The sequence below is a fragment of the Alosa sapidissima genome, chromosome 2 (assembly GCF_018492685.1).
Source record: "Alosa sapidissima isolate fAloSap1 chromosome 2, fAloSap1.pri, whole genome shotgun sequence".
In the NCBI taxonomy this organism is placed as follows: Eukaryota; Metazoa; Chordata; class Actinopteri; order Clupeiformes; family Clupeidae; genus Alosa; species Alosa sapidissima.
In genome coordinates this window covers 24,312,140-24,456,318 of record NC_055958.1, presented here as the reverse complement: position 1 = coordinate 24,456,318, position 144,179 = coordinate 24,312,140, and the positions used below count along the sequence as shown (strand labels likewise).

Here is a 144,179-nt window from a genome sequence, read left to right as displayed (position 1 = left end):
ATGACTCATTACGGGGCGAATGAAGGCTCTCTCGCCCGCCCCTACTGCCTGTAGGAAGAATATCCCACTTGCAAGTTCGGTGTATCCTACCCGCCGACCGAAGCAGGATCAGTTTACAGCACAGAGGCAGGCTAACGAAACGCTAGAGATTGTTGCAAACGTGTGTATAAGCGAAAACCCTTGACGGAAGACGCAAAGAAAAGGAAAAGAGCTTCAGACCGAGCGAGGGGGAGTTTCGTAGAGAAAAAGCATCAGGCTTGCCTGGTGTCCCTTTAAACGGAGCTGTGGCTGTTCGCAATTTGACTGATTCTTGAGAACAAGGAGCGAGATATTTGCACCGCTCAGCTCCGCTCACTAGCTCTGAAATTTCGGAGGCATATCACATATGTAAAGATTATAAAATCTGATTATTTTTCGATTCATGACACGTTTCTTCTTATTTTTTAATGCGTTCTGCGGAGAAGGGAGATTGGCGTTGGTCACGGTTTGGAATGAAAGGGAGAAAACAGGACAAAGTAACACGTTTTTTTTTTTTTTTTGACGACGTAGTTAAAGGAACCATATGTAAGATTGTGGCCAAAACTGGTACTGCAATCACTTTCAAATTACTGTAGAGCGGTGTATCCCCTCCCCCTCCCCCCTGACTCGAGGTTGCCAACCCACATGCCGAAAGACTACTGACTTTGTTATTAGTAGATAGGTGGAGAGTGGCGCATCAGGCCAAAACACAACATGACATGACAAAACACAACATCAACATCAGTTGAGGGCTGCAACTTCACTTTTTAAATGACAAAATCCTGGCCGGTCTACTATTGTCAGTGATATAAGTATTTGAAATGAACATGATTTCTTAATGTCTAGTGACATATCAGGGCCATTTTATGATTAATTGAAATACATTTCTTACATACGGTTCCTTTAAGGCGGCAGGCTTGTTTTGCCTTGACTGCAAAGTGCTGCGGGAAACCCTGGTGGTTCAACGCGAGATCCAATGAGCAAAATGCCTCTGTTTATTGTGGATGACGTATCTGCTTTGAATAATAACACACAGCTGTGTTTAAGGCTGCAGATTAATTATAATAGCTTTATTGTTTGTGGCAGCTTCCACAGAAACAGAGCTAATGAATAAATAATCGGTAGCGTTTTAGGGAATACAACAAATCCATCTCTAGTGATATCTTCATATTAATTTAGTTTGGCTCCATATGGGATCTATTCAGGAGGCTATGAAAAGCCCTAAATCAATACTTCCACACGGTGCTCAATTCAAAACACTAGTGCGCTGGGGCTGCACATATGCAAAGGGACCCCTCAAAATGTTCACAGAATATTTTCAGGCTATCTAGGAAATGTACAAATTTGCAACCCCAATGGAATGCTACATCCTTACAGCCCACTCACATTCAAGCGCAACAAATGCATACATGACAGCACTTTATCAGTGATCTCCCAGCAGCTCCACTTTTGATGACTACTATTAGATGATGAGGTGACGCTAATTAGAACATCAAACACTTAAACCCAATAACCCCCAATATTAATATAACTGTAAGGGAATGATTAATATGTGCTAGCTAATAACTATGTTAATTATGCCTCTATTTTTAAACCTCAATCTACTCAATGCTGAATTTACAGAAAATTGGCCTTATCAAATAATCAAGACAAAGTAAAAGTAGATAAAGTAGACTAAGAATACTTTATTCACTCTGAAAGAAAATTTGACTAACACAACAAGCACCGTGCTGTGCATGTAAACAAACAATGTTTTAAAGAGTCATGACTCCTGGACACGGTACACATGGATTTGTTTACAAACCAGCAAAGATAATCTATGAGGAGCCATAGTCCTTTCAGCATCTTATCAACATATTGGCAGATACTGTAATGACACTGAGTCTGGTCGTCTAAAGCAGTACGCTCAGCTCAAATCTCTCTGGTCTTCCGTGCTGTTGTTGAACATCATCTCTTCTCCAGGGGGGTATTCCGAGTATGTGGTAAGTTAACTCAGAGAAAATAGTAAACCTCCTACAACAAGAGCCCTATGGTATTGCTTTGTTAGGAGAATGAAGCCATACAGCTCTTCTATTAGAAGGTTTACCCCTTAGTTAACTTACCCAGGTTTGTCACTAAACCATGTACTGTACTTGGAATACACCCCAGGACTATTTGAAGGGTAAGATGATGCATGTTGTTGCCAGCAGCTTTCCTAAAGTCTGCATAGTTGTTCAAATCAGACTTCTAATATGATATTAAAGCTATCTGAGTCTGCCAACTTGATTTTATTTGTTTGTTGTACCATGTTTTTTTACAATTGCAGGGGCACTACCAGTGTTCCTCCAAACTGCCTGTGCTCTTTTTTGGTCCTTTATGTTTTCTTTGTCTATTTTTTTTGTCAACAACAAAAACCTCCAAGATTCCTTCTAGGTCAACATTTGTAATTTATTTCCCTTCAGATTGACTGAAGGCTTTGCCAACAATGTTTTGCCAGCTCCGTTTTCTCATTTGTCAAACACTGGGTAAGACAGCAAACGTATTAGCCAGCTGATTAGTCTGAGAGACACAGCATCATCAGAGTAGGTGATCCAATACAGCAAACCAATGTGGCGATGTGCAAACCGTTGTGCCTACTCCCTTTGTCAACCAAAACCCTATAGATGAACACCCCCCCCCCCCCCCCCCAGCCCCATTTGTTATTTCGGTCCTTTCCATTATATTTTCAGATAAAACAATAAATCATCAAAATGCAAGCAACTGCATTGAAGCAGAACATGTATGTGTACTTAACCCTTAAAGGAGTACTGTCACACTGGTGTGACGGGAATGTTGAGAAATGAACGTTCTAAAGAATATCTGGGTTCATTGAATTCAACATAGAATTTTAGAACCTTCAATTGTTGCGGAACTTAGAACGTTCAAAAAAATACACCTTTAAGGGTTAAGCCAACAAGTCAGGACTGAAAACTCGGAGCAGAAACTCAGGACTGAAAAGAGTTGACCTGACTGAAAATAGTTTCATGTTTTTTGAACATCAAGAATAAATAAAAGATTACCCAAAACCTCAGCTGGGGGAAAAACGGAGGGTGGGGGGTGAAAAGTTTTTTTTTTTTTTTAGCCAGACTGACTTGCCTTCAACTGTTCTCAGTAGGATTCTCAACAAAGCCCTGGTGTAGGCTGCATGGTCATTTGAGATAATGTTCTGTGCCTCCACTACCAAAGACCATCTGCAGACATTATCAAAGGTCTACCAAAAACCCAAACATGTTACAGAAGTCTGACTTCCCCAGCAAAGTCTTTTATCAGGAGCTCTGGAGTGACGTCTGCTTCTAAGGGGAAATGAAATGCTACATGTTTTGGCTCTTTAGTACTTTGGGGTACTTGTTATGATCGTCAACCAAACACCAAATAGGCATGCAAAAATATTTCACTAGTCAAACACCCTCTACCTAAGCTGGCTGAATACTTAGCGGCAGAACTCCTTGGTTAAGCTGCTAACGGCTTGAAGCTCGTCTCACGCTTTTTCAGCTTGGTCTTCATTAAGCGAACAAGTGAGAGGAGGGCTGTAGAACACCCCATCCCTGGGGAGGCTTGACGTGTGCGGAGTGTTGAGTTACCACTGCGGCTGCCCAGGCCTGTTTCATATGGGCACAAGCTCTGATTGATGTTTTTATGAGTAAGACCTTGCACTGTTTCCCCCCTGGACTTGGTTTCTGCTTCCTGGCATCAATCACATGTCATTTCAATCCCCGCGCCACAGCGTGACAGAAATACTGTAAAGGTGATCTATGCGTGTGTGTGTGTGTGTGTGTGTGTGTGTCTGTGCGCGCGTGTGTGTATTAAGTAATTATTAAGTGTCCAGTTTCTCTAATAAATCATTCACATTGCCTCCCTCTGTCTCCCTTCTCTCACCCATTCCTCTCCCTCTCTCTTTCCCAAAGTAATATCCACATAACACTTAGCACAGTCACTGTTTCCTCATCTCACAGCTCTTCACGAGTCTCAGCTCAGTTGTATCACGGTTACCCTGCATGAAGAAAAGGAGGAGCAAGGAAGGGTAAGAAAGAGAGAAAGAAAGATAAGAGGTGCGGATGGTGTGGTGTGTGTGTGTGGCAGGTCCCTCCCTGGCGGAGAACCTTGGGCTGCCTGGGCGTTAATGAGAATCCAGCCATCAATCAGGGTGCTGAGGGGAATGACTGTAAATAAGGCAGTGATTACAGATTGGCCAGTGACAGTGGGGGGGGGGGGGCACCACCATTCTGACCTCCCCCACCTCACACACTTACACACACACACACACACACACACACACTCACACCTCAGTTGCCTGAGCTGTGTAAACACAAGTCAAGGTGACAGGGGTCGGGCAGCTCTCCGGCTTTATTGGAAACCAACACTAACGGCAAGATGCTCGCCGTCAGCACCCTGGCCATAGTGCTGATGGATGGAAACTAAACTTTTTGCATTTTTTTTAAGGTGTGGGGAAAGCTGTGTGAAGATTGATCCTTCCTTACAAGTGTCCTAACTGTCCTCAAGGTCACAATGGGTTGTTCAATCTTGCTGTTTTAAGAGGCAGTGTTATTACCGGTAACTGGACTGTAGAATACAACTCTTTAATGAGCCACAATCCCCAGTGAAGAAAACCTGTTAATTATCAAACGGGGGGGGGGGGGGTGTTGAACTAAAAACTTGAACAGAAGCTTGTAGAAACTCTGGTGGTACATTTTCTCACAGGAAAATAATGCTATGGTTAAATGAGATGGAGGCTCCTCCATGGTAAAGCACTAATGAGTATTTGGACCATCATCCTCATGACACCTCATTCCCTGTAGAACATTTTACAGATTATTTGTCTTACAAGTGGACCACAATTAAAAACACATTTGCAAAGCCCGTCTGCCATTCAGGCAGCAAACGATTTGATTTTGTAATATAAATTCAGAATGGTTATTGTGCCCGTCACTAACAGTGGTGTGTGTGTGTGTGTGTGTGTGTGTGTGTGTGTGTGTGTGTGTGTGTGTGAGACTGAGAGAGAGAGAGTGGGTACGTGGGTGTGTGTATGATAGCTACAGCTAAAGATAAATAGAAAAAGACAGAGGATGCTATAAGGACTAATAACACACTGTTTAGTCAGTTTACATATGATGTGGGTCATAACAAATATAAATATTGGTTGGTATGCAAAGGACTATTATAACAAACACGCCCAACATTTCACTGAAAACAAACTTTGTTTACTTCTTACACTTCAAACTTGATTTCTCCCAATTCTAAAATAATTAAATATTTAACTACGACTGTGCATTTCTGTTTTCTACACAATAACAGCTTATTAGCAAACAACACAGCACTGCAGTATTTCAGGTTTCTAGTCAGAAAGACGCAGCACAGCGTCAAACCTGCATACACCTCATGAAAGGATCCGCAGCCGCCTGGTCATTTCCAATGTAAATTATTTTCAAAATGACTCCTTTCATTTTACGCTTTGGATAATTGGACAATATGTCCACCATAATTGTGCATTTAACATTTAAGATAAGCTACGGTGCTGGATTGTGCCTTTCACTCTCCTCAGAATAGTAATTATTAACCAGTCACCAGGTCCTATCTAAAAATGCGGAAACCAGGGGATAACATATCATGCAATATCAGAGTGTGGTAATGAAACAAGTCAAGTAGAACAATGTAATAGTGTTTACGAAGTAAATTGCCTTAAGGCAAAGCCAAATCAGGAGTTCTGCAAAAAGAACTTATCTTCAGCATCCACTAAATTATGAAGAAACATCGGCCATTTCTGTTGGGTACAAAGAAGCCGGAACAATGCAAGGAGGGAAATGCATTCTGGCATCAATATAACTTTGACATAATTGTGTCCAAACAAAAAAAAATCTACATTTGCTCACACTCAATTAAAAAAGAATGAGCCTGAGTGCTCTACTTTTGTGACGGGAACAGTGGAAACTGCCAACAATGCCCCAGTGAAATGCTCTCCTCTAGTCTGACACAGGCAATAACACCGTTCTTATTACTACTAAATTTGCCACATTTTGAAAGGCCATACTTCCACCATGGGTGTGAATTCCTGATGTGGGCAGCTCAGCAACATTCCGACTACAAAATGCAAGTCTGAATCAAATCAGTCACAAAGTACACACAGAACCTAATACAACCACATTGCTGGTGAATTTCAATATACACTGGAATAATACCCATTTATTGCAGAATGCCACAATGCAAAACAGAAACAAAACAAACCTGACAGAGTAATCAGTTAATGACTTAACATTACAAATTGGAACACCCTGCTAGCCTCTGATATGCTCCTCTGCAGCCATTGTTTTAGTGTTAACACTTTCCTTGTCTTGTGTATTTCACTAAAGCAAATCTGTAGGCTACATTCCCACTTGGAAGAAAGTTTTACGTCAAGAATGTGCAAATAAATGGAATCCATGGAATTTCTGATCAAATCACATAAAAGCAGACATCTGAGTATGTTTCCTAGTAGTGTGGCTGACAGTGCCTTTTCTTCCTACAAAAGCATTTAAACCCATGGTGCTGTTAGAAGCTTAGGTGTAGGGCTAATACTAGAAATAAAGGGTCAGGGGCAGGGCTAGGGTTGAAAATTCTCCATTCATTGAAATTGCAAAAGCATAAATCAATTAAGTTGCAACTAATACATCAGGATATCAAGTCATAACAAGAACTTTAAACATGTCTGGAGATACTGATGATGACTAAATGATCAACACTCAGTTGTTTTGAAATTGGTTTCTTGTCTAGAAAAAATCCTTTTTTTCTTCAATGGCAACAAAGCTGAGCTCCTACCTCTTTATACAAAACTCTCTAGCTACCCGTGGGCACATAAATAATTTAGCTGTCTGAGAAATACATTTAAAAAAAAAGTTCCAAGCTGATCACATTATAACATTATAAGATTCTGATGCATTTTGATCTTGATAAAAATCCTACCATGTCTAACTGACATAACAACATCAAGACATTTATTGAGAGTACAAACATCTGAGCTCTGAGTCTTGAAGTTAATGATGACTGCCACTTAAGCTACAACCTAAGAATCGAAACAATGCTCTTTGGTTCATTTTGTAATGGTCACCCACTTTCTTTTGAATGTGTACATGTTACAATGCTTAGTAATATGATTGTTTTATGAATATGTAAACATTGATGAGACATGTAGGGCTATACTAGATACTATGGAGAACACACACTGATAAAGGACTGAGTAAATATCAATTGGACTGCCAATCTACAGCAGAAGTTTGTGGACTTCTTAAAAGCTTACTTTGTTCTTCTTCTTCCTACAGTAGGCTGAACCTTACTGTGCACAGTAGTAGCACAGGCCTTTTGTTTGGTACGGCAACGTGAGAGTTGAATACCACTTTATAAGGATTCCCCTTTTTCAAGACTCTTTTTTTAGATTAATTCTTGAAGGATGTTTGTCAATAATATCAGTCTGGTAAGACACTGTTTTTTTATTTTTTATTATTATTTATTATTATTTATTTTTATTTTTAAACAGGGCTGCTAAATCCCCTTTGCTTCCACTGAAATACTGCCGCATTTAAAGGACATCATAATAGAGATGTGCACTACATTGCCAGGACATCTGAAGTGAATATAGAGATCATTTGCATTGGCATTGTGTTCGTTTTTGGGGTAGATTTGTTTGAATGATAAGCATGATCTTCAGAGTGCTTTGAGTTTGGGTAACACTTTATAATAACTACACACAATTCATCATTATGACCGCCGCGCAGCGAAGCGGCGGTCATATAGGTTTAGTCAGATTTTTTTTTTTTTTTTTTTTTTTCTTTTTCGCATGCCCAAATTTCCGTCAATGATACCCGGGACACTGAAAGACCGGGGTACACGAAACTTGGTGGACATGTAACCCCACATGGATAGCATGGAACCATCGTTTTTCGTTTTGATCTGTAGCCCCCCCGCTGAATTGGACCCCCCGAAAGGAGGGTAGGGCAGACACAGTTCTCTGTGAATCTTTTATGGTATGTTGGTCTCAAGGGCCCACATCAACCTGGCTCATAATCACTCATTTGTGATTTGCCCCCCCCCCCCGGTAAAAAATGAAAATCAGTAGGATTAAAAGAAAGCCAAAATAAATATTCATCATCATCATCATGGCTGCATTTTCAGTATTGGCGAGAAGTAGTCGTGTGTCCACTAGATGGCGCATCGTTGCAGTGAGACGTAATTTTGTTGGAAGTTAAAAGTGGGTTGGAAAAAACAATGGACGCTTCATACAAGGACTGTAATTTACCGCAGCGAACATCTAATAAGGATAGGACGATGTTCACATGAAGTGTAATTCCCATTTCTTCTTGAAGCCGAAATAAATCTGAGAATGTTTATCGGACATGCTTGGTTTTTACTGCAGGTACGTTAATCTTGTAATATCAATAAGGACCTAGGTAATGTTACCGTTAGCGTTGGTTGAGTGATGGAGGCATTTGATTGATTGCATTTGTAGAAAACTATAAATGCGGTTATACCAAGCAAATGTATAGCAGCACTGTTTGTATCTTTCGACTGTCATTTATTGCACGTGCTACAAAATCATTCTGTGCAATGGAAGATTTACCAACGTTACACCGGTCTGATACAGTTTTGCCTATACATGCGTGAGACTGAGATGCCTGTTTATTTTGTTTTAAGTGCGTGCAGGGTGTGAGAGGGGAATCGATGTGCTTTGATTACAGCTTGGTAGTTGTAGTCTGTGAAATTAAAAAGCACGTGTGTGTGAAGTATCCAAACAATGACACCTTCATTTCATTATGGCTGCTTTAGCAAAACACCTTAAGCTACTGTGTAGTGGGTCCCATTTAGAAGTGGCTACTTCATTCGCGATTTCCTTGACTCATGGAGCTGCGTGAATGTTATTACAATTTTTCGCCACGATATGACAGTTTAAGTCCGCTTGATACTGTAAGGCATAAGCCATTTGTGTCGCCAGCATAGCCTATTGACAATTTATGTTGTCAATAGGCCTACCTTATAATCCTACCTGTAGCTTAGGGAAGCTAACAGCTTTCTATTAAGATATAGTTTGTTAGTTACCGTTTTGTCATAACTCCCTGATGCATTTTTGCATTTAGAATAGCCAGAGCGTGTATATCTCAATCGGAAAATTAAACAATATCGGGTGCCTCTGGGTGAACCCAGCCTGATCTGCCCGCTATTTATTTTTTGATTTCTTAAAAGATTGAGCTTGGTCTGATGAAAGCCAGACTAGCCATGGACCTCAGTTAAACAATGCAAGGGAACATGAATCAGCCTATATTTGCACTAACAATAACGGACAAAAGCTCTTCAACTTTGGCCCGTTAAAATGTGTATGAACAGTCTAGCGACGCATTTCATCAAGGCCCATTTGGACATGTCAGTTATTTGCACCACTGGTTAGATGTAAAACAGCATTTCGTTTCAGACTAGGCTACTGTTACTTAATTTGTGCATTAACAATAACGTTTCAGACTACTGTTACTTAATTTGTGCATTGACAATAAAGTATTACATGAACTAAAGATGACTAAAATCTTATGTAGAAGAAGAAACATTCACAAAAAATCCATCCATCCAAAAATGACCTTTGTTTTTGATAGCTGTTGAAAACGGCATGGAACTGACAGAGATGTTTTTGTTTAAAAATACATAAAAAATAAATAAATAAATAAATAAATAACATTATGCTGATACCCTTTGCTTTTCCCAAATACAATGTAGCCTACAGGTGTAAGTGACCTTTCATCAATCCAGTTGCAATGGATGAACTGTGATGAACTGCCCTACTTGTGATTGTTTAGAGATTTTAAAGGTTTTATAACAATTCTACATCTTCTTTGGCTATTCTACAATCTATTCACCTTTTCAGCACCAGTAGGGTACTTTCTGTGCAGCCGCACACACACACTCAGGCATGCCAAACAAGCATACACAAAAGTTTCAAGAGTGGGGGATGGAGTAAAATATGGAGACAAATTGAAGTGTGATTTATTTTCGCGGAACGGATGTACAGGACTGAGCGGCGGTCATATTTTGTACCGCTATGCGGTACATCTAGTTTATTAAGCCTTTGTTACTTATTAGTTATTATTGGTTTGTTCATCATTAGTAATTTCTTGTCCATACATAATTTATCATCAGTAAAGCATTTGTTCACACAATTATAAATGGTTTGTTCATAGTAAATAAGCCTATCCAAAAACATGTTTGTAAGTACATGATTTATACTTAACAAGTAATGAAACAACCACTTATAATGAAATCATTTTCTTATTAACCAGTTGCAAACTATTACAAAATGCTTTGTTCATCATTTGTAAAGCATTGTTCCTATGTTAATTCTCATAAATAAAGTATTTGTGCACACAGTTATAAATGGTTTGTTCATAGTAAATAAGCCTATATCTAAAATATGTTTATGAATTATTGTTAATAATAAATTATGCAATATACACATGCACTAATGATTAGTTAGGGTGAGGATAAATATTTTATAAACCACTTCCTAATACTATAATTCATGATTAACTCAGGGATTACAAGTGGTTAGTTATTGATATTGTTGTGTTGTAAAGATTACATTCACATTCATTCATTTAGCAGACAAGCGACGTATACATGTCAATTAAATTGAAGGCCATTGACATAACAGTGAAAGCCGGGAATCAAACCCCCAACTTTTCAGGCTACTGCATGCTAGTCCAGCTCCTTATCCACTACACGACCTTGGCCCAGATAGAAACCCCTACAACTATGCAAGAGTTTCTGTTTTCTTCTACTACACACTTCTATTAAACATCTGTAAACTATTATTAAATGTTGTATTCTTCATTTGTAAAGCATTGTTCTTACATTAATTCTCATCTGTAAATCATGTTTACACACAGTTAAAAATGGTTTGTTCATAGTAAACTGGCATATCTATATTATATTTTTGAATTGACTGTTGTAATACCACTGGGCAGAGGTAGTGTAGTGCAGTGTTTCCCAAACTTTTTTTCTGGGGACCCTTTTAAAAATGACAGACCATCGCGACCCATTTCACTTCAAATCTACCCTGCAACCACCAATATTGTTTTAGGCCACAGGTTCTCCAACTTTTCTATGCCTTCCCCAACCATATAGCCTAGGATCTAGATAGATAGATCCTGCTTTGAACACGGTTGTGTTGCATTTTGAGCACCATCAGCGTGAAAAGTTGGAAATGACTACTGAAAAGATTGGGGAAATTCTTGCACAGTCGTCATTCGTCAGCATAGTAAGCTGTTCCTGTATTTCTAAAAAAAAATTGTAGGCTACGTTGCGTTGCAGACAGATGGGTCCATAACACTGTGGATGTCAATTCCGATGTAAACAGCAAATAACTCAAGTCTTTATATTGTATTGTTGTATTATATTATATTGTATAGTCGTTATATCAGAACAAGAGGCTTTTGCGCAATAGCCGCCGAAGAAGGCGCCCCACAGAACAGTTTCATTTTGAGAGGTAGATATCCATGCTCTGGCACCCCCTCTGTGATGCGTTCGTCCCCCAGTTTCATGCGCCAGTTTCATGAGCTTTTATGACAAAACCGTGACTGGTAGTTAACAAACTACATCCTAATAGAAAAATGTTAGCTTTCCTGGTATCAAATGACAAATGGTATCAGTTAGGCCTATAACACAACATAAATTGTGATGGCGACCCAAATAAAATCTGACCCAGACTTTGGGAAACACTGGTGTAGTGGATAGGGAGCCGGGTTAACATGCAGTAACCCATAAATTTGGGGGTTCAAACTCCGGCGTCCACCAATGTGGCCTTGCCCTTTAATTTCATTGACATGTGTAAGTCACTTTGGGTGAAAGTGTCGGCTAAATGAATAAATGCAAATGTAAACTTTATAACTCATTTGTAAATGTGTTGCAAGGCATAAAATGTCCTCACTTTAGATGAGCTCACTAAATATCATTAACTAACCACTTGTAACTCCGGAGTTAATTATTAATTAGTATTAGGAAGTGGTTTATAAAATATGTATCCTCACCCTAACTAATCATTAGTGCATGTGTATGTAACAACTGTTAAATAATGGAAATATTACTTAATCAAAAACATATTATTGCATCATTTATTAAGTATTAACAATAATGTATAAACATATTTAAGATATAGGCTTATTTACTATAAACAAACTATTTATAACTGTGTGAACAAATGCTTTACTGATGATAAATTAGAAATTAAACTAATGATGAACAAACCATTAACTAATAAGTAACAAAGGCTTAATAAATGATGAATTGTGTGTAGTTATTATAAAGTGTTACCTGAGTTTGAATGAATGAATGAATGAAGCGGGCCCATTAAATACACTATTGCCCGGCAAAAGCGTGAATTACATTATTACTGGGAGTTTAAAATTAAGTTGAGACTTTATTCAGTCTCTATAGTTTGCTGTGTTAACGGCGAGAGCAATGGGTTTTTTATGTTACCCACATCCAGCATAAGTATATCCAGGATAAATAAAGTAGTCTGCCCTGATCTGCAATAAATCAGAAAATCACATGTGCTAGAGTATTTTGGGAATATGTTAAATGCAATATGCTTTGAGGCTACAGTATAATGAGTTTGGTTTGTAGTTTACATGCTATGGACTTCTGGTCATATATTTTCTATTGCTCAATAGCTAAGGAAGACAGAATAATCTACCGGTAATATGATATGATGTGGCAAAATCTGGACACCAAATAGTCCCTATAGGTGATTACAACATTAGAGGTAAGCGGGGAAATTGGAAAGAAATTGGTGAAAAATTGCATTTTTTTCACCAAAACCATTTCCTTGAAGAAACGGCCTTATGGGCTAAAGTGTTTTGTGTAATTTAAGATCTGAGAGAAAGCCATGCAGTCCATCTGGTTGGCTTGCAACCTCAAAGGCAGGCCAGGGCCCCCCTGCAGATTCAGTGGGAGTTCAGAGAGAGTGCTTTAGACTTTTTTTTTAGACCCCCCCATTTCAGTATGCAGCCTAGCGTACGGCCTCGTGTTTAGATGGACTGAAGGGGAAGTCGTGGAGGAACAGACGTAGCACTGAACTTCCCCCGGGACCCAATATCTACCCCCATCTAACGCCGACGCTGTAAAGATCATTGGTCCTGTCGCCAATTGGGAATACCCTGGCAGAAGCGCGATAAAAATAAATAAATCAAGTTTGGTATTGGGGGAGATGAAGTGTGTCACACTGTCACAGTAAACGGAATGAATAGTGCATTGGCAAAGAGGGGCTTTGATACCGTTCCTTTACATTCCTTTTTTGCGCTCTATGGGAGACAGTGCACCTAGAGCAGAATAGTAGCCTACATTTCCCCCCCTCGCTCGCACCCCGCAGAGAAGAGTCCGTTTTTTTTTTCCCAAGGAGCACGCTGTCGCAAGTCTTCCACCATCTAGTGATGCATGTAGGCCAAGACAACGATGGAATACATTTACATCTGAATGACCTTTCTGCATGCTTAAATGCGTAACCGCTGGCTTTGTTTTCAGTGCTATTTTTCACCTCTTGTTTTTCAGCTCATTTGTTTACTTAACTGCACATTGTTCCTCTGGCGCCAAGGGCAAATAAAGCACAAATGTGGACCCATTTCCAGACAAGTACTTGTAGACACTGAGCATCGAGAGAGGAGAGAGGGAAGAAATCCTAAACGCATACACACAGTTTAAACACTTGGCACTCTCCATCAGTCACTTTAGTGTGCATGACGCAGAAAAATGTAAAAGAAATCCATTTTCCTCATTTGGGAGGGGTGGGGGGTGTTGGCTGGGGGGGTTAGAGCGCGTGGGTCTTAACAGCACCTCTTCCAGAGGACACATTAGCATCGTAGATCAGGTGCCTCCCAGCAGGTCGGCTGCATCTCAGCGGTGCTCCTGTGTGGCTGCGCGCTGGAGTGTGAGTCCTACTGGGGCCGTCACCCTCAGCAGAGCTAATCTCAGCGCCACACGCTGAAAAGCCCCAAACTAGCATTACATGGGGGCCTGCCTGCCTCCCCCCCTTTCCTGGCCCGACCCACACCACCGCCTCATCTCCATAAACATGAGCGAGCTTTGCCAGGCTGGCAGAAGCCTACACACACACACACACACACACACACACACACACACACACACACACACACACACACACACAGAGGAAGTCCCTGTTCCAGGCCTCTTATTCATCTCTCCCTCATACACACATATACACTCCCTCTCGCTTACTTTATCTCTCTGTTGTTTCATCACCGACTCCCTCTCTCTCTCTCCCTCCCTCTCTCCCTCCCCCCCCTCCCTCTCTCCCTCCCTCTCTCCCCCCCCCCCTCTCTCTCTCTCTCTGCCTCACACTCCCAAAAGCCATGGCCAGCAGATGCATCGATTTTTTTTTCTCCACCCCTCCCTTTCTTAAATAGCAGCTCATGCAGAAAGACTGGTGCCCACTCTACGCCTCCACCTCCACCTCCCCTCTGCCTCAGTCCCTCTCTCTCTCCATCCATCCCCCTCTCTCTCTCCATCCATCCATCCATCGCCTGCCGTGAAGCCTGTGTTCCATTTCCAGCGTGTCCGTGGCAGTAGCAGGGCCGGAGTGGAATAATTTGCTGGTGTGTTTGGATGGGACCTGGCGCGCCCTCCGTCTTCATGCGAGTGCTAATGATGACAGGAGGAGCGATAATGGCACGCAGTGGCCGGCATGATCCATACAGATGACCGCGAGATGTCACTGATGGAGTCTCGCCGTGTCATTAGCATCCATCAGGTGGAATTACCGGGGCGAAACCCCTCAGAACAATGCGTGCCATTATCTGCACTGAAACTGGACATGTGCTCCTGCTGAAACGGAGCAAAAAATGAGGCACCATCTGCCCACTCTTTTGGTCAGGCGCCATCGCCATGCTTCAGGCCTCTTTGTCACGCACACCAGGCTTGGCCATGTGATTTTATCAACTGCAGGCAAAAGAGACACACGCACACACTGACATCCTTGTGCTTCTTCAAGGAAAACACTGAATTGAACCATCTGCCTCTATTAGCATACTCTACAAGTATGTCAGGAGAATGGTGTATCAGCAGATTTCCTCATTCTCACTGTAGGATTCTCTGGTTGTTGCATTGTGTTTTAGTTCTAATGTTTGTATTGAAGATGGTCAATAAAGCTTGACGGCGGGATCAGGATCGGCGATTAGATGATGATTTATTGTAGATGGTACAATAATGAATAACAGAACACTGTCATGAGCTCTCTCTCTGCCTGGTAACACGTGCTGATTGAAGTCTGATGACCTCCACCTGTTCCTGCTCTGCTCTGCCTCACCCTCGTTACCTACCAGCTGCACTGCATTCACCACTCATCATGCCCTCTATATAAAGCCTTGCTTTTCAGTCCACACTTGTCAGATCGTCTGCAACCAGCACCAGTTACCTGCCTGTTTATTGAAAACGCCTCTGACTCTTTGCCTGTGATCCCGGACCCGCTCGACTACTTCTGTGTTCTCCAGCCCCGGTAATCTTGACCTGCCTTCCGTCCCTCTTCTACGAATACCGCCTAGTCCTTGACTGTACTGCTGCTTCGTTTCAATTGCTGTTGTGTGTGTGTTTCCCCCAGGACTTCCCGGATCATCCAGCTCCTGCCTTCGCTGTTCGGCTACTGGGGGAACACACACACGCAGACTCTTGGAACTCCTGTACCCCCCCCGGAACCCCTGAAACCCCCAACCCTTAAATAAACTTTTGAACGTGACGCAATTGTGGTCCTCGTCCTGTTTGGTGTCTGACAGTACGATCTGACAAAACATGGACCCAGCGCACGGTCGAACCAGCATGGAAACCGACGAACCAGAACCACCCACCGCCATGCAACGCCTGGAAGAGACAGAGAGAGAGGTAAACCGCAACACTGCTGACATTGCCTCCCTACTTCAAGCCGGCTTGAGCCAGCGTCAGCAGTTCCAGCAGCAACAGCAACAACTTGCAATGATCATTCAACTTCTCACCAACCTTTCTCCTCTGCCTGCTCCCACCGGCCCAGCCCCAGCCAGCCTGCTCACCGGCCCAGCACCCGAGTCTCCTGCCCAGTCCACTGCTACCGTGGCTGCCGGAGCCCCAGAACCCAGGATCGGCAATCCAGAGCGGTTCAGCGGCGACCCAACCCAGGTACGGGCGTTCCTGACGAGCTGCCGTGTCCAGTTTACCCTGCAACCCAGGACTTTTGCCACTGAAGGGGCGAGGGTCGGTTACGTGATCACTCACCTGACGGGCCGAGCTCGACTCTGGGGAACGGCGGAGTTCGAGCGCCAGACCCCAGCATGTGCAACCTTCAACCTATTCGCAGAGGAGATGCTCAAGGTATTCGATTTGGAATCCACAATAGCCGAGGCATCTCGGATCCTGATGAGTATTCGCCAAGGCAGAAGGACTGTTGCGGATTACTCCATCGACTTTCGAACCGTGGCAAGTCGGAGCTCCTGGAACATGGAAGCATTGGTGGATGCTTTCCTCCACAGCCTGGCGGACTACATAAAGGACGAGCTGGTTTCCCATGATCAACCCCCCACTCTTGATGAAGCCATTGCTCTGGCTGTCCGCATCGACCGCAGGATCCAGGCCCGCCGTCATGAGAGAGGGCGCCAGAGTCCATCCACCAGCACACGGAGTGTCCCAACTGCCCTTCTGTCCGCACCTGCCACACCATCTAGCCAGCCGGACCAGTCTGAACCGATGGAGATCGGCCGCACCTCCCTAACCCCTGCAGAGCGCCAGCGACGCATCACCTCCAACTTGTGCCTGTACTGTGGTGGTGATGGTCATCGAGTCGCCACCTGTCCAGCAAAAGCCGGAGCTCACCAGATGTAGGAGGAATCCGGATGAGCTCAATGAACATTCAGCCCTCCATCAGCCGTAAACCCCTCATCCAAGTCTGTCTTCACCTGTCTGATTCCACCCACACCCTGGCAGCCCTGGTGGACTCTGGCGCAGAAGCAAACATTATTGACACAGGACTTGCTCGTCAGCTGGGCTTGGAAAGCCATCGCTTGTCCACTCCTGTTCCAGCCCGGGCCCTGGACGGTCACGCAATTGGCACAGTTACCAGCATCACAGCCCCCATCTCAATGATGGTGTCAGGAAACCACCGAGAGACCATCCGCTTCCACCTGCTCAGCTCTCCAGGCCAACCCCTAATCCTGGGCTACCCTTGGCTCCGTCTCCACAATCCTCACCTCGATTGGGCCTCCGGAACTGTGAAAGAGTGGGGAAATGCCTGCCACCTGACCTGTTTGCGTGCTGCCTCGCTGCCCCCCGGCTCAGTACCCCCCAGCATTGCCCACGACATTTCTAATGTCCCTGAATGTTACCATGGCCTCCGAGAGGTGTTCAACAAGACCAAAGCCACATCTCTGCCCCCACACCGTCCGTACGACTGTGCCATTGATCTCCTCCCTGGGACTGCTCCACCCAAAGGTCACCTCTACTCACTATCCCCTCCTGAAAGAAAAACTATGGAGGATTACATCAGGGACTCCCTGGCAGCTGGACTCATCCGCCCGTCTTCCTCTCCTGCTGGTGCCGGGTTCTTCTTTGTGGGAAAGAAAGATGGTTCTCTTCGCCCCTGCATTGATTATCGAGGTCTGAATGATGTCACAGTGAAGAACCGGTACCCTCTGCCTTTACTCACCTCTGCTTTTGAATTGCTCCAGGGATCCACTATTTTCACCAAACTGGACCTTAGAAATGCTTACCACCTAGTGCGAGTAAGGGAGGGTGACGAGTGGAAGACAGCATTCAACACCCACACCGGCCATTATGAGTACCTGGTAATGCCATTTGGCCTCACCAACGCCCCAGCGGTATTCCAGGCGCTGGTGAATGATGTGCTGCGGGACATGCTGAATAAATTCGTCTTCGTGTACCTGGACGACATCTTAATTTTCTCCAGAACTCTGTCCGAACACACCCGTCATGTCCAGCTGGTTCTTCGACGGCTCCTGGAGAACTCTCTCTATGTCAAGGCGGAGAAATGCGAGTTCCATGCTCAGACTGTGTCATTCCTGGGATACATCGTCGCTGAAGGCAATATCCAGATGGACCCCGCAAAGGTCTCGGCAGTTACCTCCTGGCCAGTTCCGGGGAATAGGAAGAAGCTGCAGCAATTCCTCGGTTTTGCCAATTTCTACCGGAAATTCATCCGGAACTACAGCTCCGTCGCCGCTCCCCTCACAGCTCTGACCAGCATCAAACACCCCTTTTCCTGGACCCCAGAGGCCAACACAGCCTTTCATACCCTCAAGGCCCGGTTCACCACTGCCCCCATCCTCCAGATGCCGGATTCAGACCGGCAGTTCGTTGTCGAGGTGGATGCCTCAGACGTGGGAGTCGGGGCCATACTCTCTCAACGGGCAGAGGAGGACAACAAGTTGCACCCCTGTGCATTTTTCTCTCGCCGGCTTTCACCTGCAGAGCGCAATTATGATGTTGGAAACCGTGAGCTGTTGGCTGTCAAGCTTGCCCTGGAGGAGTGGCGTCACTGGCTGGAGGGGTCCACAGTTCCGTTCCTGGTCTGGACCGATCACAAAAACCTCGAATACATCCGCAATGCCAAACGTCTTAACCCCAGACAGTCCCGCTGGGCCTTGTTTTTCACCAGATTCAACTTCACCCTGTCATACCGCCCAGGTTCTCGGAACACCAAGCCGGACGCTCTCTCCCGTCAGTTTCATAAGGATGACGCCCCTTCCCAGGAACCTGCATCAATTCTGCCCGATCCCTGCGTCGTAGCTGCCCTGACCTGGGATATCGAGGAGGAAATTCAAGAGGCCCTCCGTGACCATCCCAGTCCCAGTGCATGCCCAGACGGTCGTCTCTTCGTCCCAGATAATTTGAGGTCCCGGGTCATACAGTGGGGACACAACTCCCGCCTTGCCTGCCACCCGGGCTCCGCCCGCACCTGCCATCTCCTTGCCCAGCGCTTTTGGTGGTCGTCTTTGAGAAGGGATGTCCGAGAATTCGTCCGTGCCTGCCCCACCTGCAATCAGAACAAGTCCTCCACTCGGCCCCCCGCTGGTTTACTCCAGCCCTTGCCTGTGCCCACACGACCCTGGTCCCACGTCTCCTTGGACTTTGTAACTGGCCTCCCACCATCAGGTGGGATGACTGTCATTCTCACTGTGGTTGACCGGTTTAGCAAGATGGCACACTTCATTCCCCTCCCTAAACTGCCATCTGCCAGAGAGACTGCCCAGGCTGTTCTTGATCATGTCTTCCGTCTACACGGGCTGCCCAGGGATGTTGTCTCTGACCGAGGCCCGCAATTTACCTCTACATTCTGGAAGGAGTTCTGCCGTCTTCTAGGGGCCACAGTGAGTCTCACCTCTGGGTTCCACCCCCAGTCCAATGGTCAATCCGAGCGGGCAAACCAGGAGCTGGAGAAGGCGCTGCGGTGCATGGTTTCTCGCAAACCCCAGGCTTGGGCACAACAACTGATGTGGATAGAGTATGCTCACAACTCCCTCACCTGCTCTGCCACTGGTATGTCACCTTTCCAGTGTGTGTATGGCTACCAGCCCCCCCTGTTCCCCAGCCAGGAAGGAGATGTGTCCTGCCCGTCTGCCCTCGCCTATGCCCGCCGTTGCCGTCGTACCTGGTCACAAGCTCGTGCCACGCTACTCAAGTCAGCTGTCAGCTATGCCACTGGGGCTAACCGCCGAAGATCGCCGGCACCCGCCTACCGTGTTGGCCAGAAGGTGTGGCTGTCAGCCAAGGATCTCCCACTGCGGGTGGAATCGCGTAAACTGGCACCTCGATTCCTCGGCCCGTTCCCTATCCAGAGGGTCATCAGCCCAACCGCAGTCCGGCTCCAGTTGCCAACCTCCATGAGGGTGCACCCTACTTTCCATGTTTCGAAAGTCAAGCCGACGCATGAAAGCCCGCTGGTCCCCGTGCCGCTTCCTCCTCCTCCTCCTCGCCTCGTTGACGGTGGGCTGGTGTACACCGTTCGACGCCTGCTTCGGTCCAGACGGCGAGGTAGGGGCCTCCAGTATCTCGTCGACTGGGAGGGCTATGGACCTGAGGAGAGAACCTGGGTGCCAGCCAGTCGGATTGTGGACCGGACACTCATCGCCGACTTCCACCGTCTGCATCCTGATCAACCTGCAATCCGTAGGGGCCGCCCCAGAGGGGTCCCTAACCGTCCTGCCCGCCCGGCTTCCTGTCATGTGCCTGACCCTGACCCTGTCTCGGTACCTGTCCCGTCTTCTGTCCACGACCCTCCAGCTCCCTCCGAGGATGAGGATGTTCGCTCGGACCGCTCGGAGGAATTCTAGCCCTCCACCGGCTCCCCTCCGCCCTCCCGACGTGGTGTCACTCTTGGGGACTTCTGGGGCCGTCCCTTAGGGGGGGGGTTCTGTCATGAGCTCTCTCTCTGCCTGGTAACACGTGCTGATTGAAGTCTGATGACCTCCACCTGTTCCTGCTCTGCTCTGCCTCACCCTCGTTACCTACCAGCTGCACTGCATTCACCACTCATCATGCCCTCTATATAAAGCCTTGCTTTTCAGTCCACACTTGTCAGATCGTCTGCAACCAGCACCAGTTACCTGCCTGTTTATTGAAAACGCCTCTGACTCTTTGCCTGTGATCCCGGACCCGCTCGACTACTTCTGTGTTCTCCAGCCCCGGTAATCTTGACCTGCCTTCCGTCCCTCTTCTACGAATACCGCCTAGTCCTTGACTGTACTGCTGCTTCGTTTCAATTGCTGTTGTGTGTGTGTTTCCCCCAGGACTTCCCGGATCATCCAGCTCCTGCCTTCGCTGTTCGGCTACTGGGGGAACACACACACGCAGACTCTTGGAACTCCTGTACCCCCCCCGGAACCCCTGAAACCCCCAACCCTTAAATAAACTTTTGAACGTGACGCAATTGTGGTCCTCGTCCTGTTTGGTGTCTGACAAACACAGGCTAAGTCTCGAACAGTAAAACTGTGCAGAGTCTAACAGTTGTGGTTGTTATTAGAAGCGGCTACTGAGCCTTCCGACAGAAGATGCTCCTTGGGTCGCTTCCTTGATCCATCTCCGAGTCAAAACCTAAGACAAAGCCTGTTATACTAAAACATACAAACGTCAATCATGCCAACGTGGCAGGTGCCAAGGTGTTTAGGAACATCCGAGGCCCATTTTATCACTTATGTTCCTCGGATGTTCCTAAACATCGGGCTGTATGACCTTCCTGCTGGTACACAGGCCTAAGGCACAGTTATATACAGTAATATGGACCTCTCCCCGTTGTATACTACACACAGAAGTAACATAAATCAGAATACAGTAAGAATACCACAGAATTCTACATCACACAGCATCAAATATGTATGTCTTAAATGGATGTGGGCGAGAAAGCATTGTGCAAATGCATGTCATGATTAAGCAGGAAACATCTAAGAACATTTAACATTGCATGCTCCTTCCGCACCCCCACACCACCACCACCACCACCTTCCCAACCACAACCACCCCCACCCCTGTGAGGGATGTTTGAAAACTCCTCTGACATTTCTATAAGGGGAGGCCAGAGAAAAGAGTTTTAGAGCTTTAGAGTTTTTGGCAGAGCGCTGCTCAGAGATGATCGGCGGAGTTAAAGAGCGCAGGCAGAATTGGAAGAATAGAAGACAGGCTGGGGAGGTATTAATAGAATTGTTGATGCTTTATCATTATTACTCGAATGATGGTTCAGTAGGTTTAATGATATTCTCCAAATCAATTTAGTATGCGTATAAATGAAACAGACTGCATGACAGACAATAAGTCAGGCAAAACTCATTAGGCTTTTCTACAGTGTGCAATAGTTATTGCGTTTAACCATAATGCAGATTACTTGATAATGGCTTATTAAGTCCAAAGTTCAGCGGGTTCAGAAAATTAATTTCAGGCAGAGCCTAGACATCCCTGTAACATTTAGATACGGCGGCTTACTTAATTGTATGACAAACAGACACAGTAGTGCAACATGACGTAGGAATTCATTCAATTTACTTAAGCCGGTCATGATGTCAGTTTCAGGGAGCCAGGCTAAATTTCTTTGCGAAGCATCTAGAAACTCATGAATACACCAATGACAGGCCTGCATTATCATGCCAGTGTGTCTTTAAACCACAAAACTCTAAACAAAACAGATGTGTGTTGACTTCTAGAGTCAGCGAAAGCATGCGAGTATGCTTTTAGATGACATAGCTCATGGCCAAAAGTACAGCGTAAGGCATGGAAGTGTGAAAATAAAAATGCTATGAAAGCATAGGCATACATATGTTACAAGGATAGAAGTAAAAGTGAAATAAAATGGCAGTGTTAACTATTTTTGCACACAACCTATGTAAAAGCTGCATACTGTATATAGCCATCCTTTAGAATTGGCAAAGTCCAGGGCGTCATTTGGAGGCCAAGTTTATGCTATGCCAGACAAACAAATATTAGTCATCTGTTCCAAAGCAATTCCTACAGTGCATATAAACATAGCAGGAAGAAATCCACAAGAAAAACAGCACAGAAAGTTCAACAGACAATCTGAAAGCCAATGAAAGTAGCTAAATTGACTCTCGGCTTTCAGACAGGAGGTGAATGTGAGGTGGCTTCACTGAACCCAACCCCCAGATAACTGACTATCCACACTTTACTGAGAAGTTGTTGTCCAGTTTTCAATCACAATGTCTTCAATCACAAGTTCTGCACCAGTTCTCTTTAAAACGGCCCATAGAAGCTACAGAAGACTACCATTACACAGCACTCACCTTGGCTGGTTCAAAAGGGGAAGGATAGTACATCTTTGTAGAATACATTGTTGATTATCCTCTCTTCAAGTCTATATTGAAAAAGTACTTTTGTCTTAAAAAAAAAACAAAAAAACGAAAAGCCATGTTTGACAGGTCCAACAGTGGGTGTTCAACAAGAACCAAGCCACAGAAACATGAAATGTGAACCACCACCAAAGCTCCTCACAAACAGCCAACTTTTGATTTGTTGTTTCAAAGTGCAAAGACAAGGCAAGTGCACAGAGTCAGGGATCTGGGTTTGGAACTTTCAGGATGTGTTATGATCCTGTGTGATTGATTGATTGATTGATGTATGATTGCAGTATAGATGTAGTTTTGTAATCTTCTTAAGTGCATTCTTGTTTATCTGTCGTTTTGTATTCAAATTTAAAGGAAAGATTTCAAATATCAGACTATGGTGTGACAATAACATGAAAACCATGGAAAATTACTTTTTCAAATATGAAAATATATGAAGTGCCATTGAGCAAGGCACCTAACCCCTCACTGCTCCCCAAGCGCTGCTGTTGATGCAGGCAGCTCACTGCGCCGGGATTAGTGTGTGCTTCACCTCACTGTGTGTACACTGTGTGCTGTGTGTGTTTCATTAATTCACGGATTGGGATAAATGCAGAGACCAAATTTCCCTCACAGGATCAAAAGAGTATATATACTTATACTTATACTTAGCCTAGAAATCTAGACGCACCCTAGCGGCAGCAAATTATATTTGCTGCCAGGGCTAGTCTAGCAACTCTCCGTTGGCTTGTGAGCTCGAAAAATTAAACTTCTATCAGGCCAATCAAATCGTGTATAAAGTCGTTAGGCGGGCTTAACATAATGATTGATGGCAGAGTTGCAACGGTTTGGCTTGAATTCCCTGCTACTTGAAAACAAATAAGATGGATGTTGCTGTTGGTGAACAGTGTGACACGAGTTAAGCTTTTATTAAGTTGGCAAAAGTTTGAACTAGCCAACTAGCTCCGCTGGTGGGAAACGCATGACTCATAGCGCTGTCCTATTGCATGCAGAGGGAATTTGAAAGACAACCGATTATCCCGCCCCTCGGACTGAGCACTGCGAACGGTGAGTGCCCAGACCCTACATTTTAATGTGGGTCTGGCTCGTCAGGCTACCAAAATAACACACCTCTATTGAAATGTTTTCCACCCTGATAACTGCCAAATATACACACACAGGTCCCATCGGAGTCGCACTTTGGGGCAGCCGTTGGCCTACTGGGGCAGCCGTGGCCTACTGGTTAGCACTTCGGACCTGTAACCGGAGGGTTGCCGGTTCGAACCCCGACCAGTAGGCACGGCTGAAGTGCCCTTGAGCAAGGCACCTAACCCCTCACTGCTCCTCGAGTGCCGCTGTTGATGCAGGCAGCTCACTGCGCCGGGATTAGTGTGTGCTTCACCTCACTGTGTGCTGTGTGTGTTTCACTAATTCACGGATTGGGATAAATGCAGAGACCAAATTTCCCTCACGGGATCAAAAGAGTACATATACTTATATACTTACAGACACACATACACAGACACACATAAACATCAGGGTTATAAGCACATGGTGTCTGATCACCACGTTTCACAAATGAGCGTGGAAAGACATCATCATGCCAAAACAGCTCATTAAGCACTATTAGCCAGCCATTTCAGCAAATTGAATCCCCTCTCGAATCCTCTGGTTAGCGCACAGCTCTCAGGTCACAGCTAAAGAGGAGGGGAAAAGCCAGGCAAATGAGACTAGGACTCTGCTCCTAATGGGGCTTGTGGGATGCAGATCAGATGTTCAGTTGTTGTTAATGATCATAGGGGCAATACTCAATACTGGAACATAATCATAAGAAACGGTGGTGGTGGGGGGGGGGGGGGGGGGGGGCACTTTGCCAAACGGGTCTGCTTCTCCGTAGCGGAGGATGAACTGATGCACTGCAGGCTGGCGTGCCAGAGGATGGAGCAGGTGGAATTTTTTACATTAAGGAAACTAATTGCGTTTTGATTTTCCAAGTGCGACCAATGAAATTAATGCTGAATTGCCCCCTTCTCAACGCGTAATGAACCGTGAAATGTTATAACAAATCAAATTTGTCTTAAAACCACCGCAGTGGGATGTTAGTCAGCAGCGTAAAGGCCAATGCATGCGCTGAGGCCTTTTTTTTTTTACTCAGGAGTTGAAAGAAGTTGCAGCTTGCAGGGGGACAAAAACCAATTACACATCAGAAACGGACAAAATGGTTCTTTCATCCAGCAAAAAAAAATGAATGCTGATGCAGTTTACTTGAGCAGCTTATACACGCAGATAATCTTCAGACTCAGGAACTCGGCCTTGATGTACACAGCGAACACTTGCATTATTTGCAAAGTGGCATGAGTTTCGTCAGCCATTTTATCAAAGTAAATATAGAAAACGCTAACCAATACTCTGCTGGCTGCTGTGCGAGCTCTATTTTATAAGCACAGCACATATAAATCTGATCTACACATGACATTTAATCTCCAACTATATGCACAGCAGAAGCTATGAATGTCCTGTACGTCTTCATCATTCTAGTCTTGTTATATGCCTGTATGAAAAAAAATGGGTTCTGGTTACTCTGTCTGTGTGGAGCCACTGAAGTGCACACAGGGATTTGAGAAGGAGCTGCGAATGCCGGCGTTCGTGGCGAAGCACCCCTCGATGACGTCAGTGCTGTTCCCTGTGGATGTGTTCTCTGGACAGACTCAGCTAGGCTCCAGAGAGGCTCCTCTGACGGCTCTGTGGCCGGCATTAGTCATACCCACCAAATAGGATTGTCACTGCTATCCAGAACCGCGGATCAGGTTTAATGCTTAGACTTTGCACATTCTGAGGTCACCCTTACGTGGAAGTCACTGACTAACTTTTTTAACCTGTGAGGAGGCGGAAGAGAGTAAATTACAAGTAAACGTGGACACATATATCTGCAGTTTAAATTAACTTGATTTATAACAGCCTTGCTAGACTGTTTATAAAATTAACCAGGCCGGTTAGTGTTGCAAACTCCATGGATCTCTGTTTCTACTTCAGTATAGAAAGGAGTAATACATCCGAAGTCTAAGCAGAGACAGAAATGAGAAATAAATCCTCACCAACATACTGTACCAACCACATGTGGATATAAACAGTGTTCCATCTTTCTAACCATAAATCAAACAAATCTGGGCTTTTATGTTTACCCGTCAGTTGTTTCTATAGCAATCACCCTGGAAGTTTCATATAAAATAGTTCCTCAAGGAAACAATTTATTGACATTATCAAAGACAACACAGGTAACTGAAAATCACTTGAAGAGACCACTACACTCACAAATAAACAAGTCCTTTCAGAAGTGTTGACACAACATTTCATACCAATCAAAGTGAATGTGGCGTTAAATATTGAGGAGGATTGAAACATCAAAGAGTATTCATCACCACAGTGGAGAAAAAAATAATGGCTCATTTTGTAAAACTTTAGTAGAGACATTCAGTCAGCTATCAATAAGGAAACATTTTCACCCATTCGGTGTTCAATGGGACCAAATGGCTTTTAATACCCCGCAAAATACAGTGTATGTCCTTGGTTTCAAACTAAACGGAAACTACAATAGGGGCCTCTGAAATGACAGGCCCATATCAAATCTTGAGAGACTGCCGCACAGGGCTATTTTTTCTGACAGTGGGGATGAAATGATGACATTCAGGAGCCTGTTTGCAGCTCTGATGTCTGGAGCCTCCCTCCTGACACCCCCATAAATCAGAATGACTTTGCCAAGTCAGACTAATGGAGGCAAAACAGAAGATTAATATGGCTCAAGGTTTTGATAAAGGTTAATTTGGTAAAAGTATGCATCCGTTTGAGGCAATTACCACCAGTGATCTGGAGGTACCTGCAGAATTAGGGTTGCTATGGATACCTGCGGAGCTGGTAATGGGAATGCCTCCCTGCATGACAGCGTCTTGAATTTATTCATTACCCCTCTATTTACCAATCCAAAATCCACAAAACCAGACCGGAAAGCGAAACAGGCCGGCGACCTGCTCATAAGGTATAGCGAGAGGGGAAAAAGCCACAGAAACACCAAAACAATACACACCCGACATTCCTCTCACCTCTGGGGGGAAAATCATGACCAAGCAAACACCATATTAAATGGTCCCCTCTAATATTCTCAAAAGGGGCTTCCATTAATTGCACGTATATGTATCGCACTAGATGGCTCATCATCTGTCATACACGTGACACACATCATCTCTCCGCAGCCTTTACACATACCCTTTTAAGACAGAACCGCAATTTATCAGGAGGCACTTTTCCAAGGTCACAACAATGGAATCAGAGACGATAACTGTAGCTGATGTGCTTCTGAGGATGCCAAAAGTCTCCAATGAGCTTATGAAGATTTCAGATAATTGAATGTTTTTATATCTTCCGCAAACTAATAATGGAACTAGGAAACAGCAGTGACGTTATGTGCTCTGCCAGCACGACACAAGGGGAAGAAAAGTCATCATATTGGGATTATTGAAGCCTTCCAGGGTTTGTTTGCCTCACTAAATGACTGCATTAATCATAACTGAGCTAAATTACCTCCTCCTGAGATAGAGAAACTGGCAAACATCGCAACAGAGACATCCAAGAAGTTACTCCTGAGGTGTCAGCAAGCAAATTGAAAAATGTAACTTCTGATAAAGCATGCCAGTACTCACAGGAAATGCGTGCTTGATATAAATAGGACAGACATGAGACGTGCACAAAACAGAGAACCACAAAGGTTGCTCAAAGCCCTATGAGGGTTTAACATTGATTACAGTCTTTTGTTACTAAACATACATCGTCATTGAAGTCTGATGATGGTAAGATAAAAGATTTCAAAATCTGGTATTTCATCTATGTATTGATATCCAAGTCTTTGCTATCCTCATATTACTTCCCTGTTCCTCAGTGCCATACAAGGAGGATAGATAGACTTCTCCGCATAGTCTGTCTGCCTCTCCACCCTCTCCATGTTTGTGTACTGTCTGTCCACTAGCCACTTTTACCACTGTCTTACTGCTTCACTGTTTGCGTGCTATATTAGCACATATGCATAACCCCTCCCTCCATCCCACAGCCGGATTGTGGTCACACTTATACCTTCACTTAATATAGTTATATATATATATATATATATATATATATATATATATATATATATATATATAGATATAGATATAGATATAGATATAGTTTCTCTATAGTTTTTTTTATATTACCTGCCTACTCTCTTATATGTACATATTTATTTTATGCTGGTCTCTAGACTTTATTCTTGCACGGTTGCACTGTTGGGCTTACTCATTTGCACCATCACCATGACACTCACTCTCACAGAGCACCTTACCTTACTATGCACAGAGAATCACAGGCTCAGTCCCTGCCTCAGTCATTACAAGCGTCTCATGCTAAATCACCCACTATGTGGTTACTGTCTTAGACTTGATTTAGATTTAGTTAGATTTAGTGGACACATACTGTATATCTGCAGTTTAAATTAACTTGATTTATAACAGCCTTGATTTATAACAGACTGTTTATAAAATTAACCAGGCCAGATTTAGTTATTTAGTATAATTTGTATTTTAGTATATTCTTTATCTTCTACTGTCCGTATTGCTTGTTGTGTTTTTTTATATTATATTCTTTTAATTACTTTTTCTGCTGTTAGTGAATGTTGTGTGTGATGTCTGTATGCTACTGAGACCTTGAATTTCCCCTTGGGGATCAATAAAGTATCTATCTACTGTGTATCTATCTCTATCTATCTATCTACAAGCATGAGGACTGGACCTGCATTTTTCAAATATCCATGTTATTGTGTGTGTGTGTGTGTGTGTGTGTGTGTGTGGGTAAGAGTGAACATGTGTACACAGGCGGGGGGTGGTGTACCTACATGTGTATGCCTGTGGGAAAACAGTGAATTTTCCGTGCATCAATTAGGGCGGCTTGATGAACACAGAATGACAATAAACATGAATAATCTAGAGACCAATTACTCTTCCGTGAGGCTACAAGGTCACACAAAATAAATGTTTTCCCAGCGGCACTGGTGTGAGCCAGGCCGACGTACCCATGCTCACCCTGCCTCTGCCCGCCCGCTCCTCAAAAACACAGGCACGGACTCACCAGTGTACACGGACCAACTTGCTCACCTCGAGGCGGCGATGCAGTGGATTCTGACCTCACCACTCACCCTTCCCTGCCCGCTACTACAGGCACAGAGAGAAGAAGGAAATCAAGAGCCATATGGTTAGTGAAACAAACATGAGGGAGTCAAAGGGTTTTCTGAATAGGGATTTGAAATTATGCTCGACGTGGCTACTGTGTGATACATCCCTGGGCTAACTAACAACACTTGATGCCAATGTAGCCTTAATCACAGAGAAATGTCGAATGTAGGCCTATGTCTAAATATTCCCACAGTAAACCAGTATGCACAATACTATGCAGTCAGTCACTTTAAAATTCCCTTACAAATACACTGACATGATGCATTTTAAGGGCCAGCATTCTAGTTCATCACCTCGTGCTTATGCAAAGCTGCAACCAAAAGCTAAGGATAGAGCAAAGTCACCTTTAAGTGCATCCGTGCAACACACGCTAATATCCTCTCTGATTGTTATTAAATATATTTACCCATACAAAGAAAAATCAAATTGATTTTTTTTTTTTTCAAACTTTATCTTCACAGCTGTGACTCCATTAAGTCTGGAATTTTAATTAAACTCCCCACACTAGCTGCCACAGATAAAGTCTTCACAACTTAATGCCCCGTCAGCTGTGGCAGAGGAAGGGGGGACGTCGGCAAAAGGTTATTTACACATGGCGGTGAGGTGATCTGCTTCAGTGCGCGCCTATCACTCATTAATTAAAGAGTTACTGAAAACAGCGCCCATGAGCTCATGCAACATAGCCAGAGTGTCAAGATGGAGAGAAAAAAACGAGAGATCCCAGAATTCAACTCTCTACAGTTTCTGACAAATGGAAGGGGGGAAATAAACTAACTTGAGAAAAACAGTTGATTACCTGGGAGCTCACATATTGTAAGTTTTTGGGAGTGAAACCATCCATGTATACCACAGAACATCAAAGGGTGCTTTGGTGGAACAAGTGTCTGTAAAAAAATATTTGCAGACATTTGAATGAATTATTCATTGCAGAAAAAAAATGCAAAACTGAGTGATTGCTTTGTTAACTGATTACATCAACAGATAATTAATTGCATTTTGCTAAATGTCATGCAATTCAATCCATACTGAGCTCTTTCCACATCCCTCTTAGATGTCAGGCACTTTTTCCTCGGTGGTTTCAACACGTTATACACCAAAGACTCAAAGACCGTTGAAACACAAAACCAGCTGTGAAGAAAGCTTATTGTGAACGCCATGGTGTTCAGTAATCTACATTACTGCCTTGTTCTCCCTGTGGTCTTCAGCATTGTAACTGAAACCGCAAAATGTGTCATTCGTTTTTAATAGGGGCGGGGAGTCCCAGTACACTTCAGTCCAAGAGCCCAGAAAACCTTATGACAGCATTTCACGGATGCTGACGAAAGACTGATGTGTTTGGTGCACTGTAATCATAAACAGCAAGGCTGCGCTTTTTTGTGCGCCTGTCTACGCACTCAGTTAACACATTAATAGTGTAGCCTTCTGAACTGCAGTCCTTTCTCTCCTCCCCATTTCAGTCTCATGGGAGCATCTTGATCAGGGTGACATTTTACGAGCAGAGCTATTTTAAGATTTAAAACACAGCCTTTCCTCTGTGTTTTTTCCTGTCATGTTTTTTTGAGACGACCAGACTGGCACCAATCGACCATTATTTACTCTGCTCACTTTAGTCTGGAAAAGCTTCAGTAGGAAGTTTCCAATGTCTGAACATTGACCTGAATTCAATTTGAAGCGATTGGATCAACAATCAATCAAGGGACGCATCTCCAGGAAGGGTTGTTGTGCAACGACCATCATTAAATTTGCATTAACATTTATTCATTTAGCAAACACTTTCACCCAAAAAGAGAATTACATACATACATATTCAATCAGTATGTGTGCTCTCTGAGTGGCTAAACCCTGACTTTAGCATTGCTAGATTGGAGCTACAGGAGGACGATAATGGATAAATGATGAGGACATTATCATTTTGACTTCTGTCTGTTTTTAGAAAATAGACTGCATTTGCACAATGCTTTTAAGAAACACAATCCAGAGTGGTGTGTTGCTGGTCCAGCTACTGGATTCATATCACTATATACCAGTCTTGCTGGTTGTGGTGTGTTGTGCCCAAACCATCGCCTGAACCCAGCTGGCCGTAATCAGCAACCAGGAAGAAACTTTAACTTATCCAATCAAGGCCCCCCACACTCCTGTTCGAATGCAGGCTGTACCTGTATGTGGAGTCACACTCACATCTGGAGGGAGTTCAAGTCAAGTTTCTTGCTTAGTAAACAAAATAAAAACACAAGCAAGTTAATTTATATGATGCATAGTGCACATATTGTGCTTACAGTACTAAATAAATATTTGCATACAGCATTGTACAACCATTTTAAAATATCATCTTAGGGTAACTATTTTCAACACTCAGCTAGGAGGGGGCTCTTTATTCAGCAAAGCACTGCTTACACAGAATTATTTAAGGATTTGTGTTGGACACATAAATACATCAATCACTGATGTGAGTTGTGAATATATATATCACAGAAAGAAATAATCCTATAGAAAAATCTACCATCTTAACATCCCAGCCTTACAACACTGGAGGTCTTACAACTAACTGTACAGCCCACTTAAAAATAAATAATAAAAGAACAAAGTTGAAGGGAAAAAAACAAAGAGAAGGAGACTTCAAACATTCAACATTTTGAGCTTTGAAGTCAGGTTCGTTCCTTTATGCTATGAAAAATAAGGGGTTTTCAGAAAGCTCCCTGATAATGGATAGTCCAAGTCTAATTTCACAGTATTTGTAAAAGACCCTGGAAACCATTGTGTCTTCTTCGACAAAATAAAAGCATCTCTGTCTCTTTTGAAATGCACGTCATCGCCTGCACGAGCAGCAGAGGTAGTCATTTCTGATTTGTGGCGTGGATGAGAGCACATATGCATATGAGCAGGTCTCTTGATGTGCGCTCAGTGAGCCGGGCCCCAGGTCAGCGCCTGTTGAGAGGATTAAGTTCAAAGACGGGAGGAGGGATTACTCATAGATTCCGAGTGCAGTGCCGCGCGCTCCTCAAAAGCAGTGCGGCGCGGCGCCGCCTCGTCCTCGCCATGTCCTAAAGGTAGTGAGCAATACCGTCAGAGAAGCTCTCTGGCTTACAGACGCCACGCTTGAAATGGTGAATTTTACTGACCCTAGTTTCGGGGATTCTGCGAGTTTTTTTTTTTCTTTCTGTGATACTTTCCACATGAAAATGGAAAACACAAAAGCATCCGCAGCTGGGAAGACCAAACTCAGAGAGGGTCTGCTCATGGATTGTTTGCTAGACGTGATTGAGGAGATTGAGTCAGGAGACGACAGAGCAAATGAAGACAAGGCCAAAGAATAATGGGGGAAACCCATGGAGCCTTGTCTGGTCTGAGAGAGAAGTGAGCTTGGCTCTTGCCAGAGTTGCCACACATTCATCTGTGCTGCAGTTCACTAAACTTTATGTTTGCGACCAGGGTCAAGGGCCTCACACATTACACGCGGCATGCGCTATGAAATGCATTATAGTCAACCGATTCCGCGCGCAAACACTGGTCTGCCGCTGCGCTGAGCAAAGCGCAGCACAAGCGGCCATTTTGCCGCTTCGCCGCTCCTGCGTGTGCCACGGTCAAAGTTCAATCAGGTTGAACTTTGACTGCGGCGCGCAGTAAGTCGTTGGTGTTTTGCGCTGAGCCCAGTGGCAAGCACAACCAAAAATCTTTGGGACGTTACCTCAACCAAGAGCAACCTAGCGGCAAGCGCAGCACATACCGTGTACAATATGATAGCCCCTTCAGGCTTCATCAAACGTACAGAATTATTACACAGGGGGACGAGACTCTGCCTCCATCAAAGAGAGAGGGTGCAAAATCAACAATCTTTTTGATCTATAGGTGCTCTTCACAGAGATTTACCCATGACCAATATGCTACAATCCTTTATAAGACAGACATATTCCTTCCTCCCCACCAAGTCCCAGCAGGTAAAGATAAATGGCTAAAAACAATTAGCAAATTTGACACATCTCATTTAAGCACACTCTGAATGAAATACTGAAGTGCTGAAAGGCTGCATTGAATGCACTTCAACCGGACAGCAAAATAGCAACAGTTGCAGTGATAAATGATGCAACTGACACTATGGCAACATCTTCCCCACAGTGTTAATTTGCGCTGCATTGCCTGAGAAAACAGATTGATAAAAACAGATATTGTCTCACTCCATATGAAGCATGTCATTAAAAGGTTCATGCGCTAAACTAAACTATACAAAAAACATGTGCAGAGAAGATTAAGCAGTCCACATGAACATACACAGTTGGAAGACACTCTCTAGACAAAATCTTTCTTCAGTTGATGATTATTATGACCGCCGCTAGTGAAGCTAGCGAAGCTAGCGAAGCGGTCATATAATGATTGTCAAAGTTTTTTTTTTGTTGTTTTTTTTCTTTTTTTTTCTTTTTTTTCGTCATTTACTTCCTGAATTTTTTGTCAACGATACCTGGGACACCGAAACACCGGTGCACATGAAATTTGGTGGGTATGTAGCCCCACTATACTTTTACGGAAATCTTTCGTTTCGTCCCCGGGGGTTACTCCCCCCCCCCCCCGTGCTGGGCCCCCTGAACCGCAAAAAAAGCAGTTTTTCCTAAATAACTACCTGAACCGTGGCATGTAGGATGAAGAATCTTTTATGGTATGTTGGTCTCAAGGGCCCACATCAACCTGGCCCATAATCACTCATTTGTGATTTGCACCCCCCTGGTAAAAAATGAAAATGCAATATCATTCTGCTTTAATCGCCCCTATCTTCAGTTAAGATGTTCAGAACTGCACCAAATGTTATGTGTATGATTGACCTGGCATTCTCTGGGGGTATGCCAAGTTTCGTAGAATTTCATCCATGGGGGGGGTCTAAAAAAATTTAGGTTATGTGTACATTTAGTGACTGTAGACTCATTGGCCTGTAGATGGCGGTGCACACATATACACATGCACACACACAAAGGTACGCACATACTATCGGTATTAGAATGGCCGATACATAATTACAAATTCAGTAGGATTAATAGAAAGCCAAATATTCATCATCATCATCATGGCTGCATTTCCAGTATTGGCGATAAGTAGTCGTTTGTCCACTAGATGGCGCATCGTTGCAGTGAGACGTAATTTTGTTGGAAGTTAAAAGTGGGTTGGAAAAACAATGGACGCTTCCTACAAGGACTGTAGTTTACCGCAGAGAACGTCTAATAAGGATAGGACAATGTTCACATGAAATGTAATTCCCATTTCTTCTTGAAGCCGAAATAAATCTGATTCTGTTTATCGGACATGGTTGGTTTTTACTGCAGGTACGTTAGTCTTAGCCTATAATATCAATAAGGACCTATAGGTACAATAATGTTACCGTTAGCATTGGTTGAGTGATGGAGGCCAATTTGATTACATTTGTAGAAAACTATAAATGCGGTTAGGCTATACCAAGCAAATTGATAGCAGCACTGTAATTGTATCTTTCGACTGTCATTTGTTGCACGTGCTACAAAAATCATTCTGTGCAATGGAAGATTTACCAACGTTACACCGGTCTGATACAGTTTTGCCTATACATGCGTGAGACTGAGACGCCTGTTTATTTGTTTGAAGTGCGTGCAGGGTGTGAGAGGGGAATCGATGTGCTTTGATTCCATCTTGGTAATTGTAGTCTGTGGGATTAAAAAGCACGTGTGTGTGAAGTATCCAAACAATGACACCTTCATTTCATTATGGCTGCTTTAGCAACACACCTTAAAGGTGCCATGTGTAATGTCCGCAAAAAAATCAATTCATACTCCACATTCCATAAAAGATGGGGCAGTATAGCTCCAGAAAGTGTGTTGGTCTACCCTAGAGTAACAACCGACACACGTGTATTGCAGTTTGGCTGGCGGTTATGTTGCCCACATACCGCCTCCCATGGCCGAAACTGGTATTATGACACCTGTCGGGCTGTGGCTAGTAATTTAGCATGCTAATTCAAGTTGATATCTCTGCAGCACTATACCTTGTCATTTTTTCAATGACACCATCGCCCTTATTTCTTCTCATTCTTTTGATGCGTGTAGCTCATTTTTTGGATATTTTTACTTCAATTCTTACACATGGCACCTTTAAGCTACTGTGTAGTGGGTCTCATTTAGAAGTGGCTACTTCATTCGCGCTTTCCTTGACTCATGGAGCTGCTTATAATTTGATTACAACTTTTCGCATGATATGGCAGTTTAAGTCCGCTTAATACTGTAAGGCGTAAGCCATTGGTTTCTAAAGGAGATTTTATTTGTGTCGCCAGCATAGCCTATTGACAATTTATGTTGTAAATAGGCCTACCTTACAGGCCTACCTAGGTAACAATTACAAGCTGTAGCTTAGGGAAGCTAACAGCTTTCTATTAGGATCTAGTTTGTTAGTTACAGTTCTGTCATAACTCCCTGATGCATTTTTGCATTTAGAATAGCCAGAGCGTGGATATCTCAATCGGAAAATTAAACAATATCGGGCGCCTATGGACTAGGCTGGGTGAACCCAGCCTGATCTGCCCGCTATTTATTTTTTGATTTCTTAAAAGATTGAGCTTGGTCTGGTGAAAGCCAGACAAGCCATGGACCTCAGTTACACAATGCAAGGGAACATGAATCAGCCTATATTTGCACGAACAACAAAGGACAACAGCTCTTTAACTTTGGCCCGTTAAAATGTGTATGAACAGTCTAGCGACGCATTTCATCAAGGCCCATTTGGACATGTCAGTTATTTGCACCACTGGTTAGATGTAAAACAGCATTTCGTTTCAGACTACTGTTACTTAATTTGTGCATTGACAATAAAGTATCACATGAACTAAAGATGACTAAAATCTTATGCAGAAGAAGAAACATTCACAAAAAATCCATCTATCCAAAAATGACCTTTGTTTTTGATAGCTGTTGAAAACGGCATGGAGATGTTTTTGTTTTATCAATAAATCAATCAATCAATAAATAAATAAATAAATAAAAATATAACATTATGCTGATACCTTTTGCTTTTCCCAAATACAATGTAGCCTACAGATGTAAGTGACCTTTCATCAATCCAGTTCCAATGGATGAACTGTGATGAACTGCCCTGCTTGTGATTGTTTAGAGATTTTAAAGGTATTATAACAATGCTACAACTTCTTTGGCTATTCTACAATCTATTCACCTTTTCAGCACCAGTAGGCTACTTTCTGTGCAGCTGTACACACACACACACAGGCATGCCAAACAAGCATACACAAAAGTGGGGGATGGAGTAAAAGATGGAGACAAATTGATTAGTGTGATTTATTTTCGCGGAAAGGATGTACAGGACTGAGCGGCGGTCATATTTTGTACCGCTATGCGGTACATCTAGTTTTGAATGACACACCAAGCTAAGCCCCAACTAACCATGACCAACATGGAGTAGCTAGAGGGGGGACATATTTGGGGTGGGGGGGTGGGGGGTGGAGGGGTGTGAAGTCACTTCTGTTTCCTGTGACATGAAACAGTCAGGAAACTGCACGTGTCTCTCTACCCAGTGCAATTTGTGCCAATACACACCATGGATTAACACCCACGCCACTTAGACTGCAATCAAGAGGACTCTCAGGGGGAAATCCTCAAGTGGGTCGATTTATTTCAAATCAATGTATTATGCAAACTGGATAAGCACGGCCATCCACTGTAAGAGCTAGTGGTGTTCTAAGCCAACAGACCAATACAGAACACCGCTTTATTAAAACCCTGTGAATGACATTAGGGGGTTTTGGAGGATCTAATGTTACTTATCCTGCTAACCTGCCCTCCAATACAAACCTAAATCTATTAATTGTGCACCAGGCTGGCCATTGGCTTCCTCTGCTGCTCGCTGTGGGATCTCTCTAATCATAGAAAATGCCATGGCTGTCAGAAGCCTCTTCCCAAGACTGTGTATTTATAACAAGACAAACCTTGTGGATGACCAGTGCACAGTAGCAGATCCCAGGGAGGATGTCCTCTGCTCAAAGCTAATGCAGGACTACAACCTTTCCCTATCTCACAAGTTGTTACTGCTGACCATTCTGTCCTGGGATATTCCACACATCACATAACAATGAATTACCACGGCTGTCCTGCTAACTGGCACTCTCAGGAACTGATAAACCAACCCAGTCTCACGTCTGAACGTGTCACTGTCACGTTAATTAATCTATTGGGACGTGTTGTGTAACACGTTTCCTTGTTAAAAAACGTGTTGAGCAGGACGTAATTATCGTGTTACTATCACGTTGTATTTCGCATTCAATGAGCCAACAGAACCACGTCATCTGTCAAAAAAGCCCGACCCAAAATGGCGAGAATGTTATTTGATGCTTTTGACGTGCAGTTTCATACTCTTAAGCCTGCTTTGAGTTGTGGGTTAGAAGGAGCCACCTTCTAGCTAGCAGTTTTAAAAGGCTGAACCCCAGAATCCAGAAACAAGAACCGAGCAGGGACGGAGAAAAAAGAAGAATCCAAATGGGAAATGAGGTGAGCCTTGCTACTGCCGCTAGCATGATCATTTTGCTAGCAATTGAGCAAAACATTTTAAAGTTGATTTAACATGAAATAGTAGCCTATGCATGGGCAATACTGTGAATTCAGAGTAGGCTTGCACAACTTATAATTTAGCTAACGTGCATGATGTAATGTTACATTAATCTGTAAAACAGCTGTTGTCTGTGTAAATTAACATTGTAGCCTAATATTGTTAGTGTGGGCTAAAGCTAACAGCTGGGAGGTAGCCTATCAGCCAGGCATGTATAATCGATAATCATGATGAACGTGAATAGATTTCGTTGCGAAAACGCGCATTGTTTTAGGCCACATATCAGCTATAAAACAATTGTATTCTGATACAGCAGTTCTCAGATGTTAGATATTCACTTATATTATAATATAATTTTGTATTTCTTTAACCTGATTAAGAGAGGGGTTTAATTCAATAGAGAATTGCAATGTGTGTAGCCCATAATATTAGAGATTAGATTAGGCTAGATTTAGATTAGATTCAATTTTATTGTAATTTAAAAGAGTAGGCTACAGGTACAGAGCCAATGAAATGCAGTTGACATCCAACCAGAAGTGCAAAGAAGCAGTTATGTAGACGATCAAGATTAATTATGTACAACAGTTAGATAAATAGGCAAGTTTTCCAGATGACATGTGTACAGTGACAGAAATAGCCTATACAGTGAATATGGAATGTGTGTCTAGCCTATAACAAAACAAATTGATAATAATACATAATAATGATAATAATAGCAGTAATTACAGTAGGCCACTCGCACTGTTGTTGGTGACGTGTCTGTTTCCTATTATTCCATGCCACTCTCCTACTGTCTCCTTTACTGCCCTGCGCCACTTGCCTACTATCTTTTGCCTCTTGCCTACTGTCCAGCACCACTCGTCTACCGTCTGCTATGCTGACCCACGCCACTCACCTACTGTTTCCTAACACAAACTGTAACATTAAGCTGACACAATCTTGCTGCACGGTTACTTATCTGCATGCAATCACTATTGCCAGCTGTTATGAGTAAACATTATATTGGGACACCAATATATTTCTGATTCACGGGCAGTGTATTTGCTACTGAAGAAAAGGAGAACACATAGTAATTGTTCTTGGATGGGGATTTAGAGTAAGGTTTCTATTGATCTTTTTCAGATAAGGCCTCTTCATTTTCAACTGTGAAGGATCTACATGGACTTGGTCTGGATAGCCTTTCCTGTTTTGATGAGCCAGTCGGTATGTATTTGACATTCTTTAGGATAAAAGGAGCCATATGTTATCAAAAATTCTACACCCATATGTAGAAAAGCTTTATGAAAACTACGTTGAATGTAAATATATGCATATGTCCCTTGGGAGGAGAGGGATGAGTGTGGATGATTGAATTGTCCAACAGACATAAAAATATGATTGTGTATGATTGTGTTTGTGTCTGTATATGATTTTTTGTACTTGTTGCATTTTAAGCATGCATACTTTACGCCATGGTGGTCTAAATTGTCTTTATTGCCACTTGCAGGGTCTAGAGGGAAAACCCTATATGAGCCCCAGGGTGAGTAGTGTATAATTACTTTATCCCAAGATTGATTTTCGTAGAAAGGTGTTCAAACCAAAATCAAACCAAAATCTTCTAAAATAATAGATAGATAGATAGATAGATAGATAGATTTATTATTTGTCCTTTCGGAAAATTGTTCTGCGCCATACAGTAGACAGTTAGACAAGACTGAATACAAGACGGAATATAGACCAGAATTTCCCTCACCCCAACCGCCCCCACCCTACCACACTCCCACACATACACAACATCAGGGCAGAAGGCACAGACCCCACTACACATTTATAGAATGATAAAGTGCAGTTGTGCATACTGTGATAGTCCAGCTGGAAAGAAAGTGCATGGTCCTGCAGGTAACGTCTTGTTCATCAATGTAATGCTAGTTGGAATGAATTACCTACTGGCTCAATTTGTTTGGAAAGAAGGTAGCCTGAACCTCCCTGATGGCAACACCTCATATGCCTGGTGTATGGGATGTGACATATCTCTATTATTTGCATGACCTTTCTTCAACACCCTTCTTTCACAGGTCGTAGCAATACTGTCTGGTTTTTGCCCCTCAACCTTGCTGGCCATGTTAACTATCTTGCTCAGTTTGGTTTTTTTGGTCACTGACAAAGAGAAATACCAGGTAACACAACAAAAAAGTAGCATGCTCTTCACAAATGAATGATAGAAAGGTAATATATCTCTATCCACTCTAAATTGTCTTAGTTTGCACATAAAATGCAGCCTCTGCAGCCCCTTTTTATAGATGGTGTTGGTATTACTGTCCCATTGCAACTTATTATCTATTATTGTGCCCAGAGGCGATTCTAGAGTCTGTGGGGGCCCCAAGCAAAAATTCCAAGAGGGCCCTACCGACAAGTGTTATCACCATTATGTTATATCACCATTAGGTTATTATGTTAAATAATAAAAATACAAAAGCGTATTATAAAAATTCTTATATTTTGACATGTACTGCAAGCTGGCAGCTCGACTTGCCTTACAGTATGCGTGTGTAGATCAGACTGTCCTGAATCTGGCAAAATCATTGCCATGGTGGAGGGATTCTCTGGGGCTGAGCAATTTACAGACATATGTGGTGTGCGCCTTACAGAAATAAATGGCATTTTTTTTAATTTAGTGATGAAAAATGACCTCTCTGCGCTCTATATCTGTGACACGAACTGATCTGACCTGACTTGACCCGAGTTTGCGTGTTAGCCTGTGTGCCTATGTTGTATGCACTCATAATGGTTCTCTACAACAACTTTTTTAACTGCATTGCCATGAACAAAGTAGAGGCAAAAACGGGGTTTCTTTGTTGAACAAATTGGGATGCAATGTGAGCCTTGAATTGGATGCCACGCAGGAATTTGCTAGGATCTCAAAACCGGATTATGAACATGCTTTGCCATAGAGAAACACACGATAAAGTTGCATCATAAACATGCTTTGTCATAAAAACAGACAAAAACGTGGGGTAAGTCCAGCGATATGAAGTTATTATTTTGCTATCACTTCGTCTGTTGTATAACCCAGAAGGATATACATGGTACCAATGGATAGCCCTGTGTCTCTTCTTTCATCTGATATGCTTGCCATATCTATGCGATCACGGGTTCGCGAGTAATTCAAACGAAAGTAATGGGTACGCAGGTAAAAAGAACTGTAGACTGTAAATATGATGCAATTTGATTTAATTTCATGATTTTTTCCCCCATACCCATACTTGATCGTACAGGCAAGTGTGTAGTCTCGTTGGAAAGCCCCACTTCTGCTCTTAAAGGTTTCATCTCGCTGCGATGAACAGTTCCGGAGCAATGTAACAAAGAAGAAATGTTGTGTTTTTGGAGCACTTTGCGTCAATCGGGTTCTAAAAAATTAACGCGTATGCTTGGTCCTTACTGCATCGTGATTAACATGTTATGGCTGACAGCCCTATTACAAACATAACGTTAACCGTCTCCTTGCTTAACTAGTTGTAACTGTTACTGTAACTAGCTAGCTGAAGTTTACTGGCGTATAGATGTAGCAAACCATGTTCAATCTTTCTGTCAATTAACATTAGCCTAACTTCATTGAGTAGGCTAAATGCCAAACTCCGATGTTGATCCGTCATCACTGCACCCTCGATTGACGTTTAGGCTACCACAGTAGCCTAAATATGTGCGGATTCTTTTAACTCTTTTGAACTCAGATCCGCTGTTTATAAGGCCATAGCATAGGGCCTACATATGTACAGATGTAGCCTACTGTTTGTACAACAGGACAGGAGCACGCAAAATAAATATATCATTCAATCTCTATGGACGAAATTCTCGCTCGACCCACCGGCAAACGCGCTGAGACCAGGTCGAGGGCCCCTTAGTGGCTTGGGGCTCCAAACAGTTGCCTGCCTTGCCTGTTGACAAGGTGCGCCTCTGATTGTGCCTAAGTACTTGTACTCGACTACAATCACAACATCCTCACCATTTTTAACCATACACTGGGGGGACTGGCTCCCAGTTCTGTACTGTAGTCTATTATTATTTGCTTTGTTTTCTGTATATTTAGAAGAAGACAGCTGGACCTACACCATTTCGCAAATTGATCCACCCAGGTCCTGTAGTTGGTCTCCTCGCTATTCTGTATTAACCCCACTATTGCTGTGTCATCTGCAGATTTTTTGAGTTATGTAAACGCTTTAAAAACACCGAAGAGCCCCGTATAAGAGCCCCAGTGTGATAGGCTGGTTGCTGTCATGTGACACATCATTGTTAAATCATGATTGACAATTAAATAAATCATTGTTCACGACACGTTATGGTTAAATTATCTAAATGAATGCGATGGTGATACAATCCTGCTTTTCAATTAGTTGACATGGTGTTTGACATTAAATTATAATGAGGTCAGTTTCATGTAATAAGCTATTTGTTTCTTTGGGTCTGGGTAATTGAAATTAGCAATATCTTAGTTCAATTCAATGTCTTATAATGGTAAAAGATGTGGACAAATACATGATAATTAGCCAAATAAATCGTTGTTCACGACACGTTATGGTTAAATTATCGGAATGAGTGTGATGGTGATACAATCCTGATTTTCAATTAGTTGAGATGTTGTTTGACATTAAATTATAAGCAGGTCAGTTTCACGTAATAAGCTATTTGTTTCTTTGGGTCTGGGTAATTCATGTGACAAAAAATTCTGTTATAGGCTACTACCGTTTTTCTGAAAAACAAAGCAGTACAACATTTCTATCTCCAAAATAATGCATTGTATGCATGTGTGTACTACGTAGTGCATGCAGCTTTTAATGTTCAAAGTAGCCTATACTGATTTTCCTGCAGAAGAACTACAAATACAAATTGACACCTGAAGTTGTGGAGTTATATTTTAGTAGCCTATTCTATAATAGCATAAATACCCACATCGGTTTTACCCTTGTCTCACCTGTATACAACATATGTCTATGAATTGCAGTAGTGATCAAATGAAAAAGGAAAGAAAGGTGTCCTGATGTGTTGTTTAGGGATGGTCCTGCAATGTTTTCTCGACATATCTTTATGTCTTTTTTTTCTCCCCTCTACTTATGTTTTCACAGATCCTTGCTCCTGATATCCTGATGTATGGGTTGCACTTCATTATATGACTCCAACAGAACACTCACAGAAAGGAGAGTGGTGCCAAACTACAAGACAGCCAGCATGTAAGCAAGGCCTTGTTTGTCCTTGTTTGGCTACTCATTTGTCTACTTCCTGAAGAGGCTGAAGCATGCTGGCCTTGACACCTCAGTCACACTAGTGTGCCCCGGCACAGTGGTTGAAAAACACTGACCTAAACCATATATTTTCTGAAAGCCTATAGCCTCTAGATGTCAATTAATATACATTAGGACATGTCCCACCTTTCTACTGACTTTGACAATATACAAAATAGTGCCATGTATACATTTATATCCTCCAAAGTTTGCAGGAAGGTGGGCCATGTGCTAGTGTATGTTAACTCACATGTACAAGTGACAGGCTTTAAGAAAATATATGGTTTGCATGGCTGAAACTGCTTTGCCTTTGTGTTGGAGCTCAAAATGTTCTAAACATATCTTAAATTTCTCTCTTCTACTTATGTTTTCACAGATCCTCGCTCCTGATATCCTGATGTATGCATTCCATTTCATTATATGACTCCAACAGGACACCTACAGAAAGGAGCTGTTAAAGCAGTGTCCTTCTACAAACAACAAGACAGCGAGCATGTAAACAAGGCCTTGTTTGTCCACTTCCTGAAGGGGCTGAAGCATGATGGCCTTGACACCTCAGTCCTTGCTTCCATTTACAGCTGTGTTGTGGAGCGCATTCTCACATCCTATGGTCTGCAGCGGGTGGTGTCATCGTGTTATTTATCATCGTTTGTGTAAATCTTACACATCTTACACAAAAGTCTAAAATAATCTAAACTTCATTTACTCTCCATGTATAGATCAAGATAGACTTGCAGAACAGGCTGCAGGGCAACAGTCTGATAGCCTGCATGAAAGCATAAATGGTCCGCACTTGTTAAAGAGTGCAATTATCAAAGGGCCCTTGAATTGTGTTTTTTTAAACCAAGGAGGATGGCTGTAGCGATGCTGTCAGCTCTGCCATAAGCAGTGACTGTGATTACGTTTGCACATTTTGAAAATGTTTTTCTTTTGCATTCTTTTCCACTTCATTGTTGTATAGTTTGTATATTGTTTGTTAAAGTTGCACACATTAATTCACTGTTCTTATTTGTAAAAAATTGTATAGTGTGGTATAGTTTGTATGGTGGAGTCTTTATTGTATCGTACAAACAAGAACACCCCACCCCACCATACCACTTTGACTAACCAATTTTCTGCGGGGAACCCTGGAGGCTTTCTACAGGTATTTTGTGAAACATAGGGGTTTCTATGGTAGTGGTTGCTAAGCTATTGCTAGGGTAACTGAGAAGGTTGCTATGGTGTTGCTACAGGATATATAGTGGTTGCTATGCAGGTTTATAGGGTAATCATGTTGGTTGCTAGGTTGGTGATAGAGTAACTGAGAAGGTTGCTAGGGTGTTGCTAGAGTAGATATGGTGGTGGCTATACTAAATTAAGTGGTTGCTATGCTGGTTGCTAGGGTAATTGAGATGGTTGCGAGGCTAGTCATGTTGGTTGACTATCAAAGTGGTTGCTAGGTTGGCATTGTACAGGTGGTTGCTAGGTTGTTGATAGGGTAACCAAGAAGGTTGCTAGGGTGTTGCTAGGGTAGATATGGTGGTTGCTATTCCAAATAAAGTGGTTGCTATGCTGGTTGCAAGGTTAATCATGTTGGTTGCAATGGTGGTTGCTCGGTTGACATTGTGGTGGTAGTTGTGAGGTTGTTGGTAGGGTAATTAATATGGTTGCTAGGTTGTTGCTATGGTTCTTATGTTGGTTGCTAGGTTGTTGCTAGGGTAACTTAGAAGAATTTTGTTCAGCTAATACATTTTGGCCTACACTATTAAGGGACAGCTGAATTGACCATCTAAACCATATATTTTCTTAAAGCCTATAGTCTGTAGATGTCAATTAATATGAATTAAGACATGTCCAACATTCCTACTTACTTTGGTGCATCATATAGGCTTAAGCAATACTGCTATTTTTGCTCTTAGACTATAAAAATCCATAATCACTTTAAAAACGCTAATTTTTTAGTTTTTGAAAGTCAATTTCTTTAAATCATGCTTAAAATTGTAACCATATTCTTTATTGAGTTATGTTAATTGACTATAATACTATTGTATTGTCATCCTTCTTTGGGACTTGAGTACTTCAATATCCCCTTCATGTATCAATGTACATTAAAGCATCTTTGATAGTAAAGGACTCTCCATGTAAATAATTACTTGAATTGTCTTTCACTTGTACTGGTTCTATATGTTTGGACCACTGATTGACTGCACTCTGGTTTTCATCAGCAAGGTCAAGGCTTAAATTAACCTCAGATAAGTCTGTTTTCATCACATGCATTATATGTGCTAATGTTGTGAAGTAATTGGTGTGACCCTACAAAGGCCTGTCTGACCTATGACCTAATAACCTAGGGTTAGTAAATATGGGATCGGAGTGAAATTACTTCACACATTCAGAAACCTCAAAGTGAAATGACCTCACACATCCAGGAAGCTACAGCAATACAAACTCAGCTACAGGTCTTAAATACGGCAAACCAGTTGCCAATTTCTATGCCCTTTATATCAATTTGTGCCACATGTTATTAGTTGAAAATTACTGGTGTAAGCTTATCTGACCTGTCTGACCTTTGCAATTCATGGACATGTACACATTGGTTTCACATTTCTAACAAGAATATGACTGATTAAATTTGACATGTAACATCCTTGGATGACACAAAATATAGTGAAATGGACTCAACCCTCACATATTCACAGACTCTGTAGCACCCCCTACAAATCCTTTTTTTTTTTTTCAATCTTTGGCTCCGCCTCCTGGCAACACACAAGCAGCTATATTTGAGTATGTAGTTAAATCGCATCTCACATATTCACAGACTCTATAGCACCCCCTAGAAATCCAATATTTCCTATATTTGGCTCCGCCTCCTGGCAACACACAAGTCATTAGATGTCCCAAATTTGACAAACTAGTTTGTTATCATCCCGTGTATCAAAATATGTGCCACATGTTGGTACTATCTTGAATTAACTAGTGTAATCCTATCAAGGCCTGTCTGACCTATGCAAATTATGGCCATCTAAACCTAGGGTTAGCATTTCTAACTTGCATACCTCATAAACCGACTAAATTTAGCATGTGACATCTATCTATGACATAAAATATATGAGATACGTAAAATCACACCTCACACATTCATAGACTCTATAGCGCCCCCTAGAAATCTACATTTTCCAATCTTTGGCTCCGCCTCCTGACAACATACAAGCAGCTGGAGGTCTCAAATTTGACAAACAAGTTTGTTATCATTACCTGTATCAAAATATGTGCCACGTGTTGGTACTATCTTGAATTAACTGGTGTAATCCTATCAAGGCCTGTCTGACCTATGCAAAATATGGCCATCTAAACCTAGGGTTAGCATTTCTAACTTGCATACCTCATAAACAGACTAAATTTGGCATGTGACATCTATCTATGACATAAAATATATGAGATACGTAAAATCACACCTCACACATTCATAGACTCTATAGCGCCCCCTAGAAATCTACATTTTCCAATCTTTGGCTCCGCCTCCTGACAACATACAAGCAGCTAGAGGTCTCAAATTTGACAAACACGTTTGTTATCATTCCCTGTATCAAAATATGTGCCACATGTTGACATTTCATGAAATAATGGGTGTGACACTTACCTAGGCCGGTCTGGCCATATGGGTGTTTCAATTGTAGTTTCTGAGTATGTCCGGTGCATCAAACTTGCCATGGCAGGTAAGATCAGTGAAATTGGGTTTATTTCAGCACAGCACACCTCTGTGTATCATATTCAATCAAAATATGGATGTTTTAATGGTTTGTTTATGATTTAATAACTTTTGTTGGTCAACATCTGTCAAAACAATGCTCTCTGAATGGCCATTTCTTAAGATTTCTTGTGCATCAAAAGTACCACAGCACCTAAGATAAGTGAAATTGGGTTTATTTCAGCACAACACACCTCTGTGTATCATATTCAATAAAAATATGGATGTTTTAATGGTTTGTGTATGATTTAAGAACTTTTGTTGGTCAACATCTGTCAAAACAATGCTCTCTGAACGGCCATTTCTTAAGATTTCGTGTGCATCAAAAGTCCCACAGCACCTAAGATAAGTGAAATTGGGTTTATTTCAGCACAACACACATCTGTGTATCAAGATCAATCAAAATATGTAAGTTTGTGATTGCTTTAAACAGGGGGTTGTCCAATACACATAAAACAAACAGCAAAGGTATATGCTAATACAAAGCACTACAGGCACTAAATAATAATTTACATTTGATCAGATTCACTTTTATTGTCATTGTGCAGAGTAAAAGTACAAACAGGGTTCCCACTCTAAGTCAAATGTAAAATTCTATGACTTTTCCCTGACAAAACACCTGCATTTCCATGACTTACAATATACCGACCAATGATTTCAGAGCACCCGCATCAAGAGTCTTTTACTTTTTTAGAGCGGGAGATGAATAAATAGGCATTGAATTAACACAGTTGGGCTACTCAAGCAAGCTGTAAAGCTAATAACCAGATATACACCAATACTATGTGGAAATATGTTATGCATTTTGGCTAGTACATCATAAACTACTACGACAAAATTCCCTGATATTCCATGACTTTGCCCCCAAAATGATAAAAATTCCCTGACTTTCCATGTCTGGAATAGACTTCTATTACCCGTGGGAACCCTGTACAAAGCAAAAGTGCAATGTGATATACAAAGTATAGACAGATGGTGCATAGGCAGGACAAGAAATACTGTATAGTGTCGTGTAGACAGTAATATGCAGTTGGTTTACAGCAGGTGGTTTAGAGTAATATACATTAGATATAAATATGGGCAGTGTATTAACAGAACATATGAGAAAAACAGAATAAATATGGATATTCAGTATGAACCATATAGACAGATATGTGCAGTGTGGTAACAGTACCATTGTAGCGCAGAAACAGTAACATTATAAGAGCATGAAGAGCAGTAGAATATGGTTATGTATAATTGTAATTACAGTATGTGCATTTGTAAATAAATAACACTATGGGTGGGATAGGGTATTTGGGGGCTTAGTTGATTGGTTGTCACCGGTGGGGTATACTACGAAGCACGTTAGACATATCTAGGTTATGTCTACATATCGAGGCTTGACAAAGCCTTGACTCAGGGGTATATGTTAAGTGATACTACGATAGCAGTTATGTGATATATTTGTCAAACTAGGCTTCCAGCTCAGATCTGTGCACGTTCTCGGTGTTGGGATGACGTTGGCCAATCGTGAAACGTGGAGACGCACAAGACCGCCTCTATTTAAAAACAATTACTTCCGCATTCATGAGCGATAGCTTAATCTACACTGCGGTAATTTTTTGTGTCTAACCTATAACATCAAATAAATCAACTGTCATCAGTTGTTGTATGGTATGCACGTCCATAGTAGGATATTTGCACGCACAGCACTATTAAAGTGCATCCGAGATCCAAAATGTTAGTAGAGGTGGAGCTCCACCTGTACGATATATGACAGAATCCTACACGTGAGATAACTTCGTTTCTAAGACAATTGATTGGTCAGTGGGCGGTAGATTACACGATTTGAGCTATAACTTAGCACATAACCTCCTCCCGACCAGGTTTGGTTGACAGCATAAGATACCATGGTGATACAGCGACACTAAAACAGATCCACTTTCGTGTCACAGCATACCCTGGCTTTGAGCGCAACATACCTCGCTAACCGACTAATCGAGATTCGTAGTATACACCACGGGATACAGAGCTACAGTCCAGTCGGGTGACAGCCACAGAAAAGAAGCTTCCTCTGAACCTGCTGGTTCGGGTGCAGAGAGACCTGTAATAATAATAATAATAATAATAATAATAATAATAATAATAATAATAAAGACAGTAATATTTTTCAAGACCATAGAGAATGCTGTACTCCAGTCTTGAGGCGATGAGGGCATGGATGAGAATGATGCATTGTTGAGCCGTCTGGTCACAGTAACACAAGACCCATCCTGTCAGACTAGGCCAGAAGTCCCGTCACCGGAATGATGTAGAGGACTTTGAGACAGTCATGTGGCGCCTTTGACCAGTGGTCACAATACAGAGGACCCCTGGCCAGTCAATGAGCAGTGCTTGACAAACATCATGTGTAGAAGACCCATTTTGCAAAACGATGTAGACACCCATCTATTCTCAGGAGCAGTCCTTCTATAACGGGCAGGAACAGCTGCAGAAAAATCCCCGGGCTTTGCCATGCTCCTTCCTGGCATGTCTTTCTGCTTTGGGGATAACCAAACAGCTAACAACCTGGAAATTAGAAATAGAGATAAAACAAGTGTACAAAGAAAGAAACCACAATCTCAGTGTATCTCTTGACATGTTCAAACATACTGATGACTATAAAGTCCACTTATAAAATGCAGGTCTATGCCTTTCATATAGTGTGCCAAAGTATTTAAGGAGGGTGGGCCAAGTCCTAGTATGGTTTAGGTGGTTGAATCAGCTGTCCCTTAATAGTGTACGCCAAATTGTATCAACTGAACAATTTGTTTCTCGACCTACAATATGGGCCTATGTATGCTTTATCATATGCCAGAGTAAGTAGGAAGGTGGGAAATGTCTTAATTAATATTAATTGACATCTAGAGGCAATGGGTTTTCAGAAAATATGTGGTTTAGGTGGTCAATTCAGCTGTCCCTTAATACACTAGCACATGGCCCACCTTCCTGCAAACTTTGGAAGACATAAATGTATACATCGCACTATTTTGTAAATTGGCGAATGAATGGGGCATATGATAGGTTTTGAGCTCCAACATAAAGGCAAAGCAGTTTTAGCCATGCAAAGCATATATTTTCTTAAAGCTTGTCACTTATACATGTGAGTTAACATACATTAGCACATGGTCCACCTTCCTGCAAACGCCTTATGATGCACCAAAGTAAGTAGGAAGGTGGGACATGTCTTAATGTATATTAATTGACATCTAGAGGCTATAGGCTTTCAGAAAATATATTGTTTAGGTGGTCAATTCAGCTGTCCCTTAATAGTATAGCCCAAGATATATCAGCTGTACAATGCGTTTCTCGATCTACAATATAGGCCTATATACGCCTTATGATATGTCAAAGTCAGTAGGAAGGTGGGACATGTCTTAATATATATTAATTGACATCTATAGGCTATAGGCTTTCAGAAAATATATGGTGTAGGTGGTCAATTCAGCTGTCCCTTAATATTATAGCCCAAGATGTATCAGCTGTACAATGCGTTTCTCGATCTACATTATGGGCCTATGTACGCCTTATGATGCACCAAAGTCAGTAGGAAGGTGGGGCATGTCTTAATGTATATTAATTGACATCTAGAGGCTATAGGCTTTCAGAAAATATATCGTTTAGGTTGTCAATTCAGCTGTCCCTTAATAGTATAGCCCAAGATGTATCCGCTGTACAATGCGTTTCTCAATCTACAAAATGGGCCTATGTACGCCTTATGATATGTCAAAGTCAGTAGGAAGGTGGGACATGTCTTAATGTATATTAATTGACATCTAGAGGTTATAGGCTTTCAGAAAATATATGGTTTAGGTGGTCAATTCAGCTGTCCCTTAATATTATAGCCCTAGATGTATCAGCTGTACAATGTGTTTCTTGATCTACATTATGGGCCTATGTACGCCTTATGATGCACCAAAGTCAGTAGGAAGGTGGGGCATGTCTTAATGTATATTAATTGACATCTAGAGGCTATAGGCTTTCAGAAAATATATGGTTTAGGTGGTCAATTCAGCTGTCCCTTAATAGTATAGCCCAAGATGTATCCGCTGTACAATGCGTTTCTCGATCTACAAAATGGGCCTATGTACGCCTTATGATATGTCAAAGTCAGTAGGAAGGTGGGACATGTCTTAATGTATATTAATTGACATCTAGAGGTTATAGGCTTTCAGAAAATATATGGTTTAGGTGGTCAATTCAGCTGTCCCTTAATATTATAGCCCTAGATGTATCAGCTGTACAATGTGTTTCTTGATCTACATTATGGGCCTATGTACGCCTTATGATGCACCAAAGTCAGTAGGAAGGTGGGACATGTCTTAATGTATATTAATTGACATCTAGAGGCTATAGGCTTTCAGAAAATATATGATTTAGGTGGTCAATACAGCTGTCCCTTAATAGTATAGCCCAAGATGTATCAGCTGTACAGTGCGTTTCTCGATCTACAATATGGGCCTATATTTAGCACAGCGACAACCATATCTAGCAAAATCACAGTAAAAGTAATGTAAAAGTGACGTAAAATACCTGCCAATTGTCCTCTGTATCCACCGCTGCAGTAGACCATGATGTGAGGATGCACTCCATAACACAGCTGTTAATGGAAGCAAGGAGGCCAGCATGCTTCAGCCTCTTCAGGAAGTAGACAAATGAGTAGCCAAACAAGGACAAACAAGGCCTTGCTTACATGCTGGCTGTCTTGTAGTTTGATACTACTCTCCTTTCTGTGAGTGTTCTGTTGGAGTCATATAATGGAGTGCAACCCATACATCAGGATATCAGGAGCAAGGATCTGTGAAAACATAAGTAGAGGGGAGAAAAAAAAGACATAAAGATATGTCGAGAAAACATTGCAGGACCATCCCTAAACAACACATCAGGACACCTTTCTTTCCTTTTTCATTTGATCACTACTGCAATTCATAGACATATGTTGTATACAGGTGGGACAAAGGTAAAACCGATGTGGGTATTTATGCTATTATAGAATAGGCTACTAAAATATAACTCCACAACTTCAAGTGTCAACACTGTAGTTTTGGAGGAGTATTTGTAGTTCTTATGCAGGAAAATCAGTATAGGCTACTTTGGACATTAAAAGCTGCATGCACTACGTAGTACACACAAGCGTACAATGCATTATTTTGGAGATAGAAATGTTGTACTGCTTTGTTTTTCAGAAAAACAGTAGTAGCGTATAACAGAATTTTTTGTCACATGAATTACCCAGACCCAAAGAAACAAATAGCTTATTACGTGAAACTGACCTGCTTATAATTTAATGTCAAACACCATCTCAACTAATTGAAAAGCAGGATTGTATCACCATCGCACTCATTCCAATAATTTAACCATAACGTGTCATGAACAACGATTTATTTGGCTAATTATCATGTATTTGTCCACGTCTTTTACCATTATAAGACATTGAATTGTACTAAGAAATTGCTAATTTCAATTAACCAGACCCAAAGAAACAAATAGCTTATTACATGAAACTGACCTCATTATAATTTAATGTCAAACACCATGTCAACTAATTGAAAAGCAGGATTGTATCACCATCGCATTCATTTCAATAATTTAACCATAACGTGTAGTGAACAATGATTTATTTAGCTAATTATTACGTGGCTATTTGTCCACGTCTTTTACACTTATAAGACATTGACTAAGAAATTGCACTGATTTCGCATGATTCTAGCTGTTTTACAGCATGAAGGAGTTTTGGTCAGGATAAGTATCTCTATATTTTGTTCGAAACAACAAAAAACAACTATTTGTTATAATTATTATTATTATTTACTAAATTTACATAGTTTAACTTACCTTACCCCACACGGCCAGCTCTCGCTCTACGATGCGTTTCCGCTTTCTTGTGGTGGCGTGTGTCACATGACAGCAACCAGCCTATCACACTGGGGCTCTTATACGGGGCTCTTCGGCGTTTTTCGAACGTTTACATACCACATAAAATCTGCAGATGACACAGCAATAGTGGGGTTAATACAGAATAGCGAGGAGACCAACTACAGGGCCTGGGTGGATCAATTCGCGAAATGGTGTAGGTCCAGCTGTCATCTTCTAAATATACAGAAAACAAAGCAAATAATAATAGACTACAGTACAGAACTGGGAGCCAGCCCCCCCAGTGTATGGTTAAAAATGGTGAGGATGTTGTGATTGTAGTCGAGTACAAGTACTTAGGCACAATAATAGATAATAAGTTGCAATGGGACAGTAATACCAACACCATCTATAAAAAGGGGCTGCAGAGGCTGCATTTTATGTGCAAACTAAGACAATTTAGAGTGGATAGAGATATATTACCTTTCTATCATTCATTTGTGAAGAGCATGCTACTTTTTTGTTGTGTTACCTGGTATTTCTCTTTGTCAGTGACCAAAAAAAAACAAACTGAGCAAGATAGTTAACATGGCCAGCAAGGTTGAGGGGCAAAAACCAGACAGTATTGCTACGACCTGTGAAAGAAGGGTGTTGAAGAAAGGTCATGCAAATAATAGAGATATGTCACATCCCATACACCAGGCATATGAGGTGTTGCCATCAGGGAGGTTCAGGCTACCTTCTTTCCAAACAAATTGAGCCAGTAGGTAATTCATTCCAACTAGCATTACATTGATGAACAAGACGTTACCTGCAGGACCATGCACTTTCTTTCCAGCTGGACTATCACAGTATGCACAACTGCACTTTATCATTCTATAAATGTGTAGTGGGGTCTGTGCCTTCTGCCCTGATGTTGTGTATGTGTGGGAGTGTGGTAGGGTGGGGGCGGTTGGGGTGAGGGAAATTCTGGTCTATATTCCGTCTTGTATTCAGTCTTGTCTAACTGTCTACTGTATGGCGCAGAACAATTTTCCGAAAGGACAAATAATAAATCTATCTATCTATCTATCTATCTATCTATTATTTTAGAAGATTTTGGTTTGAACACCTTTCTACGAAAATCAATCTTGGGATAAAGTAATTATACACTACTCACCCTGGGGCTCATATAGGGTTTTTCCTCTAGACCCTGCAAGTGGCAATAAAGACAATTTAGACCACCATGGCGTAAAGTATATAAGCATGCTTAAAATGCAACAAGTACAAAAAAATCATATACAGACACAAACACAATCATACACAGTCATATTTTTATGTCTGTTGGACAATTCAATCATCCACACTCATCCCTCTCCTCCCAAGGGACATATGCATCTCTTTGCATTCAACGTAGTTTTCAACAACAACAATAACAAACAGCAACAAAGCTTTTCTACATATGGGTGTAGAATTTTTGATAACATATGGCTCCTTTTATCCTAAAGAATGTCAAATACATACCGACTGGCTCATCAAAACTGGAAAGGCTATCCAGACCAAGTCCATGTAGATCCTTCACAGTTGAAAATGAAGAGGCCTTATCTGAAAAAGATCAATAGAAACCTTACTCTAAATCTCAATCCAAGAACAATTACTATGTGTTCTCCTTTTCTTCAGTAGCAAATACACTGCCCGTGAATCAGAAATCAGAAATATATTGGTGTCCCAATATAATGTTTACTCATAACAGCTGGCAATAGTGATTGCATGCAGATAAGTAACCGTGCAGCAAGATTGTGTCAGCTTAATGTTACAGTTTGCGGCATTGGACAGTTAGGAAACAGTAGGTGAGTGGCGTGGGTCAGCATAGCAGACGGTAGACGAGTGGTGCTGGACAGTAGGCAAGAGGCAAAAGATAGTAGGCAAGTGGCGCAGGGCAGTAAAGGAGACAGTAGGAGAGTGGCATGGAATAATAGGAAACAGACACGTCACCAACAACAGTGCGAGTGGCCTACTGTAATTACTGCTATTATTATCATTATTATGTATTATTTATGTATTATTATCAATTTGTTTTGTTATAGGCTAGACACACATTCCATATTCACTGTATAGGCTATTTCTGTCACTGTACACATGTCATCTGGAAAACTTGCCTATTTATCTAACTGTTGTACATAATTAATCTTGATCGTCTACATAACTGCTTCTTTGCACTTCTGGTTGGATGTCAACTGCATTTCATTGGCTCTGTACCTGTAGCCTACTCTTTTAAATTACAATAAAGTTGAATCTAATCTAAATCTAGCCTAATCTCTCTAATATTATGGGCTACACACATTGCAATTCTCTATTGAATTAAACTCCTCTCTTAATCAGGTTAAAGAAATACAATATTATATTATAATATAAGTGAATATCTAACATCTGGAGAACTGCTGTATCAGAATACAATTGTTTTATAGCTGATATGTGGCCTAAAACAATGCGCGTTTTCGCAACAAAATCTATTCACGTTCATCATGATTATCGATTATACATGCCTGGCTGATAGGCTACCTCCCAGCTGTTAGCTGTAGCCCACACTAACAATATTAGGCTACAATGTTAATTTACACAGACAACAGCTGTTTTACAGATTACTGTAACATTACATCATGCACGTTAGCTAAATTATAAGTTGTGCAAGCCTACTCTGAATTCACAGTATTGCCCATGCATAGGCTACTATTTCATGTTAAATCAACTTTAAAATGTTTTGCTCAATTGCTAGCAAAATGATCATGCTAGCGGCAGTAGCAAGGCTCACCTCATTTCCCATTTGGATTCTTCTTTTTTCTCCGTCCCTGCTCGGTTCTTGTTTCTGGATTCTGGGGTTCAGCCTTCTAAAACTGCTAGCTAGAAGGTGGCTCCTTCTAACCCACAACTCAAAGCAGGCTTAAGAGTATGAAACTGCACGTCAAAAGCATGAAATAACATTCTAGCCATTTTGGGTCGGGCTTTTTTGACAGATGACGTGGTTCTGGCTGAATGCGAAATACAACGTGATAGTAACACGATAATTACGTCCTGCTCAACACGTTTTTTAACAAGGAAACGTGTTACACAACACGTCCCAATAGATTAATTAACGTGACAGTGACACGTTCAGACGTGAGACTGGGTTGGATAAACACATGATGATGAACCTACATTGTCTAATTTGGCATTACAAACAAATAAAATGAATGAAGAACATGTAAAAGTGGAAATGTGTACTTAAAGAAGGCCTAAATGCATATATAATCCATCCATGCTAATAAAATGGATTATTTACTTAAGCAAAATCATTTAATTAAGAAACCACTGTTTCAATATGATTAAAAATGACTTCCAATACGCATTGTTTTGGGGTGTTGCAATGCCTGGAACCTCACATATATTCTTCCCTCTAAAGTTATAATAACTCTTACTACAAACACTAAAGTTGCCAAGAGAAAGAAAAGAGCAGAAATATTAATAATATATCCATATTAATAATCAAACGTTTATCCCAAAACTCGCTGTCTAAAGCATAATGGCTCGGAGCATAACTGCATTGAAACTCTCACTTCTCAGGAAACGTGTATGACAGTAGAGGTGTGTGCAATAGTGATGTAAAAGTGATTGGCTCTCAATCATGCAACCCCACCATTAATTTCCAGTGATATTACCAGCAAGACTGCCAAACCACTTTCATTCTGTGGGAAATTCTAACATCACAGTAATGCTATCTGGACTATCCACTCTGCTCATTTCTCAATATAATACTCCACATCAAAGGGGATCATCTCACAACTTATGAAGGCCATAAAATGAAAAGATACGAGGAGGTCAGGGCTCACCCAGCACAATTTTAATCTCCAAAGGATGAGTGGAGGCTTGAATGAAATAAATAATGTACTTACTTTTTGTATTGGCAGATGTGTCCGCAGATGATTAATTAAAAAGATTTGGCTAACACAAAATATCTTAACCTGGGTCTAGAACGAAGAACGCATTACTCTTCCTCGCAGACATCAGTTGATGGACGGTTTGGACAACAGGCTGACATCTACCACTAATTATTAGCAGCAATCTGCTGGCCTGGTTTGTTAAATTTGATCCATTGTGTTTATAATAACACAAGAGCCAACAAAGCATGTTCATTAGAGACTGATAATGATTTTTTAATCTCAGTTAATTTGCTGGTGTTCAATCCACACCATACTGTAATTACAACTCCACAGACTAGGCTGAGAATGAGTATCAAGATATACCACTCAGTCTTATCCAGATAAGATCAGGAAATCATGTTCCTGGCATAATTAGCTTCCTGAAACGATGGCACTCAGCTAATTAATATTACCATATCAGACTATGGTAGTGTGGTATGATATCCCAGAAACATGCTATGTGGACATGTTAAATGAGCATGGCAGGTCAACATCTTAACCAATGCATCAAGGGGCACACATCTAAAATGACTGTAAGAACCACATTGTAATTTCAATTGTGAATCTTCCAGAAGTTTTTCTGTGCAGGACCGCATTAGCGGACACCCCATGTTGAACCTTGTCACCCTCGTTCTCCGACCTAATCAGCCACTGTTGATTTTTACAGAGAATACGGCAAGTCCCTGCAGAGCAGCAACAGCAGAGATCATCTCTAGCTCGTTGGAAACAGGCTGCATGTCATAATGCCAGCAGTCTTATGGGCCCAAATGGGACTGAGCATTGTGCTTTGCTCAAGTTTGGAAAGGAGTAAAAAAAATCACTGAAAGCTAAGTGTAGCATGCTGGGGGGAAATAAAGGTTGTGTGGGGATACAAAGACAGTCACAAGACAACAGAGGGAATTCGTTTTGATTTCTGATTAAGGGCAACCTAGGAGAGAACCTCAACTGACCTAGTGGGTTTTCCAAACAACATTTGCCATATCTGTTTTACTCTGGGCAACCACTGACATTGATCAATGTCAGCGTTCACCGCCTACACAGAAATGAATTCAGACTTGACTCAGAGAGATCAAAAGTCAGACTGTCTCAGTCCTCAAACGACTCTCGAAAGCCATTCCCATAAATGCATCCACTTACTGTTCATTCACAATCTGACAAAGGCACTCACAAAGCATTCCAACAGTAATGCTAATTAAAGGAGGCAGCGCTGCTGGTGGGAAAAGTGCCTTCTAGTCCCATCACTCCATGACATCTGTGTTATCTTATGTACTGCTCATATCCTGTTCACACTGATTTACACGGTATTCATCAGGGCCCTGTTCTCACAGCAGTTGCTCTTCCCCATCAAGGATGGCGGTGGAGCTCAAGAGAGACGTCTAGGAGGTATAAAGAAAATGGATTAATAAAGTGTATTGTCTCCAAAGGGATGTGTGGCTGATGCTGCTCATCCTGGAAAGTCATTTAATGCAAATACTAAGCAAGCAGTTGTAGTGGGAGTAGAAGAATAGAATATATTTGAAACTTGTATTATTATTTCAAATGAACAAAGGAACATCATTGTTTTATCAATGAAGATGCAGAATGAACAAAGGAACATAATTGTTTAACATATGAAGATGCAGAATGAACAAAGGAACATAACTGTTCAACATATGAAGATGCAGAATGAACAAAGGAACAAAATTGTTTAACATATGAAGATGCAGAACTTATGAGGATGCAGAACAGTGATGCCTTGCACAGTGTGGTGATATAACAAAGTTCTAACGGCAACACAAACCAGAAGCTACTAATGAGCTAAGTTAAGCTGAAAATGCTGATAATGTACTTTGAAATGTTAACAAAGACCCTATCACATAAACTTTGTTCACATGGCACAATTTTATTTTTATGAAAAAAGTCTGAACGACTGTATACACCTCGAGGTGTACAGTCGCGAGAAGTTTGCTATTTACAGTAGCAGAGTAACATAAATACATCACGACTCTAAAGGGAGCTCTAAAAGTACCTAAACCTGCATAGTGTACCTTTAACACTACAGGACGCATACACTATATGCCCAGCAATTTAGGCATGCACAAATATATTATAATATATATATATATATATATATATATGGGTGGTTGACGTGACGCTCAATTTTTGTGTTCCCAGTGACAAATATAACTAAAATTTGATAATATTTCATTAAAATTCATTTTTTAATATGCAGTTCATTCTTCTACATCTAATCCATCTGCAAACAATGAGTATCGTTCTTCAACTGTGCAAATATTCTGTTTTGAACATGGCATTTGTCCACCGGTGCAACTGTCCTCGGTAGTATTACTTATCTAAAAACGATTGTAATTTAATGAAAAAATTATCTAAATACATTAAAATACTTGAATGCATACGAGTGTTTACTTAATGAATCTAGAGGTTATAAGTGTTAAGGTTCCTATGTAGAGTTATTATGACACATTACATTTTGTCCGCAAAACTGGTGTCCTTCTGGAGCAACGCCATTATGTGGATATAAAACAGACATTAATGTGACAACCCCATTACTGAGAGGGGTCCTTCCAGAATTAGGAAGGAGAGAAGACATCACTGGAGCAGATGGACTGCACACAAGGTCAATTCTGTCTCAAATATTTTCATAATATTACTATTTCCGTGCAGTGTTGGAACTGGTCATCTTAAGGTAGTCCTTTGGTACAACGCAATTTAAGTATTGATCTGAATATTTTTATCAATTTACATTGATTGATCATTGAAAATAATGTAAACCTTAACACTGTTACTCAGGATGAGTAGCCGCAAACTAGCATTGATTTCGAAAATGTCCACTGGTGCAACGCACTGTCCTATAGTACAACATGAAGTCAGTTTAATTTATTTTTTTCCTTTACTCCTATCATAATGAACCTTACCATAGTGAAAGCAAACATGTAAACACATTTTTTTTGTATTACAAGTTTTATTGAAAAATTTGTTAAAATATGCAAAAGAGATATAATCCGAGTCTAAAAAATGAATGGAGGTTAATGGACGGCCGCATTTGGATGGCTCGTCAACTAAAACCTTCCTTCCCTGTTTTGTTAAAGCTAGTTTGATTTCCATGTTGAAAGTGAGAGACTGAGATGACCACCAAGGAAAGGTCCAGGAAGTTTAGGGAGAGGCTGATAACATACGATCAGTACGGTCAGTACGGCTTTAAAAAACAAAGCACTACCTGCATGACTACATCATGCATCATCAAACATCAGTCATGCCATAGACAACAACAAACAGGCTATTGGGATATTTCTGGATCTATCGAAAGTATTCAATACCATTGATTCCAATGTTTTACTTATCAAACTGCAGCATTATGGGATCAGAGGCACAGCATGGAGATGGTTCAAAACTACCTTCAGAATAGAGAGCAGTTCGTACTTATAAATGACCATAAATCAATGACCTAGATGTCTCTGATGCCTTTCATAAAGTGTTATTTGCAGATGATACCAACCTGATCCTGTCTCACAAAAATCTTCTTGTCTTGCAGGAAACTGCAAACAAGGGGTTGTTGAAAGTGGACACTTGGTTTAAGTGCAACACATTATCACTAAATATCAATAAAACAAACTATATCTATCTATCTATCTATCTATCTATCTATCTATCTATCTATTGAAAGAGTAAAATGGGTCCTATGGGCTATAAGCATGTCTTGCTTCTTAGGGATCGCCCTTTCATGCTGCTTTCGTGCTCTTGTATTGTCTTGCACTTTAGCATGAATAAATAAATAAAAAGTGACACACACACACACACACTCTGCCCCACACACATACATACTCTACCTGCTGTCTTTAACCCACCACCACACACTCACACACACCCCCACACACCTTACCTGTTTTAACTCCACTCACACACACACACACACACACACACATAAACACCCACACTCTCCTCCCTCTTTCTAACACAAACACACACACACACATCCTCCATCACACACAGACACACTCTCCTCCCTCTTTAACACAAAGACTCACACACACTCTCCCTCACGTACACACACATACACTATCGTCCCTCTCTTTAACACCACTCAGTCTACTACTACACACACACTCCTCCCTCTCTTACACACACACACACACACACACACACACTGCTCCCTCTCTTACACACACACACACACACACTCTCCTCCCTCCCTTACACACACACTCTCCTCCCTCACACACAAACACACTATGCTGATGGGTTGTTCAATGAATTTGACCCAGTTATTTTATAGATGAATTCCAATCATGATTATGTGAAAGTAAGGCTATCAGAAAAAAATATTTTACCTGTGTTGTACTAAAAATTTGACTGAATTTAAAATAATAATGGGCATACTAGTACTCTGTTGTCCAATGGTGCAACGGCATGTCCTGTGGTAGAACAAATTGAATTGTGAGTGGAAAAGGTATTTTAATGAAAAATTTATGTAAAAAGTGTTGGATAGTATAATAATACTATTATTACTATGCAGCTATAAGGATGAAATGAAGATTCCTTGGGTTTTATACTAAATATAATGAATGTAACCCAGACATTTGGGTGAAGTCTCTATGTGTACATCTTATAGTATATAAATAACATAATTCTGAATTTTTTGGGGGTATGTTTGATGTGGAAATATAGTTGGGGCAAACTAATATGCCTTGGGCTCATCTATCTTATCTGTCCAACATTCTCTGAATTAAATAATGACATTTTTTATTTTGTTGCACCGGTGGACGCATTTTAGGACTACCACACCAAAAAGTGAATAATATGCAAAATATATGAATAATTAGAAATGGACACATTCAGTTTTGAATTATTCACATACAGTATAAGGGAATATAATTATATGTCATTTGACATATATTTTTGAATTATAATTTTTTTCACTTTGAATTTGAGTTCACGTCAACCACCCACATATATATACATATGTTCTCTATGGTTCGGCAGCGGAACGGTGGCAGCGCTAGCGTAACGCTAGTGTTGAACAAGCTGAGCATTAAACTTTGTTCAACTTTCAAAGCGCAACACTAGCTTATTCAATATTAGGCAAACCGTTTGTGTTACTTAGGAACGAGATAGAACTTATTTTGGTCTGAGCGTCGTACTACGCTTACAGCTGCCGCTTCGTTATTTCCAGTGTGATCCCTGTCTTAGTCCATCTATTTGTTATATTGACTTTTTTGATGTAAAAACATGTATGAATGTTTCTGTATTTGATGTGTGCTAAATTTAGGTCATCGGCTATTTTAGCCTATTACCATTACAAAACAGCAATAAAGCAATAGCTATATTTTGTGTTGAATGTAGGTTTCTCAGCATTTTCATATTTGAACCTTGTGTGTTTTATGCTACTTCAATCATTAGTAGACTTGCACATGCACACTTGTGTTTGCCTTAAATGATAATACAAAAAAATGAGAGCCTCACTGTGCTCTTAGTACCCGGGTGCAAATAGACACTCTGAAAAAGAAAAGCTTTCATTTGCATTTTATATCTGCATGCATTTGGACATAACGGGGACAAGGAGAATAATGCAATGCATGTTTTACTCCTTCAAACAATGTATTGACACCAACAGCTCAGAAAGTTTCTTTAATCCTGAATAAGACGGGAACACAACCTAAAGGTCAAATATTGACATTTGTAAATGTACAAGCCCTTACTCTCTTAAAACAACATGGAGAAGACAAAAAACAAATTAAAACTGTGAAATGGGAAAACAAAATGTTGACATTTGCTTGAATTTCAGATGGCATTTCCCAGTAGATTCAAACAAACTCTCAATTCTCAGTGACTAAGTATACTTCCTGTAATGAAATAGATATCTAAGTCTCACACACAATTATTGCCCTAATCAATGTTTCACCAAATGTTGACATAGACATAAATAGATTTATGTTGACATAAATCTGTCACACAGTGAGGTTTCACCTTGAGAATTTCAGTTGTTAAATAAATCTTAGATAGATAGATAGATAGATAGATAGATCGATACTTTATTGATCCCCAAGGGGAAATTCAGGGGGTCTCAGTAGCATACAGACATCACATACAACATGCACTTACAGCAGAAATGGTAAATATAAGTATAAGTATAAACATATAACCAAACTCCACTGTACAATAGAGACAGTAGGAGATAAGAAAAACTAACAAAACTAAATACTAAATATACTATATAAATTAAATGTAAAAAATCCAGTGTGCTTGAGGGTGATCAAGCATGAGACGCTTGTAGTGACAGGGCCTGTAGTTCTGTGTGCATGGTGAGGTGCTCAAGAGAGTGAGTGTCATGGTGAAGGTGCAAAAGTAGTCCAACAGTAGTCCTGTAGTTCTGTGTGTATGGTAAGGTGCTCAAAAGAGTGAGTGTCATGGTGAAGGTGCAAAAAGTAGTCCAACAGTAGTCCTTTAGTTATGTGTGCATGGTAAAGTGCTCAAGAGAGTGAGTGTCATGGTGAAGGTGCAAAAAGTACTCCAACATTAGTCCAACAGTGCAACAGTGCAATAATAAGGTCTAGAGACCAGCATAAATAATAATACAAATAATACAAAATAATTTGGGCAGCCGTGGCCTACTGGTTAGCACTTCAGACCTGTAACCGGAGGGTTGCCAGTTCGAACCCCGAGCAGTAGGCACGGCTGAAGTGCCCTTGAGCAAGGCACCTACAGTAACCCCTCACTGCTCCCTGAGCGCCGCCGTTGAAGCAGGCAGCTCACTGCGCCGGGATTAGTGTGTGCTTCACCTCACTGTGTGTACACTGTGTGCTGTGTATGTTTCACTAATTCACGGATTGGGATAAATGCAGAGACCAAATTTCTCTCACGGGATCAAAAGAGTATATATACTTATACTTATACTTAAATAATAGTAATAATTTAAGTATAAGTATATAAATACGTATACTTAAATAATAATAATAATAATAATAATAAATAATATGGACAAATAGGAGAGTAAAGTATAATGTAGACAAGGTCATATAAAAAACTATAAAAAAATATGTCAGTGCAAGAACAGGTTGAGGTAATAGGGTTACAGCCATTCAGTATTGTAGCAGAAGCCATTGATCATGTGTGCTAATATAGCATGAAAAACAGTGTAGCAGGAAAACAGTAGTAAAAACATTAGGCTATGGACATTAGTAAAACAGTAGTAAAGCAGTAGTGGGCAGTCAGTACTCAAACATGGAGAGGGTGGAGAGGCAGACAGACTAAGCAGAGAAGTCTCTCTCCTCTTCCCTTTAGTGAAGCATTGAACAGTTCAATGGCCCTGGGGACAAATGACTTCCTCAGCCTTTCAGTTGTGCATGGCAGTGAGCGAAGTCTCCAGCTGATCAAGCTCTTTTGCTTTTTAATAGTGCTGTAGAGTGGATGGCATTCATTGTCCAAGATGTTGATCAGTTTGTTCAAGGTCCTTTTGTCAGATATTGAAGTGATGCACTCCAGTTCAGCTCCCACTACAGAGCCAGCCTTCCTTACCAGCCTGTCAAGTCACCCAGCATCCTTCTTCTTTGTGCTTCTGATTATGTAATTTCTAAATAAATAAAAAGTAAAGCCCAAAAACACAGAATTCTAAGACTGCCTGCCTTCTACAAATGGCTCATTTGAAATCTAAGATATTATTAGCAAATGACCAAAGGGGAAGTGCCCATGACAATGACAAAGATGTTGGCTCATTATGCCACTTATAATCAAATGTTTGCTTCCCCAAATACAAATTGTAATGATAAGAAGGACAAACAGGCTTTTTACAGAAAGCACTTCTATTTCCTGTTTGGTGTCTGCACATCAAACATGTTTTTGTGCCATATCCATTATTTGTTATCCAGTCAAATAAATATATCTGGTGACAAAAAAGTTAATGGCTTTGGAACATTGAACATAACAATTGTGGAGAAAACAGAATATTAAAAGTGTAAGGCTGTTGAAATTACTCTACCAACAAGAGTCAGGGATAAGTTAATAAGTCAATCATTGACTTAAAATGTGGATGATATTTGACAATTTGCAGTCCATTCATTGGGTGCTGCATGTGGGGCCTATAGTGTATATTTGCCATATAGCCTGATATGAAACTCTGTGAGGTTTCTTAAAGAGGAATCACATAAGAACTGCAATACCTTACAATAGTCTCTCTCTCTCTCTCTCTCTCTCTCTCTCTCTCTCTCTCTCTCTCTCTCTCTCTCTCTCTCTCTCTCTCTCTCTCTCTCTCTCTCTCTCTCTCTCTCTCTCTCTCTCTCTCTCTCTTTCTCTCACTCACTCAATACAAGTCTCTAGCTCCTGAGAGGCATCTTTTCAGCATATCAATTTAAACTGATGAGGCAGCTAACCTCTTACCACAGAAAAGTCTCAGACCTGCAACTTTACAGTCCGGGGTAGTTCACCTCATGCAGGCAGCATGCATCTATTCATCCAATTCATTTGGAAGTGAATGGCAAATCTAAATGTCCAAACCTCTACAGACTTACAACACTTTAGTAGCACATCCGTGTGAGCTCAGATCTGCCTGATTTGACAAATATAATAGGCAGAGAGGAGGCACCCCTGTGGGCTCCTTGTAGAGTCAGCTTTTAGTGAAGACTTTTTGCAGACTTTGTTGATGAGAAGGCGTCAGAATTCGCTAACATAAGTATGTGGCAATGGGCCTTGTGAAATAAATGATATACTAACAGATTATTTTTGTTTGTATTTCTGATTTCTTCTTATTTTGTAAAAACCCACTCATTTTTGGGGTTCACCAATGTTTTCTTATTTTTTCTTAGAATATTTTACGTGTGGTCGACTCTAGCATTCTTATTCAGACTATCGTCTCCCCAATGCAAGGAAATATTTGAAAATTGTGCAATATAAAAATGCATGAATGTAAAAAGAATATCATAATAGGCCTAAAGTTTAGTTTATTTCATGTTCATTATCACATGATTCATAGATTATTAGATGATCATCAACGGTGATTTAAGGTAGGTAGAGAGTGAGCACTTATAAAGTGACAGAGAAAACTGCAGACGTAGGCCTTTAACAATAACTGTTTGCTGTTGTTCATGTGACTAGACATGTTATTTTAAACAATGAATGGGCAATTGAGCATGTATAGGCTGAGGGAACATACTTTGGAGACTCTGCAGACTCTCTCACTGCAGACCTGGCCTTGCAGGGAACACACGTGCACAGTATAGCACAACAAACATCTGTGCCATTTCCACATGGTACAACACCTCTCTATAGTGTTTAGGGGAAGTTACTTATGCGGATGACAAACAATGGCTACACATGATTCCAATTTATGTATTTCACGGGGCAGCCATGGCCTACTGGTTAGCGCTTCGGACTTGTTACCGGAGGGTTGCCGGTCGAACCCCGACCAGTAGGCACAGCTGAAGTGCCCTTGAGCAAGGCACCTAACCCCTCACTGCTCCCCGAGCGCCACTGTTGTTGCAGGCAGTGAGTGCTTCACCTGACTGTATGTTCACTGTGTGCTGAGTGTGTTTCACTAATTCACGGATTGGGATAAATGCAGAGACCAAATTTCCCTCACGGGATCAAAAGAGTATATATACTTATACTTATACAATTTTTATCAAGTGGGATTCATCATTCAGCACACCAGGATAAGAGCAAAAATCTAAAGAAATTTGAGATAATATTGCTGCAGCCCAAAAAGGAACACTCAAAACAACACTGAAGCTCATATTCAAAAGGTAAAAAATACTGAGGAGGCTGAGTAATCCGCTCTGGATTTGTTTAATGTCTTATACAGACTACATAATATCATTGACATGTGTTGTGCAAACATTTTGGGTGACCCCCCCCCCATCCTCAGTGCCTGTCTGTTTGGAGCCTACGTATACCACCACTAGGATTATAGCCAATTTAAAAGGCACCGATTCGCTTTTGGATAACTTCAAAATGAAACACTCCCACTGGCAGCTCAAGAAAACGTACCCACAGTTGCCTCCACAGGACAATACTGTATCTCACCATCTGTATGGTTGAATATCCACAATGACGACATTTTTAAGCTCTTCCAACAAAAACAAAACATCTCATAACCAATTACTCTGGTGCTGGAACTGATTACCAGGCCGGGTCACATGTAGCTGGGCTTTTAGTGGTAACCCACACTTCTGTCTATCTTCTAAATCTCATTACTGACAGCATTTGGGTTTCTCTTGTAGGGGTGAGCACAGCAACTTTTAAACTGGTGCACGCAAAGTCACCTCGCCTGTTTCCCCCAGAGAGAAGTCTGTGTTTGTTGCACATTTTAAACCTATCTGATTAATTATTCAAGGGTATTATTTTCTGCATTGAATCTATTTCCTGCATCAGCGGTGCTGATAATGGCTCCCAGAGGAGAAGGACACACCCGGCATGCGTACGCCTTGTTTGTACCTCATTCTTTTGCCACACTTCCACAGACAGTACTGTATTCCACCACAAAATCAATGCTCCACAGGGCACCGGCATAAACACGGCTAAAAATCGCAGGAGCACACAGAGAGAGAGGAAAAGATGGGGGAAATCTGATCTGCAAATTTACAATTTGCAGTCGCAACACCCTTCTGCGTAGAGTTTCAGCAACTCCATTCCAGGGGAGGCACATGAAAAATAATGTTGAGCCCAGGCATCCATCTACATCTAGAGTGGACATCAATCTCTGTGCGTTTATATATAAAGGATGCGTCATGCTTGCTGGCAAAATCAACAAAACATTCTCTGAGTGCACTCCATTCCGTTTCCCTAAGCTTTTACATTCTCAGCACTCCTACAATCATTCACTCAGGTAGTCGTTCAGAAACTCAACAGGACAAATCCTAAACAGAAAACTTGGCACTGCATATCCTAGGATATTGGATCCATGAGAGCATAAAAGGGTTTTGCCAGTGAGGCTCAGTGGTTGAACTGCAGCAGCAAGGCCCTGTGGTCAGCCTAAGGGGAAGGCTCCCAGCTGAGGAGATCACTCAACTATTAGGTAGTTTTCAGATGTGGTATGCTCATAATTAACTTCAAAAGCAATCATCATTGGTCAATTCATCACAGATAAAAGAGCTCCTTATACATGGCTGCAGTACAAGTTGGGCCACACCCTCCACTGAGTCAGTATGTGTCTGGCCTAAACTAATCTCCAGCTGTTCCCAGCTGTACTCTTTCTTCAGTTCAAGTTGTCTTTATTTTCCTTTCCCTTCAGCAGTGGCACTTAAAGAGCTTGGTAACCAATACAATAAAAAGTAAAAAGTTTACTTGTTTCAGTTTGTTTGCTTTGTTTGAAATGCAACAATCACAATCAAGTGTGCACCAAATTAATCAGTCTGAGACCTCCAAAAAAGAAGTGGTCTTGATCTGCATCATCTGGTGAACTCTGGTGCGGTCCCACTGGTGAGAAAGCAACCAGAAACAAATAGGTTCAACAATATCTAGTTGAAATAGTTGAATGAATTATGGGAGTTAATGAATTGCAGTGAACTGAGACTTCTTGATCAAATGGCATGCAAGATGGGTCCTAATAACATGAACCATGGACATGTGAGGAGGCTCAAATGTCTAATGTTGGGTCAGATGTACATTGCAAAGCAACTTTCCACGACTCACAAGACTACCAACATTTATGGAATATTCGGCAAATGGCTCAGGGACAACAGTGATCACCAGAGGTCTGTTCAACAGTGCCAAATAAAAGCAAAAAAACCTTTGTCAGCAGAACATAATTTAAAGTGTGTGATTCACTTCATAAAACTGGAAGTTTATAGACATGGACAAAATACTAGGGAGAAAACCAAGTCGTTGATCCAGTGGATGTTGTGTCGATCATTCAACACCTTCTCCCGCATCCAATGATGCTAGCACATCGGACCTGGCTCCCACATTGGACACTTGTTGATGATGAGGGAGCAGTCTGCTCAATTATTACACGTTGGTCCGTCTAGAAACAATACATATTGAAACTGAAGTGGACCAAACTCTATATGCAGCATTGTAACGATTTGTTACCTGCTGTGGACCAAGCAATCTAACTATAGGCCTAAAACGCCCTAAAACAATTCAACCATCAAGTATATAGCACAACTAGAGCTTCAGTGGCAATTGTACGGAGTATTAGGGCCACACATGAAGAAAAAAAATATTTTTGCCATGGCGAGATTAAACTCGACATGTCGACATTAAACTCGACTTTAAAGTCAACATGCTGACATTAAACTCGCAATAGGCCCTACTGTTTAAACATAGCCTACACAGTTTAAGCTACGTATGTAGCCTACACTAATACACAATATGCTACATGAAAAATGGGCTTCAAATAGGAGTTATTTCAGATAGATTGCTAGATTGCAGATATTCAGATAGATTGCGTCTTGTCTGTTAACTACTCATTGCCGTCATCGTGAAGTGCTGTCTCGCGGTTATGGAAATACCATGCACTATGCCGTTTAGGCTAAATAGCTAGAAAATATATGTATCCAATGATATAATGTTTCTATACAAAATGTTATTTCACTCTGTTTTACGTGGGTAAGGCCACTGCACATCCAAATAACTTCATGACCCACAGGCCGTCACTCTCCATAGGATAACATGGCAAAACTCATTTTTCTAAAACTGCTTTTCCATGTCTCACCTGCAATACGGGGCTAGAAACACAGGTATAGCCTAAGCATATATACTATTTTGATCCCGTGAGAGAATATGTGTGCATGCACTTTATTTATGCATTATGTGTGCATGTAGGCTACTAGCCTATGGGGTGGTCGGGAGGACAGCTTCATTCGTCCCTCCATAGACATTCAGCAATAGGCTGTTTTGCATTCATTACAAACAAGCAACGTGAAAGTCTAGGATTGGGGAGAGCGCCTAGTATGCCTAGTCTAGTGCATAAGCATGATGTTGAACCTTTAGATGAAAAACAACACTTTAATAATAGGCCTACAATAAATAAATTAACCGCTAATGACGTTTAGGCTACTTTTGACTATCGCCTGTAACTCCATGATAAGGACCTAACTGCAAAGTATTTGGCTGAGCAACGTAGGTTAATATGTTCTATGTTTTGTCCACATGATATAGGCCTATGTCTAATCATTGTTGCACTCGAACACTGAATCATTGTTGCACTTGTTGCATTGTTTCATTCGTCCTCCCTTTCAATCGTCCCGAGCGGTCGTTCTCTCTCCAAACTAACTTTATTCTCAAAATGTTGAGTTTAATGTCGACATGTTGAGATTAAAGTCGATATTACATTTCAACTTTATTCAATCTCGAAATGTCGAGTTTAATGTTGACATGGCGACTTTAAAGTCGACATGTCAAGTTTAATCTCGTCATGGCAAAAATATTTTTTCCTTCATGTGTGGCCCTAATACTCCGTCGTACAATTGGCTTCCCAAAAAATAGTTTTCTTTACTTAAATGAGCTGATTATTCAAAATTGTGCTTGTTTTTTAGAAAGATGATTCATACAAATGCAGTCCATTTACAGAGACTTGAAATTATGACATTTAGACATCAGTACAATGTCAAGTGCTTGTCTTGACACCATAATAACTTAAACGCTTGATGGAGAGGGAGACACACAACTACAGGAGATGAAGTCCAAATGTACTCTCAGGGCTTAAGATTCATTTTTCAAAATGGGGGGGGGGGGGGGGGGGGGAATTCCCTCCTTAGGTTATTCATATACTGTTTTGACATTTGAATGGGATTTACACAATTTGGGGGGGGGCTGATACCAAGTCAAAAAGTGAATTCAATATTACTGACGTCATTGTGGCATAGTGCAAATTAAGACTGGATGAACCCACAACCTGTGGTGGCAATGAAATTAAATGAGAATCCATATTAAGAGTGATACTAATTACGCCATCAACCACCTCAGAAAAGGCAAGAAGACAAGTAAGTATGGGAACACCTATTAATAATCCACATAACTTTCAGTGTCCCGCCAGCGGGACGGTTACCCCCCTCCCCCACCTCCCCCCAACATTCTAAATCAATTGTATGTACCATATTGCTATGTAGCATAGTAATGTTATACACCATTTCAAAGCTTGGACTCTTGGGAATCCAAAAATGACATTTTTTCATGTACAATCTGTATAGTGCTTTATATTCTCAGATTAATCTTATTATGTCTCAATTAAATTTGATCCAAAATGCCCCCCTCCCCCCTTCCGCTTTTGGTGCTACCCTGACTTCTGGCTGCAGTGTAGCTGCAGCACAATAAGTAGATGCAACATATTGGGTACTGAAATATTCACAAGAATCCATAGAAATTGAATCTTCATGTTGTGTTATCATGTTGTGTATAGTCTATCTTATACACGCTCATTGAACCAACAAAGTAGATGCAAAAATAGAGACATTTTTGTAATCATTACATATTTAGTGTAGTCATTCCATATCAGAACCCCTGAAGTATAATCCAAATACAAGCATGAAACCTCAATGAAATGATTAGTATTCCACCCGACCTGACAGAACTCAATGACCTACCAAACATATAACACTGCAGGTTGGGGATGTCGCACATGCAACAATGCTATGGCTAATTTATAGGAGCCTTGCTGAGCTCCTGTTGATATCTGGTGAACGATGGGAAATAATCGAAAGGAATCTAAGGACCAATCCAAAGCATTTCCTGAGGCAAGGCTAAGGGCATATTGCTGCTATTTTTTCTCAATGTCTATAAGTGGGAGTGCCTATCAATAACAAAATAAATATCACTCCACAATACAAACGGTCCTATTGCTTTTAGCCCAAAATCGAATAATCCCACAAGTTAAACTTGTGAAAGAAACTACTCATACCATAGATACTCAGTCATTTAAAGTATTAGCATTAAAGTCAAAAGAGTGATGACATGGATTCGAAACTACTGTCTTAAAAATGTAGTTGCCTACCAAACAAGTCTGAAGCACATAGATTCTTCTTATTGGCTTGTTATTGGTGAATGTTAAAGCTTACCATATATTCAAATGACAATGATTGGTAAAGCAAATCAGTAACAATATAATTGAACTATGTTGCATTAAAGCATTTTGAAAAGAAAAACAAAACAATGACATCATACTCTATGTCTGAGGAGAAACTATCACGGAATGACACTGATCATCTAGTGCCAGCAGAAAGGAAATGGCGAAAATAAAAATCCAATATTGTCATATAACAATATGACACACCCGAGGCTTAAGAGAAGATGAGACAAAGAGATTAAACTCAAAGTGACTGTTGAGAGTATTGCACCCCCAGTGGACAAATATTTGAGCAAAAAGTTTTCATTGTTCTTTCAGTCCATACATGAGCACACCTTTCTAAAACAACAGTACAGGCTGCAAACTTCTCAGGACTAAGGAGGTGGTATCATCCATCCATTCTTCCCAGTAAGAATGTCATATTCTGATATTAATTGTAATGACATGTTTTAATATGCTCTATAACATGAGAAATTAACACATAGTGTGTGTAGTATGGCGGAAGGTAGAATTCAAATTATCGGTTAGGAAGAAAGGTTAATCGATGCTGATGGTTAGGATTGTACTTTATTGTTTTTGCACGGCTATGAAGACTGTAAACTGATGCAACATGATCCATGTGAAGAAAATATGGTAGTGAAATTCAAATGGTACAATAATTCATATCATCAACACTGTTATCGCAAAAAAAAAATCATTTGTGATACAGTCTTAAGTCTATATATTTAGGCCTAAGAACCCGAATTTAAATGGCAGACAAAGTACAATGTCTATCGACAAGCAAAGTTCCTGTGGATGAGCTATAGCTATAGTGCAGCATGTGGGAAAACTGATATAACTCATCAGTGTTTACGTAAAAGGTTCTGCCTTTATCATGTTATACTAGCAAACTGATTTTGCCAGGATATTAGAAAACCATGGACGAATTTATATTTTTGCCCTAGGTGTCAATATTCAACACCATTTAGAGCAATAATAGTACCCAGTTCGTCAAGAACCGACTAAATGGGTCATGAGAACTTTTATCAATATTAAATCGATTCCTTCCTAATGTGTGAAAATGAGTAATTGTACTATAATAGTATTTAATTGTATAATAATAACAGCTTACTGAGGGCTGGTGATTACCAAATTGGGAATAACAGAGCCCTGCAAATAAGACTGCATCCACTTGCCATAATCCCTGCCCTCCACCACTGATGCTGTATCAATACCGCCTGAGGGAGGGAAGTCCACTTGCAGAGCAACAAGGAGGTGGTGGTGGAGGAGAGGATTTGCCAGAAGACACTCACCATTACACAGGGTAGGAGAGCCGTGTGTTAGCAGATGCAAATGCTGCAACCTCTTTGGGTAATGTCAATTTAAGGCTGAGATAAAGGCTTCCTCTCCAACTTTAACGTTCAGTCTCCATTGACAGCCTGAGGGTGCCATTCACTACTGCAGTGATCAAGTATTTGAGAAAAGAAACTCACTTCACTTCACCGTGGCATTCATACAGGGCAGGCATAAGGGAAATGCATAAAGCTGCCATCTTGCACACCTTTCCATGCACATTTCATTTCATAGTCAGACCAGAAAAAAACAACAGGGCTGCAATAATTACAATGTCTAAAATTAATTACTGCGATATCAACCATTTTAAACTCATAGAGGAGATTGCCCTGGTCTATCCCCATGCTGAACTATTCCCTCAACCAGCACAAACAAAACATCACATAAGTGCATTAAACTGAAAAGAATAATTTTGCCATGCTTATTTGTGAGAAATTAAACCTCTTAAATACATTCTCCAGAGCTAAAATGTGTTTAATGAATCAAAAGCCTCGTTATTCCTGCCAACTGATTATTTTAAAAACAATGTAAATTGGAGGGCACCCTGACGCCTAGAAATATTTAGCATTCTGCACAATGCAGCCAATGGGAATTACATTTTTATCAACACGGAGCATGAGAGGGGGGTTTACATTAGAGAACAAAACTATACTGGAATTCTGTGCTCAGCAGGAGTGGGAGGCATGGGGACATGAGGAGATATAGAGAAAATGGCGTGTGGTTGTGGGTGAAACAGGTTGCTGGGTGAAGACGAGTTTGGAAGGTAAAGAGAGCATGTATGCTGTGGAATTTTTGGATTCTGTATTTGCCCACAGACTAAAACAGAAGAGCGTGCCTTTCACTCTTGGCTATTAAAGCATTCCATCCACTAAAATATTTTTTTTTCATCCATGTCACTTTCTACTCCGCAAAAAGTAAGACCAGGACACGTTTTTCCCATTAATTCTACATCGGAGTTAATCAAGACAAATGGTAAAAAGAAATAATTTAGGGCAAACAAACCCTTATTTTAAACTAAACTAGATGTACCAGAGAGCGGTACAAAATATGACCGCCGCCCAGTCCAGCACATTTTTTCCACAAAAATAAATCATGCTGAAAGGCCTATATGATTCTGACTGTCTCACTAAATTGCATTATCCACACTCAATTCTCACTGGTATCTGCTAGACAACAAGTACCAAAACATGATTAGTTCATAGATTTCACATGTAAAATTCATTTTATACAACCCCACCCCCATCTTGCCTGTTCATAATTCTGAGAAATTCTTGAATTGTGTGCATGTGTTTATGTTTATGTGTGTGGGTGTGTGTGTGTGTGTGTGTGTGTGTGTGTGTGTGTGTGTCTGCGTATGTGTGTTTGTGCATGTGCATGCATGCGTACATATGTCTACTGTGTGAGTATGTGTCATACGTATGATTACTGTAAATGTATGTGTGTGCGTGTGTATCTGTTTATGCACATATGTGCACATGGAATGGGTTAATATGACCCCTGGAGGAAAACATACAGAAAAAATTGGTCATCCTAGGCCCTACGGTTCTCAAGATATTCACAGAAAACTGTGTCTGCCCTTTTTAATTTTTAACTAGGTGGCGCTATACATGAAATAAGTGGTAATGGGATGGGTTGACATGCCCCCTTAAGACCAACATACAAAAAAAAAAGGTGGACCTCCTAGGCCCTATGGTTCTCGAGATATTCACAGAAAACTGTCTCCGGCCACCTACAGGCCAGTTGGTGTATAGTAACATAAATTAATTTATTGTGTGGCCCCCCATGAACGGAATTCCACGAAACTTGGTGTGCATTCAGAGGGTGTCATAATGATCCTACACTTCCAATTTCGTGCAGTTTTGACTATGTTATGCTATGTCACAGGTACCTGCGATTACAACACCTCATTTTTACTTTTTTGTGTTTAACTAGGTGGCGCTATACATGAAATGAGTGGTTATGGAATGGGTTGACATGGCCCCTTGAGATCAACATACAAAAAAAATGGTCCTCCTAAACCCTACGGTTCTCAAGATATTCACAGAAAACGGTGTCTGCCCTACCCTCCTTTCGGGGGGTCCAGTCCAGCAGGGGGGGGCTACAGATCAAAACGAAAAACGATGGTTCCATGCTATCCATGTGGGGTTACATGCCCACCAAGTTTCGTGTACCTCGGTCTTTCAGTGTCCTGGGAATCCTTGACGGAAATTTGGAAAAAAAAAAAGAAAAGGGAAAAAAAAAGAAAAGAAAAAAAAAAATCTGACTAAACCTATATGACCGCCGCTTCGCTGCGCGGCGGTCATAATAACAAACCTTAAAAACTAGTCCTTCTAGCAACGTCTGTTTTTTTCTGTTTTTTTTTTTGTATTGTCAATTTCATTCAATGACTAACTTCACGTCTGAAGTAGTCCATGCAAAACTATACTCTTCTTGCTGTGGTATAAGGCAGGGGGCAGCTTAATGGCAAGCTTTTTACAGTCACACTCAGGAGTCCACTCATACAATCAGAGCAAAGCTGGGATCAGTTTAGCTGCATCACATAGGTCTGTAATATGTTTCCTAAGTGCTAAATTAAAGTGGCTTCAGAGCGATGGAAGTAGAACACTTTGTATAAGGAAGGATTTTGAACACCAACTCCCACTTCTGAAGCCACTGAGCAGCTTACATTAGACGGAACCGTGGAGTCAACCAAATACAACAAAGCTGTACTCAAACACCTCCTTAATCATCACCAGAGAGCAGAGACATATAAAAGGTGAACATTTGCACATCTATAAATACCTACATTGCCCTCTACTGGGCAAAAGTGACAATACACAGCTTTTATCCCATTCAGACACAATTGGCACAATATGTTCTAAAAAATATACTTCTGTACTTCTTTTAAAATATTTTGACAGAAGAAAGGAGACTGGATTGGCATTTTAGGCAAATACCTTCTGAGACTAACCCAAGATTCAAATAACAGATTTATACAGCAGAAATCATGCAAAATAGGGGTTAAATATGATAATCAGTCTGAAGATGACAGTAGTTCTATCCCCAAAAACGGCCAAACAACTGCCTCTCCAGTACACTCTGAATGGTTACACATCCTTCTATGATAAGCCAGTGAATATCTGTCTAATATTATCATCCCCAATGGCCTCCTTGAGCTTTCAGTCAATGAGTCAAATCAGTACAGCATCCAGTGAATTCCTGCCAAGCGCTCACTGCTCAAGAACATTTTTTTGTCACTGTGCTCCATATGCTGCTATTCAAACTTTCAGCCACACACAAATACATATTGCACATGTTGCTGATGTGATGCCTCTAGCATGACAGGAGGCCAAACATTTCTCCATTTCAGCCATCAGCCCACGGAAGATATGGCTCACTACAAGATTTGGCCTCATCTATATCACATGCTCACCCACAACAGCCTATGTGATGAGCATGGATGAACAAGTAGTACCATTTAAGGGAAGAATAGAATCAAGCAATACCAATCATATGAAAATATGGTAACAGATCAGATTACGTTCCACACAATTTTGAAGTTTTTACTGGAAATATAAGATAACCCATCCACCTGAACTTCCATATGCAGGGGCAAGTGATGCTGAGACAGGTCAACTCAAAATCAAAGAGCAGAAATGATTTAACTGGTTTAGCTCAGCTTCACTGATGCTTGATGCCCCACTGGGTCCCAGCAAGACATCGTGACTGGGTACTGCACGCTTTGCTTGCCAGGCAGGTAGGGCCATGATGCCAAAAAAGTTCTCACCTTGCATCCCATGGCGACAGATAGGACAGACACCAAAATAAAGCCAATCAAGGTTTCATTACATACAATCAGCACATGGGACCTGTCAGCTTGTTGGATTTACCGATTGCTTCACCAACATCAGGTTAAAGGAGTGGTACCGCTTCCTTATCTTTCATTTGACAGAAATACTGAATACGGAATTACGACATGGTGACAGATCTACAGATGGGATTATGCTGACAAGAATTCGCCAAACCATTACGCCTTCAAGTCCCAAACTGCACATGGTCTAATCCAAAATAGTCACAGTACAAATCCCAAAAAATATGGCAGGAAGAGAAGTCAAACCAGAGGTGGGATTTCCATATAGGGAGAAGGCTAAGATCCACAGCTCTCATCACTAACCAGACTGGACAAGAGGCTACCTCACACTGGTCAATACTGAGTGACAAAAAAGGGAATAGGCCTGCAGGGTTCCTGGGTGCACAGAAACATGCAGTATTGTGCAAAAAGTGTCTTCTCTGATTCATAGCACTGTGGGGATATTTTTGTAGGTCTATTGCTGATCTAAGCATCTGCCTCTGAATTCATCATTTTAAATTAAATTGTATCAATAAAATATAGGGTAGGAGTGTAGGCCTACGACAAGACGAACAAGGAAATTGCATGGGATTGTTTTCATCGTGTGCTGTAGCACGGACGGTTAAAGGAACCATATGTAAGATTGTGGCCAAAACTGGTAGTGCAATCACTTTCAAATTACTGTAGAGCGGTGTATCCCCTCCCCCTCCCCCCTGACTCGAGGTTGCCAACCCACATGCCGAAAGACTAACTTTGTTATTAGTAGATAGGTGGAGAGTGGCGCATCAGGCCAAAACACAACATGACATGACAAAACACAACATCAACATCAGTTGAGGGCTGCAACTTCACTTTTTAAATGACAATATCCTGGCCGGTCTACTATTGTCAGTGATATAAGTATTTGAAATGAACATGATTTCTTAATGTATAGTGACATATCAGGGCCATTTTATGATTAATTGAAATACATTTCTTACATACGGTTCCTTTAATATTAGTTTACAATGTGCTGATGACTGTTTTACAAATGGGAAAAACTGTTAAACAATATACAGAAGCTGTTCTTTATAACCTTATGCTATTCACTGGGAGATGATGTGGAGTAGGTAGGCCTGATAGAGTCAGCTCCTCCGTCTTTAGAACATGCATGCATCTAGCTTAGGCTTGCTTGTTCCAAATTCTACTCTTCGATGAGAATCATGAGAGTTCATAAAAATAGCCCTAGATATCGTCTAACTTGGCGACCGTTTAGCCTACGTTTTTTGTAAATACAATTGTCATTTGTAAGCAATCATTGCATAAAATAAATTATTTTGCATGTCCTCTTGGTCTTCACGTGGACAGCGGTAGGCCTATTATGGGTGTGTGGGCCATTTAGGCTACGTTCTTCTCCCTCGACTACGCCACAGTTTCACAAAAGAAGTGGCACCAGCCTTGCCGACCGACAGGTGAGTAGAAGAGTAGCCTACCGTAGGCTAAAATAGTTAACAGCTTTAAAATTAAGAAACCACCCATCACAAAAAGTTACACTACTTTTGTCAAGGTAGACTAATATTAGACCTGTTTGAAGAGAACGGTAGCCTAAGTTTTCCGAGTTGTTATCCATGCGTTTGCGTAGGCTATTGCATAGGTTACACCTGAATTGCATTTGCGACTGATCACCATCTACAAATCTCCGTAGCTTATCTCGGGTTATAGTGAAATGCTAAAGTGTGTGTTTCGTGGCTTTTGGTTGGTATGATTGATCAATTGGCGGCCACAGAACACAGTAGGCCTACGTTTGCACGAACCTCCCATTTATATCTGGTCTTGCCCAGGCCTAGTGCCATAAATTGGAAATGACTCCGTCGATCAGTGGTTGGAATTCAAGTTCGATTTGTTGGTAGGACATTGTTATTCAAATATTTAGACTTGCACAAAGCTAGACATTTAAACACAGTTCTGGATAACCTGGCCTGCTGTCGTTTTTCTCAGCTCCATGGGGGAAAGCTTTGTAAAAGACATTCTTTCCATGTGTCTTCAAAGAATGTCAATGGAAGAGGATGCCTCTAGCTCCGAACTTGGTAAGTGGCATCATAGGCTACGAATGTTGTGCTTGGGCTACTTGACTCCTGACGCCGCGGTGTTTTTCTTGGTTTTGACAAACATAAACAAAAACAGTCCAATTTAATCCATTATAACGTTTGACAACGTATTAAATATTTGGCCTAAATACAGTTATTCTGTGCGCAGATTCACTGCGCCACGTAGTCCATTGTTAGTCTAGGGTTGCAGTTTTCGGTCTAGGTTTTTCCATTAGTTGTCTGTCCCAATCAGCTACGACCCATCGAGGAAGGGATTTAGTGAAGCCTTTATTTGTTGCATTTGCCAAGTCACTTACAAAGGGTTTTAAATTCTGTCGCACTCGACCCTGCAGCTTCCTTCTGAAGAGTTCTCCCCTGTTTTTGTTTGTTTTGTTTTTGTTGAAACTGTGTTGTTAAAGAAATGAGTAACACTGCTGAATCAGAGAAAATATATTGGGCTTTTTTTTTTTTTTTTTTTTTTTCCATTTAGGCCTAACCTAGGCAGTAAAACTACTTCAGACATGACATGATTTCATCATATCTTATTATTAAATCTTGGCTGGACAAGGGACATAGGCCTAGTAGGCTACTGATGTCAATCTTTAGACATCTCTTGCTGCCCAATCCACTCAGGTGCCAAAGCCCAACTGATACAAGAACAGGGAATACAGGTTATGGACAGTCAGATAAAAAAGGGAATGCTTACAATTTGGTTGAGGTTTCAGTCTCTGTAAAGGTTTGGGGTGCTCATCATCAGAAGAGGTTCTCATCATCAGCCTCCAAATACAGAGAGGAAAAAACTTTCAGCCAGCGTTTCATTAAGGATTTTTATTTTTTCTAGAGGAGTACCCCCGTTCTTTTACTCTTTGTCATGTAAAATGTTTTTCAAAGTAGCCTTTGGTTTGGGTGAGCGGCTGCTGTCAATCTCACATCTTTGAATCAGTGTTTCTTCAGATGGCAAGGAACTTTGAGGTCACCAGAATGAGGTGGCTCCATGCGGAAGTGGAACTCAAGAAGTGCAGGGAGCTGCTGTTGAAGTCTGACATAGTCCGGGCAGCATTAGAGGTTCAGTTGAAACATGCTCGTAACCAGGTTGATGTAGAGATCAAGAAACGGCACAAGGCAGAGGCTAACTATCAGTATCTGGTAATCTAGTGGTTTCCCTTGGCTTTACATTGAATCAACTATCTTAAATGTGTGTGGTCTATTTTAAATGGATGGAAATCTGATGCCTGTGTTCTGTGTCATTTGTTGCACAGGAGCGCCAGATTAAATTGATATGTGACATACTGGTGAATGACAGTAAGTCAAGTGCATGTCTCAATGATGAACAGAGATCTATGCTGGCCAACTTCAATCATAAAGGACTTATTGTTCCACAGCAGAAAGGCAGACGGTATATTTTTTTTTATATAATTCTGTGTTGCGTATTTGGTCAGTGACGTAAAGGTTGTGAGTTGTGTATTAAATCAGCCAATTCTCTTTACAGGTTGTCTATCATTGATGAGTCCTCATTCCTGTCACATTCTGACATTAGTTATGATAGAACTGATGATGATCTGGTATGTGTTTTTTTTTTTTTTTTTTTTTTTTTTATTTTTTTTTTTTTTTTTTTTTTTTTTTTTCTTATAGATTCAAAAACCTTGATATATATACTATTTATTTATTCTTTCATTTTAGATATTCTGACCCGATATTCTAACATAATCTACAAAATCAGCCCATCATTACCCCATTGCCCAAGCATCCATATAATTAAGAACATTTGTCCCATCCCTACAGGACTTGGATACAGCAGTGTTAAAACCTCTTAAATCAAGAGTACGAGAGAAAAGGGTAAGAGTCACAATGCCCTGCACAGCTATCAATCTTATGACAACGTTGTATGGTTATTGTGAAGACACAGCTGTGATGGCATGAATTCTGGCTGTTTTCAGCGATCCTCCATGGGACCCAGTGCCCACGCTCAGAGGCGAAGTAGAATAAATGGCCGGTCAGGAGATTACCTCGGAATGAGAGTGACAGAAAAAGTAAGTAGGCACAAACTCACAACTGCCTTGTTTCTTCCCACCCATGAAAGTCTTCAGCTATAGAAGTCTTCTTGTTTCTGAGATGGGCCATAGTAAACCTACTAGAAGAAACTGGGCAGAAAATGGCAGGGAATATAGTGTGTTAATTTGTTTTTAATGAAAGGCAATTCAAATGCCCCTAGAAGACCTAAGTTTCAAGACCATGGTGGCAATTTAATGTTCACCGTGAACCAGAATGTGCAGTTATGCTATGTATTTTTGTTGTTTTTGCTCGTCTTTTCAGGCGTAGTAAAATAAAAGTTGGTTCATGGTCTCATGATTTGGGGGGGGGGGGGGGGGGGTTCCTCTGACTGTACTTTTGATACAATCCCGTGGGGCATTTGCTGCCTGTTAACAAAACATTAACACTTTATCGTGCTCCATAAAACCCCCTGCCATTTCCATCCATTTCTTTCTTGAAAACTGTGCTTCTATTGTTGGGAGTAGTGGGGTGTCATGTCCCATAAGAGAGCTCATTCATCAGTCCCCAGACTCGGCGCTTGGCACCATCCTCCCCATGCCCACCTCTCTGTTCAGGTGAAAACACCAGTGGACCATACCCAAGCTGTGTGTGTGTGTGTGTGTGTGTGTGTGTGTGTGTGACATTCCCCGCTCCCACTTGGGTGACAAGGACCGCTGAAATGGAACAAGGCAATTCAGCACTTTGAAAAAGTCCATCTGTCCTCATGAAAAAGTGAATGCAGACTGTGAGTAGGGCAATGTGACTGCACAGTGTTGTGACCTGAGAGAGGAGGGGGGGAAGACACAAACTCTCATTTTTTTCCCCCTTCCTGTCTTTTCAGTCTATTCAGGAAGTTGAGACCACAGTAGTGAAGGCGTCGGTCAGCACTCCAGAGAATAGAAGTTCGATTCAGTTGGTCATTGACATAACTCAAGAACCTCCAGACAGGCCCCGTCGTAATCACATCTATGAGGGGTTCCCATCTGTCTCTGGTAAGGTGGTCATATGTATACATGTGTATAGTATTTTGCTCAGGGAAAATGCATTGTACAAATATATGTATATAATGCTTTCAGATCAAACCTCTGTGTGGTGTCAAGATGAATCCAAAATGGAGACCCCGTCTGTTATGGAAATGGAGATGACGTCTGTAGAACCCCAACTGCCAGAGGCCCTGACTCCTACTGAGGACAAAACCCTCCGCCATGTTTTTCTGTCCAAAACTGTAAGATGATGCTCACTTCGATAAGTTTTGAAATGTACTATACTTTTGCCAATACTGTAGCATTGACATTTTGATCTCAGGTTATCAGACCTGAGACATGTTTGCCTTGTGGGAAACGAATCCGATTTGGCAAGATGGCGATGAAGTGTCGTGACTGTCGGATCATTTCCCACCCCGAATGTAAACACCTGTGTAATGAGTCTTGCTCTCCAATTGCCCATGGCAACCCTCAACCTACTGAGGTAATTTACCCCCTGTTATTTACACATGAGTTCATACTGGTGAACATTTTGTCCCTAATTTTGTTTTTCTCTTGCATTTTCAGGACACTTTGGAAAGCTTTGCTCCTTCTACCCACCCAAGAATCCCCCTGCTCATTATGCAATGTGTAAATGAAATTGAGAAACGAGGACTTAAGGAGGTAATGTTTGTCTCTACTCTATATGGGGAAAGTATTGATTATATCACAGAGAAACATAACTGAACATATTCTAGCAATTGAGGTGTGTGTGTGTGTGTGTGTGTGTGTGTGCGTGTGCGTGTGTGTGGTGCAGAGAGGGATTTACCGTGTGCCGGGAGGAGAGCGCATGGTCAAGGAACTGAGGGAGAGGTACTTGACTGGCAAGGGCCCACTGCTTCTCCGCAAAGTAGACGATATCCATGTAATCTGCGGTCTCCTCAAGGACTTCCTGAGGAAACTCAAAGAGCCTCTGATCACGTTCCAGCTGCACCAAAAATTCATGGAGGCCAGTGGTAGGTATGCTCTCTCAATCCATAATAAAACTATGTTTGACTCTGGGGGTAACCTTTACAGCAGTCGTGGTGTCTTGAGTCACATTCTTACCAATGCTGAGACTTGGGAATCAAATCTGGCTTATAAACATGCATATGACTCATGTTTTTAAATGGAGGATTGACAGGGTTTGTCATTAGTGCATATGTCAAGGTTATGGTTTAATTTGAAGAGCAGACTTGAATAATCAACAAATCATCTTCTCTCAGTGATTTGCTTTCTGCATATTCATATCTGCCTTGTCTGTGTACTTGAAGGAAGGTTAAGTGGTACATTTAGGAAGCATCAGATGTCTACGGTGTTTAAATCATACTAAGCATGTCAGTTTTGCAGCAACAATGAAATGCAGGGTCACCAGGGTATAGCGCCTCCCTTTTTAAATGAGAAATTAAAATGGATGTTTGAGGGAGGGCCACACCATCTAATTTGCAAGGCCACTAATGGAAGAAGCATACAAATGAGAATTATGTCTGGTTCATACTCTTTAATTTCTAAAGCTGGTGTGGCAGCGGTGATTTGTTTTTGTTGTCATTTGTTTCAAATCCACCCATAGTCCTCAGCCATGACGGGAATGGTATACATTTTAATTCTGCTCACACCCTTTTGTGTAAAGGGTATATTTCTTTCATTGTCCTACATGGCCTGAAAGCAATGGATTATTTGTCACAGAGATTGCAGAGGATGACAACAGTGCAGCAATGATGTTTCAGGCCATAGGAGAGCTTCCTGCTGTCAACAGGGAAACGCTGGCTTTCCTCATGCTACATTTGCAGAGGTAACACCGCTTACTGAAAAATGCCCTCAAGGGTCCTTTATGTTGTTGCTGACAGAAAAAAAAGTGATGCATTACACTTTCTACATTTTTTTTCTACCACACATGTAGAAATGTGCCATTCCAAATTCAGTAGTTACTGTTTATGAATTTCTATACAGAGTCATGCAGAGCCCATTGTGCCAGATGGATCTTAACAACCTGGCCAGAGTGTTTGGGCCGACTATCGTTGGCCACAGCATGTCTGAACCGTCACCAATGACCATCATGAGGGACACCACCACACAGCCCAAAGTCTGTAATGTTGTTTTATCTCATTTTAGATGTTTTTATTTGGTGATGTATGGTGGAGATGACTTGACTCAAATGGTTATCATGAAAGTTACAGATGTGTCATTGCTATGCATTTTGCCCTCAGTGAGGAGCTCATGACATTTGAATTAACATACCGGTAATTTCCTCACCAATAGATTATATGCCGTGCATGTCCTGTGGAGTTGAAAATGGAACTTCTCATCCTCATTTCCCTTCCTAGGTCATGGCAAGACTGCTGTCTTTTAGTGCTGAATATTGGAAAGACCTCATCAGAAATGAAAGGAGTGTCACATCAACTTCAATTGATGCAAAAAGAAACTTTGAAGGAAAAAGTACTGATAGGGGTAAGTGTATTTTGACAGTGTATCCTGCTAATGTGTTGGTTAGACCTTTTTGTAAATGCATGTTCCTAGCCATATCCCAGATCAAGTTCTTTGACATGACATGTTGCACCGGGACTACTTTCCTTTTACTCTGTTGTCCCCATCCAGATAACATGTTTACACCGGTCATTTCTCCTGAGACTGCGGCTTATTCCAAGGTTCCTAGCACCAGTGCTCTAAAAGGAAGAATTAGAACCTTTGGCAATGCTTTTGGCAGCTCGTAAGTTTTTTTTTTTTTTTCTATCTCCAGGTCTTTAGAAATGTTTAGTAACTGCTGTTGTATAGCATCATTCATTTACAGCCATGAATGCCTTCCCGACTGCCCTTCTAACTCTTTTTCAGAGGCAAGCATAGGCCTGATCCAAAAAAGAACCGTTTCTTTACCTCCCCTAAATGATGCAGAACTCAATATCTTGCATCAACATGACAAGCACTTTATTGATTAGCTTGAATAAAATAAATGGCTTTATTGTAATTTAAATGTTGTGTATGAACATCTAAATAAGTAAAATAATATTATACAATTTGGAAGCATGTCTTGCAGGTGAACATCTTGGTCAGCCTGAGTATTTACTAGCAAAGATGTGTGTACAACATGCTGAATATTTTGATGTCAGATTGAAATAAAGTTTATACTTTTTGCAATGAAGTTCAATATTTTTTTACTAATGGAGGAATGATTAAACAATTAATGTTTATCAGTGAGCTTGTTTTATAATTTTTCTTGAGGGAAAAAATCCATCCTCTCTTCGAATGTGTCAGTGCTGATGGATTTAACTATAATCTAAATCAACATGCTCAGTACAAAAGGGTAATACAATAAGTTGATTGCTTTTCTGATTAATGTGTGTGATTATTGTGGCAAAACCACCAATCAAGGCCTGCAATGACATTACAACAAATTGTGATTCCAATAAGTCCAATATCCAAAAGAAAAAGTGTGTGTGTGTGAATATGCACACATAATTACAATTTAACATAAGAATGCAGGGGGAAATGCAATTAACTTTAAGTCTCTTGGCACTCAGGTAGCTTAGTTTATTTTACACTGCAGGTCAAAAAAAAAAATTCAACAGCTTTCAACATATAAATGACCTAATACACAATGAAATCTGATTAAGTTCAACAGATTCATCACAGACACCATTGAACACTGCCAGAGTGATACGAACTTGTTAAGAGGCTGACTGAATGACAATTCCCCAACATTATGCTGTGTCACCCCCATCAGTGGTTTATCTCGACCAACTTTTTTTTTTTTTTGCCAGGGCTACCCGAAGTGTGTTAATAACTAAACGGTAGTGTAAAAAGGTTCCAATTTCACATGCCAATACTGAACAGTCACATCCATTTCTTGAGTAGCCCGATTCTCTCCATCTACACAAACCATTGTTGCACCTTCCCAGTGCCTTCACAACTTCCATGAGGTAAACTTTGAGTGCAATGTCTACCAGAAACTGCATTATATCACATTCTGCTTCAGACATCACATTCTGATGTAATAATCCCTGTAACTTAAGCAAAATAATAAGCCAATAGTAATCACATATTCCATTAAACTGGAAAAAAGAAAGTTCACTAAAGAATGATTTGATTTTTGAAACTCCTATTCAGATCTTTATGAGGAAGGACGATAGAGTTCAGTATGATAACTTCAGATGGGATATTCACATTGCAACCTGTAGAGATAAAAAGAATATTAATTTTAAATATGCATCTACTGTTTTTTGCCTTAATTTACCATCAAGGCATGTTTTACTATAATACAATATTAATATAATATAATACTGATAATCCCTTTTGCAATAGAATAATAAATAAATGGGATGAATGAAATAATTGAGAAACAATTAAGAATTAAGAAACAATGAAATAGCTACAATGCAACAATGATCCAAAATATAATTGTATGCATTTCTGTCAAAACAACAATAGCATATGTTTGGCTGAAGCAATGCCATGTCTTTTAAAACTAAATTACAGACAATTATTGTCCCTTGAGAAGTGTGTCTCTGTGTGTGTGACTGTGTGGATCTATTTTATGATAGATATGAGAACTGTTCAGAACAGGAGCTCTAACGTGCACATAAAGGACCCTATTTCCTCGCTCCATCAGACTTAACTAACTTGTGTACAGCTCAACCCGCCCTAATAATAACACATGCGATCTGTCTGGCCAAATCTATAAGACAAGTTCAGGTGTGGCTGGAGAATGAAGATCAGGCCTCCAGTAAGAATGACGTGAAGTCCATTATCCCGCTTACTCCACTGTTGCCACTTGCGTTGTGTTCATGTCCTGTTATAATGTAAATGTTTTAATCTCTAAAAGTGTCTTGTTTGTAGAACTACTTTATTCCGCCACATATCAACTAATTTCTCAACTTGCAGGACAAACTGCCGTTACTAGTTCTAAATGGATGGTTGCTATGGCCAAAGGCCAGTCGTTAGTTCTATCTCTCCCGTTGTCAAGAAGGCATATCTCAAGATTCTGATGAACCTTAGCTTTGAAACATCGCTATTTTACTTACATGTCATCCAACTAGCTAAAATCCACCTCTGTCATATGCTACAATGTTGCTATTTTCTGAATGTCTGCATTTTACAGCTTGGCTGCAACGTGACAGTACGGCGAATTAATATACTGTGATCAGGCCAGCAAATTGGATCTACTTCATAGGTGTGCAAATAACATTATAAACTAGATGTACCGCGGAGCGGTACAAAATATGACCACCACCCAGTCCAGCACATTTTTTCCACAAAAATAAATCACGCTGAAAGGCCTATATGATTCTAACTGTCTCACTAAATTGCATTATCCACACTCAATTCTCACTGGTATCTGCTAGACAACAAGTACCAAAACATGATTAGTTCATAGATGTCACATGTAAAATTCATTTTATACAACCCCACCCCCATCTTGCCTGTTCATAATTCTGAGAAATTCTTGAATTGTGTGCATGTGTGCGTGTACATGTTTATGTTTGTGTGTGTGTGTGTGTGTGTGTGTGTGTGTGTGTGTGTGTGTGTGTGTGTGTGTGTGTGTGTGTGCGTGCTTGTGTGTTTGCCTGCGTATGTGTGTTTGTGCATGTGCATGCATGCGTACATATGTCTACTGTGTGAGTATGTGTGTGCGTGTGTATGTATGTGTGCGCGTGTGTATCTGTTTATGCACATGTGTGCACATGGAATGGGTTAATATGACCCCTGGAGGCAAACATACGAAAAAAATTGGTCATCCTAGGCCCTACGGTTCTCAAGATATTCACAGAAAACTGTGTCTGCCCTACCCTCCTTTCGGGGGGTCCAGTACAGCGGGGGGGCTACAGATCAAAACGAAAAAACGATGGTTCCATGCTATCCATATGGGGTTACATGCCTACCAAGTTTCGTCTACCAAGGTCTTTCAGTGTCCCGGGAATCCTTGACGGAAATTTGGACATGCGAAAAAAAATAATAATAATCTGACTAAACCTATATGACCGCCGCTTCGCTGCAGTGGAATAAGAGTGTGTAATAACACATGTGATCTGTCTGGCCAATCTATAAGACAAGTTCAGGTGTGGCTGGAGAATAAAGATCAGGCCTCCAGTAAAAATGACTGGGGGCCCGCGGCAAAATAAATAAGTTCATTAAGGAAGTATCTCTCATTAAGGTAGAAGCTATAAAGAAAATAATTTAAAAAATAAAAACCTTGCTTTCTGCTCGCTACTTTTCCAATGTATGTGTGTGGCCTATTTATGTATTATTGTTTCAAAATAATGCATAATAACATAATAATGCACATAAGTAAATCAATGAACTGTGCATAAGTGTGGCAGATGATAAAGCATCTTTTGACAAACACACAAAATAAACTCACCCAGAATGGTTATTGATGGAGTGAGTTTTCCATCCCTGAAGAGAGTTTCACTGTCTATTTTAGCATAAGGGTCATTTGGGTTTGGGTCGCTGGGTGTGCCCTCCACTCTTGACCACTTTCCTATAGTACTATCCCATCCTACAATGCTGTTCAGTACACAACTGTGATCCTGGTGAGGAGCAAAGACCACAGTCAGATACACAGCAAACACTATCTACCCAATTTAAACAATGACACAATTTAGCATGACAATGGGCATTTGTTAAAGTTGCCTACTGAACCAGAACTTGCCCAATCCATTCAGTGTTTACCAAACGAACTTTTAACTGAAAATTGCTACATACTGCAAATGGTTGGCATAACAGCAAAAGGCCTAGGCATTGCCTTAAATTCCGGTTGAATTTGACACTGTCTGTCACACAACACAGTTTATTTTTGTTGATCTTAACAGGCTTTTAAAAGTTCCAAAGTAGACCTGCCTGTAATGTGGCCCCATGGAGGATGATGGATTCTCTCACACGCACTCCTGCTCCTATGGTTACATCGGTCCCTATGGATACGTTAGGTCCAAGCTGACAACACATAAGAGAAGTTTTTGTTACGTAATCATATCACCTCCCATGTTCCAAGTGCCATCCCCTCTCACCAAATTCATCAACTAAACTTACCACTGCTGTCGGATCAATATTAGCTGTTGGATGAATGTAAACATTTCCTGCAAGAAAAGCGAGTATTGTCAGCACATTCTGATAAAACACTCTTGAAAGGACAACATTCCACATTGTTACATTACACTACATTAAATTACATTACATTACATTTGGCTGATGTATTTTTAGCCAAAGCAACCTACAACATGGTAAACAGTTTACATTGTTGTTTAAAAAGACTTAGCAGTTTCATTGTTGCTTAAAAAACACTTACCACTTATCTTTGGCCCTCCATCTTTATTTGTGGCCAGCCTCTCTGGATGTGTTTGATGGTACTGGTTAAGATACAGTCGACTGGCATATATTGCAGACCTTTGAAAATACATTAAAAAAAAAAGGCTTATTGATCTGTGCGGTCAATCAACAACGACACAATCAACGGAGACCTACAAAAGAGAAGTAGGTGCGAGTGGAGAGGCAGGACCCACCCAGCTGATTTGATCTGACTCCAGAAGCGGTGGGTCTTGTAAACGTAGAGTTTGCCCTGGCCTGCCAGCGCCGTGAAGATGTCCTGCTCCAGACGGATCACCTCGGCCCGATGCCAGCCGTTCGACTGCTCGTCCCTGATGGACAGAACTCACTGGATCAGAGCAAGTCTAAATCACAATCACACTGCTTTCATTTCTCAATGTTTAACACTGACAACAGGCAAACACAGAGATGCTGAAAGCAAGATCAGGCTTGCCCAACAGTTAATCCAAGCTAGTTGCAGGTTAAACTGAGAATGCAGTTAGGTTGTTTTCCCTAAATCAAATGAGAATGGTGATATCTACACCTAGTTTTATATTTTAATAACAAATCGACCATATATCTATACATGAAAAAACAAAAAACAAACTAAGGAGCAATAATTTTTGGTAAACACACTACAACAAGCATATTACCCTGACACCTACTTAGCTTAGCTACATACATGGTAAGTTCAAGGCAAACATCAAACCACAATCGCCAAACCGTGTCACATTCCAACACCTCATCTAGTACGCTATGCACCACACAAGTGGATGTTGCACCAAACTCAAACTACAAGCAGACAGCAGAACAGAACACATCTGATACTACAACCACCACAGCATCAGGGCTTCTCACTCCAACTTACCCCTCATCGGCATATCTGATGGTAGCGAACAGCAAAAAGAATGATGTAAGGTAAGGGAGGGGGAGGGGGGTAAGACAAATGAAGAGACTGATAGGATGGAAATGACTGAATGAAAAAGAAAAACAAGGATAGCACGGCGGAGGCATCCCACACAGGGATCCTTCCCACTCACAAAAGCATGTCCTGCTGGTTCTTCTGGAAGACGGTTCCGATGTGCTGGAATATGTCTGGTGTGAACAGATATATCCCACAGTTTATGATATCACTGACAAACGTGCTGGGCTTCTCCACATAATGCAAAACCTAAAAAAGGGTCACAATTACCTCATATGTTTTTAAACAAAATGGAACATATAATGTGAAATGTTTCACAGTTCACTGATATGGAAAACATGGTCAATTTCTCTGGTTGTACTAGGTATGTGTTGAAGTTGTATTCTGTAAACTGACTAACTCAATTGTCAATTCCAATTAAAAAATAGCCATAGAACATTTATTTGCAGAAAATGACAATTGGTCAAAATGAGAAAAAGATGCAGCGTTTCAATGTTTCACTAGCTGATGTTTCAACTTAGAAGTTTAGATATCACAGTTATATCACAAAGTTTAATCACAGTTTTTATGCATTTAAGCATGCTTTCAGTCTCCAACTGTCTTTGACATTGGACGACTTTATAAAACGACTGTATAAAACGTTTATACCACTCCTGGAACAAAAAAAACAAGCAGCTTGGTGTTGTTTGCTGACTAGTGAGCATCCATCTTCCTCTTGATCACATTCCACAGGTTTTTATTAAGTTTTCAAACTGCTTAAAAATTCCTATAGCATTAGCCTAGGTGAACCCAGACGAACCTGTTAGCAAATTTGAATTTTCTCTGCAAGTTGGTCTGGAAAGTTGCCAATTGGCATCCGTTTCTGAATCACCAAAAACTCAGGGATGTGTATTTTATTTGGAATTGAGTACACAACTCTATTTAAAACGTTACTTTACAAGAAACATATGTTTGCTGAACATCTGAAATGATTTGGTAGGACTTTAATGCGCAATTTTATGTTTAATTTCACTACTGGTTACGCCTGTGGAAGTAGAAAAACTGCAAGTTCAGAAACAGATGCCATTGGGCTCCTTTCTAGATGTACCTGCAGAGCAAATTTAAATCTGCTTACATGTTTGTCTGTACGGAGCCCAGGAGGTATCATTGCAGGATATTTTTGTGTATTGAGGGAATGTGTGCTCATCTAAGTAATTTGTGAACTCATTTTACTAAATTGTGGTCTCGTTTTACAATATTGTGCTCTCAATTTAGTAAATCATGCACACATTTTACTAAATTGTGTGCACGTTTTTTTTTTAATTGTTTGCTCAATTTACAACAATTAAAATAAGAGCACAATTTAGTAAAACGAGCACAACATTTATTTAAATACGCGCATAATTTACTAAACCATGTGCACGATTTACTAAATTCAGAACACAATTTAGTCAAATGAGCGCACTATTTAGTAAAACGTGCACATGATTTAGTAAAATGAGCATGTTTTCTAGATATGTACCAAAAAAAATATCTTGCAATGATCCCTCCAGGGTTCCGTATGTCTGGGTTCACTGCTGCAATGTATTACATAGGCCTTAAACTACAATGGTCCTTTTGGGCATACTTATTCACATGGGCACAAAATGTCCATTCCTGGCGCTAAAGGGCAAAGTTAGTTATCCAGAAAGATACACCATTGTTGCCCTCAATTGTTCTGGATTGGAGGTTTTTGAATTACAACTGTGTTGCAACTGCATTACACAGACTCGTCAGATAGGGCCGCTATTGCTGAAATAACAGCCAATTATTTTAGGTACAAAAACCTATTCCTTAATAGAGTTGTTAGGAGTGAATAGTCATAACAAAACCAAAACTATCAGTAACCTGTTGAACACAAACACTTGAAATTGATGTACCTCGTTTGTTTGCTGGTTTTCCACAATGCATCCATAGTTCATGGACTGTTTTCTGTTGGCCTGTAAACACAACACAAGGTTGTTAACAGCCTGAATTCAGAAAAATGCATACACAATATTTCAGAAAAAAGTATCACATTTAACAGCTGAACAACAGTTGTGTAGATGTATCCTCATACCTATACTAAAAATTCACTGTCTACCATAATACCAATTAAAATCCTAATGAGAGATGGTTTCCTCACCACAACCCAACATCTTAATGTGTAAAACTCTGTCTCTTTCCTTATGGTTATGGTATAGTTAAGGTATTTGGCGTTTGTTTATCCTTACAGTAGTCCCAAGAATGACAAAGCTGTATGTATCTCCATGCTCTTTCTGAAATGCCAGCATCTCAGGAAGTGGAAACTCTGAACACACATCAGCATTCATGACAAAGAAAGCCTCTGGAGCTCCAGACAGGATCTGATCTCTGAAGTGATAGATGCCTCCACCTGTGCCCAGAGCTGCATACTCCTGCAAATATCTAGAAGACAGAATTTTGACATTTATTTCATTGACTCAAACATCAAGAAACAAATTAAACAGATGAACTTGTGTCATAATATATGATAAGGATTACATCCAAATAAGATGATTTATTGTTGAATTGTACGAGTAAATCCATGACTTTACCTGATAGAAACTTTAAAGTCCTGTTGAGCACACATCAGGAATCGATTGAGCTCCTCGTTTGGCTGGTAAAATCCAATAAGCAGGATCTCTTTCATGTTTGGTATCTAAAAAAATAAAAACCCTGGTATTGTCATTATTCAATCAAAATGCCTATTATGTACCTAATATCCCATGCATATGTAAAATGAATTGCATTCGGAGCATTATCTATGTGTCCACTAACAATAACGTTATAACGTTAGTTGAAGCTTGAGGCCTTCGCATACCTTTGCACACGCCTCTATGTGATGCTGCAACATTGGCACGCCTGCCACTGGAAACAATGGTTTCGGGACTTCAAACGACAGCGGCCGAAACCGAGTTCCTGTTTGAAGTGTATACAGTACAAGTTTATTAACTTTTACACGGAGTACTGAGTGGTAACTAACAATATGTTGCAATAGCTAGGTAAATGCTAAATGACTGTAACGTTATTATCCCAAAACAGAGGCTGCAGGAACATACCATATTGAAGACAACGTGATATATCAAACAAATGCATGATATTTACTTGCAAAGCGACTTAATCTTCCAGCTATTCGGGGTCTTACTGACGTTAGTTAGCAATTTAGCATAGTAGTGTGGTTCATTAGCCATGGCCAAACAAACTTTGGTTAACGTCTGTTGGTGTTGGCCTATCACACATTTCATAAATAGTTGGTAACCACATTTTAGTAACCATAATACCAAAATGCACATATACACCTTCAACAGCAGAGCGGTTTGCCTCACCTTTCTGCGGACCTCCAATGAGTATGACAGTCTTCAACATGTTGATTAGCCAAGCTAACGTTAGCTATCCTAACTGTATTGATGTTAGCAAGGTGGAGGCTAGCTATGGAAATATTTACGGATGTCTTAGCCTGTTTTAATGCGTTACTGTCGGTTAACAACAGCGTTACTAACATCACCCACTGATGTTCCCTCTGAGTTAACGTTATATCGCAGTCTAACTAAATGACAACACTTTACTAACGTTAAACAGTTTTCAGAATGACGACAGGCTGCCAGAGCATTGCATCCGCACACAACGTTAAACCCAAACCAGACCCGTCAGCCAAACAACCATACAACCCTTCAAAATACAGCTGGGCATTATGGGAGATCTGCAGGTGTTTACAAAGTAACTTCACTGACGAGCGCAGGTGGAGGATGAGGATAATAGCATTCATCATTAGAGGCTGCATGCTCAATATTATTTCTGTTGATGTCAAGAGAACAGTAGGACCTAGCCTATAACTTTCAACTGTTGGGCTAACGAAGACATAACCTAGGCCTACCACAATGAAGATAGACCCGCCTATTAATCGTCTTAATAATACAAAGTTTTTTCATTTTCGCCCCAAATAATGATAGTCTAATTATGTCTATAAAGACAAGAGAGGCACCAACAACCTTAGTATTAATTCCCTCTTCTGTTCTATAAAATATATCGCATGTCTCTGTGTGGTTCCAAAAACTCTATAATTGGGAAAAACTGTATAATTGGGTAGCCTATATGTGGTAAAATGTAGATTAAGGTCTGCCAATATGATGAATTTGATGTAAAGAAAATACCTTAAATGTACGGAGCCCCGAAAGGCCATGGTGGGAATTGTTTTTAGAGCTCCTATTCCATTCCTTCACAATACTTTTGCATTCCCTCGCAATATTTTTTGCATTCCCTGCACAATCTTATTGCGAGGGAATTCAAAACTATTGAAAGGGAATTCAAGGAGCTCAAGAAAATAAATTCCCACCTCAATAAAAAAAATACTTTGTGCCATGTCCCTTTTGGGGCTTCGTATAAATGAGCCATGCATACACTTTTACATTTTTATAACATTCCCTGAGATGGTTTTGTAAAGTCTGCACGTTTTATTATTTAAAAAAAATATATGCCTTGGCTCCCATGATGTTCTAGCATTCTCAGAAAACCCTATTAGTTTTAAATGCAGTGGTTTACTCATATCTGTTTAACCCTGTCGCCATCAGAACAGCCATTGTTGAATGCTCTATCTGTCATCATACCTGCCATATGCCGGATAAGCGATTGTGATTGGTGCCTGGGTTTTTGAAACGTTGGACATGGGTGTCAAAAATGGCCTCCTTACAGACTGTTCAGCAAATAGTTATTGTGTGCACATCCCACCTTCTGGCAGGTGCAGGACAAAAGAAAACTATACTCAATTGAAAAAATATAATGTCCGCAACACTGCTTTTGACTCCCATATATTTAATGCACAACAGGCAACGTTTCGACCCTGCTGGGTCTTCTTCAGGCAAATGGTGGACAAATTTGATGAAGGGATATATGTAGGCCTTACAATCAGCTGACCTACCATGTGATGTCAACTGGTATGATTGGGTCTAAGAGCGCCACTAGTCACTCAATTAAGAGAACACTTACATACAGGTATTACACAAACCTATACATATTCCCAAAGGAGTACATGGCATTGCTATCAACAGAAAAGAAAGAAAAAGAAAAAACAATCAGTGGATAAACAGATCCATATATACAAGCCTACCCAAACAATGAGCCTACCCAAACAACTCCTTACAGACTGACCTGCAGAACGAACTCAGATTCGCTAACAGGTTCATCTGAGTTCCCCCAGGCTAGGTGAATTAACTTGTAATATGGAGAATGGTGAGCATTTGCAGCTGTAACCTACCTGTCTTAGAACCAACCCTGCAACTTCACTCTTCCTTGATCCTGAGAATCACAAATTTCTTTACGGCAATTGTGCAATAGCCTTCTGTATGAAATTGTGTAATATTACAGTTGACATGGCTCTTTGGACATTATCTTGTAAACAAACCCACATGTCCAGAGGAAAGGGTGTAAGCCATGATGGTAGTTATGATATGTGTGTAAAATACAAATACTCCACAACTGCAGGGGGGGGGGGGAAGCATAAATAAATAAACAAACTGCATTGGATATATGTTATATATATGTGCATGTTTGCATTGTGCAAAAGTCCAGCATGCAACTCGTTCAACTCGTGATTTGTCAGGCCGCTGTTCTTGAAGTTGCATGGCTAGTTTTCTCGGTAGGGACTTGCTACTTCTATGCTGTATGATTCGCCTATTACAAGTTCGTTTACCATCAAATTGGCTTTGTAAAGGTGAAAATCTTGCAAAGTGTAGGCCTACATTTAAGTGAAATCACTTGGCCCAACATTTACGGTAATATAAACCCTGAGAACTATGGAAGCTCATTTCAGATATTTTGTTTCTCACAATAATGACTCAGTAAGATAAACTTAAAATAATGAGAAACCCTTTTAAATTCATTATGTATATCAAAATAATGACAAGCTTTCTGAAATGATTATATTTTGAGTGTTTTTTCTTTTCTGGTGGAAATGGGCCTCCATAACAAGAAGGTCTTGTCCACAAAATTGCAAAATTCAAAACAAAATTGAAAGAACCTCTTTGTGTGACAGAACCGGATGACTCAAAGCCTGTCTTCATTAAAGAATGCCAAAGCATTGAAAGACCTACCAATAATATATTGCCTCGCCTCTGCTGTGATCTGATTGAATCCTTATAAAGTCCATGTTTCCATTAACTTCAAAGCCACACAAAAGAATAACCATAGTGTGGTTATTTTTGTATGAGGCACATTATGAGAATTTATTATTTCTAAGAGGAGGAAAAATGCTAGTCTCTGATTCACAGACTATTGCACAGCAAAAGGAGACCAGGACATGATAGGAGCGTTCAGAGGGGTAAGAGCGAGAGAGCTTCTAACAAAGCTGCTCCTGTGGGCTACTGATAAGCTCCTAATCCACAGGGGCTGAGAATACAGAGTCTCGGAGTCCATGCCTGGCTAGAATAGAGATGAGGATAGATTTTTCTCCACACACACAGCTTTTGACCCCGCTGTTGTTGCACCCAGTGAATGTTTCTTTCACAGGACAACTCCATGCAAAATGAGTGAGTCGGTTGCATGATGCATCTAGAACATTGCTTTATTTGTATCACTGTGAAGATTTATTTTCATTTATTTAGGATTGTATCCCCATATTATAGCCAATACATGTTTGCTTGGCCATCAACAGACCTTTAACAGATACTGATTTTACTTGCACTCTATGTTTAGTAGGATTCCAGCTTACAGAAGTCTTCTAGGCCTACTACAGTAGGCCTATGGAAGATCCAACTCATTTAGAAGAGCGTCTCTGCTAAGCCTTTAAGAGTGCTCTTGCTCCACCTACTGGTAGATTGTAACCCTGCGCGTGTGCGCATAATAGCCTACAGAAATCCGAACTGTAACGTGAGACAGAAGTCACAGGTAGCCTAGGGAGGAAACTTCTAGGTCGGTCCTAATTTGTTTTTCAAGACAACAAATTAGGACTAAGTTACATCTGAATTCTTGTTAACGAGACCAAGCAAGTGTGATGGTTGTGTGATGGTAGCATGGTTTTGGCTGGTCGTAGGCTGTTTAAAGGAAGCTCAGATAAATCTATCAATAGGTCATAAAGGATGCGGTTGCCATAGGCGCTCAACGTAATTGGCGCATATTGGCCCCTGTATCCAGGAAATGCCGAGCACCAGGCATATCATCTGTCAGTGGGGTCATTCGCACTGGAGAGCCACCACTTGAGGGGAAAGGAGTTTGGGTTCTGCAATTTGTTCAGAAACTGTTAGGCGATAAGTTGGTAAGTTATAAGTGTATTCCACAAATCGATGGTTATTCCTGTCGTTCCCTTGTTAACGATTAGCCTACTCAAAAGGTTTGTGAAGGCTTAGCTATTTGTAAGACGCGTGGAATGCAAAATGTGTTTGTCTTGGCAAATGTACGCACTACGCAGTGTAGGTACGTCTTCTTGCAACTTTTATGCTATAGGCTAGTTATAAACGTTTTTGTTAGTGAGCTTTTCTATCTAATTAAAATAATCTGTAGGCTATTTAATGCCATTTCTTGTGCATCGTCTTATTGCCTTGGAGAAATTGGATTCCTCCCCGTGTCACTTTGATAGTGGTGGCTGTAAGGTTAGCAAAGAGTGACATCACTACAAGAAATACTAGTGTGAGTTTCTGTATAAAGAAGTGCGTTTGTGAAATTAGATGGAAAACATGACCTCAAAAAGCCTCGGGAACAGCCTGGAGTAACAGTCTTTCTTTCTATAATAGTGCACACAACATAATGTGGAAATCCGACTTACCACCCAGCTATGAAGAATCCAGGAATCACCAGTACAGCCATCAACATGGCATGTACCCTCAGCCTCCCGGATATGGGTACCCTGCCTACGGAGTTCCACCTCAGCCAGCAATGCCCTATCCCAGCCAGCCAGGCACCCAGCCACACACTGGGATGAGACAGGGGCCTGGCTTTCCAGCATCCGGCTTTCCATCCATTATTCCCACATTTTTGTCTTCGCCAATTCCCAACAACAGTCCAAACATGGGTGAGTTTGAACTATTCAAAATTTACTACTTTGTTCATTATTACTTTGAGCATAACATTGTTAACCTGTGGATGTTGTGAAGATTGTGGAAAAGAAAATCTTTGACTTTAGAACAGCAAATCCCCCAATTAAATGGCTCAATTGTTTGTAGGCCTATGCACTTTTGGCATGAAAACATTGTAATTTAATGCTAGACCGCTGATTCTAAAACTTTGTTTTCATGGTACCTCAAGTAGGCCTAGTGTGCATTATTTTGTTATGCCAGGCATTCGATACATGGCATTGTTTAATGTAACCTCCTGCATAATCTGATACTATTTAGGTTGATATACCTACACATGAGATGTGCTTTTCTCAACTTTTCTGCCTTATGTTTGCCACAGGAGAGACTGACGTCTTTGCCTCGGCTGGCGTTTGGGAAAGTCGATCAGTTCGTCATGCATTCATACGGAAAGTGAGATAAAAGAATGTCTTATCTGCTTGTTTATGCATAAAGCCTTAATACTGTGATGCTGTTATAATGACAGAAAGAGTGTTTTGTCCCAGAGTAACTTGTGCATGTCTCATTCTTTTAGGTCTACTTGATTTTAGCAGCTCAGCTGATTGTCACCGTCTCTATTGTGGCAGTATTTGTTTTTGTGTAGGTATCAAAGGCATCCTGTGAATGTGTGTTGTTTAGAACATTATTGGCCTGCAGACATAATACTGAGATTGCCTGTAATTATCTTCCAGTCATCCTGTTCGTCTGTTTGTGGTCCAAAATCCAGGCGTGTATTGGGCGTCAATGTAAGTGTTGAGTTCACCCTGTCTAATAGCAACCCTAGCTCTGAGTAATTCTAAATTGAGCACACCTAATCAATGGTGGGTAAACTGTTAAATTGCTTTTGAATATCAAACAGAGAGGGACATGATTAACATGAGATACGCTGAATAAGGGCTTCTGTTTTCCTGACTCTACGTTTCTCTGCTGTTAGTGTTCTTTACCTTGTGACCTACCTGGTTCTGGTATGCTGTGAGGGGCCTAGGTGAGAAAAATATGTAATGTCTACGCTCAAATTAGTATCTATAAATGAAAACACCAACTTTGGCCCTCATGTGTTTTTCGACAGGAGACGCTTCCCATTGAATTTGGTCCTCCTCGCTGTTTTTGTAAGCTTTGTTTTTATCTTTATTTATTAGCTGTTCTTTTTAAAATTTCATTGGGATACAGCAAAGCTATTTTCCTATACAGCACTTTCCATATCTCACCTAAACTTATTAGTGTTGCAACTCAACCTATTAGTCTTTAGAAGTCTGTGTTTTTAGTAGAAATACTGTTCATTTAACTGCATATTACGGATACTGTTCATTTAACTGCATATTACGCATTTTAACTGCATATTATTTATTGTCAACAATATGCCCTCTCTTTTGTAGACACTTGCCATGTCTTACATGACAGGAACAATATCAAGGTTTGCCACTGTTCTTTCAGTATTTGATGCACTGAATGCATGTAATGTTGTCTCTCTCTCTCTCTCTAAAAAACAAATGTATTATGACATCTATTTACCTCTTTCTTTTTTTACAGTTACTATGACACCAAGGCAGTGTTTCTGGCTCTCATAATAACTGCTGTCGTGTGCGTCATTGTCACCATCTTCTGTTTTCAGACCAAGGTACAGTTGAGAATGCGAATCGTGCTGTTTCAAGGCTTACGAGCCACCACCACTCGATCCAGTGTGAATGTGCCTTTGTCATCAGTATCAGATGGCCACTTTGTCTGGGAACACAATGAGGCACTGTGTGTTTAAACATGCATGGCATTTTGTGAAATAATCACCAGCAGTTGTCAAACAGTCTGATGATGTAACTGAACTTTGTGTTTGTGATTTCAACCTATGATGGGGAAAAAAATGAATACATTGTTGTAGTTCAATATTCTGGCAAGACCCATAACCCTGTTTATTTTACTTTGCATTTAGTTTGGTGGTTATTGAGTATTGATTTAATCCTGCATGATTTAATCCTGTTTCTGAGTATAATTTTACATTAGTGATATGATTGTCCACAGGTAGATTTCACCTCTTGCACTAGCCTCTTCTTTGTGCTTGCCATGGTTGTACTGGTCACAGGAATCATCACAGCTATCGTGCTCTCATTCCAATATGTAAGTCAGCTATACACCTTCAAAAGATAGAGCTTACAGCAAACATGCTGTAGGGCTTATATTACCCATAATATATAGCTATGTCCAAGATGTAGGTCTTTTTCCTTAAAATAACAGCTTCAAACTCATTCTGATGCCACGCTTACATTAAAACATCTTTGTCGCGTGCCCAGAACGCCTGCACTACGTACTGCACTATGTAATGTTGTTACAGGTCGAAGCATGACTCTTTTCATCGGTTTTAGACGAATTGGGCAACCCCTTGGTGCTAAATGGGTATCCAGTATGTTGCAAATAGACAAAAGGGGAAATTCTACATCATGTTACTTTAAGGGTTAATTGCCCTTTCCTGTGTAGGTGCCCTGGCTTCACATGCTCTATGCAGCGATTGGAGCCATTGTCTACACACTGGTGAGTTTTCAAATGGTCTCCTTACTGGGATATGTGTATTAGATACCTCCTCTCCACATGTTAACACGTTTTTATGCTCTGGTTCCTCCTTCAGTTCTTGGCGTACGACACCCAGTTGCTCATAGGAAACCGATCATATGCCATCAGCCCAGAGGAGTATATCTTTGGAGCGCTGTCGCTCTATGTTGACATTGTCCAGATCTTTACCTTTCTTTTACAACTCACTGGGTCCTCGTCAGATTAGGCGGATGAACCCATCTCCAAGAAAGAGAAAAAAAAGTGTTTTAAATTACCTCATGAGTTGGTAGGTCACCTATCTGAGCAAAAGTGTTTCCAGTATAAATATATAGCATGTTGTATTGATAACCATGGCACTTTATAATTCATTGGCATGCTTAATTAGCAATAAAACCCATTGTAACCAGTACTGCACCTATTACATTGTAGCTAAGGTCCAGGTTTGAGTCCACTATGAATTTTTTATCATTTATTCTTGTATCAAACTGTTCTTTTATCAAATATTATTAGTTGTTTGTCATTCTTACACAGTTTCTTTGCACTTACTGAAAGACAAAATTACATTTTAACTATGGTAATCTGACATAAACAAGAGGATTGTGGAGTGATTTTTACAATTGTACACTACAATGTGGACATACAGTTGTCGCTGAAATTGTTGGTATTCTTCCACAAAAAAGAAAAAAAAACCTCATTGTTCATTCCATGTGTAATGCAAATTAGACTTTAATTATAACAGAATATTTAAAAAATATTTAAATAAAACTAATGAAAATGGCAGTGGCAAAAATGATGGGACCCTTCACATAATGTGTATTGCACAACACAGAAATGATTGCATTTTAGCCATTAATTCCAGTCTGGCTATTTTTTTTCTTTCAATGGTGGAGTCCTGTCTAATGTTGTTGTCTGTTGATTTTTTTGTTCTATGTTCATTTAGGTGCACACAATGATAGACATTTGAATAGGCTGAATGCCTGAAAACAAGATCAAATACATCTGTACTACCAATTAAGGTGAAACTGCTTTACGCATAATTATAATTCAATCATTTATGTACCAACAAATCTCACTGAGCCATTTTAGAATATCAATGTATTAAACAACAATGATGGCTTTTTAAACTTGTTACTGTTACATACCAAAGGCATACAGCTATACAGCATACAGCGATACAATGAAGTATTCCTTAAATAATCTAAAGGGTACCAACAAATGCAGCCACAAGTGTACAGTGTGGTCATCCAACCGTCCGCATACAACACTGTACATCCCTAATTATGAAATATTTTATGTAATCTCAAGACGAAGATGACATATCATAGAATCACCTGTAGCCTATCTGCAAAATAAGAAATTTGGCTCCAAATCAACCATCTACATTTTCTGAATTACATATACTACAGTCATTCTTGAGGAATGTTTTCTGCTGTCTCAAGGTAGTAGCAGACTGATGTAGTATATACAGTTAAGTTCTCAAACATGGTCATCTTATCAGCCTTTGTAAGAACAAAGCATGAACAAATTATTTTGTTGAGAATGTGTCTTGTGATGCTTAATGGAAAGGTGTCCATCCGGAATACCAATTTATTGGTATTCACTATGACTGCAGTTGTGGCAATACCAAGATGGTCAATAGGAAGTAAATAACAGTAATTGTGATGTAATAATCATTTCATAAATGAACTATGATGAAGTGACATGTGAAAATCATTATCTTATGAGTGGATGCAAAGTAGCTATTGATTTGGAAACCATTACTTCCAGTATATTTGTGACCAACTACATAGCCGATAAAATACCATTTCTCTGTCAGTACTAGTAAGCTGGACTTAATTACCAAGGAGCTAGCACATATGATGACAAAGGTGTTGATCAACTGAGTGAATTGCAAAATGTATTTTATACTTAATATATATTAAAAATATCTATGATAGTCAGTTTCTTCAGTCATTGAGCAAGATGCACTTCACCTACCATATACTGATGTGTAACACGCAATTACTCCCTTTAAAGTTTTCAGATGTGAACTGAGCGAAGTATGCATTTTACTTGGCAAGCGCTCCAGAGAGCAACGTTTGGGTCTACAATTTCCCTTTGTCTGCAAGGACTCATTCTATCTACAGACTGTTAATAAAAAGACAATTACTCAACACAGACGTAATCACAACTCAATCACCTGCACAGCGCTGGCCAGTAATGAAGGTAATGAAATGAGCTGCGTGTCCCTCAGTCTGTGGACTTTTTCAATTATCAACACACACATAATGAGCAGCACCTCCGAGTTGATTTCAACTTCTATTTCCTTCAACTTGCGGTTTATCATTATGGCTTGCCAAAATCCATGTTCATTAGTGCAGCCAATTTACCAACGAAAAGAGGCCTCTGACATATGCTAAAGGTATGATTGGAGTCCACCCTAGAAAAAAAAATCAGCGCATAAACAACTACTGGGAAATAACAAAAGTAATAAACAAAATGTGTAAAAACAAAAAGAACAAAGGCCACATGACTGCATGAATAGGGAAAGATGGACCCCAACTGCTCCAGAAAAGATTATTCCATTTGTACAGTAAGTCATTATATGGTGTAATGAATGTGGATTTATTTCAAAGAAACTACCCATGGAGGTGAATATTAATGCAAGTTTGCTTTTAGAATAGCTGTTTGTATTTATTTATTTACTTTTAAAAACATTTATTACAATTAACACTTAGGTACCATTAAAACAATGATTTATCCCGACAGTCAAACTTCTTTAGTGTCAAAAGTAGCAAAGTTAGACTTGTAGAAAAGTGTCAGACTATCTCTGAAAGACCTCCTAACACTAGAGGCTGGCCTAAGTGAGAACTGCATTGTATGTTTATTACTGTCGATCTAGTCGTCCAACTAGATCATTTAGGACACTTTGATTCCCTTTGAGTGAATGACATTTATATTAGTTTTCGATTTTATCTATCAGCCTGCAGACCTTCCATCTTACTACAGTTTAGTACTTAGTTTGAAAAGGGTACCCGGATACTTTGTGAATTACGTTGGGACACTGCAGTGTGGTGGCACTTGACCATTCCCTGCTTTGTCGCATATAAGAGAATGGCAGCGATGTTAAGACAAGCTCTGCAAGTAATCGCGCTCTGGTGAGCCTCTTAAGGAGTGAGGCGCTTGGGGTCGCGGGGGAACATGGACGTCTGGCGGACATTGTGGAGTCCCAGGTACAGCATGGTCACTCTCTCCAGCCCTGAGGGGAATAGAGGGGACAGGCTTATCAGTGGGGGGGGGGGGGGGGAAAGATCAAGGAAATTCCCCTAGGCAACTTCATCAATTCAAGACAGGTCAGAAAGTCAGTACTGCAGCAAAGTTGGGATGGGAATATCTTACCAATTCCACCACCAGCATGTGGAGGAGCTCCGTACCGGAAGGAATCGATGTACGCCTTGATCTTCTCCAGGTCTGCAAACAACACAAATGTCAAAATATCAAGGTCATATTTTCAGAGTGATTAGCATGTCCTTTGACAAATAATAGGGCCATATCAACTGTGCCAGTGCAAACCCCCTCCTATTGAGGTTTGCAGACGTTACCGATGTTGTGGTGCTGCGCTCTCTCCGTCAGAAGCTGGGCATCGTGCACTCTCTGAGCGCCGGACAGGATCTCCTCCCCTCTCATGAACATGTCGTAGGAGTTGGAGTATTTCTGGAAGCACAGCAGATGAGCCGTCAGAGCAGGACATCATTCATGGAACCGAAGAGAAAGGTTCAGGCCAAGCTCAAACCTACCTTGTCGGTCGGATCAGGCATCGTGTAGAAAGGTCTGACAGCCAGGGGGTATTTGTCCAGCACATAGAAGTCAGTGTCATACTGTAGAGAATACAAGAGAAGAAAATGCACAAAATGGTCATGTGTATGGACTTTCATCTGTACATGTGTATGGACTTTCATCTGTACATGTGTATGGACTTTCATCTGTACATGTGTATGGACTTTCATCTGGTCATGTGTATGGACTTTCATCTGGTCATGTGTATGGACTTTCATCTGGTCATGTGTATGGACTTTCATCTGGTCATGTGTATGGACTTTCATCGGTAGCAAGGAAAAGGAAAGTAGTTTCATACCTTTTCTTTCACAAGACGGCCAAGCAGCTTTTCATTAGGCGTGCTGCAAAGGGGAGAGAAAGAAAATCATAGACATACTGTAGCTATAACAGAAGTGGTTAACATAAAATCAATTCTTTCTTTCAATTCAGCTCTCTATACCGGTAACTTTCGGTTTTACAGCTAGTACTCTGTTCAGTAAATGCATGAAACTCTAGGATACAGCAGTAAATGCATGAAACTCTAGGATACAGCAGTAAATTCTGACCTCAGGTCCTCCTCGTCCCCCATCTCCACTCCTGCTGCCCGTAGCATGGCAACGCCCTCCGTGTACTCCAGCCTCAGAGTGGGCTCCAGGAACTTGAAGGGCTCACTGGGGTACTGCTTATTCACTGTCTGGATCTCCGTCTGGAACCTGTCTCTCACACACACACACACACACACACACACACACACACACACACACACACACACAATGAAATGCTGAGTGTGATCCAATCTGCTCCACATATTACCAGTAGAGGGCAGCAGAGCTTTAAATCACATTTGTGTAAGAGAACACGTGGTATGTCATGCAACAGTTGCAAAGAGAACAAAAGTACAAATGAAACTGGGAAAAAGTCACAGTTCCACTTTTTCAGTGGAAAATGCTTCACAGTTGCGTCATCATACAGCTGGTTAGCACAAACTGCCTTCATGCATCAACATGTGTAGCTTTCAACATCAACCACATACTTTCCATCCACACACAGTAAGTGATGAACACCATAAAAGCACATCAGAAGAAGCTGCAATAAAGGTGCTCACTTGTCTCTAAGACCTTTGAAGATCTGCACCATGGTGTCAGTGATGGAGTCGATGACCTCATGGTAATGGTAGTTGAAGGCCATCTCAATATCCAGGCCCACAAACTCAGTCAAGTGACGATGAGTGTTTGAATCCTCAGCCCTGAAAACTGAAAATGCGATGGGTTACTACACATGACAGTGTTGGGCACAATTACATGACACATTATTTTACTCACTTTGATCATTTTATCACAGAGGCAAAATGAACATCATCAAAACAAGGAGTACGACATTGAACAGCTATGGCCACTGTACACTCCTCAGAATACTGATGTTTTTAACTTCGGTATTATTATCACTACCCCTTCTTGACCAGTGGGGGTCACTGTTGAGCTGAGGCGGTGAGGATTGAGACCCATGAGTTCCATGAGGAGTGGGGTTTCTCATTCCAAACAAACAAAATGAAAAATATTCTACATTGAAGAGCATGTCAAGGAATCTGTCTATGAGTCAGCTAACCCCAGCCAGTAGTGTGAGATGGTAGAATCAAGGCAGCCTTTCGTTTTATTTGCCAATTTTCTCACTGAGGCAAAACGTGTTCACATTTCTTTAAACCCTTGGATCAATCGTGAACCACCGAGGAGAATCACTTTTTTAAAAAGACTGATGTGTCCAGATACGCCATTTTCACCTTCACAAACAGCTCAGAAAAAGCTGAACATGTCTTGCTATTTATTACATAACCGATATGTTCGCACATCAAAAGAATTGTCAGTTACACACCAAGCTGTGTGAAATACCCAGTTGCAAGGTTTGCATCTGTGGTGCCGTTTCATTGAGCTGTTGTTCTAACCTAAAGTTTAACTCCCCGGTGGTTTCCAGAGCATAGGGGCTATGGGGTACTTTCTAGACTGCTGATGCAATGTGCATTGATGCTGGAGTAAGGCTTACTGAACACACACTGAGGACTGGGAGAGAGTGTGAGTGTGTGCGGGGGTGGGGGGGGGGGGGGGATTAGGGTAGTTGGGGTACTTACCAGGTCCCACACAGAAAACTTTGTCAAAATCAGCACAGATGCACATCTGCTTGTAGAGCTGGGGAGACTGGGCCAGGTAGGCGCTGGTTTTGAAGTAGGACACGGTGAACACGTTGGCGCCCCCCTCGCTGGCAGCTAAGGGGAGAGGAGCGTTAGTTAGGGCACTGTAGCACTTGCTAGAGACACGCGTCTGTTTCGGTGGTGCATCTGCGGCCAGTGAGCTATTGTTAGAGAAGTACATCTGATTGACATTTTTTGTGGTGGGCTTGAGGGCTCTGAATGGTCTGTCTAAGAACACTGTGTACCAGAGCATGGGATGCATGGTGTGAACTGGGCGTGTGCGCCGGAAATGTGGTTTTGGGGCGTACGTGGTGTTGGGTCCTTTCGCAGCTGGGGCTTGGCATTTGAGCGCCAAATTTAAACATACAACCGCCAAGGATGCACATTTCCATTGGCTACCGCAGAGATATTATTGAGGAAGTAGTAGTAACTAGCACCCCCCGACCCCACCACCACCACCACACCACGCACACACACACACACACACACACACACACCTCTTTCACATTTCAAACCGCCAAAGTGTTGCAACTGTGTTTTGAAAGACTGAAATCATTACTATCACTTGCTCCACCTCTTCAAACGCCTGATTGGCAGTCCAAAAAAAGGATCATATATAAGGCTGTAGAAATCTCGACTTGACTCACCACACGCAATGTGCGCCTTGTTTTGTTGCTATGGCCCTAGGACCTTGAGACAAGGCTCTCACACAAGCCACTTGACTTCAGAAAGAACATCGGCTAAGCCCCAGCCAAAAAGCAGGACAATGGGGGAAAGAAGCTGTGTGTGTGTGTGTGTGTGTGTGTGTGTTGCTGAGCTCATCAGTAACTGTCATTCCCTCCATGCACCCACACATGGCCCTGACACCATTCTACCCATTCTGCCGGCACATCAGGCCTTATTGACACGGCGTCAGTAAGACTCCATTTTCTGCTGATATCAGGGGATGTGCGAACCAGGGCTCCCTATCTGATGTATGAGGTGGCCTCCTCTCTGATAAATGCCTTACCCAGCTCCTGCTCTGACAGTTTTGGCCACTGTTTCTTGTCCTTCCCCACATGAAAAAAGAGGCTCGCCTTGGAAGTACCAGCCCCCCCCCCCCCCCAACCGCAGTCTAGGAGCGGTGGCGGGTGACTGATTAGGCACAGCTCTGTGTGGGAGAGCGGCAGTTGGGAAGCCGAGTGCACAGCCGCCCCCCGCCCCCCCCCGCCCCCGTCTCCCATCTCTGGCCACAGATAAAGACAACGTGCACCTTCACATCCACTCTGTAACGGCCACACACCAGTGCATGGGAACCCAGCAGAAGTACAGCGTGCGTGTGTGTGGGTTACGTGTGAAAGTGTGTGTGAGTGTGTGTTTGTGTGTGAAAGTGTGCTCTTTATGGGGAGGTAAACTCCACTAGATCTACTTAAGGCACTACCACACGGGCCACACAGCTTTAACAGACTCATACAGGTTTTGTGATGGAAAAAGAAAGCGGGTAAAACATTTTTTTTATTTATTTTTTTTAAGTGAGTGTGATGTATCGTGTGAAAGTGAAAGCAAGTGTGAAAGGTATACCGGAGATGATCTTGGGGGTCTGAATCTCCACGAAGCCCTTGTCGGTGAGTGTGTCTCGGAAGAGCTGGCAAACACCGGACTGCAGGCGAAAGATGGCCTGGCTGGTGGTCGTCTGGGGGAGGACAGAGGAAAAGGGACAGCATTGCATCAAATGCCCATAATCAACTAGCGGAAGGAAGCCGTGATTCATATCAGATCACTGAGCCTCCCTGCACAGTTTCAGCTAAAAATGGTTGGAAGTTTAAAGCAACACCAAAGAGTTTTTTGTACCTTAAAATAATGTTTCCAAAATCGTTTCAGTGGTTCATCAACTTGTAACACGTTGAACGGCACTTCTGTATTCACTTCGCAGCCCTCTATCGGCTATAACCGCACTATGTAAGTTTGTAGTTCGATGAAATGAGACATAAGAAACTACAAATTTGACTTAAGTTTGATGTCGCAATACATCGTACTTTCATAAATCATGCAACATATTCTACCTTGTCTGTGGACATTGTTATTTGCAAAGCCGTTGCTGGATAAACAAATAGCATGCGTGCGACAGAGGGAAAGTTCTTTGGTGTTGCTTTAAAACAAAGCCACCACGGCTTACTAGTGTTAAAATGGGTAAAACTAGATCAATCTGAGGTGGTACGAAACTGCCAAGAGTCTACACAAAACCGCATCACTGACTCGACAAGTACAGGAAGAGTACATCTGAACTGAACCACTGCTCCATGTAGTCACCAAAAAAAAAAGGCAGCAGGATAAAAGCCATGTCTGCCTGCAACACCACACCCAAGTCACTACACACACACACACACACACACGCCTGAGTTGCTCCCTTCAGCCACTCACTGCACCACAAAAGGCGTTGAAATTCAACTTTGCTCATTCGCTCAGTTCATCGACCGGGTCCCTGCTGATAACCAGTGATGTGATCCAGTCGTTCCTTTTCAGACTGGTGCTCGCCTGACACCAGGCAAACAACACTCAAATTCACAGCCAGGAAAGGGATGAAACACCCAAGTTGTCCTTCAGTGTCTCACAAAAAAGCTGGGGGAAATCTGTGCAGTCAGTGCATGCTAAGGTACAAAAGAATAAAATAAAAACTGATAAAATATTAAAGTTCTAGATGTCAAATATTTATTGAAAACTCTAAAATGTGTTATTCACACTCCCTTGCCACTTTCAACACTCTCTTTCCACTTTACGTTCAAAGACTTGATGAGCGTAGGCAGGCGGCTTTCTCTCTCTCACCCTTGTTTTCACACTTCTCCATATTTGCCTTCACAGTGGGGGGTTGGGTAAAGCACAGGGACACTTTACGTCACTGTGTTGTTGAAGAGATGGTGTCAACCAAAACAGTGAAAAAAACATTGTGTCCTGTGGTTTTTCGCGAAACGCCTACTGCTCAGAGATTTTTTTTTCTTCAGCGTGCCCTACCACCACCACAGACAACGCTCAAAACTTGTTGCTTCTCAGAAAGTTTTTTCAAAAATTATTTACGTAGAGAGACGAGGTAATTGTTAAGTCATTTGGGTCTGGTCTTTTCAGGTCACTGTTTTACAAGGCTTTTATGGCAGCTCCCCCGGGGAGCATGTGAAAACCTCTTAATGGGGTTTACTCTTCGCTCGAGTCGGGCCCATGATAACAGGCCAACAACTCTGCTGGCTCAGAGCGCCACATTGTCCTCTGAAACAGGTGTTGCTGAGCACGGAGCGGGGTGCCAATGGCAAGAGCTGCGTTTCTCCACCGTTCCACCGGAGGCCAGATTGGAACAATGAAGCCTTTGGGGCTCTTGGTGGCATGGCCAACACATGGCGGGTTCTCTCGCCCTACCCTTGGCTGCACATTCGCAAGTGTATCAGAAAGGTGGAGAAGACGCTGGGACTGTACAGATAGTAGAGGGGGAGATGATGGAGGGCGGGTCTTACTCGGAGATCAATGACACGGTTGTCCAGTCTGGTGTCCTGATTGACAGTCGCTCTGCCTTCCTAAAAGAGAGAAAGAGAGAAAGAAAGAGAGAAAGAAAGAAAGAAAGAAAGAAAGAAAGAAAGAGAGAGAGAGAGAGAGAGAGACAGCAAATGAGTGAAATGAAAAACAAATGAGTTTTGTTTTTTGAACATAGCAACCTGTAACAACCACATAAACGCGGAGCATTGTTTTGTTCTTGCGAGGTTACATAATCTCAGTACCTCACCCCACCCACCGATCTGTAGCATCTAGTCAGACTCAGAAGGCAGGCTAGGTAGCGGTTAGCCGCCGCTACGCATCCTGCCCCCATTACTCATGCATGCAAACACAAGGCACCCAGACAACCACACTCTTCACTCTCCCTGAAGGAGGTTAAGCGCCTTGACTCGTGCGAGACTCCCCCCCCACAGAGACTAGAGCACCTGGGCCTCAAGTGCAGCCAAGATCACCTTACTGAGCAAACAGCCCTCCCTCCTCAGCTGTCCTTAAGCCCTGACCCCCCTGGACAGACTCAAAGCAGAGCCAGGAATTACTGCGGTATGCATCCCCAAATCCCTTATCCACCATAAGACGGCAATTACATATCTATTTGTTCAGATATTTCCGATTTGTTAGTTATGGGGGGAGAAATGGGGGCTAGGGGGTTGGGGGGTGGGTCAGCTGGCTCCGTCACATGTTGGTGCCACCACCTGCCGCTCTCACCTCATCCCCCTCTCCCTCGGGTCGCACAGCATCCTCCAGCTGCAGGGGCAGACGGGGTTCGGCCTGGCTGATCACAAATATCTGAGACGGGGAAATGAGAGACAAGAGACAGACAGACAGACAGACAGACAGAACGTGAGGTCAATGTGAGTGAGAACATGAGAGGAAAACAGAGAGGAGCTCATATGCAGGAACACATGGCAAGCAAACAACAAACGTGAGCTCTGGGACCAAGAGAAAACACTGGCCTAATGTGATGTCTGACATTTCTATCACACACACACAGACACACATACACACACACACAGACACAAACATACACAGAAACACAAAAACACACACATACAAACACACATACACAGACAGACACAGACAGAGAGACACACACACACACACACACACACACACTTGACATTTTCTGGCTGTCTGTCTGTCTACTCCTCGCCTTGATTCATATTCAAGTCCCACAAGTCTCAGCCAGCTGCACTGAAGAGGCCCACAGAGGAGTCATGGAAGAGTCCAGTGCAGCTTCAGAGGCCTTGCCGGCAGCTGTAATGACCGTGCCTCACCCTCTCGATGTGCAGCTCCACATCCTGCTGAGAGCAGCTCTCGATCTTCTGGTCCACCTTCCGCACCATGGCCTCCACGTCCACGATGCTCTCCTTGTTGATGCTGGAACAAAAAGAGCAAGTGTGGGGGGGGGTGTCACAGAATGTACACCATCCAAATGACCAACGTAACAGAGAAGGTCCGCACAATAGAGTGGTGAAGTCCCACCCCTTCTACTTCCGGTCCATGGGACCTATCTTTAAAAAAATTATGAACGGGAGTTAATGGAGAGATAACAATTATTTTTTGGTCCAGTTTGAACTGTGCCACAAATTTCACATATGATGTATGTGAATTTAAAAGATAATTTTTCACGTCAAGAAAGTACTGTTGTTCGATAGACTTCAAAAGTTATGTTGGTTTTGTGCGAATCCACTCAGTGGACTACATCTCTCATCTCGAACGATGTACGTCACCAACGTAATGAAACGATAAGAGCTGTTATGCTAGTTAACGGTTGCATCTTGCTGCCTGCTATGTCACTTAACAGTATGTAATGTACAGTCTATGGACGAATACAACTTACCTGATGTGTTTAATCCTCTGACTCATGGTATTTTCTTCGGCAAGGAAAGCCCAATTAAGACCTGTTGCTGGTATGCTTGTACAATCTAGTGTGGCTGTGAATGAGCTAACGTCACTAGCGCGACCAAAGATCCTTGATTACTAGCTCCGCTTTAACCCTCTCTGGCGCGACTGATGGGTTTGTAGTCGTTGGAATTACGATCTTTCACAATGTTGTAATTCAATAGTTACGAAACAAACTGCAAATGTCTTTACATGAAAAATTGTCTTTAAAATTGACAAACATCATATGGGTAATTCAAGGCACAAGTCAACCCGGACCAGAAAATAATTTCTTTTTCGCCATAGACTGCCGTTCAAATTTTTTTAAAAGATAGGTCCCATGGAGGCAAACGGAAGGGGCGGGACTTCACCACTCTATAGCTCTCCGTTTTTTTTTGTTCAATCCCCAACACACATGACGTTTCGCATGGATGAAGAGCCGAAGGGCTCGAAAGGTCATGCGTGTTGGGGATTGAACTCAATTAAACTAAAAAAAACGCAAGTATGCGGACCTTCTCTGTTACGTTGGATCTTGGACTTTTGGCTCCTGCACCTTAATTTGGATGTGCGCACGTTCCCAAACCACCCAAATGACTCCATCTAAATAGCACTGAGGCAGTGTGTGCCTCCACCCACACACCGTATTTCACACATAATACTTCCACTATTAGCACATGCTGCTTTTTGAAGTTGAATTTTGATTGAAGGTATTGCATCGTTTCCCCACCTTGGGGTCGGGACCCGGTGTGGGGTCGCCTGAAATTAAAATGGGGTCGGCTGAGATACTGGGTTATCTTAAAACTGACCAGCACATTACATACAAAAATATTGAATAAAACCAATCATAGATCCTATATTACAATCTAGTTACGTAAAAATAAACTTAGACGGCCTGCATGAGATCTTTGATTGATGTAATCATGCTTCAAAGTGCCGCTCTCGACTGGATGTCACAAAAGACAAGAGATGCGCGCTCTCACAACATGTTGTGAATGATTGGGATTGCCAATGCTTTGTGACATCAAAATAGGGTCACCTCACCTGCAGGGAACCCCTGAGTATTGCATTAAGGCTGGGCAATGCAGCTAAAAAACCTCTGCAGATCTCGATATGTGAGGAGAAATGGTATTTGTTTTACAATTATGATGCAATATAATAAAATCTTATCCAAAGGCACGTATATTTATATATATATATATTTTGGAGACAGTCAAGACAAATGCATGACATTTTGAGGTGCTTCCTTGAGTTCTTAGGAACCATAATTGGGATAGCCTTCAATAAGGCTTCAGTGTTCATAAGGACATGTATTTTCAACCCAACATACTGCATATATAATTACTGTTATTAAGATTACTGATCTTTTAGCAAATAATACACAACTTGAACACTGAAATTATTTCTTTTGAATTTGTCTTAACAAAAGTGGATTTGGATAGTGTTCAGGTCCCGCCAAATGTTCCCACAAATTGGCACCTGCACCTGAATCACGAGTGCCATATTGCTTAATTATTCCTAAAACCATGGTCAAATTAGATTTTTTTATGACTATTGACTGATTCATGGGATACTAAAAAGAGATATCCAAAATAGCCCCCATAAAAATATTGGTACCTAATATGTATTGGAACATGGCCAGTGTATCTCCAGTCAAGTGTATCTTTTTGTCCAATGAATCTTCAAAAAGTTACCTGGCTATTGCACAAAGTTAACATATTACACTGCAATTCGTACATCTTCGTACATAGTATTCAATAATAATAATAAAAAAACTGCACTCACACATGGGCACCTTTTAGCATATGGAAAATGTGCAAATTGTACACAATACTACGCAAAAAACTGCCTATATATATATATATATATATATATATATATATATATATATATATATATATATATATATGCCTATATATTGTCAATATTGTGATATTAAAAACTTGTACAATATAGTATGATCACAGTATACAACATATGACATATGCAATATGTTATGGTACAGCCCTAATTTGTATTAATTATAAATAAAACTTATGGCTACATGCTGAGAGCAGCACTGAAAGAGTAAAGCATAGTTCAAAGGCATATGCACAGTGTATGACGATGTGAGGGGGGCATGGCATTCTTCAGAAGCATCCAAAATGCCTTCATGGACCAGAGTGACATTAAGTTGTAAGTGAACATGACAACATCAACTGTGGAAGATGGAAACTTAACATTATGTAATGATTTCCATCGTAATTCACCGTTCCTCTTTTCTATTTAAAGGTGGCACATTTTCCAACAGGCATGGTTGCTTTGGCAAAACACGCAGGTTTGTAATACCTTGTGCTGCTTCTTGTGGCAGGCACCAAAGGGCATAAACTTAGAAGCACAGTCATCTCCTTCTGAAGGGTACTCAGGCACTTTGAGAGACATTTTCCATTCTACTCTGAAAATATAGCTTTGGACCTTCTTTCCCTCTTGTGTGTCTGTCATGTGCCTTCGGTTTTGTGTGTGTGTGTGTGTGTGTGTGTGGGTGTGGGCGCGTGTGGGCGAGAGAGAGAGAGAGAGAGAGAGAGAAAAGGCGGCCAACTGTCACGGCGAGTGTTGGGTGCTCAGCCGGACCTGTGAGTAATCCTTCAGCTCGTCTCATTAAGGAGGAGTAATGAGAGGCGAGAGAGGGAGATCACCATCCCAGCCAGCTGCTTCTGGGAGACACTTCACACTGCCGGGATCAGCTACACAAATAAAGTGCCGTCTTAATACCCCCCACCCCCCATCTCACCCACTCTGCTCCGAGGAACAATAAACCCGGCTGATAAAAGAGTCTTGATTAAGTCTCAATAAAGGCTGGCTGGCTGGCTGATGCCACTTCGCTGGGGTGCAATCTCTCCACACAATGAATCGAGAGAGGGCTCAAGGAGGAGAGGACAACGGAAGAGGGATGGCATAATAATATATATGAAGTCTAATGGGCTAAAAAATCATATTTCATGGTTGTTTTTATTTCCCCTGAAAGAGATGGTAAGAACCTGCCTTATCTCTTATGGAGGCTGGTAGTGAAACTGAATCAAGTCTCAGAGAGATAATATTAGTAGAGTAAGATTAGTACAGTAAAATTAGTATAGTAAAATTTGAGGCTGTGGCAACACTTGTTTATCATAATGGCAACACATGTTTATCATAAACTGTGTTTGTTGACGTTTGTTTACCAAGCTGGTTGAGAGTGGTTTCACCACTTATTACTCACAATTACACACTAAACAGCAATACACGCAACTGCAGATTGACATCAGGCCTTATGCAACTAAAATAAAAGGAAGTAACAATTCTCAACAACAAAGTCTTTGGTTCTTCATATGGCCTCTGGCAAAACATCTGACTGCGGCAAACTGCTGAGCAGCTAAGTTCTTAAGAGCGAGTCTAGTGGTCTCCACTAGTCCAGTGTTTTTCTAGTGCTCGTCAACAGAGGGAATAACATCTGATGTTACACATTCAAGGTAAGGGTTGCCAGGTTGCCACTCTCAGCATGTTACTTTAAGCTTACATCACCAAGTGGAAGTTGGCTAAGGTCACAGGGCCACAGAGTGTCTAAGCTGAAGAGGTTGGAAGGTTAGGTCAGGTCAGGCCAAACCCAGTCAGCGTGACCCTGACCTGGGACACAGACAGAAAGACTGTGGTCAGTTGACACAAGACAACCCATGACTGACCGCATATGACACTGCACACAAGTGTCTTTTTGTGTGTGTGTATCTATGCGTGTGTGTATCTATGCGTGTGTGTGTGTGTGTGTGTGTGTGTGTGTGTGTGTGTGTGTGTGTGTGTGTGCTATGGTGGGAATCGGGAAAGAAGGAACATTGGAGCACGCCACACGAAAATACATCTTTGGTAAGTATTTATCATACGGGTGGCTATACGAGTAAGTCATCCTTCACACGAAGCAGCTCAATTTGGCAAACCACATATCAGCAGTTATAAACTCATTCTACACTTGTGGGAAAAAAAACCTCAAACCCTAGTTTCCTATCACATCAAGGCCTATTTTTACCTGCAACTCTTGCTTTTGACAGACCGATTTGTGAGACATTCATTAGCAGTAGGCTTTTAAGTGGCCTGGTGTCCCTGAAGTAGCTCAGCTAGGCAGTTATCTGTAGTGCAGGAATGGGCCCCATTTAAGTGCTGATGGAGTGCTGTAGCCCAACACAAAACTGTTATTGATTGCTGATGAATGTGCGCTAAAGTGATCTCACTCACTTTTCCCACCATTGTTAGGGCCCGCACAGACAGGAAGTGTGTTCTCCTACTCACTTGGCGGCAAACTTGACCATCTGCTTGCTGGCGCGATCTCCCACGGCGACCAGGGCCTGGACATTAAACTGCTGCTGACGCAGGACCAAGAAGCACTGCTTCCCTGGAAAAGGAAAAACCCGTCAGTAGCACCCTGAGTGTTGCACACTCTCTTCCTTAATTCTGTCAATAACGCCTTTTTTTTTCTGAACTTTTTTAAAAAAATTCTGGGTTGCACTTTTCTTATTCCAGCTAAAGATTTATTTGTCCTTCTACCAACAGACCCAAGCTGGCAAATTTCCAAGGTAATCATTAACCCCTCCAATAAAAGCCAGCTCGCTTTGAAACGTGGCACACAGGCCAAACTTGTCACCAAATTGCACACCTTGAGAGTGCACAAAATAAAAATAAACCTGCGGCTCGGACTGACATCAGAGAGACCACCCAGACGCTTTGATCTGGCTTCCTGGTGTCCTAACGTTGGGGAGGGGGGCAGTGGTGGTGGGGTGGGGGGTGACAAACAGGTCTGAGGGGGATCAGGCAAAAGTAAACCTGCAAGGCTCAGGATGTTATTTGGCTCTCAAGGACATCCTCCATTGAGAAGGAATGAATGGGTGTCGAGTTGGGGTGGTGGTGGTGGTGGTGGGGGGGGGGGGGAGGAAGAACAGGTCCCGACATGGAAGTTGTCCTGGAAGGAAACCGCTGAGATATGATCATAATATGGTGGTTTATTCATTACCATATTCTTAGGCCCTGATGCGTACGTGCAGGCCCCTGGCAGCTCAGATGCCCGACTGAGGCGGAGCTCAATGGGTTCATTGTGGGGGAAACGGTGCTAACGCTGACATGCAGTTTGGGTTTCTGAAGACCACCTTGTAGGTGAAGAATGTGAGCAGTCATTTGAGCTCGCCTAGCTAATGTAATCAATGAATGTTCAACAGGTTTTTAAATTTTACATTAAAATTGTGTAAAAGAGCTGCTCTAGACTAACCAGGATGCACATACAAACAGCAACCCTACTGGCATGCCACTGCATGAAATATAGAAAAATAAGTATCAAATAACTCCATTATAAGTGCTCGTCACATCCGTATAAGTGCTCGTCACGTCCATATAAGTGCTCACCACGTCCATATAAGTATAAGTATAAGTATATATACTCTTTTGATCCTGTGAGGGAAATTTGGTCTCTTAAAAGCACTTAGCAGTCTGCCCCCATGCCCCATATTACAACCATAAATCTCAGGTATGAAGGAATCCGGGGGTCTGGTGCCATGCTATCTTTTTGATTTCTACCACGGGTGCTGGAACACCTTAACAAATGGCGTTGGCTTGACAGGTGCCCTTGGTGCGGAGGTAGGAGTGGCTCTCGGTGTGGCTGGCAGGGAAACTGGATAGCATAATGATGGCGTGGTTTTGAAGTTGCTTGCGGCGGGGTGCGACGTTACCTTTGGCACGGCTGGTGTGAACCCTGGCGCGCACCCAGATCAGCTGGTCAGCCCTCTCCGGTGTCAGCTGCTGGACACGGACCAACACCCTGTCTGGCTCCGGCAGGGGAGAGAAAGGAGCATCCTTCAATATGACATCAAAGTGTCCATTTCTCACACAAACACAGGCACACCCACCCTCACACACACAGATATAAAGTGTCTCTCTCACACACACACACACACTTTACAACAAAGCAGTTTGCTCAGATTACACTGCCGGCGGGACCAACAAATATGAAAGAAAACAGGCCCCTCTTCCTGAAAGCTGACCATCTCGGGTGCATTTTCTTGCCCGGTGACAAATCACCTCTGCTCCTGCCCCCCTTGTCATGTTGTAGCACTCACCACTTCATTACCAGCATGAAGGGCGCAGAGGGGCCTCCCTCACCTGCCCTCGTTGTGCTGTGGGTGCGCTGAGCGAACCCGCCCTCCGCCCCAACCCTGCGCTACCCACATAAAAGTATGCAACTACTTTCACTCATCCTCGCAGACAGTCACGCAGCGGCTTGTATCGCTTTGTTCTTGCGCGCTGGAGCCGAAAGGGCAGGCAGACAGATGGATGGGTGCGCAACCTCCACCTCCGCAACCCTCCCCACCGAACCCCCGCTCTCCCCCCAAGCCCCCCGCCCCCTCACTCAGGTACGATTAGTCACTCCAATTATCTCCTGACATTCGTAGCAGGCAGCCTTCGGTGAGAACAGCGCCCAAGCAACTGCATCCCTATGACTCATAATGGTATCGTATTATGTGCAGTGATGCAGCTGTTGCCTCACTTTTCTGCGAGCAAGGTGAGAATATTGAGGGGAAATGGGTGCAAAAGAAAAAGTAAAAGTATAACACTTTCTATTCAAGCTGTGAAACAGCAAAGAACAAAGACTTAGAAAAAAAAGCAGACACCCATGAATCCCCGCTCACCCAGTTTCTCCTGTGACTGGACCATCGGAGACACTCCGTACCGATCCTTGGCAAAGTCCTAGAGGGAAATCGAGAGAGAGAGAGAGAGAGAGAGAGAGAGAGAGAGAGAGAGAGAGAAAACAGAAGAGAAGAGAAAAGAAAAAAAGACAAGAGTTGATACACAGTGCATGCAGAGACAGAGGCTGGATGGGAGCCAGTGGAAGCATTGTGTTGCAGCTCATACTCACGTCTTCATCGGTGCTCTGCTGCTCGGCGGCCTGTCAGAGAGAGCAAATACCCGTCAGACAGCTGAGAGACAGATCTCATTAGGCTGACACTACCCTCCAGAAAACAGGCCCCCACTTGGACAAAACAAAGTTATTATGATTAACTCAACCTAGATTCCAATCCAAGAAAACAACACTGATTGGAATGATGCAGAAACATGAGGCATGTTCACTGATGTACACTACCGGTCAAAAGTTTGATGTCACAGAATTTTCCATTCCACTCCATTATAGACATAATACCAGCTGAGAATTGCATTGTTTTTTTAATCAGGGCAGCTGATTTTTCAGATTACATTATATGCTTACATAATTGCAAAAGGGTTCTCGACTGCTGTAGAAAGAAATTACTGTTCTTTAATGCTATATCTACATTGCCCATTATCAGCAACAATGTTCCAAAGGCATATTCTGTTTACTAATCTGATCTCATTTTAAAAGGCTAACTGAGAAAACATTGGAGAACCCTTTTGCAATTATGTAAGCACATAATGTAATCTGAAAACTGCTGCCCTGATACAATTTAGGAACACTGACCTGAGACCTGTCCTACATAGACACTTTTAGTATAAGTAAATATCGCCATCAGTTAGCCAATATAACAATTTTTACTTATTTCCTAAGATAAGATAAATAAAAAGATAATGTGCTTTTGACACCAACTGACACCTTGTTACCCAAGACCACTTTCAAAGTAACATTCACAAGTACATTTTCTTCATGTTTCAAAATATCGCACTTCAATGTGAAGTGTCACCCCACCAAGGAGAAAGAGGAGCTGTTGTGCTGGCAAGACATTGGATTTGAAGCATGTTGCTCCAGGCTTTTCAGCTACTGAAATGATATGCTTTCACTCTGCTGCTACGACAGTAATGCGACACCCAGCAAGCTCCACAAGCCTGTTCAAACCACCACCACCACCAGTGTGCAGTTTGACTCAGGTCTCCAGTGTGACACAGTAAGCCAGTGACTCGCTAGAGCTCAAAGAATCGGCTGTAAAACGGAATTTTAACACAGCGCGCCTCAGATAGCGTGTTCAAAATAATGAACCCTGCTGTTTACGCTTGTTTATTTATGCTTAAACCAATACGCTCTTTTAGATTTAAATAGACTTTTGTTTGGGCATAGAAAAACATAGGACTAACAAGCACAGGAATTGGGACAATGGTGCCCCCCCTCCCCACTTGCAGATCCGTCTGTGCCAGCGGCACATTCACAGCTGTGGGAGCCGGAGGGGCGTCGCGGGGTGTTCAGACGCACTAACCAGCTTGGCCTGCTTCTCCGCCTTCTTTGCCGCTTTCTCCGCTTCCTTCTGCGCTTTCTTCAGCCCTTTCTTCGACTGGGCCTGTTGCTCCTCCTCACTCGCCCTGCACCAGGAAGGCCCCACACACACACACACACACACACACACACACACAGACAGAGAGAGAGAGCGAGAGAGAGTCAGCTTCGGCCTGCTCCCATCTCCTCACTTCCTTAAGGGATGTTTTGGACACGGTGGGAAAATGCATTCCACCCCCAGCTCACTGTCTGGCGCAACGTCTCCCCTGGCTTTTAACTGCTGCTCCCTTTAAGCCCATTGTTTTCGTCTGACGATCCTAAACGCAGCCAGGTGACAAGTGAGCTGATAGCCCATCACAGTCTGCATTGTGCTTTTCATGTTGCGCTTTCTTGTGAAGACTTTTCACTAAAGAGATGGGCAAAGGGGTATACAACAAGGCTTGACACTACAAAGGGATCCGGGTATGTGTTGGATTTAAGGCTCTTTAGTGAACAGGTAGCTAAACACGTAATCTGGCAGTTGAGGATATTTCAAGGTACTACCTACCAACACTTCTCCACGTGTGTGTGTGTGTGTGTGTGTGTCCCCACTCACAAAATGGCTTAATGCATTAAACACCCCTGACAGTATGGCGAAAAACAAACACAGTCCAGATTTTGAGGCATTTGGTAATATATGAATATATTTTCCTGAAATTGTTTTAGTCTTCAGACAGCATTGAGAATGTGATAAGAAGTCACTAAAGCTTGCCCTTTGTACTTGTCCCATTAAACTAAATGGCCTGGATATCAATGGCTCCAGTCGATCTGATAAAACCAGATATGATAACAACGTAGACTACATAAGTACATAGTCTGCTCAAACACTGCAACTGTCTAGGCTGTTTCATCTAGACAGAAAGTGGTATTAAAAACATCATTCCATTTCAAGCTAGGACATGAATGCATGGCATATTTTAACTAGAAAGAAAAAAAAGGTGGCAAAATACTTTGTTGACATCTTTTGCTTACTAAGATCCTGACAGTTGCAGTATGGTGAGTAAACGGAGACTGATAGACCTTGCTCATCCAAGTGTGGCATTTGCACATTAACTTGGAAAAGAATGGAAGCTGAGCACACAATCATATAGACCTACATGTACACATCTATGCACACACACACACACTCTATACTCGCAGGACAGTTTTCACCAAGTTAGGTTCTGAACTGTCCACCATAGAGAGTAAATCAGACTCTGCTTTTTTTGCATTTGCGAACACGCGAACACACACACACACACACACACACACACAGTAGTCACGGGACATTCTTCACCAAGTTAGATTTTGAACTGTCCACCATAGAAAGTAAATCAGACTCTGCTTCTTTTTTTTTTTGTGTTTGCAAATACACAAACACACACACACACACACAATACTCGCAGGACATTCTTCACCAAGTTAGATTCTGAACTGTCCACCATAGAGAGTAAATCAGACTCTGCTTCTTTTTTTTGCGTTTGCAAACATGCAAACACACACACTCACACACACACACACTATACTCGCAGGACATTCTTCACCAAGTTAGATTCTGAACTGTCCACCATAGAGAGTAAATCAGACTCTGCTTCTTTTTTTTGCGTTTGCAAACACACACACACACACGCATCATGCATCATGCATGCACAGGCACATGCACACACACTCTCTATACTCGCAGGACAGTTTTCACCAAGTTAGGTTCTGAACTGTCCACCATAGAGAGTAAATCAGACTCTGCTTTTTTTTTGCATTTGCGAACACACACACACACACTATACCCGCAGGACATTCTTCACCAAGTTAGATTCTGAACTGTCCACCATAGAGAGTAAATCAGACTCTGCTTCTTTTTTTTGCGTTTGCAAACATGCAAACACACACACTCACACACACACACACTATACTCGCAGGACATTCTTCACCAAGTTAGATTCTGAACTGTCCACCATAGAGAGTAAATCAGACTCTGCTTCTTTTTTTTGCGTTTGCAAACACACACACACACACACACACACACACACACACACAGGGGTGATGGCAATGGCCCAAGCTGCCCCCCTCACGAGTCCCACTAAGGAACAATGGCTGGCAAAGGAAACTGGGAAGCCCATTCACTGAAGCAAGTGCAGGACTATTACTAACCACTGAATTTACGGATGAGTGTTGCTCACAAGTTAACTTTAAAAACTCCATTCAGCAGAGCATGTTTGGGTCACTGTATACATTGGCAGACAGACACGCTTTCACACTTGGTCCTCTGGAAAGTTACTCATATACAAGAAACAAAGGAAAGTAATCAACTCCCCAAGTCAGCATTTCCCCCTGGGTATGGGGGTTGTGACCTAGTCCTAAGTGAAAGTCCTGGTAAGACATTAAAGAATGTTGCTTGCCCAGTCTTCCTACAATGGTCCTCACAACACTTCCAGTCCTACTTGTTCTACTTATGTCTATGACAATAAATTCCATCTGGTAGGCTACATGTCCATGCCTAAGTAGTAAGCTATTTTACCTGATAAATGCTGCCTCTGTTAAATACATCTGATGCCATACCAATAATAACAAAGTCATGGAAAACGATTGCCAGCTAGCAAGATTGTAAACATGATTATAAATACTGCAAGTGGCAGAGTGCTCAGTGCATTTTGTAAAAACGTCATGTAGGCTATGCAATAGACTTCTTAGAAGACGCATCAAATGCATAGATATTAGGTAACAGGTTTTATGATTTGGCTATTTTTTCTTTGCAAATTATTTTCTTTTCTATTCGCAAAACTGACGTTTGGGTTTAACTATGTGAGAGAGATGGCTGCCCAGCGACCGATGGCCTCATAACACCTGTTTCAGCTGCTTCGACATGCAGTTGCCTGCCCTGGGAGAGGTTACAGCTAACAATCAATTTAAAGCTAGCAGTCGTGGAATAACTTATAAACGTTACAGAGCTACAGTGGCGACTTAAAAACTTAACGCTGCAAAGACTTCTTTCCGACAAGTAACTTTACGTTAACGTTAACAGTTCTTATCGGAACATCACAAAGTAACGTTAGCACAGTCACTATCGCGAGTTTACTATTACCTATTCAGCTAGCTAGTAGCTATAAGCAATTCAGCAAAGGGTTTTAGATGCCGACATAAGTTCCCCGCTTCAGTTTTAGGACGAATTGGCCACAAATTGTAACAGGAAAGTTACTTAATTAACAGGGGACAACAAAATCCAGCATTCTAATCAGCGCTGGTCAGCTAACGTTAAAACTTCCGGAACACTATCCGAACATTGTTGCTGTGAACAAAATGTAAAATAAGTTAATTTCCTGAGAACAAATAAAGCGATGACAACACTCTCTTTTGCTGATGCAATCAACTGCAAGTGTTTCTGGATGTGATGGCATGGAATACAGCAAGATTAGCTTTTATGCTAACTAAATAGCCAGCAAGCATTAGCCAGACAGAAATGTCATTAGATAGTTCAACAGTTCGTCATACTAGCATGGTATATTGACGTACCCTTTTAGTTCTTCTTTAGTCATGACTAGAACTAGGCGCCCTGTGTGATTCGAGACGGCTATACTTGAGAGAATCCTCTAAAATCTGACAAGCCACACAAACTGGGAATGCTCACACGCATGCAAGGAAGGACCTATTTCGTTGGTGCACTGCAGGAGCATGTAACCTAAGGTTTCCGTGTAAAAACAAAAGACGGTCTTAAACATTGTTCCGCAGACACTTGTCAGATCAGATAATAAAGAGCGTTTTTTTTGTCTTGTAAAATGATTTATGATATCAACCAGCCTCTATTTAATGCCATATAAATGTTAAGGCCTGTTTTATGATATCTTTATTTACATTTAGGTCAAAACACATGACAACAAACGTTTTTAGAGATCTCAACTGAGTTCAAATCAAAAGAGGTGAAAATGCCTATCTGATAATCCAATATGTCGTATTGCAACACTGGTCAAATAGAAGTTTAACATGCTTTTAAAGAAATTTATATTTTGTGTGACAAGACCATTAAATAATTTCACAGGTCATTGCTCCCATGATGTCCTGTGGCAGGAAACTGCCTTCCTGGGCTCATTTCCCAACCATAAAATACAGGAGATTGGTCCAGAACACTAATGCATTGAATTTTCCATTATTGCTTTTGTCAGTCATTGCAGCAGGTGTGCTGTTTAAGGGGATTGTTTTTGCATGGAAAGAAGTTTCTTTCAATTTATCTGAGGGAAAGTATTTCTCAATTGTAAAACTCAATTGTTCAGAACTATATGAATGAATGAAATGAGACCATGTGACCGTGTGTGGCCATAGCCTAAATGTACTATCAATGTGAAATCCTATGACTATTGGATTGTGCAGAACTTTGAAACAAACTGTGATTAGATGTGTTTGGTGGTAGTAGTTGGGCTGGGGTGAGGAGCTCCATTTGGCACACATATGGGTTCTCAAATGGTGCTTACAGGGCAATGGGCTAGACTCAGCTGAGCTCAATGATCTCAATGGTACAACTTTTCCATGGTATTAGGAGGACCATTCCACCACATTTACAAATGAACCCCTGGCTTCATCTGGTCCCTTCTAGCCTACTGGTCTGGCTCCATGAATTAAAGGCACTTGACTACCTTTAACATTGCTTGACATGATAATGGTACTTATAGGATATGATTACTCAGTGGGACACAACTAGCAACCATTCGATTATCACTGCTTGCTAACTTAAGCTCTGATTTAGTATATTCCCATACACCAACCCTATAACAAAGTTACTACCTTCATGTCTTTTTATTTTCCATTGGTTGTGAAATCTTCTAGTAAAATGCGTAAATCATGCATGTTATCATCCACTGGCTCATGCCACAAGCCTGAGTGGTTTATTGAGTGCTAACTATGTATTTTTTCTTATTTAAATGAGCAGATGTTCTTGAATTTGTAGAGCCCCTGTATGGAAAGCCAGTCCTTAAGTCAGGTGGAGCTATTGTGTTTACTTGACAGATCTCCTCTACCCTTAGCGCATCCCATCCCCCGCCCTGCCCAAATCTGACTTTCCCAGTGGGTCGAGGGAAAAAAACAAGGGGAGTCATGTTTCATGTTTTAAAAACACTCATGGTTTATTATGAACATTATATTACACTCAACAAATCAATGCAATGACAAGAAAACAGTGTAAGCTACCACAACAATAAATAACCTCTCAAAGCAATTAAGTGCCTATACATAACGGCAAGCAAACTATACACAAACATTTACAAGCAGTGGCTCACATGATTCAGAGCATAAAAAATAAAGCTGTTTAAATACACAATTAGTCATTCACCAGCAGAGGCCAAACTCAAGGTGTATACAAAAGTACTAATCTGAAATGACAATTGAAACTAAATCTTTTTTTTTTTTCAAGTAACAATTGTGTACAAAAATGAGGACTGTCTGCTTTTTCAAATGTCTTTAAAAATCTACATATAAAAAAACTGTGTTTGTTCATTAACTGGAAAGGACACTGGAGGATTCTGATTCTGTGGATACTGATGAGATAATTCCTCTCTTCTTGGTCAGAATCTTGTGACTGGATCTGCTGTTGAGTGTGTTCCGGGCGGATTTCTTGAATTTTACCCCAAGGAACGCATACAGAATGGGATTCAGACAACAGTGGAAGTAAGCCAGCACTTCTGAGATGGGAATCCACTTCTGAAGGCCCTGCATCAGCCCACAGTTGCCGCCGATGACATTGAGCTGGGAGAGAGTGTCCACAAAGATGCCAATGCAGTACGGGAGCCAGCAAAAGAAGAAGCAAACAATGAGGATGACTGTGGTCTTCAGAGCCTTCCTCTTCAGCGTCTGTCCTTTGGAACCCTGAGAGAGTCGTGAAATTATGATGTAGTAGCAGGTGAAGATGATAAGTCCGGGCAGCACAAATCCAACCAGAATTTGCTGGAAACGAAACACAGCCATCCAAATCACGTTGCCCTCCAAAGGGTAGACGCGTTCGCAGAAAGTTCTGCTGCCCCTCTCTTCTGCTCTCGCAAACACCAGGTCAGGCACAGTGAGCAGCGCAGCAGGTAGCCACACGCCAATGTAAATAATGCGCTCTGCAAGAAGTTTTCTGGTGGACAGGCTGTTAGTCGCTTTAACAACGGCCAGGTATCTGTCCAGGCTAATAAAAGCCAAGATCAGCACGCTGCTGTACAGGTTAACAGTGTAGATCATGTGCACAGCAACACAGAGAAATCCACCAAAGTACCAACTGCTCGCCACATCAACTGCCCAAAAGGGCAACGAGAGCACAAACAACATATCAGCTACAGAGAGGTGGACGCGGTATTTATCAGTCATGTTGGACGACTTCTTCTGGTAGCCCATCACAACAATCACAAGCCCATTTCCGACGATGCCGAGGACGAAAATTATTCCGTACACGATTGGAAGGAAGATTTTCTGGAAGTCATTGTTGAGCGCTCCTTCACAGAGCTCATCATAGTCGTCCATATCCCCCGACCCTTCCTCGGAGTTGTTAAAGTCGTTCATATTGAACACATAGGTCTGCAAAGGAAATCAGAATGTAAGTTGTCATTTAGTGAATAGTAAAACATTTTTACTTATAGGATATGTGTGTTACTTGCAATAAATGGCAACAGACTATGAAAATAACATTTTAAAAGCTCGTAGATCCAGCCTAATTAATGTGTTCAAACACTGTTGAAACTTTGATTTAGGCTACTTATTGTGGGTTGCACAAGTAGCCTACTTTGCTTACGTTTTTGGATATCACCTTCGTTTTAAAACACATACATTTCCTTAAACTTTCACTTACGTAATGGAATCCCTCTTCCATCTTCAAATTTACTTTAGTCCCCGAGACGTGAAACAGACCCCAGCAACTGTTTAGGAGCACACAGGTAAAATTGCCGACACGTTGTCTGCGGATCATTTTAAATATAAGCGCATCTTGAGGAGGGAGGCGCTCCAGGCTCCTCCTCTTATATGTCAGAGTCGTTTGTAACGGACACAGTCAGTATTCCATACTGCTTCTGGTGTTAAAGGAGAATTCCGGTGTGATATTGACCTAAAGTGTATTGAAACATGATACCGAGTGTGAACGTATGTCTCATAGCCCATCTCGACTTGTCCCCTGCACTCCAAAATCTGGCGCTAGTTAGCCGATGCTACCAACAACTTTTTCAGTAGTGGTGCTTCGGCATCGGGCTAGCCATGCAAATAAATCACTGTTTTACACCCATTTACGAGGCTCAATGTATCTCCACACTTCATTGGTAGACTTCCTAGGGCCCTGACATTTAAAACGAGACATTGAGAACTTTGAAAAAGCACTGGTAGTTTACTTACAAGACGATTTATACAGACAGTATCTTCACGAAGTTTAACGTTTGCAGCCATCTTGAATTTAGTCACGATAAGTCGAGCAACGAGTAAGAATGAACAGGTATGATAAGGGATCAGATTCCAAAAATAATTCAGTGGAAATGCATGGATTCCAGTTTCTTCCAGTAGCAGCAACTGGAATCCATGCATTTCCACTGAATTATTTTTGGAATCTGATCCCTTATCATAGCTGTTCATTCTTACTCGTTGCTCGACTTATCGTGACTAAATTCAAGATGGCTGCAAACGCTAAACTTCGTGAAGATACTGTCTGTATAAATCGTCTTGTAAGTAAACTACCAGTGCTTTTTCAAAGTTCTCAATGTCTCGTTTTAAATGTCAGGGCCCTCGGAAGTCTACCAATGAAGTGTGGAGATACATTGAGCCTCGTAAATGGGTGTAAAACAGTGATTTATTTGCATGGCTAGCCCGATGCCGAAGCACCACTATTGAAAAAGATGTTGGTAGCATCGGCTAACTAGCGCCAGATTTTGGAGTGCAGGGGACAAGCCGAGATGGGCTATGAGACATACGTTCACACTCGGTATCATGTTTCGATACACTTTAGGTCAATATCACACCGGAATTCTCCTTTAAAAAGGCTGGAGCTCTGATCACTGCTCGGTATCAAAGTTAAATGATAGACTTGAATATAATTTGGTGGTGAAATTCAACATGGCTATAATATCACTTCTGACTGTTGTGTTTAGGCAACAACAAGCACGCTCATGCTGTGCTGATGCTTATTTAACGATATCACGTTTTTCTGAGATTACACAGAAATATATAATTTATCATGCCCTTTTCTTGTTTGCTGCTTCACAAATTACACACTTGAACAATTGGCTTGTGCACAGGCTAAGCAGAAGTTTGTCAGTGTGTGTCCACTCCACTTTTTAACATGAGCAGTAACCCAGAGCCTCCTGCTCTGAACTGAGCATATCAGCTCAGCCTCTTTCATCTGAAAATTTGAACTAGAAAGAGCCAATCAGCAGCTGAATATATGACAAAGAGGAAGTGCTCTTTTAAAACAGGAACCACAATTTACTACTGCAAATGAAGTCAGCAAAGGTGCCTACATTGGTGCCTTTCCGAAATTGTGTGCTGTGTGTTGACTACTGGCAAGGGAACCAATCAGCCAACCAATCAGTTGTCCAAGCTTGGCTGTTTAGCCTGTCATCCTTGTTTTCCTGTATTATGAGATGATTCAGTCACCTTTACTGGTGACCCAACTGTGACCAGATCCCAATGCTCTGGGAAATGACTAACATATTGACACACAACTCTATTATTTTGTGCACTATAAATCACTACCAAATCGATAGTCTTTTAGGCCTTAAATTGCCCAGTCTTAAGTGGTTTAATGATAACAGGGGCTGTAGAAGGATACAGAACCATTGGCGGTGATGCAGCTCTGTTCGTGTTTGACCGTTACTTCCTCTGCAAGAAACAATTGATTCTACACATTTTGATTGTGTTTGCAGTCATGGGGAATATCTTGGATTCTGCAAGCAAAGTATGAGACACTTATGCTGCACATCATCAGATAGGAATACTGAAGAAAGTTTCATTCCATAAAAGCATTTTATATTTTCAAAATCTGTTCTGCACAAAAACAAAATACATACAATATTTTTCGACCCAAACTCAAAGTCTTTGCTGGAGTCTGATCACAAGTCTGTAAAACATTGCATTTGGGTTAAAAGTGTTGTGGAATTGTAAAATAATCCATTCATATGTTTAAAGAAGGAGATGACATTCTCACTGTGTCTTCTGTTTTTGTCTTAGTCCCTTTGCCTGTTATTTCTTCTGTCTGCATTCTTAAAAAACAAATAATGGACTTTAATCCATTTATTCCACAGATTATCACAGATTACCTCTCCAAGAACTGGTCAGGGATTACTCTCACCTACATTGTTTTCATGTTGACCTGGACATCTTTTTTAGGCCCTCCATTCATGCAGATGCCAATTCAGGGGTGAGATGCATTATCTTTCCGTTTGTCAGTTTGACTGGTTTTTACTGTTTGTGTGTTAAGTGTCTTTGTCTTCCTCAAACGAACAACTAATTATGATGCCCAACACAAAGACATCCACCTAGGGGGTTTGTACCTCTTCTTGTGTTTTTGTACTTTGGCTTCTTCCCAAATCTTCTGTCAATGAAAAAAGAGACCAAGCGGAAGAATGCAGCATTTGCAGCCAGCGCACAAAAGACACATGCCACTTAGACTACTACTACTAAGTCAAATGTGTTAAGAGCACCTCTCAAGTCAAGTATGGGTATTTAATTGAGCTGGAAAAAAGTACATCTAAATAGAAAGTTTTCCCTCCCCCCACCAACACATGCACACACACTCTCCTCATACTCCTCCTTCATAGAGTCAAGATGGTACGCTTTCAAGTCTGAACTCATTCGAAGACTTAAAGGAGACCATACAAAAACAGTTTCACAACACAGTAAAAAAAATGCCCAGGTGGGTTTATGTAAAAATATGGACACTGAGGAAGCTGAATGGGGCCAGATGCAGGGGCTTCCCACTCTGCTATTTGAAAAAGTACTTGGAGGCTGAGTGGCAGTGTTATCCTATCCAGACTGTATAATCACTCAACTACTCAACAACAAAAGAAGGCTTTGTGTGAATTTATAAGAGGGATGCGGTGCATTATTATCCTATCTTGAGAAACAGTTTTCAAGGTTCGCTGGCTTTTGATCTGTGTGCAGCCTACCTGAAAAGTGAAAGGGTTGCTGAAAGCATTTAGTGAAGGCATTACATTTTGCAGCACATGAAAAGGGCAAAGGATTAATGAGTTTATCTTGTGGTTAAAATAGTATAGTTCTGGTATTCAACTTTTCTTTTTCAGTTTGTACATTAACAAAGATCAACTGAGAGGCATGGATACTTGAATTCTTTGAGGTATTCCCAGATGTAACGTGTTCAAACACATAGGCACTCTTAATATTTGTTTTGGAATGCACTAATCTTTATTGGAGAGGACTCCCATGATGCTATCTTGCATAGCCCTGATTTGGTAATGGTCTGCTCAGTTGTGGGTGAGGGCTGGCTGTTTCTCACACGTGTGAAAGCTCCCGGATAGGGAGAGTCTCCTTATTTGTGTTGGCCCTTAATGCTGCTCCACCAAGCCACCTATCAAAGGTCCTCATCAGAACGGCCCAAAATGATTTTTGCAGATTGAAAAGGAATTAGGTATCAAAGGATCTGTCCAGCACTACATATGCCTGAATATATGAATTCCGCTTCTATGGAAAGGGAAAAAAAATGCAGAATGTATATTTGAATGCAACAATATGAGAATATACAGTTTAGATGTATGAGCGCAACAAAAGAGGTCTTTAAGGACAAAGGTCTGCCTTATCTTTGGAGGCACCTTTCAGCACTTCCTACTTGGGCGTGGGGTGACACTTCTGGCCCTGAAAATGGTCTTTGGCTGCCCACTTTAGTCACGGCATGTCAAGATTCACTATGAGCTCATTCAGCTACCTTTTTTTGTTGTAGTGCGTTTAGATCTGGAATATACTCTCCAAGACTGACTGTCTCTCTCTCCGTGGACTGGGGGATTTCAACACGACAATGGTCAGTTAATTTGTTCCAGTTCACTAGACTTCAGTGGACAGCCACTTTGACACAACACGTACTCTCTACTACTGGGAGTGCTTTTCAGAGTCACAGTTCATAATTGTGTCAGTGCATGTAAGTGCATATTATGATTAAATTCATGTTTAGGCATGGACCCCTTCACAAAATCACATTAACATGCTTTGTATGATATTGTGTGCCGTGCACTGTGCAACAGGAGGATGTCAACAGTGAAAGTCCTTTAGTTATGTAACACTGCGTGGTTGGAGTAAACAAACATGGCCCTGCCCTCGTCATGTGTGATCTCTGATTGGGGACATGACATACACATAGACCACAGGAAGCCAGCGGTTTGACAGAGAACATTGGTGCCCTGTTGACACGCTTTGCGCATCCCAGCGTGACTTCACTTCTATACTTCATGTGCTCACTGTAGTAGTGAATAGGAGGGAGGAGAGCCAATAGGAATTGTGACATTTGCCTTCAGTTACTGCTGGCTCAGTGCCCATAGATGAAAAGAGTGTAACATCATGCCTTACAAGGAAGGGTTTTGTGCCACCCTGTGATAACTGCAACATGGTTCCCTTTCCTTTTCCTAACGTCTAAATTGTGGTTTGCTGTGCAACAGCAGAGTCAGCCACTGGCGCCTTTTTTTTATTGACAGGAACTGCGGGAGATCTGATAGCAAAGGTTAGCTAGATGGACAGATTTTCTAAAAAAAGAAAAATAATAATTCTTTCAATTCTGACTTTGTCATCTAAGCCAAGCAGCAAACAGATCAATCTACAGTAGTACCCATTCTATCTCCATTTCTACTTTATATCATTCACCAATATTGAGACAAATCCACAGCTTCAACACTTCTGTTTGTTTATTGACTCGCACATGCTCCACCATACTGCAGTCTCTGATGCCTCAGTAGCAGCCATTGTTATGTGGGCAGCAGGAGGGCAGAAGACGGGAGCTCTAGTGACAGAAGGCCCTGAAAGGGATAGCTGCTCACTGCCTTTCACCTTCTCACTGTGGCCCTAAACCTCCCATATGTCCAGAGTAGCTCTCATTGGAGAAGTTAGGCCCCCTACAATGCTACGGCAGACCAGTCCCTCTTTAGTATGCTCAGATAAGACAGACAATGGTCCAGATGACACCAGATAAGGTTTATTGGCAGCTGAGGCCAATGGTGATTGGTTTGCTTTTCATATACATTTACTCAGGTCATAGTATATTATCACCAGTAGAGCATGTCAGGCCTAAAGCCAAAGAAAAAAACAAAACAATGATGATTGCAAACTGTAAAACTGGATAATGAAACCATCTGACCCAATTTTTGTCTCAGAGGAAAAAGCTTAATCTACAAAGCGGCTCACATGCTTTCATGTGGTTGTCTATTTCAATGTGTGGTTTCAAATGAACAGAATAACATTTGGGGGTTTGTTAATTTGTATATATTTCAACACAGATTATGTGCTCCAGTCCCTGACGTGTCTTAAAATGCGAGTGGGATCAAAGGACAGCCTGACTAGAGAAATGCGTGTAAATTCAGCAAAGACATGATACCCTAGGAGGGTAAATATCGGCGACAAGGCAAACCTTAGACAGTAACAAAGTGTTAAGGGATGGATATCAGGCCTGCCAGAGGGGTCCTCTTTAGTACCGATCTGGTTCCTTGAAGTCTGAAAGACTACACCAGATCTAGTCTTGCCTGAAGCTAAGACTAAACAAATAGAGATTTTTTTAGAGATTCGCCCAGAGAGGGTCTAGCACGGACAGGCACCTGTTAACATGATTTGTGTTATAATTATGGGCCTGAAGTGGAGCTGTAAGCTAAATTACAGTGTGTTTAGGCCATCTCATCTACTTTGCATCAGCTATAATATTTTAACATGTGACGGTAGAGCAGGGCAGAACAATTTGTAATGTCAAATTAAGAGTGGTGCCTTAAGAAAATGATATGGTCGCAAAAAAACGATACTGAAATTTAGTCACTGACAGCTAGTTGAGTGTAGGCTAAATGGCATTCACAGAAATCAAAACATGTTGCCAAATGATATTTTTGCCAATCCAATATAAACAACCAGTGTTTTTACTTCATTGTGACTGATGTGTAATACCTTTCATTATAATACATTTCCTTGCAAGTGAAATGTAAGGCACTCTCTGACAGCACTGAGGTTGCTCTCGTAAAACCCTGCTAAGAGTTTCATGTTTGTGAAACCGTGAAACTAAAGCGAGAGCCTTAGAGGAGCTTCCCAAGGGAGCAGAAGGCATCAGGTTTTCTTAGGTGAGTAAACAGAAGTTTCCCTCTCCCCATGCTAGAGTTTCCTCTGCTGGGCTCTTTGTCACCAGACTGAAGGGATCTCACCCAAAGCCCGGGGCTCATTGTATTCCAGGGTTTGGGTTTATTTTCCCAGAGTTCCGAGGCACAATTGAATGCATTCCCTTCGCTTACACAAGACAGACTTTAAGATTCATCTGTTGATATGAACTGTTTCTTTTTCCAGTTTGTTTTTGTGAAACCGAGAGGATAATTTCTGAGTAAACATAGTCATTGATTTGAATAATGCAATCTGGTTGGCAGCACGCTGACCGATGTCTTGTTGACATATCAATAATCTTCAACCATTGCCTATTTAAAACAGGATGCACACAATGTTGTTCCACTTTGATTGCATCCTTTTTAATGGAGAGTAAATATAGCAAGTATGTATCCAGTGTTTATCCAGAATAAGACCCAAGGCAAACACAGAGATAACCAACCCTTGTATAATTTACACACCTGTGCCTTTCCATATGTTCTCAGGGTACTGGATATAAACAGATCTTCATCTGAAATGAAAGAGGTCTATGTTTCAAGAGGAAAATGTCTTACAATTACAAAACAATAGCATGCTATGCTTAAAACAGAATGCAATTTATTTTCCAATAGCCAATATCACCATGGAGATCCAGTTGTTGGTTTTTATTATTACCTCTGCCAAGGATTGTGTCTGTGAGCAGGGTTATGCGAAAAGAAACACCTGGTGGAAGGGTGAAGCATGGGTCAACCCATGAAAACCTTGGAGTGGAACCACAAATTAGGTTTCATTATTACTAACATTGCTAGATAGGGCATCATTGGACTCACCTAGTGCCCTTCTAGTTTACATAATTGTCGGAGAGTCAGTAGAAGCGGGTCATGCAGGCCTGTGGTCATCACTAATTGCATGAGCAAGCTGCACCAACTCAGGTCCTCGCTGTGTTAATGGCTCTTCCAACGACTCTCAGGAGAACGTCAGACTATCTGATGTTTTCTAGTCAAAGCCAGTTTGATTGGGTGGGTGGGGGGGAGGGGAGTGCCCTTTTACAGTGGTTTATTGAAGAAAGCTACAGTGCTAATGCAAATACAGATTCATGTATCTGCACAAGATTGTACAAGTAGGATACATAAGTTGGACTAGCCTGTAATTATTGTCTGTCCATATTTTATGTTTTGTGCACATTATCCATTGTGACAACAAGCTGTGATGTTCACCACAGCAGTAAGAAAAGCCATCCCTGCCAAGAAAAGTTGTGCCGCAGTTATTAGGAGATGATGGACTCATCAAAATTGATAAAAGCAACACTGTGTCTGAAAAGTAAGTTGTGAAGTCTGACATCACCATTACTTACTTGCTGATGAAGCCAGAGTGTTATGAAATGGCAGATCTCACAACTCTTCAAAATTGCAACCCTTACATTATGGATTGTGAAACAAGCATTTGTCAACAGGCCTAGGCAGACTGATACAGGTTATGTACTCGCTGGCTTTGTGTTTTGGCCAGAGCTGAAGAATGCGTGCTTTGTTAGCTTAAAAAGTTAGAAGAAGGTGTTCTTGTCTGGAGAGTAACCCTCTCCCTGGGGACATATCATTGGATAGAATCCAATCCAGTCAAGTTACCTGAGAACAGTCCTGGTTCTCGTACACACCCTAGTACTAGTCATTTCTGTGCACTGGGGACTGTCCGTTGTTACACAGAGAGCTCAGACGCTTGCCTGGGGCTCCAGTGCTATCGGAGGCCATTATCAACACTCTGAGCAGATCACTCTGGGTCATCCACAACATCAGGCTCTCAGTGGAAGTAGTCCACTTTTATCTGGGCCTCATGCTGTGATGGCAATCACACACTTTATTACACCTTTGGTATCTGATCCAAGCTGAAGTATGTAAACAAGAGCACTGTGTGGCACTTCAGATGATCTCAGGAGGCAACTATAGTGCAGCAGCAGATCACTGATGAACCGCTGTGTGCAGCTTTTATTTTGCTCTGGTGAGAATGATGTAGGGTGTAGTGGTCATGGGAACACAGTTATCTGAGAATAGACCTCTCAGAGAGAAAGAGGGAGAGAGAAAGAGAGAGAGAGACAGCACCGTCAGGCCTTCACTCTCACTGGAAATTAGATCAATGTCTGATCAATCATGGCCCCTGTGCCTGGAGGCCCCCGCCAGGGATCAGAGTGCCATTTTTCAGGGTGCCCACCAGCCGCCTCATATCTGGGCCTGAGACTGGTGTCTGTCGAGTGTGGACTAATTAAATTAGGAAGGGCAGGTCCCAAGGGCAGTTTCCATCTGGTTTCATATGTAACTGACAAGACAGGGTGACTTGAAGATACATCAGCAGATGCAGTGGAGACTCGGAGAGGAAACAGGGCTCCTTGGGGATAGGAGCACAAGGCAGTCTTTTGCGCTCAATTTACTCTATTGTTGCAGTATCAGATGGCATGTGTCTTCTCCAGTGCAGTTTTCCAAGTGATATGACACGATAGAGCAAATGTTTCGGTTTTTTTACTTATGAAGCAGGAAGCCCTTAGGTTCTTAAAAATTCTCTTATTCATCTTAATTTACACAGAGAGCCAATTTACACCCAGCCTGGCTAGACTAAAAAAAATGTCAGATTAACATTAAGGGTTGTTAATTTGGAAACAGGCTCCCTTTTTGTCAAGATTACTTGTGAAACTGTTGATTATTGTTCAGTGGTAAACAGTAGCTACTTTTAGGGTTGCTTGATTCGACTTGAGAAAAATAAGTGGTTTCACCCCTGTTCTGATGGACATTAACTAGATCTTGAGTTCAACTTAAAGCTGTGGCCGCTGAGGGGCATCGGTCAGAATGTGTACACCAAAATGTTCTTCCAACAGGTTGCAGAAATCCACAGATGGCTGAATCCCAATAAACAGGTCTATGTCTATGGGTGAGTAAGTGGGTATGTGTGTGTGGTTCTGCAGGAGATAATAGAAAGAGAGACAATAATCAGCTATGTGCTAAATACAAATAAACATTAGCTACAACATGAGCTATAGCCTATACATGTCTATCCTGACCTTGGCATGTCTACGTACTTCCGGTCGATTTCTTTTCCCTACAGTACTCCGTCTGGAATAGGTTGATTCACGCTCGTTTACTTCGGCAGTTGGGCAGCCGACCAACCAGCGAACAGAGGGCGTCCCTGAGAGCGATTACGTACTCAGGCATGGTGTTTAGCTACGTCCCTGCCCCTGAAGCAGATCGCTTGGAATACATCAACGTAGGGAGCGAAAAGGGCTTATATTTATGAAATCTTTGAGCAAATGTGAATAATAGTTTAGCCTATTAACAGGAGTGTCACGAACGAAGTGGAGTAGGATGTTATATCGTCAGCTAAACCATAGATTTTGTCACTTGAAATAGGCTACGAACGTACTCGAGTCAAACTCTAGTTTAGTAGGCTACATGGTCGCGTCAAAATCACTATTTTTCAAACACTAAAAAGGCTTGACATAACTTGAAACTTTGATCGAAGCATCATCAGTGTCTCTACATATGAACTCGAGCATTAAGAACATTATTTGTATACACATAGTTTACTAAAAAGAAAGATTTTAGACAACTCACTCCTTGCAAGATGGCAAGATGGCAGTGAGCAGAAAAAACAAGTGAGTTGTTCAAAACCTCTCTTTTAGTAAACTCTGTGTACACCAACAATGTTCTCAATGCTCGAGTTCATGTGTAGAGACACTGATGATACTTCGATCAAAGTTTCATGTTGTGTCGAGCCTTCATAGTATTTGAAAAATAGCGATTTTGACGCGATTGTATCAAAAAAGTAGTAGCCCTATAGGAATCCCATTCAAAAGGTCATTTCACCCGAAAACGACAACGCATACAAGCTTAAAAGTGGCGCTTTGGACGTACTTATGCATTATGAAAGTTTGACTTGGGTACATTCACAAAACACTATATGATGCATTTTGGCGTTACGCAGATGAAACGTGTGATTGTTTGCTGATAAGATGCACCCGTGCTTGTTATGGGTGTGCTGCAGAGAAACTTCTCTGTATGACGAAACGTCGGTTGTTAGTGATTGGTTCAAAGCGGTTCAAAGGAACTCTAATGATTTTAAACCTCAAACTGGGCCCTCCCACCCGGAAATAAACGAACGCCTATGGATCTAGGCCAGACTCTCTGCGAAGTCAGAGAGTCTGGGGCCTGTTGCACAAAAGCAGAATTAAGACATCCGGGATAAGTTACTGAGCTGCGCTCAATGAATCCAAAACAAGAGCGCACAGGCTTAATTGGTTGCACAACGAGCAAGCCAGGATGAGCAGACACGGATTCATCAAGCCAGGTGAAACCTATCCTGGACAAGTGCGTGCTCACGGCTCCCTCAAATAGACCCCGCCACCGATCACAGATTCACCATGGCAACTAGAGTGGCTTCATTGCTTCTTCTACGGTGTGAAGTAGGTAGCGATAGCCTTTTCACAACAGCAACAAACAGCAACACCTCTGTTTAGGAGAATATTGCAACTAGTGCCGCGACCACCACGCGCAAAATGGTTAGGCACTCCCGTGACGTCACATTGTCGCATGACAGGTCAGGAATGGCGATATGTAAAAGTTAATTAATGATCACAAACGTTTAAATAATGACAGTGGGTCTAGTTATATGTGATAACAATGTGTAGTGGGCAGTGGAATAACTATTGGTGTCCGTTTGTGGTGACTGCTGACTGAGATAAGGGATGAGATTAAATAGATCCTGGAACTTAGCCTGGTCTGGAGCAGGCTAGCTCCACAGAATAAATCGCCATGGTGATTCATACCATAACATATCCTGCTGCCCCCTATCCCGCTTTTGTGCAACTGGATCACGGATAAATTGAGCCAGGATAACCAAGATATCCCGGCTTAATCCCTTATCCTAGTTTTGTGCAATAGGCCCCTGGTTTCCAGGCTAATACATGTCTGCTACATGTTATAATAGCAACCTAGCTTAGCTGAACATAGCATGACCTCACCACATTAACATTAGCAATATTGATGAGCATGTAACAGGTATAGCATAATATGGTAAACAAGTCTCGTAGGCATACATAATAATGAACATGGCACTGTTCGACATTCAAATGGAATGTGTCATTATATGTGGCTAAGTCCACACTTACAGCATAAGCATTTCACTCGCGGTAAACATGCACTCAAGGTAAATGCACGTGTGAATCGCGTGCCTCACGCTTATACGATATTTCCTCAATTACTTAACACATAACATACACCGATACTCACTTGTTACTGAACGCACACAAGTAGAAAATACACCTTGAAACACTATAACAAACAATCATTTAAACAGCACACTCAGTAAATTAACGCCAGCTCTCTCCAGAACTTTCTTCTTCCTCTGTATTAACAAACCCAACGTTCTGAAGTCCCGGAGGGCAGCGTGCTCTCTGATTGGCTGGTTGGAGGCAAGCAATACGACTGATCTAGAGTCGGCCCTTTGTTACAACCCCTTGAAAATAAAGCAATTCATGCAATTACATACTTTTTCTTCTAAAAATAAGTATCTCACTTAAAGTGTAAAACTAAGGGGTGCTAATTCATAGAACACTCTGTTCTGAACAATTACCAATCAACCAAAACCAATAAAATGCTCTTCAGTTGGCTGAAATGTGACAGATAAGGATTAGGTCTGACTACAGAGTGGGTGTCAGATCTCTGTGAAAGTTCATCAAATGGATGGAACACCACACCCTGCTTGGGAATTATTCACCCTGAGTCATTCCCTGTTTGTTGAGCCTGACTCCGACCAAAGGACCAACTCGGCTATAATTCAGACCTTTTTGTTTCTATGACACCCCATCTCCAATTACTAAGCCTTTTCTCAAAATTACTCAGCAGCATTGTCTAGCCGTCGGTTGGCAGTTCCTCCTTTGGGACAAAAGAATACAAAGTGATCTTCATCCATCCAGGTCAAACTTTTCAACATTTCTGTTTTTAAAGACATTAAATGAACAATTAAAGAATGTTAAAAACACATGTGTGTTCCTGCAGTCTTAATCAGTTGTTTTAGTTTTACTAAACTAATTCAATGCAAAGCAATTTTCTGGAAAAACAATAAATTCCGAATCATGCATGTGCATTCAGGCCCAGCATACAAACAACCTGGGGGCAGGAAAAAAAAAAAAAAAAAACAGTAGACGCTCTTTACGCACACACAACGTCACCTCGTCCTCATCGTCTGGCTTATGCCTGTTAAACTTGCTGGGTTAGAACAAACACATAAAATCACCAAACAACAGCCAGTGTCTATTTGATGGGTGCAGACATGTCGCTCCACACTTCAACTTTTACATAATGTCTGCTAGTCCGCACCTGTCAAACCAGCAGTGGAGCTTGCGGTGTGCATAGGCTGAACTCTTCCTGAACCTGTAGGCCTATTGCATGTGTGTGTGTGTGTGTGGGATGTGCTGTGTTGCTTTATTTCTGTCTCGATAACATTGCCAGTCAACTAAACCACGTGTGCACCACCGCCGCTTCCCCCTTTCTCTGTTTGATTGACAGGCAGCACCTTTTGACAGATGGACCAGATGCTGCGATGAGATGAGAGGGGGGAGCAGGGGCTGAGATCAATCAGTGGGGGCCTGTGCCATCTGATGACTCACTATCACATGGACATCAACTGTGCGTGTGATGCTTCCTCATTTAGCCCTGCCTTTGCGTGACAGTGAGCGCTGAAAACCAGAAGTGGGGAGTTTGTTTATCTCGACGCTTGGAACACTGCTGACATCACGCGAGGCTGCATGTCCTTTCTCTGCTGAAGTTCACTACTCGCACCTTTTTTTTTTTTTGCTTGGTTGTTTTGAGTTTCTGTTTACCTCCAGACCATGTGGTGCTGGCAGGGGACTCAGCTGTGTCTTATGAAAAGCTTTAGCCTGGGTGCCATTCCGAACTTTGTCCCGCCCCACGGGAAGTTCGGTCTGGCATTGCTCCATTGTGGGGCAAGTATGCTCACCCTAAATCGGACGGACCAATCAAATCAGGTCTGGTCAGAGAAATGCCTCATAGAAGCCCAAGAGCTTCATAGCACTGCGTGATGATTGCACTCACCCCTGTGTAACTGTGTGCTTTCTTTAAACCACAGGACCACTCATCAGGCTCATGTATTGATCAGGTTAAGCCCCAGATCTGCGCCTCAGAGAGAAATAGAGAGAGAGAGGAAGAGAGAGAGAGAGAAAGAAAGAGAGAGAAAGAAACAGTGGATAAATATTTAACGCCACTCTGAGCTCCTTGTTATTGCATTCCTCTGATTGCTTTTATGTCCCCTTCCAGAGGCAGATGGCCTGTTGTCCCTGTGGTAGCAGGGGAGGGGAAGGGAGAGCAGGTGGGGTGGGGGGTGGGGGTTGTGGGCTTTGAATGGGAGGTAAAGTGTGCCCTGGCTGGAGAGAATGACCACTGCTCAGCCCTCCTGCTCCAACAGGAGCCGCAAACAATGGGAGGTGGCGGGGAGGCAGTAAGTCTATGTGATGGGTGTATCGGCTGGCAAGAGGAGACCGATCTGGGGGGCCACTTTTTGTGGAGGAGGCACAATGCTGGCCGGCACATCTGGAGCGCGACAGCACCAGGGCTCAGGCCTCACAGCCAGCCTGCTGGGACGTTCTGCTCCATTAGCTGCTCACCAGGTCCAAATGGGAAGGGGACAGCAGCTAACAGGTTTTATAGTGAGGAGGAAAGGTTACCGCTGCCACCCACGTGCACAATGGGGAATACTGTACTATTTAACAGATTTCACTCTTTATGGTGCGTCTAACCTCTGCAGTGCATGAAGAACTTGCCGTAATAAGAACAATACAATAACTTGGCTGCTTAAGCAATATGCCATGCTGGTGTCAGATACAGTCTACCTTCATTTCAGATATAATATTTGTTTTACTTTTTTATTTCCTGTCTCAATGTATTTCCACACAGGGAATCTGTTCCATCAGCCAATTCCTCATATGATAAATCTCCCCTTCAAAGCTGTCCAGGGGGCCATGGATCTTGGGTGAAAACTATTGCACCAAAAGGATTCAATCTGAGGACCAGAAATGAAAGAGAACCTGCACCTCAGCAGTAATTATGGCCAGGTTTATAGAATGTGAATCTTATTTCACTGCCAGATTTCCGTTGATATCTTTGTCAGATATTCACTTGGCTGCCCCTACTGTATAGCGTCATAAAAATATACAGTAATCATTTTAAAATGACGAGTACAACCAGCACAGCTGAAGTTTGTGTCTAATTCCAGTGAATCAGTGAAGTCAAGGATGCAGAAAGAGGGGAAATACCTAGTTTCATTACGTAAATCCCCTAAATGCTACGTGCTGTGCCAGGCCCGTCCTCTTCTTGTCTCTGTTAAAGGTTCAGTTGTTACAAATGAGACAGCCAACCGTATAGTAGAGTGCCTTTGCACACAATACAGGTTTTTTTAGGGCTAATAATGCTGCTAAATGTGGGGGCGGGTAAATTGGACTCAGCAGTTTAACTGCAGGCCACAGCAGGGATCATAAGTCAGGGCACTTAAGACATACATCTTTTCTCTTGCCTCCCCTCTTGTCATCTGCTAATGCCGCTGATTGGTTAACAAAGACAGATTGGGGCTGCTCAGTTTGTTTTGACATCAGAGATGAAATTAGTGTTTTTCTCCTTTTTTCACTTTTCTGAGCTTGGTTGCCCACCATTGCCTCCAGTCCCATCCACAGAGAAAAACACAAACACTCTTGGAAAAACAATATGTGATAACAGCTGTTAAACAAACTAACAGATGTCAGTGTGTGTGCTTTTGTCTGTCGCATTTTCTATCATTTTTATTCGACATGTATGCACTGCTGTCATTTGTATTTGGCCATATTAGATTTGACTGTTCCCTTGTTCAAGTCAAGGGTGTGTGTGTGTGTGTTCGTGTTTGTAGTGTGTGTGTGTGTGTATGGTGTGTGTGTGTAGTGTGTGTGTGTGTGTGGTGTGTGTGTGTGTAATGTGTGTGTGTGTGTGTGTGTGTGTGTGTGTGTGTGTGTGTGTGTACGTATGTGTGTGTGTGTGTGATGTGTGTGTGTGTGTAGTGTGTGTGTGTGTGTGTGTGTGTATGATGTGTGTGTGTGTATTGTGTGTGTGTGTGTACGTATGTGTGTGTGTGTAGTATGTGTGTGTATTTGTGTGTGTGTGTAGTGTGTGTGTATGTGTGTGTAGTGTGTGTGTGTGTGTGTGTGTAGTGTTTGTACGTATGTGTGTGTGTAGTGTGTGTGTATGGTGTGCGAGTGTGTGTGTTGTGTGTAGTGTGTGTGTGTGTGTGTGTGTGTAGTGTGTGTGTGTGTATGATTATCTCACTGCAGTAAAATGATATTCCTGTTTCTCAGACAGTACATGCATTGTGGCTTTGACATGGCTCTATTTTTATTTACGTGGTTGAATTTTATAGAGTTTACAAGTGAAAACATCTTGCTTGCAGGGAAGGCCCTGTAACATCTAATCCCAGTCAATATAAAGAGCTGTCAGCAGATGGCACTCCTCACACCTCTCTCTGCGTACATTTCCTCCTCCCTCGTTTCCTTCACATTGTTCCAGTGGATCTGTGGAGAAATGGTGGAGTCATTCAATCAGACGATTGGGTATCTTCATGCAAATGCCTGTGATCGTGTCTGAGTGGGGCTTCACGCTCGCAGGCGAGAGAGTGGGGCTCTGTAATGAAACTTTGATGAATGGCCGCGTTTCATCCAGAGGCCTCTCTACCCCCTCCAGTGTCCAAGCGTTCTCACGGTTTAGTGTTTCGCGTCGGAGTCGTTCACTTCATCAAGGCTGCATATTCACTTTTAAGTCAAGATCAGGAAATGGCACGCATTTGTGTGATCTTATGGGTCTCTCTCCCCCCTCCCCGCTCACAGAGCACATTTTTTTTTTACCCCTTAATGAAATAATGAAATTGTTAGAATTCAAGTTCAAAAGGAGCTGGCTTAATTACTACAACTCCAATGTGTGCCAAAGGAACTGATCTTTGAAATATTAGAGTGACGCAAGGAAGTGATCAGCTCTTGATATTTCACAGTATAGGCTATGGTGAACCTCAAGACCATTGCTGCAGATGTTGCATGGTGTAAGGTTCCAGATCCATCAGAGTGAACCATGCAGCCTTGGCTGGGGTGCCTGCCACCCAGCACCTGTGCGTATGACCCCCCCCCCCCCCCCCCACGCACCCCTACACCCACGTCCCCATCGGCGCTGTTTGGCCACAGACAAACATGCTTTCTCCAGTTCCCTCCTGAAGAATAATTGGGCCTCCCCCTTGTTTTACCGTGGTCTGCGCCTCATAAATCACCCAGAGGAATGGTACCAGCCGCCCGTCTGGAGCTCCACACTTTGCCCCGCAGCCACGGCAGGGCCCTGCACTTCAGTGACATGGAGTATTCCCATGTGGATCTCTGTATGGATCCCAGGGCAGCGGCTGCCAGAGGAAACAAAGGATGTCTTGTAATATTGTGACCACGTGCCTAAAGGCTAATTAGCTAACTACAAGCGAAAAAAACAAGATGCCTTCAAATCAATCACACTAGACACTTAGTACCTCTACATAATGACTAAACACTGCTTTTAAATGACATTTTGCCTCCTTTGGAACAATGCAAACAACAACAAAAAATACTACTTGTTTTGTGAACTTGTTTTCACAGGAAAAAGCAGAAGGGTGAAATGTTCCTATCCTATCAAAAACTACACCAAAGAGACTGAGTTCTCTCTGTGAAAAGATATCAAACTGTACAGTAAGCTGTTA

General features: G+C 41.6%; 5 protein-coding genes and 5 long non-coding RNA genes across 22 annotated transcripts; 4 read left to right on the top strand and 6 right to left on the bottom strand.

The window, feature by feature from the left end:
- Positions 1 to 37,251: 37,251 nt before the first annotated feature.
- Positions 37,252 to 42,828, top strand: LOC121704042. Its single transcript, XR_006030216.1, has 4 exons — positions 37,252 to 37,611; positions 38,792 to 38,872; positions 39,156 to 39,188; positions 42,769 to 42,828. It is a non-coding gene; the product is annotated as an uncharacterized LOC121704042 (long non-coding RNA).
- A 1-nt stretch (position 42,829) lies between these two features.
- LOC121704041 lies at positions 42,830 to 45,052 on the top strand. The gene is made up of 2 exons (XR_006030215.1): positions 42,830 to 42,873; positions 43,301 to 45,052. It is a non-coding gene; the product is annotated as an uncharacterized LOC121704041 (long non-coding RNA).
- Positions 45,053 to 48,535: 3,483 nt separating this feature from the next.
- On the bottom strand, positions 48,536 to 55,675 carry LOC121704057. Of its 2 annotated transcripts, XR_006030223.1 has the most exons (6): positions 55,317 to 55,675; positions 54,029 to 54,109; positions 53,685 to 53,717; positions 52,508 to 52,655; positions 51,206 to 51,470; positions 48,536 to 49,201 (listed from the first exon to the last, which is right to left on the bottom strand). It is a non-coding gene; the product is annotated as an uncharacterized LOC121704057 (long non-coding RNA). The 2 variants fall into 2 exon arrangements; XR_006030222.1 differs by lacking the exon at positions 48,536 to 49,201 and having other exon boundaries at positions 51,125 to 51,470.
- Positions 55,676 to 77,817: 22,142 nt separating this feature from the next.
- si:ch1073-416j23.1 (rac GTPase-activating protein 1) lies at positions 77,818 to 84,843 on the top strand. Of its 6 annotated transcripts, none has more exons than XM_042069211.1 (17): positions 77,818 to 78,064; positions 78,591 to 78,679; positions 79,634 to 79,825; positions 79,939 to 80,075; positions 80,169 to 80,241; positions 80,462 to 80,515; positions 80,617 to 80,709; positions 81,552 to 81,702; positions 81,787 to 81,935; positions 82,016 to 82,177; positions 82,261 to 82,356; positions 82,490 to 82,688; positions 83,398 to 83,503; positions 83,662 to 83,794; positions 84,036 to 84,159; positions 84,307 to 84,418; positions 84,541 to 84,843. In XM_042069211.1, exons 2-17 carry the CDS (start codon positions 78,659 to 78,661, stop codon positions 84,593 to 84,595), a joined length of 1,857 nt encoding a protein of 618 aa, XP_041925145.1. In that variant the 5' UTR covers positions 77,818 to 78,064; positions 78,591 to 78,658; the 3' UTR covers positions 84,596 to 84,843. The 6 variants fall into 6 exon arrangements, with proteins under 6 accessions (XP_041925145.1, XP_041925127.1, XP_041925161.1 ...); XM_042069193.1 differs by having other exon boundaries at positions 77,820 to 78,064; positions 79,623 to 79,825; XM_042069202.1 differs by lacking the exon at positions 77,818 to 78,064 and adding an exon at positions 78,182 to 78,498.
- Positions 84,844 to 85,200: 357 nt separating this feature from the next.
- On the bottom strand, positions 85,201 to 93,637 carry gmppaa (GDP-mannose pyrophosphorylase Aa). 2 transcript variants are annotated; one of them, XM_042069254.1, is made up of 13 exons: positions 93,271 to 93,637; positions 92,766 to 92,863; positions 92,500 to 92,603; positions 92,158 to 92,350; positions 91,825 to 91,884; positions 90,045 to 90,175; positions 89,873 to 89,887; positions 89,202 to 89,336; positions 88,988 to 89,085; positions 88,732 to 88,778; positions 88,543 to 88,635; positions 88,064 to 88,232; positions 85,201 to 85,877 (listed from the first exon to the last, which is right to left on the bottom strand). In XM_042069254.1, exons 1-13 carry the CDS (start codon positions 93,308 to 93,310, stop codon positions 85,777 to 85,779), a joined length of 1,284 nt encoding a protein of 427 aa, XP_041925188.1. In that variant the 5' UTR covers positions 93,311 to 93,637; the 3' UTR covers positions 85,201 to 85,776. The 2 variants fall into 2 exon arrangements, with proteins under 2 accessions (XP_041925188.1, XP_041925197.1); XM_042069263.1 differs by lacking the exon at positions 89,873 to 89,887 and having other exon boundaries at positions 93,271 to 93,632.
- Positions 93,638 to 97,039: 3,402 nt separating this feature from the next.
- On the top strand, positions 97,040 to 102,670 carry LOC121689440 (protein lifeguard 3). 6 transcript variants are annotated; one of them, XR_006024775.1, is made up of 14 exons: positions 97,040 to 97,190; positions 97,666 to 97,943; positions 98,327 to 98,397; positions 98,519 to 98,583; positions 98,676 to 98,729; positions 98,918 to 98,968; positions 99,053 to 99,092; positions 99,360 to 99,397; positions 99,514 to 99,601; positions 99,997 to 100,092; positions 100,450 to 100,503; positions 100,598 to 100,807; positions 101,462 to 101,537; positions 102,538 to 102,670. XR_006024775.1 is itself a non-coding variant. In XM_042069294.1 (12 exons), exons 2-12 carry the CDS (start codon positions 97,679 to 97,681, stop codon positions 100,626 to 100,628), a joined length of 849 nt encoding a protein of 282 aa, XP_041925228.1. In that variant the 5' UTR covers positions 97,040 to 97,190; positions 97,666 to 97,678; the 3' UTR covers positions 100,629 to 101,449. The 6 variants fall into 6 exon arrangements, 4 of the variants coding, with proteins under 4 accessions (XP_041925228.1, XP_041925212.1, XP_041925235.1 ...); XR_006024776.1 differs by lacking the exon at positions 101,462 to 101,537; XM_042069294.1 differs by lacking the exons at positions 101,462 to 101,537; positions 102,538 to 102,670 and having other exon boundaries at positions 100,001 to 100,092; positions 100,598 to 101,449.
- Positions 102,671 to 103,181: 511 nt separating this feature from the next.
- Positions 103,182 to 123,800, bottom strand: dars1 (aspartyl-tRNA synthetase 1). Its single transcript, XM_042069241.1, has 18 exons — positions 123,642 to 123,800; positions 120,100 to 120,202; positions 118,797 to 118,826; positions 118,570 to 118,627; positions 117,613 to 117,705; positions 116,186 to 116,288; positions 111,289 to 111,391; positions 110,720 to 110,800; positions 109,978 to 110,037; positions 108,059 to 108,170; positions 106,439 to 106,573; positions 105,422 to 105,569; positions 104,883 to 105,029; positions 104,636 to 104,678; positions 104,298 to 104,378; positions 104,103 to 104,214; positions 103,900 to 103,971; positions 103,182 to 103,759 (listed from the first exon to the last, which is right to left on the bottom strand). The coding sequence occupies exons 1-18, from the start codon at positions 123,662 to 123,664 to the stop codon at positions 103,668 to 103,670; spliced, it is 1,596 nt and encodes a 531-aa protein (XP_041925175.1). The 5' UTR covers positions 123,665 to 123,800; the 3' UTR covers positions 103,182 to 103,667.
- A 1,416-nt stretch (positions 123,801 to 125,216) lies between these two features.
- cxcr4b (chemokine (C-X-C motif), receptor 4b) lies at positions 125,217 to 127,081 on the bottom strand. Its single transcript, XM_042084204.1, has 2 exons — positions 126,940 to 127,081; positions 125,217 to 126,668 (listed from the first exon to the last, which is right to left on the bottom strand). The coding sequence occupies exons 1-2, from the start codon at positions 127,054 to 127,056 to the stop codon at positions 125,613 to 125,615; spliced, it is 1,173 nt and encodes a 390-aa protein (XP_041940138.1). The 5' UTR covers positions 127,057 to 127,081; the 3' UTR covers positions 125,217 to 125,612.
- Positions 127,082 to 129,166: 2,085 nt separating this feature from the next.
- Positions 129,167 to 130,147, bottom strand: LOC121702576. The gene is made up of 3 exons (XR_006028934.1): positions 129,422 to 130,147; positions 129,274 to 129,328; positions 129,167 to 129,186 (listed from the first exon to the last, which is right to left on the bottom strand). It is a non-coding gene; the product is annotated as an uncharacterized LOC121702576 (long non-coding RNA).
- A 3,676-nt stretch (positions 130,148 to 133,823) lies between these two features.
- On the bottom strand, positions 133,824 to 138,845 carry LOC121702565. Its single transcript, XR_006028923.1, has 5 exons — positions 138,665 to 138,845; positions 134,527 to 134,637; positions 134,228 to 134,383; positions 134,073 to 134,120; positions 133,824 to 133,929 (listed from the first exon to the last, which is right to left on the bottom strand). It is a non-coding gene; the product is annotated as an uncharacterized LOC121702565 (long non-coding RNA).
- Positions 138,846 to 144,179: the final 5,334 nt, after the last annotated feature.

Excerpts from the sequence above, each read along its gene's own strand:
- si:ch1073-416j23.1 (XM_042069183.1), top strand. The coding sequence starts at position 78,455 with ATGACTCCGTCGATCAGTGGTTGGAATTCAAGTTCGATTTGTTG. Across the intron at positions 78,680-79,622 it reads TGCCTCTAGCTCCGAACTTG|TGTTTCTTCAGATGGCAAGG; the intron begins GTAAGTGGCATC and ends TCTTTGAATCAG. Across the intron at positions 84,160-84,306 it reads AGGAAAAAGTACTGATAGGG|ATAACATGTTTACACCGGTC; the intron begins GTAAGTGTATTT and ends GTCCCCATCCAG.
- gmppaa (XM_042069254.1), bottom strand. The coding sequence starts at position 93,310 with ATGTTGAAGACTGTCATACTCATTGGAGGTCCGCAGAAAG. Across the intron at positions 92,864-93,270 it reads CATTGGAGGTCCGCAGAAAG|GAACTCGGTTTCGGCCGCTG; the intron begins GTGAGGCAAACC and ends CACTTCAAACAG. Across the intron at positions 91,885-92,157 it reads TTGTCATTCTTGGGACTACT|GCCAACAGAAAACAGTCCAT; the intron begins GTAAGGATAAAC and ends TTGTGTTTACAG.
- LOC121689440 (XM_042069278.1), top strand. The coding sequence starts at position 97,679 with ATGTGGAAATCCGACTTACCACCCAGCTATGAAGAATCCAGGAATCAC. Across the intron at positions 99,398-99,513 it reads ATGACAGGAACAATATCAAG|TTACTATGACACCAAGGCAG; the intron begins GTTTGCCACTGT and ends CTTTTTTTACAG. Across the intron at positions 100,504-100,597 it reads GAGCCATTGTCTACACACTG|TTCTTGGCGTACGACACCCA; the intron begins GTGAGTTTTCAA and ends TTCCTCCTTCAG.
- dars1 (XM_042069241.1), bottom strand. The coding sequence starts at position 123,664 with ATGACTAAAGAAGAACTAAAAGG. Across the intron at positions 118,827-120,099 it reads CGGAGAAGCAGGCCAAGCTG|GCCGCCGAGCAGCAGAGCAC; the intron begins GTTAGTGCGTCT and ends TCTCTCTGACAG. Across the intron at positions 106,574-108,058 it reads GACCCCCAAGATCATCTCCG|CTGCCAGCGAGGGGGGCGCC; the intron begins GTATACCTTTCA and ends CTCTCCCCTTAG.
- cxcr4b (XM_042084204.1), bottom strand. The coding sequence starts at position 127,056 with ATGATCCGCAGACAACGTGTCGGCAATTTTACCTGTGTGCTCCTAAAC. Across the intron at positions 126,669-126,939 it reads TGGAAGAGGGATTCCATTAC|ACCTATGTGTTCAATATGAA; the intron begins GTAAGTGAAAGT and ends TTTCCTTTGCAG.